General features: G+C 46.4%; 1 protein-coding gene and 1 long non-coding RNA gene across 8 annotated transcripts in view; one reads left to right on the top strand and one right to left on the bottom strand.

Moving 5' to 3' along the window:
- The window catches only part of LOC119392754 (uncharacterized), a 49,179-nt gene extending 36,642 nt beyond the window's left edge, over positions 1-12,537 (top strand). Inside the window, exons 4-6 of the mRNA XM_037659714.2 lie at positions 7,445-7,537; positions 9,474-9,563; positions 12,468-12,537. Of these exons, the coding sequence (XP_037515642.1) occupies positions 7,445-7,537; positions 9,474-9,563; positions 12,468-12,524 (240 nt within the window). The 3' untranslated portion in view covers positions 12,525-12,537. The remainder of the gene's footprint in view (positions 1-7,444; positions 7,538-9,473; positions 9,564-12,467) is intronic.
- A 12,867-nt stretch (positions 12,538-25,404) lies between these two features.
- Positions 25,405-90,691, bottom strand: LOC119392715 (uncharacterized). 7 transcript variants are annotated; one of them, XR_005183687.1, is made up of 7 exons: positions 90,583-90,597; positions 83,465-83,554; positions 82,896-83,002; positions 80,400-80,530; positions 55,154-55,293; positions 41,235-41,339; positions 25,405-25,544 (listed from the first exon to the last, which is right to left on the bottom strand). It is a non-coding gene; the product is annotated as an uncharacterized LOC119392715 (long non-coding RNA). The 7 variants fall into 7 exon arrangements; XR_005183680.1 differs by lacking the exon at positions 80,400-80,530; XR_005183678.1 differs by lacking the exons at positions 80,400-80,530; positions 82,896-83,002 and having other exon boundaries at positions 83,408-83,554.
- Between the last annotated feature and the right edge of the window lie 53,488 nt (positions 90,692-144,179).

The raw sequence follows: 144,179 nt of genomic DNA, 5'->3' as shown, positions 1-144,179 counted from the left end.
AGAGACACGCCAGCGGGAAGTGGAACACCTTGGCGCGTTCACGGCTCAGGCTACGAACTCTGCCTCTCGCGTTGCTGAAGTGCTGTGTGGTAGTGTATGCATGAGCAGAGGCATAGGTTACCCTATTACTGGGGAGCGTACACCTTGCCTTTTCTCTCCTCAAACGATGACACTTTGAATGAACTCGTACCGAGCACCAGTGTTTATTATGTGCTTGTTGATGCCATCTCTGCGCGAAATTCAGCATATGCTGTGCTAACTACTTCAAATGCCACAAAACTTTAATCATGATCACGGACGTTAGACGTCGGGATGGAAATGCACCACCAGGAGTCCACGTAGGTGCATCCACGTTAAACGGTACTATAGCTGCGAAACGCTAGTCCTCAGTGTGCGTGCACTCACATATCAATGTAAGATAAACAATCAGCCACTTCTGTGAAGACACGTTTCGCATTCGTGTTGTACCAAGTGCTATGACGGAAGGATCAGCCAGCCTTTTTTGATGTCCTACCTTTCGCGTCGAGTGTTCGCTACTGGTCGCATGTGAACAGCTCCTAAGTGAGTCAAGTTCCGGACATTGCGAAAACAGTTGCTCCACGCGATGACATAAAGCGGCAGTACATCAACGCACGCACTCTGTGAGCCATCACCTCAGTATTTAGAACTAGTGGAAGCTATAACTGTGGCAGTTTTTCTGCTCAACGCATAACGAGTTTAAAGAAAATGACGCGATTTTATTTCAATTACAGTCAAACTTGACTATATCGAAGCCGGATAAATCGAATTACCCTTTATATTAAACTAACTTCGAACACAACAATTCTCTAACGTCAGTGCATAGGAAAATGTACGGCTACACCGAACAAAAATAGCCAGAACCCTTCATGCATCGGACATCCGGTAGCGCGAAACGCCCCAAATTGGCTTTTCCTCACGGAAGTGAACTTTCCCGTACGAATTAGGGAAAGCGAACGGTGTGACTTCGGTGTCACTTTTCGCGAAGAAGCGCGAAAAGCGTCACTCGCTTTTCGCGCTTCTTCGGCGAAACAGAAGAATAAACCTACTGTTCTCCGCAAAGCTGGCGATAATCAACACAGTCGAACGTGGGAAAAAAATTGGACACTTTGTAAATGCCAAAGTGCGTTAGGCGAAAGCCTGTGGCCATTGGACTGACTATGCCATGGTATCGGGGGAATCCACATTCTTGGGGCGCTTCTCCGAACCGCTTGCCGTGGAATCATCACCGGGCCGCTTGGGAGCCATCCGACTAACTCGATTGCTGCAACGAGACGTCTGACGACGGAGCTTTGCCGCGCGCGCCGCTGTGCCATCACGTGATTGCTGAGAGAGTGTGAGGGAAAAAGGCCACAGCTGGCACCATTCCAGGGCACGGACGGACGGACGCGAGTATGAGACATCAAAGGCTTTAGCCTTAAAGGAAGTCTGACGTCGCCTCTGCGTGGAGCATCCCAAAAGGACGCTTAGTACGATTGAAGAGCAAGGCCGACATTAGGGCCAAGGCGGGCTAGAATCCGCCCGACGAGTAGACACAGCTGCGTATGAAGACGTTGAGGCGCTACGTCGGCACGCTATTTTATCAAGTATCACCTGCCCCGTCAATAATCCGCACTTTCAACTACAAACCGCGCAGACATAAAATTAAAATAAAAAAAAACGTATTCTCGTGAAGCCGCCTTCCTTGAAATATCGTGAAGGAAACTTCCGCACCAAAATTAGCATCGAAAATACGGTAAATTCTTTATGGAGTTTACATGAGAAACATATAATATATATGGATGTAATTCCTGTATTTTTGCGAGATCGATATTTGCGGGTACTTGCATGTCGGGTACTTGCAAGTACTTGTACCTGCAGGACTACGTGCGTGACCTTGAAACCTCATGGCGTTCAGATCAGATCAATTAACTTTATTGATTGCCCTGCGAATTGGTGGGATGGGCCTGGATCCCGCCTAGGCTTCGGCCAAGGGTTGCTGGCCCTTGGCGGCTTCCTCGGCTCGCTGGACGGTCCAGAGTTGTTGCTCCAGGTCCGAGCTGAGCAACGCAGACTCCCAGCGCGCGCGGAGGCTGTCGCTGTTTAGGGCTGCATCACAGCTATTGTTTATTATATCTGGACATCCCCATAGTATGTGCTCTAAGGTGGCTCTAGAGTCACAATGTCTACACTTGTCTGTCGTGATCAAAATAATTAGAGATTTCAGCATTAGATACGTGTAACGGGAAACCTTCGAAAGGTTTTCTTGATATTGAAGTAGGTGTTTCTTGCTGAGAGAAGCACTCTCGCCGAACCATCAGGCTTTAATGTCAAAATAGAATTTTTTCCCCGCAGGTAGTATTAATGGATGACGCAAGGGACAACAATCACTGGTATAGACTTAAATATTGCTCAATGGCCGATAGTTGCCTGTAGCGAGGAACTTGCCGGCAGGCAGCCTACGTGGCCATGCCGTGGTCGCACTTTATTGAGACTAGAGCAAGACGAAATGCTGAAGTTGAGTGGCTGCGGCGTCCAGCTCGGCCCAAACTGCAGTGCGTTCAGTCTGTCTCGTGCCACAAGCTGCGTGGCACTCGTCTTCTTTTGCCGAGGCCGGCTGAAAGCAATTGTCGCGCCGCTACAGGTGCCCCCCCCTCCCTCCAGCCCGTAGCGCGCTTGAAAAAAAGAAGGAAAAGGTGTGAAACGCGAATACATATGCTATAGTCATAGGCGTATCGACCGGGGGGGGTGCAAGGGGGGCGCTATCCCCCCCCCCCCCACTGAGAAATGTTAGGGGGGCGGAGCCCCCCACTTTCGACAGTGGTTATTGTCGGCTGCAGACCGGGAAACAAGTCAGGCAAACTTTACTTGAACGCAGCAGTAACGTAATTATGTAACAAAATTTGTCCTACGATCCTGCCGTGACGACTGTCCTCCATGTGTCATGACCACGCACTGCAGGCTACCTCTGGTGCAGGCTGCCTATTCCATGCTTGCACGCCTTGCGCTCGAGCATTCCAGAGGAGGCTGTCGCTCAGCAGGGGCTCTATAACATTACAGCAATCTGTCATGATATTATTTTGCCCTGCCTGGCCTGAAATATATGTAATCAGTGACCAAAATATGGGCGGGAACCAGTAAACGTTTTATAGCCCGATAAAAATCTCCTTTTTCAGGAAATTTAGTTTCTTCCTTTGAAAACAATAGCATTGCCACTGCTCCATATCCAAGCTGCTGTGAGTTGATGAGTGTGCGAAAGTGTCCAGTATTTTAGTTGTGCCTAGCCAGGACAGCTAAAATAGATTCCCGCTTTAGTCTCCGATTAGCCTGCTTCACTTGGCTTATCATATGGTAGCCTGCAGCGATCGCGGTGGCTTGTAACAAGGCAGTGGACTCGAGCACATTCAGAAGCCCAGCTTTCAAGTTTGCCCCGTTACTTGATCTACCTCACCAGGGAGATGATCAGCGTCCACGGTTTTATGGACTAAGAAGGCTGCCCGCCTGCAAAGGATTCTGTCTGCTCCTAACGATGTTTATTTCTCTCTCTACCTCTCTGTTGGCAACGATTAGTTGAGAGACGTGTACAGGCGCAAAAAGAGCTCAACATGGTTATACTACAACTAAAAGTATCTATTATACACACATGAATCCATCTCACCCGCTGCTATAAGCAGCCGGTGACAGTGGGATTGGCGGTCAGCCTTCTTAAAGAGGTCATGACACGGTCTCGCAAAGATTTGTGGTTTACAGCAAAAACTAGAAGCAGAGGGTCTATTATGCGTATACAGGTTTCAAAAGTGGGCCGTAAAATCATCATCATCATCATCATCAGCCTGTCTACGCCCACTGCAGGACAAAGGCCTCTCCCATATTCCGCCAATCAACCCGGTCCTGTGCTTTCTGCTGCCACGTTATACCCACAAACTTCTTAATCTCATCTACCCACCTAATTTTCTGTCTCCCCCTCACGCGTTTGCCATCTCCTGGAATCCAGTCAGTTACCCTTAACGACCACCGGTTATCCTGCCGACGTGCTACGTGCTTGGCCCATATCCATTTCTTCTTCTTGATTTCAACTATGATATCCTTAACCCCGTTTGTTCCCTGACCCACTCTGCTCCCTTCCTGTCTCTTAAGGTTACACCTATCATTTTCCTTTCCATCGCTCGCTGCCTTCCGTAAAAGAATATTTCATTGCAAAACAAGCCCTAGAGGTCACCGGCTGTAAACCCCGCCCACCGCCGGGGACCGCCATTTTGCCATGGCGCGTGTGAGGTCATGTCCAGCCGGGAACGGAGCCGTCGTCTTTTACCAAAGTTTCAGCCGCTGCAAATCGTTCAATTTCAGTGCCAAGCTGAAGAAAGCTAAAATATCTCGATATCACGTGCTGCTGACCAGGGAACAATATCGTTCGCCGCAATGCAGACGCTTGCACAGCTAGGTGCTTGTTATACGCCACGGCTCGCGAGTGCACCAGTGTTGCCTGACCATCGGGCCACTCGCGTGTTTATAAAAATATTCGATAATAACTTAAGTGCTCGACGAAATGTGCTAAAATTTCACCAGCTTATTTGGAATGCACAAGCATTAATCCATATAACGCAGATTATGATCGAAAATTGGGTGTCATGGCCCCTTTAAATTAAGTTCAGGAAGCCACACTGTCAGGCTATTCCGAAAAAAAAAACGAGTTATTGTTCAACACAGCAATGTGCAGCTTATTGTGTATACTTCATTTTAACGCCACGAGTTTTCGCAGGCTTCTGACATCGCGTAAGAAGGAGGCGATTTTATGGCACATTGAAAATTTGTGACGAATAGCGAAGAAGCATTCATAAAAAATACGCCATATTGAAAATAGTTCATTATTACTATTTTTTACGCAGTCATGCGTAAGTGGTAATTGTACGGTGGATCACTTACGCATCATTTGTTGCGTCGTTTTACGAGCAGGTGCTGTGAGCATGAGCCAGAAAATTTTGACCAATCATTAACAGCTAACGATCTATACGGAAGGAAACAATGCGGGGTAGTTTAACGTTATAGTCACCCACATTTTTTCAAAGAAAGTTTGAGCTTACACAATTTGCGCAGGCTATTTACTTGGAGGAACCGGAGGGGAGGAGTAAAGGGCCACTTCACCGCTTTTCCGTCCATCCCCCACCCAAGCTGGGAAAAGTAGGAGGACAAGGAACGACACCTAGTATATAAATTCGTAATCATTTAAAATCTTACAACAATACACAACCAGCTCAATGTGGCTTCCTTAAGTATAATTAGACTGAACTTGGTCTTCTACATAAGAAAGACTTTATATTAGAGGGCTCTAACAGTAAAGAAATCGGCACTCGGCTCATCCTGAAGACTTCTGCGAAGTACCTTGCTCTGTCAGCCACATGTTTTGTTTAATAAGTGAGAATTTAAGGTACTAGAGTCATATCATGTTCCTCATACTCATCGTATCTACAACACCAAACTAAGACTGGGAAGTTTGCTGATGCAATGCTCAGATGATCAGGTTAAATTTGAGTGTATTTTTTAAACTTCACGGTAATATTCCAAAATGGTATTAAACACTGCTGTGTTGTCGCGGTATAGGGCGGCCCAGCCTGCACAATCTGTTTGTGCAGATTCTTCCTTGATTTAAAACAAACAGTGTTGAAAAGCAAGTCCGCTAATCAGCTATATTAATAAAAAAAATCACTCAAATCATATATATATATATATATATATATATATATAATATATATATATATAATATATATATAATATATATATATATATATATATATATATTAGATATATATATATATTATAAGACCGCGCGGCGGACAGAGTGAGCGACGCCAGCCCCCCACCCCCCCCCCCACTCGCGAACGAGTTGGTACACCACTGGCTATAGTATACATAACCGGCAGTTCGTGTAATCTCCGCTGGACGGTCTGGAAAGAGTCCGTGTTCAGGCGAACAGGCAATGAGTGTACTCTAACAAAACTTAAAATTCGGTCATGTGGTAAATAGCTTTCGGCAACATTAGAGCGCAAAACCAGACATTCACATGAACTAGAGACACAGAATGAGCGCTAACTTTCATCTTACTTTATTTGAGGCCTCGCCAGCAAATATATACAGAGAAAACAAACAAGCGCCGTAAGTCCAACGCATGGTCGCCCAACAGGAAATCACTACGGAAAAAAAAAACGTTGAAGATACTATCTCTGCCCTCCAAAGGCTCACAGACGGATCAATATCACTCATATCTCCGGTATTCCTGATATGATATGCTCCTAACAGTTCTCGCGCCATCCTATCCCTACCCCTGCCAAAATGTTTATCTCGTTCAGTTTCGACTCACAGGCCCTGAAACTTGAGCAATGCTTAGCCCAATTTGTAACGCACTCTTAACACCCCGTGAATGCTCGCCAGCTCGGTCATTAATACAATGACCTGTCTGGCCTATATATGCCTTGCCGCAGGTCAGCGGGATCTCATAGATAACCCCAGTAGACCAGTTGACTAACTGTCTACCGTGTTTTTTCTGGCAACCAGTTTTATTCCCATCACGCGAAACATGTGAGCACAATTGGGCTGGCCTCTTCAGAGCGGAGAACACTACTGGCACTCCGTGACTGTTCACCATCTTCACATGGCACGTCACCTTGTGTACGTACATACGGTACCACAACAGGCTTGGCAGTGTTCTTTTCTGAGATGCTCACATTTCCAAACATAGCTGATTTGGTTTTTTGAAAAAGGTCCTGAGTAACTCGACAAAATCCATGCACAGGGGTAGCCAGCCGACAACAACCTGCGCACCTGCTCATTAATGCTAGACTGCATTGAGTGTGGACAGGAGTTCGCTAGCGCGGACCCCAAGCATGGGGCGTGTGTTGGTTAGCGAAAAAAAATGGTTGACAATTGAATTGTGTTGCTTTGTTACACAAACGACAACGAGTCCGTGAAATGTCTGTACGGATTCGCATCCTTGTTACATTAAAACTCTACCTCCCTCGAATACCAAGCGTCCTAGAAACAAATACTGCACGTAAGGAGCATCTCTGTCTCCAGTTCTCCTAAAGTAACTTGATCATATATGAAAGCTCAATGTTACTTTCACATTAGGAAGGCGCTAACGGAATTGATTAGCGCCTTAGAGAAGATATACATGTCATTTTGGACGCGCCTCTGGCTACAACAGCTGTACATGTAATGGAGACAATGTTGTCTGCTCTACTATTAGCCTACATCAGAGTTATCGCACATGTGCACGGTTTGTATTTACTTGTATTTACTTGAATACCTTTAGCTCTTTGAGTTTCTTGTCTGTCCCTATCTATCAAGTTTTTTCCTTTCCTTTCCGGTGAATTAGCAAGTAAGAAGCGAGTTGTTCAGGTTGACCTTACTTCTTTTCTAAAATTAAGACACTATTGACTATATTTCCTCGCAGGTTTGCATTCGCAGTGAATGCCGCCGGCAGCCTTCAGTGACGGAGTCTGACCTCTGCAAAAGCGTGCACCCGAATCAGGCATCGCAGGCTTCAGTAAGTTAGTGAAATAGCGCACCTTAACAAAACCGGGTTCAGGAACTGTTCTCCAGGTTTTCTACAGCATGCATAAAAATCCCGATATATATATATATATATATATATATATATATATATGGTGATAGATCAAATATTAACGAACACGCGACCACTTCTCAATCTGGTTGGTATAACAATGTCCGCTGAATTCTGTCGATCTGTTTTAAGGCAAGAAAAAAACAGAAATGGCTTCAATTCCGTACGTATAAGATGATATAAAATCTGAGAAAGCGATTCATGATTGTTGACCTTGCGCTGTCTTTCTAAGAGCTTCTTACACTGTAATTTTGCGCCGTCATGTAAAACTGTGAGCGGCGAGTAATAGAGAAAATGGGATTAATGTGGAACTGGTAGCGTCAATAAAACAAATCCCAAGGAAATTGCTAACTGAGAAACCGCTGTTTTTAAACGCAGACCACGTATATATAAGGTACATTCAAAATTTTTCGCTTCAGCTGTCATGGCATACATTGCGATATATGAAGTTAAACTCTTTCTTTATATATTGTCACGTGGTCTTGAGGGTGGGGTGAAGAAGACTCCAGCGGAGCTCGGAAATACGTAACTCTTTATTTGGCTGAACTTGTGGCCGGAAAACGGAAAGTCGAACTGCAAGAAAGGCCAGCTGTACACTGATAGCGGCAAACAGAGCGTCGGCCGTCGATAATCTGCGGTGCGATCTTGTACGCGTTACAAAATAACCACGGAGGCGTGGCATTACATCCAGCCGCACGTGACCGCACATGCCGCACGCGAATGGCCCATTTGAACCGCGACAGACGTCACGGCTCTGCATTGACCAATCGCGTGCGGTCACGTGCGGCTGGTTGTCATGCCACGCCTCCGTGTTTATTTTGGAACGCGTACAAGATCGCACCACAGATCTGCAGCAAGACGCGTCGGCATTTATACATGCGGCATCGAACATTCGAGCCTTATCGCTGGTGACCGAGTTAGTTACGGAGTAATCTCAACTGTTCATGTTTTCGCGCTCAAGCCTATAAGGAAATTCTAAAATAATCTGGCAGGTTCCCAGACATTAGGGCGCGGCTTGCGCAATGCAGCGGCTACGTGTGCAACGGACTGGTTACATAAAAATAACAAAAAGAAGCGCGCGTGGCAGTATACTTAAATGGATGTAAAGAAACAATCGACCAGAAAGGTGCGAAGCAACAATTTGGTAATTTTTATTTAGTTTTCATAAAGGAGGAACTTCAAAGAAAGCAAAGCTTCTAGATCACTAAGCACGCGGACAACATTCCTGTTTGACTTCCCATTACATATTACAGATTATCAGGGCGGGAAACATTTGACCATTATTTCGTGTTTTGCTGAACATGACCGGCCAGCTCCACCTGGGGAATAAGCTTACCTATAGAGAAAGATGAGCAGCACCTCTGGTACTAGCGCTTTCAAATTTTGTGTCCAGCATGTACAATAAAGTACGAGACCTTCTGCACAGGTTATGCGTTGAAGTACGATTGAAATGAATTTCTCGAGCGCGCTGCGCTCGACTGGTTGATTTCGGACTTTACTTACGGGTTGTAAAGTATGAAAGCGTTTGGCATGCCGTTGTAGATAGTGTAAAGCCGGCACCGCATGTCGCGTTTTTCGCTCGCGAAAAACGCGATGCGCGGAGAACGTCCGCGTTGCCGTAAACGCAACTGCGCACGAAAAAAAAAAATAATAAAGCAGTGGAGTTTCCTCGCCGCTGTTTGCCGGGTTGCTAGGTTTTGGTCAGAAGCGCGAGCCGTGTTCAAAATGTTTCGTAGAGATCATGCGTGGAGGACAGCGCCATTTGGTAGCATTGAAAGAAACCAAACCAACATGCTAGACGGCGCAGCATGTGAATGGGACACATGGATGCCCTGATATATCTTTTTTTTTTTTGCAGGGTTACGACGAGTGCCAGTTCCTGTGCTATGTGAAGAACCGTCAGACACCGTATCGGTACTGCCGACCACCAGGAACCGCCTGCACGAAGGTAATACGTAGCTCGCGATTGTGTGTGAGTGAGCTTTCTTCTTTGCTCTTAATTTTTCCTTATAAAGTAATGGGGCACTCAGAGACTAAGCAGGCAGAAAAAAATAGCACTTGTAATTGATCACATATAAAGTACAAATGAGCAGATTTTTTTCCAAATGAGCGAAATTCATAAGCAAAAACTTGGCTAAAATTGAGGAGGCGTGAAGAACATCTACGTGTCTTTCATATTAAAAAAAATTATTTCTAATAATATTGGTCAATCCTTGACTAAAACGTTTACTAAAGTAATAAACCTGTAATAAAAATCAGCCATTTGCTAGATCTATTTGAATCAAAATTAGGGGTGTGCGAATATCAATTTTTTAAATTGGAAGCGAATAGGAATAATGAAAATGAAGTGCGAATGGAATAGAATATTTTTCGACTATATGTGAATACAAGTAGCGCAACTTCTGACTTTAGCACAAAATTTGTTTTCATCAACCAGACATGGAAAGTAACTGTGTTGTACAGCAAATAATATATAGGCAATTTATGCATTGTACACAATTACTGCTTGATAAAACCACATATACAGTTATTTAATGTTGTCATGAAGGATGGGTAGCTGCTTGGTATGCCCTGGAACTAGCGACACCGTTGTGCATGTCACCATGCCTCCATACAGCAAAAAGAGCCGTTCACTAGACACACTGGTGCTGATGCGTTAATCTTTTCATCATAGTTTAATCGTCTAAGCTTGCATTCTAAATTTGGAGAAGCAGTGACAGCTGATCGGCACGATGTTCATTGCGGGTGCTTCATCTTAGGGTGACCACAAATAATGCTGCATTTCCTTACTTTTAAGCATTTCTTCTTAAAGGGGTCATGAACCACTTTTCCAAGTAATGATCTAATGACCTTTTGTATCGGAGTTTACTGCCTCCCGAATCGATTGCCGCAAAAATTTCTCGAATCCGTCAAGAATCAGCGGAGTTACGGGGGTTTGGCGCACGCTCTCAGCGCTTTCTCTCTTTTCTCGTGCCGACGAGCGCACTGGAAGCTAGACAGGGAGGGATGGCACGGAATAAGAAGTTACGTCAGCGCGCGTCATGAAACGCGATCGCCCTCCCGCTGTGATTCGCATGCGCGAGTGCGGCTACCGTGTAAAGTTAGCAGACTGAGGAGTGCGGCGCGGGCAAGTGGCGGCACCCCGTGGAAAGAAGCGCATCTGATCCGGCTATCGGCCAATAAGCATGCTATGTCTCCGCGACGTCAACGTGCAGACGCCCCGCCCACCGACGAGAGTGAGAACTAGCCTCTGTTTGATAAGAGGGCGCCTGAGGAAACGGCAACTTCGCGCTCCGCTTGTGGCCTTTACGCGGCGCGCACGACTGTAATATTTTGCAGAGCACTTCATAGCCGTGTCAGCTTTCCGCAGGTTCTGTTTTTTCAACAAGCCCAAGGGGTGCTTCATGACCCTTTTAATTTTGCAATGGTGCTCCACTTATCTGGGCGGTTATCTTCAGTGTAATTTCAGCACTCTAATGCAACAGCGGGCTCGGCCTAATACACAATGCCATGGTCGGGCCACTGAACTTGAATACTGGCCGAACATTTTCAATACCGCTTTGGGGGGAGAGGAGCGAGGAGGATTACGGCAATTCAAACTAATTTTTCTGTTTGTGCATCAAATTTTGCGAAATTTAGCGGAGGTATACAACTCTTTGTGCTGATTTGAATACTTGTTATTAAATTTTGGGATGTTCGAATATTTCGAATAGTAAAAGTGCCCTGCGAATCGAATAGGATAGCGAAGTATTTCGATCGAATATTGGAAGTTTCAAATATACGCACAGCCCTAATCAAAATGAGTCATGTCAACTTAACCTATGAGCGTGCTTCGCGTACACCTAGTGAGAGAAACAACCAATTTGGCTGCCTCTATTCCGTTTACATTTTGACGCAGCCCCATTGCTATGGCACTTTTGCTGTAAGCCGCTACACAGAAAACGTGTGACAATTGAAATGAGCTTGGGGACATTTAGGATAACTGAATGTCTGAGCATAAATAATAGAACCGTCCTAAAAATGGATTATTTATTTGAACAGATATGTCTTTCAGGCCGACGCGTGGTGGGCGTCTAGGGAAGGAGGAGGCAATGCATGGTCTTTCTGCGCAGGTTATTGTGCTCGAAATGTGAGGGTAATGTTCCTGTGGGCAGCAATAACACAGGTCACCGACCACAAAAGACTAAGAAAAAGACGTTTCAGCTCTTGTTATTCACGATCTCAGCTGTTCGAATATACGGTGTTTAGTGCCCAAGGAAGAAGGAAACCACAGGTTGGGGAAAGAAAACGAGGTTGCATGTTGATCAAGCCCGTCCAGCCACCTTTCCAATGCGCGGTGAACGTCTCTACAACACCATACCGAAGGAGTAAACGGCTTAGAACCGCGGCTGCCCGCTCAGCCTTAAAAGGGTGGGCAGAAGCTCCGCGATGTCAGACCATGACCTTCTTTATACTGCATCTCTAAGTCTCCCGTAAGGTGCACCCCTAGAAAAACCAGGAATGTCACTTGCGGAGGGTAGTCGAGGTAACGGGAAATATTGTGCGTGCAGGCAGTGAAGTTTCGCATCCTTGTAGAACGATAACGTGACATAGTAATGTCGTCTATCTCCTTTATTAAGTAAGCGATGATTAACTAACTTGTAAAAATGGTGTTATGGTAGAATGCACTCATGAGTGCGCTTTATGAGTTCTTGTGTAGAATAATATCATTATGATGGGTCTTATGAGGAGCCTTTTGTGGTGTAAATGATGTGTACAATTTTGTCGCAACTTTGTCCAGCGATCCTAACTATGCCTTGGTCGAAACCGTACAAATACGCACGTAACGCTGATGTGTTTCGTTCCTCCGCAGAACAGTGGGAGACCGGGAACATGCAACGTCCTGGGATACTGCATGAGCAACGTGTGATGACCCGTCGTGATGGCCCTGAAAGGAAAAAATAAACGGCGGTTTGGCCTTTCAGCTTTCCGGTCCTTCTTCAAAAGCCTTTGTCAGTAACTTGGACGGAGGTGACGAAGTGTGGCACAAAGTGTACAAGGTGCACGTGCCGCTGATTCCGGGTGCTTGTTAAACGCAAAATGGTGGTAATACGAAAGTGCAACGCACTAGGATATTAAAGACGATAGTCTTTCTTGGGGAACTTAAACGCAGAAATTTTGGTGTGTCTTTCTGTCTGTCTGTCTTTCTGTTTGTCGGCACGTCCCTCGATTCAGCCACTCGGCCAAAGTTGAACCACTTGCCCAAGGGCCAGCCGTCTTGAACTGGTACGGCTGTTCATACTTGTGAACGTTGTCGATCAAAAAGTAAATATCATGCATATCTGAGGTGCAACATCACTAAGTAAGTATTAGGTGGCATGTTCCTTTAATAGAAAATGCATACATACGTAATTTTAAGGACCCTAGTTTCTTAAGCTGCGCTGAAAATGCATAAGAATGGAAGCTTGAGCGAGTTGGTATGCGTTCATCTTTGTTGAAACAGCGCTCACTAGACGACGACGAAGTAAAAGAAGGCACAGGACAGGCGCTGCCTGTCCTGTGCCTTCTTTTACTTCGTCGTCGTCTAGTGAGCGCTGTTTCAACAAAGCTGAAAATGCGACTGCGCTGAAATTTGCCTTCCTCCGTGCCCTTCGCACGAGCTCATGGTTGTGTTTCGGTTTCGGTTCTGTATTGCACTGTACGAATGCCATGGGTTGGTGTTGAAAAACTTTAGTTTTGAGAAGGCCAAGAAGGTGAAAAAAAATATTTAAAAAATGAAAAAGCAGCGTTGTGGGCGGCCTTCAGGCTGCCGGTTGTGGGCGCCGCTCTGGCGTTCCTGTTTTACCCAGGCGACGTGTAAATAAAAGAGTGTGTGGAGAGTACTCGTTGAGTGCGGACGTTTCTCTGCTTCAGCGCTTCGCGCCAAACCGCGTTTTCGGGCTGGCTGGCGTGCCCGCCGGTCGCGTTGGTCACCGCCGGTCTTCGCCTGCTGCTGCGCCGGGACTACCAGCACGCAACACAGCACTCATGTTTCCCGACGTATTGCCAGATGGCGTCCATATCTCACACAGCGCCTCTTCTATCGTCTTTACACGACATTTGCAGCGAAGCACGCAGATACGCGGCCAATTTTTTCTAGCAACGTTGTATATGAATAGAAAAAAAAATCCTTCAACAGGGGGCGTTGCCCGAGCCAACGTTTCAACAAGTGGTCTTGTCTTCAGACAGTAACTGCCTGCCTGGAAGCGTCCATCTTCATAGGCGTGCGCACAGGGGGGGGGGGGGGGGGGGGCGGAGGGGGCGGGCGCCCCCCCTAGTAACCTAAGAGGGGGGGCGCAAAATCTGCCCCATACATTGACCCCCCTAGACATCTAAGAGGGGGGGGGCGCAAAATCTGCCTCGTACATTGACTTACAAGGGGGGGGGCGCTGCGATGAACCTTCGCCCCCCCCCCCCCCCCCGATGGGCACCCTGCCCACGCGTATGTCCATCTTCTGAACTTCTGAGTTTGTTGTATATGAACTTCATTACGTGAATATCTGGTATGCGTATTCTGTTTATCTGGTAACAACGAATATAAATACGTAATAAGAACACAGAATTGTGTTCCTTACTGTTCAGACGCCTCATGCGCCAAAAGGAGTTGCTGCACCAAAAGGAGCGCTTGTTGTGTGTGTCGTTTCCTCCCCCTTTAGTGTGCTCGTTTTGTTGGTGCGCTGTTAATTTGAGTCGCTGATTTTACAACTTTTTAAATGCTTTGCGGCTTATGTCATCACACTGGGCTATGGTAAGGATTTTAGTATCAAAATAAAAATGAATTATTAATATCTTGAAAGTGCCGAAGTAGGCGTGCTACTTCCCAGAAATTCTGCATGTACAGGATCGTCCACATCGAAGGTGAACACCTTATTAGTATTCAAGGCCTCATAGAACCTGATGCTTAATAAATAATTCGTAAATTTATAATTAGTTTAGATAATTGATAACAATTAGACATCAGATACCGCGCATTTGCCTCGTGAAGTAGACTAAATGTCCTAGTTTTACCGGCTTCAATGCTAAGGACGTGTTCACCTTAGATGTGCTCGAGCCTGTACATCTGTTAACATTGACATTACGCGTTTGCATTGATTAATAGCGTTTTGCGTCCATAATCACAACATGATCACACAAGCGCATGCACACAAATTGTACAAGCACAGCAAAACACGTATGTGTACATTTCTAAGCTCAGCATTCTCAGTTTTGGCTACACATTTTGGCTACATACTTGCCGACAGTGTTTGGACAGTACCACATGAGTTCATGCCGAGCGAATACAGCCCAGAAACTGTGTATTTCGCGATTTTGCAAGACAAGGTGCAAAGCGCAGCCACGAACGTTGTTCGGTTTTCTTGTACACAAGCGAATAATCATTTTCGACAAAGGAGCCCATCGCAAAAAGGTTGGCATTTGCCTTCTCTTATCGCAACAGCCGCCTTATTTGAAGTACCACGTCATGGCAACAGAATGGTGGCCTTGCATGCTGTTTGTTTTTGCGTCAGAAAACGCATTCCAAGAAAACACCACTGATGGGAAACAATTTCGCACGTCCCAAGTCTCTACTAACATGCTGTGTCAACAAGTCATGTAGTGAACGTTAGTGCCGGAGAATGTTATGACAGCTACAGTAACTGTTGGAACAAAAGCGGCAGAGTTTACGCCTGCGCACATTGCATGATATAGTGGTGCTCTGTGCGCCCAACAACAGCCAACCACTTGTGCTACGCCTGCATTCGCATGGCGGCGAGTGCAGGGGAAGCATTAAATACAGTTTTCAACCTGCCTTGCATGAAGTCACGTCGATGCGCGTGCTACAGGCAGTGCGTTCAAACCGAGGACAAAAACGCGGCTTTCGTGAACTAGTGCCGACAGTTCAGCCAAATCTGAGGTACCTTTAGATTTTAACTCTTTGTTGATTATCGTTGTTCTTTTAGTTTGTGGGGAGTTTACTGACGCAACAGAAGTGCTAACAGCCTAACAGTCGCGTGAATTGGTGATGTCAATTACGGATGTGCAATGGGAAGAAACTGTGAAAAGTTTGTTGCCATGTGAACCTACCTGCCATTATTGCGAAAACGCGCTGCAGTAAAGATATGTAGGCATTGTTATTGATTGGTATACGTATTTTATATGAACAGTGTAGTCTCGCGTCAGCAGTTGCTTAAAGTGTGCAGGCATTAAGGACGAATTGACGACACCTTTGGTTGAAAAATCTGATAGCATTCCCAGGATTTGGGGATATTTATACGTGGCGCCATCTCTCGGCGGCGGCAACGGCGCTGCCGTAACTCAGTCAGAAATAGGCGAAAAAAATTATATATGACAAATGAAATTAATTATCAAAATGAACTCCCGTTTCTGTACAGCAGGGACTCACTGGAACATCATGGTAAAATTGCAATATCGTACTGCGAAGCGCGTGGCTTCCCAATGCATTTCAACGCCGCCTATTAGAAACACGTGGGGTGACATTGCGAAATTTTAAATATGCTAGGAAGCTAGCCGCTTTGTAGTGCGATACTGCAATTTTACCCCAATGTTCCAATGGGTTCCTGCTGTACAGTATCGGGAGTCCTTTTTGCCTGAGTCGTAAAATCCGTCAGAGCATACTTAACTGATCTTCAGGAATTCTTGAATGTCACTCAGGAATCCGTAATTGCGGCCTTCCGTCACAGTTAGGATCAATTAGGATCGCTGATCGCGGTCCGGCAGAGCGGTAAGACTAATAATAATATCTGGGGTTTACGTCCCAAAACCACGATATGATTATGAGAGACGCCGTAGTGGAGGGCTACGGAAATTTCGACCATCTGGTGTTCTTTAACGTGTACCTAAATATAAGTACACGGGCAGAGCGGTAAGACTGGCTGACGGTAGCCGTTCGTCACGGTCAGGATCGCTGGCCGTGGTCATGCAGAACGGTCAGGATGACTGACGGTAGCCGTTCGTGACGGTCAGGATCGCTGGCCGTGGTCATGCAGAACGGTCAGATGACTGACGGTAGCCGTTCGTCACCGTCAGGATCGCTGGCCGTGGTCATGCAGAACGGTCAGGATGGCTGACGGTAGCCGTTCGTCACGGTCAGGATCGCTGGCCCAGGTCATGCAGAACGGTCAGGATGGCTGACGGTAGCCGTTCGTCACGGTCAGGATCGCTGGCCGTGGTCATGCAGAACGGTCAGGATGGCTGACGGTAGCCTTCCGTAACGGTCAGGATCGCTGACTGTGGTCATGCAGAACGGTCAGGATGGCTGACGGTAGCCTTACATCACGGCCAGGATCGCTGACCGCGGTCATTTAGCACGGTCAAGGATGGGTGACTGTGGCTTATACCCCTGTCACACGGGCACCCGTGAACTCCGTTTTACTCCCTCGTCTTTTCCTCGAAGGAGATGGGGTTCATGTCCCACGGTCACCATTTCGCTGAGGAAGTTAAATATAGCTTTTGGTGGAGGGAGTTCGGTAATGACAATTTCGGCTCGATGGAGTACTCTCGTTCCCAGCCAGCTACCGCTACGCTGAAAACCGCACTAGCATAATCGTCCTAATGAGCTCAATTATAATTTTGCTCTGTTTTTGCGTAGCATTTCACGCCCCGTAGTGTAAGTTTTAGTTGTAATTTTTCGGACATCAGCGCCTGTACTCTCCACACCAACGGCTCGCCAAGCCGCCGCTGTGAACCGTCGCGCCATATTTGTTTCTGCACGTGTGAGGCGCACGCACAAGCACTGTGACAGCAATGGTGATTCCGAGCGCTTCATCAACACACAAAAACACGTTTTTGTTGCTTTAAAGGCGACTACACAGGGAAAAAATTTGACGTTTCGACGAGCGCAGCAGCGCTGTTTCTGCCCCATGCGGCAACCGTCGAAAGCTTGCACCAAACCGTGTAGGACGGCCACAACTCCATTCTGGTTAAGCTCCATTAAGGAGTTCAATGCGGAACGGAGATAAACGGAGTTCGCTAGTGGCCGTGTGACAGGGGTATTAGGCTGGCTTAAGGTGCGGTGGGACTGTGAAAGTGCGTTTCAAAATTTGGCTCCACAGCAGTGGTAATAAAAGATATGGCTATAAAAATCGAAATATATTGGAAAGGTAGAATCAGGTTTCACTTGAGCTCAAAATTAGTTTCAAATTGTGTTTAGCGTTTTTTAGTTATGTATTTTTAATTCCTCTACAAATGCACTTTTTCAAGATCTGCCACTTGCAAAGCATTGCAATTTTTTTCTAGAGGTAGCTACTAATGCTTTACAGAAGTGGAATTAAAATTGGGAGCATTTAACAAAAACTAGGTTTTTTGTGTTTTTTTTACGTTTGTCAAAGTATGACAAAATTGCCCCTTATCGGTTTCTGTAACACCTAAAGAACACAAATAGACTTAGGCTACTGCTTCTAGTTCCAGTAATGTAAACGCCATCGATTAACACAGGTGAGAAATTTTGTGTGCTTATACCTAATAGTTCCCGGGAAAAAGTATACAAACATCAAAAATGTTGTTTTGAGAAAAACGCAGAAGTTACGTACTGGTATCCTCGCATTTCCTGTCAACGTGTAAAAAAAAGGAATAAAGTTATTTCTGAAACCGCTAGTGCAGAAGTGTGATATATTTTCTGAAAGAAAGAAATTCTCCATCACTTGATTGCAAAATTTCAAAAATGAATTTTTTGATGCAAGGAAGTCTCACCCCACCTTAAGTGTCTGCGCGTATGGCAGTTAGGATTGCCCAGGCGCTTATTCAGGAGGTGCAGCTGTCGACTGATCCCTGTCACGCAATAAGCTCCTGCACCGCGATGCGACGCCAAAAGTATCGAACGTGTTTAAAAAACCAACTGTTGTGTCAATAACATTCATTTTGTGATACGTTGGCAGTGGCGCGACGGACGATATGCGATCGATAAACTGCGATCGTGTGTTTATACAGCTAAAACTGGCTCAACCGCATCCGCCGCAGAGCCATGGATACAATATAAAGGATCTCAGGCGCAAATTGCGCCACGCGCCCGCATTTCTCGCGTTAAGAACCAATATATTTGCAGCGCGCTAGTAGGTGTCGCAAGAATCCGAACAGGAGAAGACGACGACACGCCGATCACGAAATCGCTGCGCCATTTCCTGTTTGCGTCTAAAGCGGTGGATCTAGAAATATAATTTATGGACTCCCAGCGTCGACGTGTGTCTGCCTGTTTCCACAAAAATGTGACCTCGACTTCGCCTGATCGCTCTCGCTTCCTGAATTACGCTTGCCTCAGCTGCTTCGCTTGGCCTACAGCTGCCAGAAACTCGAGCACAGCAGTTTTAGCAGTCCTTCCCGAAGCCAGAAAGTCATGACCTCTCATCAAGTACCGCCATCATCGGCACAACCACGCAAGCTCGAGCTTTCCGCTATCAAGCTTCCTGAGTTCTGGTCGTCGGAGTCGGAACTTTGGTTCATCACCGTAGAGTTATTGTTCTGTCGTCATCGGCTCACTTCCCAGTGGACCATGTATGACCATGTCGTTGGAGCGCTTCCGCCTCATATGTTCTACGCTGCCCTCCAGCCGACCACTCCCTAATGTCATCTTAAGGAGACGCTCGTCAAGCGCACGACCGCCACAGAACAACATCGACTGCAGCAATTCCTTACATTAGAGGAGCTCGGCGATCGCAAACCTACTGACTTTTGCGTTGCATGCAAACCTTGGCACCCGATCTCGCTATGTCACCGAACAACGCACTTCGAGAAATTTTTCTACAGCTCGCCTTCCAACACAAAGCGCATGATTCTGACCGCGTCTTCGTCATCCACACTGGAATCTCTGGCTCAGTTGGCCGACAAAATTATGGATGTCGGTTTTCCCGCCGTGGCCACACTTCGTCACCTTACATATCCTTCGCGCAACAACGCAGCTAGTGGCGACATTGATGCGCGTCTCCTCGCTGCTAAAGAGGAGCTCGCCCGAAAAGTAGAACTATATATATATATATAAATATATATATATATATATATATATATATATATATATATATATATATATATATATATATATATATATATATATATATATATATATATATATATATTCGGGGGTTCAGCCCCTCCCCCCCGCCCCACCCGAAAAAAGATGTCAGGCTGGACGCCACTGACATATACGTGCCATGCTGAATCTGTGTGTACGAAGTATAACGTGCGCTACATCCAAACGTACGTTACGATGACGACAGTTCAATGTTACGTACATAGTGCGAAGAAATAAAATAAGCAATATAGGTATTAATTAGTAAGTGATACGAGCAAAACAGTGAGGGGGCCTGTTGAAGCATTCTCTAATTAGCTTTCGAGATGTTGGAATGTGCCAATATGCCAAACATGCAGCATTCGTTGCAACATTGCAACACGCAAGCAGCATTGCAACATGATACATTGCAACATGCAAGCAGCGCAATCACAAATATCTGCCTTGCCCTAACGTGTCTGTCCGTCAGCAATTATCGTTGTTATTGCGCGAAAGCTGCGCCGTGCTGTCCAAATGAGCATTTAATTGTGTGTACAGTGTGTGGACACGATGAGCAGTATTGTACCTGACGAAAAAAACTACTAATTATGATAGCTAGTTTTTTCGTTTGAGAATTCTTTTCGCTTATTTCCCATTCACTTACGGCAGCGAGCCGCTGCCACCGGCGAGAGATGGCGCTATGTGTACATGTCTTCAAATTCTGGTCATGCCGAATGTCTGACTGTACTTCGCTAATCGTATTTCTTCTTGCTGTGGGCAATCAGTCTATAGCCAGGCGAACGCCTGTCTTGGGTTAATTATCCCTTCTCTCTTCACTCCATGTGACGACTGAAAGGCCCCTTCTTTGAGAGGAGTTCACACTGACTTCTAAGAGTAATCTTCAGCTACAACGAGCACGGCGTACACGAGCGCAGGGAAGTGCTAGTATTCTATGACAAGAACGAAATTCACATTATCACTGCTCTCAATCGAAACGCCGACACGGGGATCGAATTCACGATTCACGAAGCTTTTCATTCGTCAGAGTTGTTTGTCTTTAGCCGATCGCCTTCGCTAACTCGCCCATTATGAGACTGGTTGCCGCCTATTTGTACAAGTATTTGTATCGATAAGCAGTAATTTGTGAAAACTGCTCGTGATATGCGCGCAGTTTTGAAGTTTTCTCGCACAATACCAAAATGCTAAAATGACGTACCAACAGAAGCCACTGCTGCTATGTGAGAAGCCGTGAGGTGATTATGATATTGCAGTTCTGTGTGTGCACTCAAACCTTCCAGTGTTTAGGGTATCGACCACCTGACCTCAGAATTATAAGGCGACTCGAAGCTCTGAACCCTACAAACATGTCTGTGTATTGAACAGTCGACCGTCTCAGCGTGTAGGCAATCTTACCCTTGACTTTTAAAGTACGCAGGCACTCTAACACCGAACTTTCCAGAACGCATAGTACCGAACGCTCGACCTTTCAAGCATGGAGGTCAAGGGTATCAAACTCTTGACCTCTGAAGTAAAATCTATCACTTATTATACCAAGTGTGTTAGAACTCGAACTGTCTACCTTCTGGGTATGTAGTCTATCGAAGCCTTGACAGCTGCTTATACAGGCACTGTAACACTGAATATTTATGTGTGTAGTGTAGAGTATAAAAATGTCGACCTGAAGTACAAAGAACCTTTATGAACCCCAAAACTTCCAAATGCAGAGGCTACAAAACCCTATAGCTGACATGTGCTTCATACATTGAAAATTTTATGACAATAAGCAGCATTTTCGTACAGATCGGGCACGGGACAAGATGAATCACATTATATGCTATCATACTATGCATCACAGTTGCAACGAAACTATTTTAGGGGCGAAGCTCCTTAAGGCGGCACCCGTTCGTCCCTCGTAGTCGTAGTCGTAGTGCGTAACTAGTCTTACGCTTTGACCTCCAAGGTGGTGCCGGTGGGAGATTTTTCCTGTGCGTTGTTGAACAATAAAAAATTCGCAGCGTGCGCGTTAACTAAAAGCCGAATTCTTCTGTCTCTCATTCCCCATTAGCAGCCATTGGCATGTTCCAGTAGGAAACGTTAGTAGAAGTAGAAGTGTAAGTGTTAGCTAAAAGCCGACTTCTTCTGTCTCTCATTCCCATTAGCAGCCATTGTTTACCTCCAAGGTAGTGCCTGGTGAGATTTCTCCTGTGCGTGATTAAACAATAAAAATTTTGTTCAAAACGCCGTTGATTGATGAAATAAACCAACGAAAGACGCCAGATGTTTTGTAAAAGCAAAACGAAAGAACGCCAGATGTTTCTAAAGCCAAACGAAAAGACGCCAGCTGCTTAACGAAAGACGCTAGATGTTTTCTAAAGCAATGGCTTTCTAAACAATGAAAATTCACAGCGTACATGTAAAATTAAAGTGAGCTGCAAGTCGTCATAACTCTCATCGAACCTTTAGTATAAACGCGCCCGATCTCACGTCGGTGATGATGTACTGGGCAGAATTCACGGAAGATTCACGGTTTACCGATGAACCTCCGCAGCTTCGCCCACTCATCATCATTCACTCCGTGGATATGCTGTGATTTTTTCTGTGAACTAACCATTACAGAGCTCTAACTAAGGGTTTGTAATGTAAGCAGTGTCTTGGCTTTGCACTGTCCTTGCCACGAATTAACTGCTATTTCACTAGAGGTATTAATTTTATTACTGGTGTTGAGCCCGTATTACATTCATTGTACTTCACCTGACATACTCTGAAGTACGTATACTGAGCCACACTAGCGTAGCGAGAAAACTTTTTCGGGGACGGGAGTGTTCAAATACCCTTTATGTACGTTCGTGCGGGCATTTGTACGTGTGCGTTCAAGTACACACATGTAAAAGTGAAAAATATGGGGGAGCGGGGGGGTGATACCATCTATCCCCCATCCCGGGCTACGCCAGCGCTGAGCCATATTCTTGCACTTTGTCGTTCTATTTGGCGACAACTAGGAGGTGCAAAAATAACAGCTGGTTGCATGCAGTTCATATAATATCTAGCCTGCGTACGCTTGACATAGCGACTGAGGGACCCCTGAATGTAGGTCAGTTTGTAAATAAATAATTCCAAAAACAACGCTACACGCACGCTGTATGCTATGCAATGCATGATACGTCAGTACTGTGCAAACTGAAAGCCGCATTACTGCGGCGCTGCTTTTCCGGTAAAAACAAACAAAAAAAAATAATTCCAGGGCTGCAGTTCTTAACCTAGAACGCTTGCAGAGCATTCAATCTATAAATTGAACGCGATAATCAACGCAATAAAAGTTGCTCGTAGCATGACAGCGCGTAGCTATCACAAGCTGCGGCCACTCGGTGATACCGTAGAAACACCGATAAAGTATATCACGAAGTAGCATATTGTATGCTGCTGAATGCGCACAGTTAAACCATTTAGATAAGAGCGTGTGCGCTTGCAACACAGTAGCTTAATTTTACTCTACAGTTCTATCCCGGCCGCGGCGGTCGCATTTCGATGCAGGCAAAATGTCAGAGGCCCATGTACTGTGCGATGTCAGTGCAAGTTAGAGAACACCAGATGGTCGAAATTTCCGGAGCCCTCTATTACGGCGTCTCTCATAATCATATCGTGGTTTTGCGACGTAAAACCTTAGATATTCTTATTATTTTACTCGACAGAAATTTAACGATACACGAGTACGCTACTTCCCTCGTCGAGAGCCGCGTTCATGCGATCTCTCCAGTCACCGTTTCCGCAATGTAATCATTTACACGCTGAGTCAATTGTTAGAGGACAGCCTTTCATGTGCTCCACTGTTTGGTATTTAAAGTATAGCTTAAATGCGTTGTTCTGGTTACAATCAGCGGTTTCCCTGCAGCGGCTGCCTCATATCGATGTGGCTGAGTAACGCCTCGCTGTGCTGAGCCGCTGAGCCATGCCAAATTGCTGTACGCATGGCTAACCTCTCTTGGTCAAAGTTAGTGAGTGCTCCTCTTCGGCGTGCTTCATAATCGTATCATTGTTGTAGCCCGTAAATGCTCACAATATTTAGCGCCGCCGATTGTCGCGGCACGCTCGGTCGGAACGCAAAGTCACCATGCAGAGTGGTGCGAAGTCGTTTGCACGACAGGCTTTTGCTCTGGAGTGACGTTGTAGAAGCGCCCCGGGCTTCGTGAACTTGAATTAACTGGGATATATATATATATATATATATATATATATATATATATATATATATATATATATATATATATATATATATATATATATATGTGAAGGAAAGAAATGTTAATTTCTAAGGGCTCGTTTTCTTTGTTATACACAATATTAATGAGCACTAACAGACAATAATGCCAAGGAAAGTATAGGGGATGTTTTTAGTAGTAAATGTAAGGTAAATGTGAAGAAAGAAAAGTGGACGAAAAGATAGCTTGCCGCGGGCAGGGACCGAACCTGCGACCTTCGAATAACGCGTCCGATGCTCTACCAACTGAGCTCTTTCATCATATTTACCTTACATTTACTACTAAAAACATCCCATATACTTTCCTTGGCATTACTGTCTGTTAGTGCTCATTAATATATATATATATATATATATATATATATATATATATATATATATATATATATATATATATATATATATATATATATATATATATATATATATATATATATGGCGGTGTATGACGCCAAAGAATTAAGAGCGCATAGTCGTTGACATGCGGAGTTTTCTTTATCACGGTGACTGACTAAATCATTTCAGTCACACATATCTCTGCGCGAGATCACAGTGGTGGCAGAACAATACCAAACACGGAAGTGTGAGACATAGATAAATCAACTAGCGCTGTTAAATGTATGCTCCAACAGGCGCGCAATCCACACGTCCGCAGGGGTCAACTTTGTGGCTGCCGGTAGACCGGGCTGTCTCGGAGTGTCACAAGACACTGAATTGCGTTCAAACGCCGGATATTTATTGGAAGGTTCCCACTAGTTTTTTTCCCCTCCATTTGGCGTGTAAGAGGTTGCAATTGATTGCTTTGAAACGCACCACTACTTCATAGGTGGCGCTTGGGTTTTTGGTCTACGCACACAGAGATCTCATAGAAACCTAGCGCATAACAGCTCCGCTGTAAAAATATCAAAGTAGGCCGCCAAAACCGCAGCAAAGAACAGCTGATTGCAAGTCGTGGTAGGGCCACCGAAGAAAAGCGGTGTCACATGACCCAGCTTTCTACTTCACATCTACAGCAGCACTAACACTTGTAGTGGTAGCCCTCGTGCTCAATAGCCTTAGTTTTAATTTCAACAAATTGTTTTATTTGAAAACGTACAGTTAAGGACAATTAAAGCGCAAACAACTTGTGCAAGATATAACTGGAAAGTCCGATGTCGCGCAGATCTTAAGCCCTCTACGAGGCGTGCAAGCCGAAATCATGCGGGCATTACGAGTGCAGGCGAAAAAAAAAACGCGTTTTACTTTGCTTTGCTCTAACTTTTCGTATTTCAAATTTCCATGACTTTACATTCCTGCTGCGATGAGTACTTTGCGAGTGAAAGTATTAAAGGTGAGTGCTCCTTCCAGTAGAATTTCGCTGTGAATTATAGCAGTATTGGCCACATTTAGACACTAATAAGCTTCCGCTTTAGAAAAGTATGCATCTGTCTCAGTAATTGCGCGAAAGTTTTGTAGCAAGTTTTCGAACCCTCACGCTAATTCACATGTTGAGTTATACCATACTTTAGTGTAATGTATTCACTGTGAAATATTCAGAAGAGCTTCTAGCGCGAACTTCTTATGTTGCATATTTATTTAAAGAATTTCTTCTTCATGCAATGATCGTTCGCAGCGATCTTGAATTGAAGCGGACATTACTTCTTTGTCTTTTTTCTCTGGCGACTCTTGGTCGATGGTTTTTTCTGGAAGTGGAAGACAAAATTATATGAATACACCAGACACAAATATATTATGTCGATTAGTTACAATGAACGCTGCAACGGGGCGAATCCTGCAGACTTACTCTACATGTGTGCTCCTGATTCAGCGTGTAATTCTTGCGGAACGCCACCTCGCAACGCCTAACTGCGTGCATTATTCGACGCAGCTCAAAAAAGATACTCCGGAAGACCACGCGCAACTACGTGACTGATTTCATCGCTCAAGTACCAATCCCGAGACTTGCAAGGCGACGGCCGCAGGCCAAGTAACCCTACTATCCATTGTCGCGTCCCGCTCCACGAGGCCGCGCACCTCGTGCCTCGTGGCTCAAGCACCATGCTGAAGCTCGGAAGCATTTCAGTGTTTTTTTTTTCTCATATTCTTAATGAATGCGCATCCCAGCGTCATGAATGTTCAGGGAACAACATCTACAGCAGGAACAACCAATTCAGAGGAGAGATGAACGACGTGGAACCGACGTTCGATAGCAACAGCGGAAAAACACTTTCCAAGAGTAGACCGTGGGTGATGCTTATAGAACGACACCAGAAGAAGAAAGAATCCGTCGCAGCACACAACACACAGGAGTCTTCGTATGACCACAGCAACACGCAGAACACGACTGATGAAAAATCGCAAGCATCACCTGAAGAGCTGTGGGGCCACTAAAACGTACCAAAGCTACGCCTTTGCCAGCCAACGGCTCCACCACTACCAGAGGAGCACTACAAGATTGTCTACACACACCTAAAGCAGGAATTAAAGTTTCCCGTTGGAAGGACGGAGCGATAGCGAAAGCATTAGCCCAAGCATGTGGGTTCACGCCCCAGGAACCCCATGCCAATGGGCGCGTTAAGTTAGCGCGCTCCGAACTCCAGAGGAACACGCTCGAATGCGCTCGAGTGCAACGCCTTCGGAGCTTAGCTTAACAGTAATTTCCGCCTACTGCTTTCGGGGGCACGAAAGCGTCACATGGCGAATGTTATGTTGCTTCCGCGGTAGGAACGAGTGGAGAAGGAGAACGCATTTCGCTGGAGGAGAGAGTCGGAAACACGTCATTTCATCGGAAGCCGTAACAGGCGCGAGCTCTCGCGCACGCCCTCGTGTACCGTCTCAGGGTTGGAGTGCGTAGAGCGCGCTCCGTAATCACGCACCGGAAGTCGCTTTTCAACCGTTAAGTTTACAAGAGCGCACTCCGCCGGCTAGAGCGCGCTCGAGCTCCTTAACTTAACGCGCCCAATGTGTTCATACAGACTAGAGCCCTGCACGGGCTCCGGCCTACCCGAAAACCCGGGCTCGACCCGGCTAGCGAGCCGGGCCGGGTAGAGTAGTTTTTACGTAGGGCCCGGCCGGGCCGGGTAAAGTAGTTTTTACGTCGGGCCCGGGTTCGAGGTGGCGGGTCTGGTCGGGCCAGGCTCAGTTCCCAAGATTTTTCCACATACGTTGCGCATACATATATGTCCCACATATTTTATCTAAAAAAAAACGTTGCTTTTATGTGGGGCAAGCTATTTGGAGAAGTTCAGTGACAGACAAATACTGAACTTCTTTGGCTTCTTGCATATAGGGCTACTGGTTTTATGTGAAACGGACAGGCTAAAAGTAAATAGACCAGGCGCTTATACAGTTCTGTGTTTTTTTACAATATTCTGCGTTTTATTCAATTTGTGATCATTTAAATCCATAATGTATTTTTATGGCAGTAATAAATGTAACATAATAAATTTATACCTATAACTCATTGTCACAAGAGCGATCCCAGCGCTCCAAAACGGGGAAACGTTCTTCAAAGTTCCAGCCGTCCACTAAAACAAAACGTGTGCACGGAGTCACGTTGCACAGAACCACTGAAGAGAAACATTCTTTTTCCGAGGCTCCATCACGGCTCCAGTCGTTATGCGACGCAATATGGACGTGTACAGCCTGCTTTGAGTGCCCACAATTTTAACGTATGAGCTTTCGTGTTATCCCACTATATGGTGCAAGAGCTACATGATACGGCTGCAACATCTTTACAATGTGCAGGAATAGTATAAGTCCGTTAAACAACGGCATGGGGCAAGGTACATTCGATTGACCAAATATCTGGCTTGGAAAAAAGACAAAAATACAATTGCCAATTCTGTGCGGGAAGGTGTCCCCTTACCCCTAAGCATATGCACTCACTCAGTAAGCGTCGGGAAGCTTATAGGCGACTTTATCCCCAAATTTGAACGAATGCCGAAAATAATTCGAAATCGCTTCGTTCGTCACCTGGCATTCCTACCCGCGTAGTCCAATAGCCAGCTTCTATTGGTGCAACATAGAAGGCACACACGATTTTAATAGGGGAAAGAAAAGCACGGCACAAAACGTGCATAAAAACTGCTGAAACCTTCATCGAGAAGCCCATAAAAAGGAGTCTTATAGTTGATAATGAAGAGTGGCACAACGTTCGAAAACGAGAGAAACGAAGGGATGAGCTGGACAGCTATATTCAGTCTGTAGAGATCCGCAAAGACATCCGAAATTTTCTCCTGTGGTAGAAGTCTAAGAACAACGAGTGTCGACTCCTTCACAACTCGCAAGACGGACTTTGTGCGCCCCTACCGATAGCGCAAGCAGCGAAAGAAATTTTGGCGCGGCAGAATATGAGACGCACCAGCGAAGGGCATGCCTAAAGCCGGAATCTCTTGATAACTTGATTTTTCGCACAAATAACACGTGAGAAAATAACGTATCGTAAGGGAGCCGCGCGATAGACAGGGACAGAAAAGACACACATACAACCACATGTAGTGCGAGCCACACACGTAGCGTGTGTCTTTTCTGTTCCCGTTTTTGGCGCTGCTTTCTTACGATATGTTCAACAAGTTCACTTTTCAAGTGAAAAAATAAACCGTAAGCTATGCCACATAACTTTATAGACCGTAAATACTAGCTTTGGTGTGGTCTATGAAGAGAATGGCATCACAAAAAAATCGTTTTTCCTTTCGGCCGGCGACACGTCTTTCGAAAGGTGCACTCGGTTTCTTATCATTTTTGTCTAGATTAGTGTACGTACAACACATACAACACAGGTAATAAGTATCGCTCTTTCCCTGTATTTCTCTTGCTGTGGCAAGGTACTACTAAGCTGAAGACAGGTGCTAGAAATTCGGAAGGGTGTACCATTGAGTGTGTTGGTAAAGCATTCTTTAGTTCGATACGGAGTGCAGTAAAAAAAGAGAAGGGGAACAAAGCGTTCTGTTATCTCTTCCCTCTGTTTTTATTGTGCTCCTTATCAAAACTGAAGTCATGCTGCAAATCACTTTCCTTGCTACAAATCTGCTACGAAACGGTCTTGGCGATTCCCACCTGTGTTTGCAAAAAAAAAAAATAGGTACGGTATGCCACTTCTGAACAAACGTTCATCCTACCCAGTATGACCGGTTAACTATCTACACCGGGAGGCCCTTTTGTATAAGGAATTATCATAGGTTAAAGTAAACTTGTTATCGAAGCATGCACCAACAAAACGTAGATATTTACTGCTTAAAACGCCCTTCTGTCGATTCGATGTTCGAGAAACAACACCTAGATTACTGGCTCGGGCCCCAGTCGGGCCTGACCTGCGGCCGGGCCGGGCCGGCCCGGGTAGGTAAATATGTTTGTCGGCTTCGGGCCTGGCCATGGTCTTGCTTTGAGTCACCGGGCCGGGTTCGGGTGGGTAAACTTCAACGAGTGCCGGGCCCGGGCACGGCCCATGCAATGCTCTAATACAGACACAATTGCGCCAGAACCTAATTTTGGCGAGTACCAAAGAAGACTGTGCACTTAAACTTACAGAAGTAACATGCATTCAAATATGACAAGCAACCTATGAAGTCACACCGCACCTAAAGCCGATTCTGAGCACCATACGCGGTGTTGGTCATAGAATAGAGGAAGGTACCAGTGACCAGCAGCTAGTAGATCTACTTGCCATGAACAACTAGAAAATCCTGTGCGCAAGAATGCTTGGAAGATTGACGTCAGCAGTGATTACCTTTTGGGGCCCACACGTGCCGTTCTATGTTAAAGTGGAATGCACGCTCAGCCGCTGTAGAGTCTATAGAAGGTCAGTCGAGTACTGCCGATCCTGTTGGGAGTTCGGACACAGAAAAGACATCGGCCCTCGCCCCAACCACCACCTACGTGATAAATGTGGAGAACAAAACTCTGACCAAAAGAGCCACCAATACGAACCAAAATATAAGCTTTGTAGAATGCCGCATGGGACGCCGTGTAGAGAATGCCCGAGGAGGCTGAAATCATCCTAGACTCCATTGACAGTCAAGGAGCGATCAATATTGAGACAGAGAAGCTTCTGGTACAAGCCTCACGTAGAAAATATCATTGACGACGAGCACGCCATGATGTTGTCGCCACCTTCACCGTCATGAACTGAGGCCAAAAAGGCAAGCAGGTCCAGACTCGCATCGACCCCGACGGGAAGGCAACAGAGCGTCTACAGGATAACGACAACAGCCGTCGCACACAACAACGTCCAGCGCAAGCTAAGCTGGGCCAATGTCATTACAGGGCACAGTCAGCCAGCGACAGTCAACCATCGACAGGAACAACAAGACCCTTGAAGTGCGATGCCACGATAGCGATTCTCCGAAGAGAAAACAAATAATTTCGCAGAGAACTAGTATAGCGAAAGAAGACACAAGAGAAGGAAGCCGGCGCAGAAAAGCATCTTGAATACCTAATACGAGAAATACAACTACTACGAAGAGAACAAACCCAACAACCCCTACCAACAGAACCACGCCCGTTATCACAGGTACCACAATCATCACCTACAGAACCGACATCAGCAGCACTAGCGAAGCAAGGGACAATAACCCAGAACGACATCAAAGCACTTGAAGACCACATGAACGCTAATGTGACCATCATGATGGACATGATAATGGCGAAGATATCACAAGCTGCATGCAGGCCACGGTGACACACATGGTACATTGGTGGATTCTAATCTCTTAGAAGCGAAATGAAGCGCTAGATCAAGGCACTAGAGACCAAAATGACGCAATCTGGTGAAAGCTTCTGCCAACGCTTTCACATGCTTGAATAAAGAGCCAACGCACGGAAAAAAGCCCAAGTGCCCCGTGAGAGAAGCAGAGATCTTACAGACCCTGAATGATAATATGACGTGGCCAATTAAAGCTAACGAAGACTGCGGACAACACGCGAGGCTCATAATTTTGCGATGGAACTGCCATTCTATCCGAAGTAAGAGATGCAACCTTGCACAACTATGCACGCTATTTGAGCCAGATATCATAGCACTCCAAGAAACAGAAGCAGAAGAGTTCAAGGTCAGTGCTTACCTAACTCCTGTCACTGATGGTAAGACAAGGGCAGTGATATTCACCAGAAGAACACTGACATTCAGCGACACAATGCCCAACATCACATCGACCAAACCATCGTGAAAAATTGTAACGAAAAAACAGCAGCTGAGCCTGTTTTTGCTCAATGTGACCAAGAATAATTAATGCGACAAAAGCAGGTATGTTCAAGGACCATCTAAAGGATCTAGACAAGCTACTGCGACAAGTGAAGAAGCTGAGGAAGCACAGCGGGCTGATAGTGGTTGGATATTTTAATGCTCCCCATGTGTCCTGAATTACACGGCTTCAAATAAAGACAGGAGAAAGTGTACGCAGCGTAGCGCGGCAACGCCGCCTCATTCTCCTCAACGATCCACAGACGCCCACGTGCATCGGCAACAGTGTGCCTAAAAACGCGATCTCAAGCTCCAAGCTCAAAAGGACAGCCCCAAGCACAAAATTCGAATTTCCAAGCTCTTAATGGACACGGAAGGATACTCGGAACAACTCGAGAGAAAAAAAACTGTCACGACAAGTGTAACAGAATAAACAACGAAACAATCCGGAACCAAGACGGACCTTCTACAATGCACTCTTGAAAGGATAATGGCACAAAAATTTTCCCGTGAGGTTTTCTTGCTGTAATATGTTGCTGGCGGCCTATTAGTCAACACGGCACATCGCTGGCTGCAACATGCGACATATAATTATTTGCAGACTGTTCATTACCGACCACTCTTCAGCTTCGGTTTCGGAAAGCTTCAAGAATGACAATCCGCCGGGTGCAACTAGCGCCATCTAGCGCGTGATGGCGCTAGTACACATAACTGTGACACACTTCCACGCTGCCTGCATCGTATGCTTGCGTTCTTTCGTTGCCGCATGTGCTGCACCATGTCGTTGCTGTCACCGTCGTCTCTATCATTGTAGTAAGGTTTCAACGACTTTCTTGAGGGTTCCACAAGTTCGCCGGGGGCATAGACTCGCGAGCAGCCGCCAAATAGTACCCTGCTGGCAAAAGCGCGGCCAAAGGGCAATGGTGACTATAACGTTATTAGTGTAGCATTTCCAGCTGAGAACATGGCCGCAGTGGTGACGTCTCGGAAGTTGGGAGTGACCTTCAGGTCACCTTAGACGATTTCAATGTCGCGAGGTGCGGCGTATAGAGCTGGAGCGCGCACGCCAACTTCAAAATTCATATGATTACCTTCCAAGCTGTATTCGCTGTTGAGATTTCGTAGATGATATACGCATTATCACGGGAATCGATCCTGTAGGCTATTATAGCCGCGAAATTTCGTGTTAATACCCCTTCAAAATACACTAACGAGTGCTAGGAAAATGATGCAGTACCACTGTTCGTGGTGGGCTGACCGGTAAACAGCAAGAGGCTTTGCATGAAGCGGTTGACGGAACGAAAGGGTACCTCGCAGCGTGTGGACTGAAGTGCGACCAGCAAAGCCGGAGCTTTTAGTAATACGAAAGCGCACAAGAGGCCGGTAACCACTGCAGATGCTACATCCGGAAGTCAAGGTAGGCGCATTACGATTCGACGTTGCCAACCTTCGTACTTTCGGAGTCCTGATGCAAAAAGTCTAGGCCAGTGGTGCAGAGCAAGAAAAAACGCAAAAAATAGTGCAACGACTCGAGTCACCCACCTCATAAAAAGGGTGACGACCAAAAGACAGTTACTCACGAAATAAGGTTGCTCCATAATAATACAAGCATTGATCGAGAGTGTTATCATATATATGATCCCGTGCGCATACATAAGAACAGTCAACGTGGTAAAATCAACACCCTCATCAGCAAAGCCTAGAACATTGCCATCGGACTGTCACGTACCACGCCCACAGCGAAACTACTTCAAATGGGAGTGTATAACACATGAGAAGAACTTGTAGAACCGCAGAACGTCCACCAGCTGGAGAGACTGAAGCAGACAAATGCAGTAAGGGCCTTCCTCCAAGAACTGGGCTACCAAATCGACGATGATAGGCACCGGCCTGAACGTATCCCGCACGAGATTAGAAAGAAGACTCAACTTCACGATGCACCGACGGCGCGACACCTCGTTGCGCATATGTGACCTTGTGCGACGTCGGTTCTTCAGTTCTTCAACATGTAATGTTGCGACTGATGATCTTCACCCATTTAACATTTCTCTCACTTCTTGTATGGCGTCAGTCTTAACCTGCTTGGGCCTTTTCCGGCGTCAACTATGGGAAACAAGAGGATCTCCGTCGCTACAGATTATGCGACACATTATGCGATAACAAAGGCCATTTCAACGATTTGCGCCACTGAAGTCGCACATTTTCCTCTTCACGACGTCATCCTCCACCATGGTGCACCTCGACAGCTACTTACGGACCGCAGCCACTTTTTGTGCCCAGAGTTGTCGATGACCTCCTACGATGTTGTGCCACAGAGCACAAGCTGTACACCACCTACCAAGTAGAAACGAATGGCCTTACTTAAAGCTGAAACTTGGGCTAGTTGGTCTTGACTTAAATACAAATATAGCGGAACAAAACAAGGACAGACAAAGATACACAGGACGTCCTGTGTGTATCTTTCTATGTTCTTGTTTTGTTCCGATATATTACGTATTTAAGACCTCACTTAATGTCTTAAGCGCACACTCGTCGAGATATTCTCGATGTACGTCTCTAACGATCGCCGTGACTGGGATGTCATATTGGCCTGTGTGACTTTCACATATAATTCCTCTCGAAATGACACCGCAGGACGTTCACATTTTTAACCTTTTTTTGCGGTCGCGACCACACATTACCCTTTGAAACAATCTTGCCTTCATTACCATGTGGTGCTAACCAATACGCTCGCGACGCCATCGCCCGGGCTCACATGGCTCGTCAAGTCCCCCGACCTCGTGTCTCCACCTCGCGGGATATCCAAAAAGCAGGCGTCCAGGCGCTGTTTCGGTCACCGTGTCACGTTCTTCGGGTTGTGGCAGCAGCAATATGGGGCCCGTCGGAGGCAGCTCTCCTACAACTGTTGTGTGACCTAGTTGTGTGAGCACGCTAGAAAGCATACAAGGTCAAGGGTTCCGCACATGCTTAGGACTACCACGCTGCACATCGCCCAATGAAACTATCGCCGAAGATCGAGCTTGTCCCGTCAATGTATACACATGCTCGGCGAGCGTCTTGGAGTCCATCTTCGCCTTTTGACCCGACACAGGCAACATCCCCTATCAGCACTCCATGCCACTCACCCAGACTGCAGTTATTCAAGAGGAATATTGTGGTACGAGAACATCATACTATAAAGATTCTCTCCCCCTTGTGTTCCTGGGACACCTCAGTGGGTCCTGCCTAGACTGCTTGTTTAAGCTTCAGATAACTTGGATTACGAAGAAGTCCCTTGTACTATATATCGGCCTAAAGCAACTTACCCTCCTTCACATTTATAAAATGCACGGCGGTGCGGGACACGTATACACTGATGGATCTACCACGTCATATATTTCCGCCGCAGCCTTTGTCATCCCACAGATAACCATCGCGCGATGTTTCAAGTTAGATCACAAAACCTCATCAACTACCGCGGAACTTGTTGCTATTTTGTCCCCATGGGATACAGAGCACAAAATGACACTCGACCACACTCAAATGCTCAGACTCCTTGTCGGATCAAGGACGACATGGCAGACCCTGCTCTCCTGAATGACAAACTCATCGTTGATGCCGACGCAACCCCGAAAACTTCGGTAGTCGTTTGCTTAACGTGTGCTGCCGTACGTGACTGATGTCGCTGTATGCTTTACGCCGTCTGACGTGTTTGCCCAGCGCAAGGCTATTGTTCTCCCATTTTCCATCCTCACTGTCACCACTGCATCAACTATGCTACTGGTTACTTATTACCGGCATCCGGTCGCTTTCTGGAAAGACTTTAAAGGTGGTGTTGAAGCTGCCAACTACGGTAATGACCGTGACATTCTTGATGGCTCTTCCTGGTAAGTTGACGCCATCATTTCAGCTTCTCAACTATTAGAGAGCTTTAGTTTATCGTTACCGTGATAGCGGTAGATCAAGGAATAGCGTTACGGTTGCGCAAGGGTTCGTTGCGGAAAGCGAGTTTGAATAGACAGTTTCACGTACGTGGATGATTTGCGTAAGTTGAGCTCCTCTGTGTTTACACTGCGCATGCGCAGTACGTGGAGGCCCCCCCACGCGTTTTGCGGACGTGCGTGAGATCTTCGCGCTTGCGTTGCATGCTCTACGTACGTGAAACTCCTACGGAGCGCTCTCGTGAGATCACGGAGTTATCGAGAGAGGGTAGGTCGGCAGGTTTCAAGATGGTGGCGCACCGAAAGAACGCTGCGAGCGGTGCTCCGCGCCTAACGTTTTCTAAAAGTGACGACCTTGATGTACTTTGTGACGTTCGAGAGTGTAACGCAATCGAAGACAGGACGCAGTATTCAATGAGATGGACTGAAATCATCGTGCGCTTGTCGGCGGCTAGGAAATGTTTTCAGTGCCCGCAGCCGCCTGCACATGTACTGCGTGATCGCGTAGACAGCAGCAGCTCCGATACTCAGTTGCGTCTGATCACATCCTCCTCGTCGTTCGGTGAGCCCCTAAAAACTGTTGCTCTGTCTCCGTTATGAGGACGTCGTCAAAACCAGCCCAAGAGGACGCTCAAAACAAATGCGCGGCACAGTGTACGCTGTGATGTGTTTTCCTGTTTGAATATACCCGGCGACTGTTATGTCTGCCGTCCGTCTTTACGTGCGTTTCTGCGTATGTGTCTTCCGCGCACGGAGCGTCTCCCGCTCGGCGATGGTCTCTCTGCTTCTTCCTGGGCGTGATTGGCTAGTAAAAGCGCAAAAAGCGCGTTTCACATGAATAAACAAAACTCGTGTTACGGCCTGCGCGTTGGTTGTGCGTTCCTCTACTACCCGCGGTCGTTCTGCCGCCAGTACGCAGCACCATGCGACAGTATGCGCCGCTCATTCACGCTTCTTCGGCTTCAATTTAGCTTCAGGAGTATCTTCGCCTGCCACCGAGGAGCACGGAAAGGCATGTGAAAGCAATTATCGGATCTATGCGAAAGTTCCGTGTATGCGGAATCTCCGTGGCGCTGGCGCTGCATCTGCGTACGTGAAACTATAAACGTATACCGGCCGCGGGCAGCGTACCGCACGCAGAGTTCTCACGTTGGCGTACGCAAAGCATCCACGTACGTGAAACTAAACCTGTCTAATATAGCCGGACAGCGTTTACGCGATCAAGTTGTGACTGCGGCGTCCCCTAGCGGAGGATGCATGCGTTGAAACGAAGTGAGAAGAAACTGAAAATACTTGCCGGCCTCCGCAAATGCAATAATGATATTCCAACTTTTTGGAAGTAATTAAGATTAAACAACTAGAATCCGCGCACCGGAAGCGAAAATGTATCTATTTTAGAATTGTTTACAGCGATTATCTTGCTAGGCCTAGAAGCGCTCTACATAAAAAGCTATGTCGAAAACTCAGCTAAGTTATCTATGATGCTCTGTCATCAAAGTTTCCTGAAGGTAAGCGACGCTAAATCTTTGTAATAGTGTGCGTACGGTAAACGCTATGGGCAGTCTAGCATTCTGCGCATGCGCAGTTCAATCCCACTATTTGGAAAAGTCCGCTGTTCCGCTAATCCCGCTCAACTAAAATTTTTTATTGTCTCGAGCAGTTTTCACTCTACCATCTATAAAAAATTTTGCTCATCTCATCGCCTCCAATTTCATGCTTTCATTCACAAGTTCCTCTCGTCTTGCCACTGTCATCAAACGTAATTTGGTCATACCACAAGTAACTCTCACACCATCGACACCAGAGCGTCGCGTTTCTACCGAAGAGCGCCGAATCATTATTGAGCAAATGGACGAGATTCTACAGCGTCAATACTCCAAGTCCTTGGTCATCACCTGTAATATTGGTGAGTAAAAAAACTGCAAGGACGCTTGAGCTTCGCCTCTAAGAGTAGAACGCGATGGCATAATCGGGCCCCGTGCGCATCGCCTCCTCAATTGCTAGCTTTGCTTCAGTTCTCGGTGGATGCCTCAACTATGCCGCAAGGAAACGAACGTCTGTGCGAGTAACATAGGCCGTTTCAAGCTATCCTAGAATTCATATTTCAAGTTCAGTTGTGAAGTGCCCACTACGCTATTATTCTTCCTTTTGCAAATCAACGAAGGACCCACTACGCGTCCGTAAGGCAACTCGCGAATCTACGCATCTGCTCACTTTGATGCATTTGCTGCTGCTGCTGCTGCTGATTAAATATGTCGGAGCATTTTGCAATTGGTGGGACTTTAAGACACCCACTCGTCGCGCAATTGACATGTTTTGACGTCTGGCGTGTTTCTACGCTACTGCCACACAATATTACATACATTAAGCCCACTCCTCCCACTACATGACATTCATATAGTGTTTGTTTCCGAAGCAGTTTCAAGCAATGGTATGGTTCTGTGGTAGAACGCCTGCTTGCTACGCAGAAGGCCTTGGTTCAATGCTCACTCGAGCCGAATATTTTTGTTATTTACTTTGTTTGCATCTGTCACGATTTCTTACGGACAACGCTGATTTTTCGCTCAGTACCAACGACGCAGACAACGACGCCGACACCGGAATTTCTGCGAAATGAGCTTTTTAACGCTATTGCTTTAAAAGCGACTCCATTCAATGTTGTGCTTCTTATCGCCGTCTAAAGAAGACTACGAAGAAAGACGTTTACCCGTTACTTCGAATAGATGACGCCCTTGACATCATTGTAAGGTGCAGAGTACCTCACTTCCTTGAATTTACGTTTTTGATGCTCCGAAATTCCCGTGGCTGAGTGTGATCACGCGAAAAAAGCTTTCGTAACTCTGGATGGTCTAAGCGAGTTTAACGTCATGCCACTTGAACTCTGCAATGCGGCTACTACTTTCAGTGTGATCGCTACCATCCTTCGGTGCTACAAGTGGAAGAGATGTTTATGTTACTTCAGAATAATAATAATAATAATAATAATAATAATAATAATAATAATAATAATAATAATAATAATAATAATAATAATAATAATAATAATAATAATAATAATAATAATACTCTTTATTCTGGTATGTTTACATGAGCAATGTTACATGCCACCGAGAAGAGACCAAAGGAAACTTGGACCGGTGTTCTGTAGCGATGCGTTATACTTTATTTTATGTTAGTCAGGGGCGTAGCCAGAAATTGTTTTCGGGTTGGGGGTGTTCAACCATACTTTATGTATGTTCGTAAGTGCGTTTGTGTGTGTGCGTGTATATGTACGCAAGCAAAATTGAAAATTTTCGGGGGGCGGGATTTGAACCCCCCCCCCCCCCAATCTTGTCTACGCCCCTGATGCCAGTCTCATTATCCACCGCTTACGGCTCGTTAATCTCTTTGATAACCTGGGCGGACCGTCGCTCTGACCATTGGCCAAGTCCAAAAAGCACGAAGCGGCATTAGCTCAGGTAAAGGCATTGCTACAATATAGCGGCCATGTATGAATTGAGTTCTCGACAAATTTTCCTACACGCATTACTCGTGTGCATCAATTCGGACCTGTCTTGCTCCTGCGGGCCTACAGCGCAACGAAAAGTAGCGTTTTGATTTTGGGCAGTCGCACTACTCGTTGGCCTCACTACGATTTTTTACACACTAGGATCCAACTGCGATAACGGAACTGCACACCGACGCGAGTGGTGTTAGCCTTGGTGCGGCATTAGCACAACGGAAAGCCGCCTATGGCGATTAATTCATCGGCTGTGCCAGCGGTACCACAGAGAAGGAAAAATTAAATTACTCAGTCTCAGAGGAGTGGATAGCGACCATATGGGCGCTGAGAAATCGTCACCATTACCTCTACGGCCGTCCTTTTGACATTACCGACCACCATGCTTTTGCTGGTTGTCTTCGTTGAAAAACCCATCTAGACGCTTGGGCCACTGAGTGCTTCGCTTGCGAGAATACATGACAGGCGTGTCGTATATCGCTCTTGTTGCGAGCACTCTTACGCTGACACCACTGATATACTTTAAGAGCAGCGCAAGGACTCATCGCTTGCCTTTTTGCTTGACTACCTTGTCATTTCATTTTTTTTCCGCGACACTACCGCTACATCGTCAAACAGCTCAGTTTTCCGTGCGAGACAACATCTGGTACCGCCGCAACTGCCCGACAGTTGAAAATGGCTCCTTGCTGTTCATCGGCACATGCGCTCAGGCATTTGTGCGTAGGTCTATGCCGAAGCCCAAACCGCTCACGCCGACGTCACAAGGCAGCGTCAGCGGTATTATTGGAATGAGATATACTGATTTGTTCAGAAGAATAGCAAGCCTTGCACTACATGCCAAGAAAGCAAGACATCTCCATAGTGCATCACTGGAGCATTGCAGACGTTTCATTGTCCGGCTCGACCTCTACGGCCCGCTTCCATGCAGAAGGTCTAAAAGCCGCTGCATAATTATTGGTGTCGACGGTCAGACCAGCTACGCCGAGACTGGATCTTCCGGCAGCGACTACCCGAGAAGGTGCTCCTTTATGCTTCGCAATTTTCTTCGAAATGGTGCTACCCGACGTATGTCTATTGAGCGATAGGGTTCTTGTATTTATGTCAAACGTTATCCAACATCTCGCTGAACGCGACATCCCTCACCACAAATATACCGCGTCCCATCCACCAGCAATTGGTCTGACCTATGCCATATTCGGCGGTGCCGCACTGCCACCGTGGCGGTGGAAGAGAAGTTACGTGAAACACCACCCGAGTTGCACGCTTCTATACCAGCCAGATTAACGCGTGAACCATCAAACGTGAATCTGTGACAGCAGCACCGTGTGCGAGAGACAGTCGAAAGTCAGCAGACGACAATTTGCACCGGCCAATTTGTACTGGGTATGAATTGCAAACGACGGAAAAACAGACAATTAGAGACGCTTGCGAGGCGCTGTGTGTCCAATGTGTGCTCATATGTTCTTCAGGCGCTTGTGCTGCATCCGCTTGTGCTGCTTCAGGTGCGTGAGCTGCATCAGTGCTGCGCCTACTCGACAAAGTTTACGGCAATTTTTGCATTGCCTTCGCTGTCCGGTAAAATCCCGTCAGCAAAAGTCGCCTTGTGCGGGCACACCCACGCACGTTTTCCTTCCAGTCCAGCCATGTTCTGCGGCAGCGTCAATTGTAAATTACGCCTGCACTAATGGGACGTCGCCGCGTCGTCTGCCAGCGTGCGCTGAACTACGGCATTGCACAATTCTCGACCGTCAATCTCCAAGATGGCTCTGGTGTCGTGGCCGCCTCAGCCGAACGTGCGGCACCGCACGCGTGGTGCCCAGCCGAACTTTCAGCTCCGCCCTCGTCGGCCCGGGCGAACCTACGGCCACCACACAAGTGCACCGAAAACGCCACCAGCGCGGTCAGCCGAAGATGCCAATAGGTGTTTAATCACACACTGAGCGAAAACTTGGGAATGTATATTTCGTTCGACCACACCATCATTAAACACCGCACTTCTCCTTGTTGCGTTCGCGTATCGTATGCCACGACGCATGTGACTAGCGTCTTTTCTAATTTTTTTTCCTCTTGTATGACGCAAGCCTTCATGTCTATAGTGTACCCTGCTGCCGTACCGATCTGATGCTTCCGAATGAACTACGATTTCAGAAATAGCTTGATACGCTCGAGATTTCCGTCATCTCGCTTGTTCCCAAACCAGTAAGGATGAAGGGCAGCAAAAAAAGAAAAGCATGGTGACAGTTACCAACCCACACCCAGGTTTACTGCTGGTTTCCTTGTTTGGCGCCGCGTGGTCGTACACTGTTCTAAACTTCTTGCCTAATATCACGGTCCCTACCGTATCACCAACACCACCTTCCCTGTAAATTACATCGCTGAGGCGCTTAAAACATAGCAAGACCGGAACGTGTACTGCCTCACCTCGTGTCTGTGAGGCACTCCACCTGAGCCACCTCAAGCTATATTACGACTCCGTCATTCTCCGTCATACTCCGCGTTGCCCACAGTCATTGCACTGCCTTGCCAGACGTTCAACCTTAACAGCAACATAGCTCGTCACAAAGGGTAGTAATTATGAAATAAAGACAAATGAATTAAAGTGGAACAAGAACAGCTTGCCGCTGGTGGGGACCGACCCCGTAAGTGCCACAACCAAACGAAAATAAGAGCACCTTTTTTTACTGCCAATGTCTTCAGTAATACATCGTGACTGAAGAGCTCTAAATAATCAACAGATTCGCAAGAATTTTTGAGCAATATACTATGATTTTATCTGAGAATATATAGCACTTACCAGCTTCGTACATAAAGAATTCGGCAATGATGATATATTGTAGTGTATATCCCCAGAATGGTTTTTCCCAGCGCAGCATAATGTGCAGTTCCGCCTATTCAAATTCTGTGAAGTTTAAATAAACAAAGGCAGGGGTAAAAAAAGTATTCATGCATATTACATTAAAAGAAAATGAAGTATTGAGAGTGCTGGGTTTGATTAGGTGAAATGAATCAACTATGCATCCGCATAAATCATGCGGCTGCAATCAAGTTGCAAGCCGCATGAATCATGCGGCTTGCAATTGTTGTGACGATACAAAGCGACAGCTTGTGTGCCACTGCACGTCTTTAGAAACTCACGGATGTGTTCTGGTAGGTACACTCTGAAGTTCAAAGAAAAGACCTCTCTCGGAGTGAAGCTGCCGCTGCCGTGGCCCACACTTTCTTACAAGCACTAGGCTACAAAATCCCGCTTTATTGTGCTACACACAGCCAACTGAACTTTATGAACGATTGTGCACTGTCAGTATCTCTCCAAGTGTTCGTCCTTTCCCCGTCCCAAATTGCACTAAGCCAGCTGGACACGTCCTCGGTTAAACTCCTGGTCTTACCTTTTGATGGTCTCTCGGTTCTCAAGGAACTGTCGACAGGGCCGATGTAGTTCTGAAGAGAATGCGGAACTATTCAGGTCGCATAAACTTCTCAGTGGCGGGCCTGCTGCCAGATCTGCATTGCCCCGTGTTCTCGATGGAGAAGCTGGGGAGAAGGTTAGGAAAATCCTACTGAAATTATATTCATATTTGCTTCAAGGGACGAAAGAACACAATCACGAGAGAGGACACGGGACAGAGCGCCTCTGTGACGTATCCGCTCTCGTGAGTGTGTTTTTTCGCGCCTTAAAGCAAATACGTACGCACACCAACTCGCCCAACAAAAAGTTCTCTTAAGTCTGGTGAAATTATATTTTTCGCATTTCGGAATCAGTGGCGCAACCACGTAATTAACTGTGCCTACATTCCCTTGTATCGTCATTTCCTCTGCAGCAGACAGCGACAAGTATGTATAATACAGGTTCGTAGCCAGGAATTTTTTTCGGGTGAGGGGGGGGGGCGCATTTGCTGAAGGTCGACTATTTGGAAAAACGCCTATTTTCCTTATTTATATTCGATAAAACACCATGTGTCATCAAAAATTCCGGGGGGGGGAGGGGCAGCCCCACCCCCCCTGGCTACGGGCCTGGTATAATAGCATAATTTCTGTGTAAAGATTTCTAGTGGTTCGCTCGCTCTCGCAGTGCCAAAAGAACGAAAAATATGTTTGCATTTTCAAATACTTCTGGTTTTCTGGGATCTGACTTCTCTAAATTAGGAAAAGTCTGTTTTCTCCAGAACGCATGGATCTTCGGGGACAAGAACGCAGTCCATGCGCACAAGTGCACAAATTTGACGTCGCAATGTCACTATATGCATTGTTTCGCAGATTACCCCACACTTCTCTAATAGACATAATGGCGTCTTTGGAACATTGTCATATCACTGCCTTACAACACTCATAAGGAACACTTGATTATTCACAGCCAGACACGCTTTTACGACGCACGTTTCGCCTATTTGTTCTTCGTGTGCTGATGAAGAAATATTGTGCATGTGCGTTATATGAAAGGAGTGGGAGGTGGTGGAAGATCGCTACGATTGATTGTAATATAGCATATTACGCCCACTTCTCTTTGTTCCTTTCTTTCTACAATACAAGCTACATGTCCATACCCACCGTTACTTCTAACGCGATAGTGTTAAAGAGCTCGTTTCGCAGAAATTCCGGTGTCAGCGTCGTTGTCGACCTTGTTGGTTGTCAGCAAAAAATCATCTTAACCTTGACCAAAAAAATTAAGGAAGATGCATTTAGAACAAATGACGAAAGTCTCTGGGTTCGAGTGAGAATCGACCCCAGGCTGTCAGCATGGCAAGCAGGTATTCTACGACATAGGCACGCTATTGCTTGAAACTGTTTCGGAAAAAAATCCGGCAGATCCCACGCACCGTGGGAATCGATGTAATGCGAAGCAGCCAGCAATGAGCTGCATACATCGCCTTGTTTGTTTTGAGGCAAATGAAGTCATTCATGTCATGACATCTAGTCCACTAGATATCGCATGTTTGTCATCCACGCATGCGTGCATGTGCCAATAACCACTGCGCAGGTCCATGGATGAAAAGTATCTGGCGTTTCGAAGGCGGTCGAGCGAGGCGTCGATGCGAGGAAGCGGATAGGCATCTTTCTTTGTGACGTTCTTCAATTTGCGGTAATCTACGCAGAAACGCAGTGTGCCGTCTTTCTTTTTAACTAGCACAACTGGTGACGCCCGTGGGCTTGTAGACGGCTGGATGGTGTCGTCTGCAAGCATTTGTTGAACTTGTTCGCGAATGGCGTCCTGTTCTCGTCGGGAGACACGGTACGCGTACTGTCGGATGGGTCTTTCGGTGGGTTCGGTTAAGATTCTGTGCTTGGTAACGGATGTCTGCTTGATTTTCGACGTAGTGGCGAAGCAGTCGCTGAATGAAAGCAAAAGAGAGCGAAGACTATCTTGCTGCGGAGCCGACAGCTTGGAGCTCACATCCAACTGGACTGTATACTGCTTGTAAATAATGCAAATAATGGGCTGGTTCTGACGTCGCTGATTTCCTCAAAGTAGGCCACAACGCTCTGCTTTATGAAGTGCTGGTATTCCTGACTGAAATTCGTCAGTAGAACCATAGCGGGCTCTTTCGTCAGTGCCATGAGGCCGCGGGCGACGCATACTTGACGAGACAGGAGGACAGATACACCGCCTTCTACAATTCCGAGGGCCATTCGGTCGCTGTCGCTCACCAGAGTAACCAGCACACTGGAACGGGGCGGCACCATCACGGAATCGTCGTATACACGCAGCGCGACAGTGCAGGACTCGTTTTCGTGTGAGTTCGTGTCGCGTGAGAGTGTCACCAGCAGCTCTCGAAGGTTTATGACAGCCCCATATTCTCTCAGAAAGTCCATTCCTAATATGACCTGCCTCGAGCATTCCTGTAGCACGACAAAAGTGCCGATGAAGGTAGAGTCACCAATATGCACTCTGGCAGTGCATCTACCAACCGGTGTCACCAGATGACTACCCGCCGTACGCAGCTGGGGACCATTCCATGGTGTCGTCACCTTTCGGAGAGCAGCCACGAGTTCACCACTCATAACCGAGTAGTCGGCGCCGGTATCCACGAGAGCGGTTACTTGGCGATTGTCGATAATTACAGCAATATCAGCGGAAAGCCTTGCGTCGTTGTCAGAAAATGGCGTAGCGGATAAATCGTCGTCGTCGTCGTTACCGGGTCGCGTCGGAGGATGTTTGTCAGGTCGGTGAACAGCGGCCCTACCCCCAGAGGTCGCTGTCCTCAGTTTTCCTGACGTGGGCGAGGACTTGGGGACCTTTGGCGAACATCGGAGAACGTGGAGTAGCGAATGAGTGAGGTGAAGCGCCGAGGAGACGGTGAACGTGACTGGTGCCTTGGTGCAGGAGGGTATGACTGCTGAGCTGCCAGGTACTGCTCAATCTCGCATGGGCGCTCACCATTGCTTGGTCGACGTGCGTTGGGGTGGAATCCCTGAAGGCCCATTCTGCGATAATGGCACTGGCGGTAGAGGTGGTCCGCTTCACCGCAGTGGTAACAAAGCGGCCTATTATCGGAGGTGCGCCACACGTTTGACTTCCGGGTGACTTCTCGCGGGACTTCGAAGTCATAGGCATTTGCAATCGCAGCAGGGAATTGTCGTGGCAGTACAGGAAGAGCGGAGGGTGAACGACGTTCCATAGATGGTTGAGGAGTCCGTAGCGCTTCGGCATAAGTCAGAGCTGGGGCTCCCGCGCGCATTGTCACTAATGGCTGGTCACGTTCCTGATCTCGTCCCGAATCGTGTCCCAAAGAACATTCGCGGTCGGCTGAGGAGTAGGGTGGCGAACTTTCTCAAACTCCTCGCGGACAATGCTCCGCACAAGCTGCCGGAGTGCTGCTACGTCGTGTCCACCCGTGAACGATGACACGGCGGTGACAGTACTTTGGCGCTCGTACTGAAGAAAGCGTTGCTGAAGCTCCCGTTCCATTGTCATCGCTTCGGTGATGAACTCAGCGACGGTAGATGGGGGCTTGCGCATGAGTCCAGCAAAAAGTTACTCCTTCACCCCGCGCATTAGAAAACGGACTTTCTTTGCCTCAGCCATTTCTGGGTCAGCACATTTGAACAAGCGCGACATGTCCTCAACAAACATAGCTACGCTTTCGTTAGGCTTCTGAATTCGGCTCTCCAGGGCCTGCTCGGCTTTCGCTTTTCTTTCGGGATTCCTGAATGGCTCACGCAGCTGTCATTCGAATTCTTGCCAGGTGTTCAGAGAACACTCATGATTCTCATACGACGTACGAGCGTAGTCTTCGAGGGCGAAGTAGACATAGCGCAGTTTCCTTCTTTCGGCCCACTCGTTGGCTGCTGCGACTCGGTCGAAGTGGTCTAGCCAATCGTCCACGTCCTCGAACACATCGCCATGAAATGACTTTGGGATACGTGCTGGATAGACCACACTTGGGATGGCAGTCAGGCGGCCTACGTCACTCTCTTGCGTCTGACTTGCCGTTGTAGTGCACATTCTTCTATCAGGTTCACTTGCGCATTTCATTTTTTTATATTCTTTCTTTTTATTATTATTTCCTTCCCTCTCTTCTTTAGTCTGTCAATCCCCTTCCCCATCCCTACACAGAGTAGCATGCCAGCGGTTATATACTGACGCCGGCAAAAATCTCTGTTTTTCTAATAAAGAGTCTCTCTCTTCTGCTGAGCTCAATGGGCCGAACTCGGGAGGTAGTCCTTGCAAGCGACGGCTGTGCCGAAGTGGCTGGTTTTCCCCGGGATCGTGGAAATGGTGGTAGGAACTCGTCTTGAGGTTGAAATAGCGCAAAAGGGTCGTACCCAGCATCTCCACCAGTTTATCACGGTAATAAAATGAAAGTCAATAATTGCCCGGCTATCAGCACGTCAGTTCCAATCGAGCTGAACGTCTTTGTCCTCTTCTACTAGCCGCCAAAAACTCCGCCACGCACAAAATAGCAAAACTGCCTCGCACAACAGACAAAGACCCACTGTATGCACGTGTCAATATGGTACATACCGCGCTAATGAAACGTATATTTTCGTACATACAATGCATCACCTGTCATTTATGTTCGTGACGCACTCATGTCATGCCATGCAAATTTTGGTATATACTCAGATAACAAAACAGCCGGATGCGCACCAAGACAGTTTCATGTAAATCATGCCGTATATGACATGCGTGTCATGATTTTCATGTTACCACCTGCCGTTTGTGTTCGTCATACAGTCACATCGCGCAGTACCAATTATGGTGTGTATCAAGCTAGCGAACCGGTCGTGACCGCACCATGAGCATGGCATGTGAATCATTCCCTACATGACATGCATGTCATGATTGTCATGTTACCACCTGTCATTAATGTTCGTTGTACAAACACGTCCCGTCATACACATCTTGCGAACCGCCGCGAGCGCATGATGAGCGTGGCATGTAAACCATGCCCTACATGGCATGCATGTCATGATTGTCATGTTACCACCTGCCATTTATGTTCGTCTTACAGTCACGCGACGCACTACCAGTTTGGTGTTCAAGCTAGCGAATTATTTGTTCAAGTTAGCGAACCGACCCCGACCGCACCATGAGCGTGGCATGTGAATAATTCTCTACATGATATGGATGTCATGACTGTCATGTTACCATCAGTCACTTACGTTCGCCGTACAGGCACGTCCCATCATACCAATTTTGTGAACCGGCCGCGAGCGCACGATGAGCGTGGCATGTAAACCATGCCCTACGTGACATACATGTCATGATTATCATGTTACTACCTGCCATTTATGTTCATCTTACAGTCACACCACGCAATACCAATTTTCGTGTATAAAAAGCCACCGAACCGGCCGCGACGGCACCACGAGCGTGGCATGTAAATCATACCCTGCATGACCTGCAGGTACATTACTACCTGTTATGTTCGTCATACAGTCACGTCACGCAGCAACCGATATGGTACATGCCAAGCTTGGGAAACGGCCGTGAACGTACTGTAAAGCAGGGAGACGCGACGGCAGCTTCGAGGCCGTTGTTTTATTGGGACGCGGGCGTCTGCTAGAGACAGAAGCGATTGCAGCTGACGCGTCCAGGCTTGTCTAGAGCCACAATGTTCTACCAGCTCGCGCTACCACGAGCCACGCGGCGCTCTTCTTTTTCCCTGGTCGACTGGACGCGAGTGACTAGCTGCCACTTGCGACAGAGAAGGGGTCGTGATCGAGTTGGCGATCAACTAGCGTGTGAGCAGCAGGCGCGAGTGTGTCGACAGATCCGATGGCGTGCGGCGCGAGGTTAGACTCTGGGCTCGTGACAGCGGTGTCGAAGGCTTCCACAGTTAATGGTAAAGGCGCGGACACTGCAGGCGGATGAGCCGGCTTGACTGCGGTCGCCGAATGGCCCAGGGCAGCAAGTGCAGTGGAACAGGATTCGGAAGTCAGGCAGAGGTCTTGCATTGCCGTAGTCGGTGTTGAATCTGCGGTGTCATCACAGCCACTGACCGCAGATGCTGCGAAGAAAGACGTGGGACTGGCAGGTATTAGTGACGGATCAGTGCCCGTGACGGATAGAGGTGGCACTGGCTCTGGTGGCAGGACCGGCACATCGGAGGCAGGAGCCGTGGTCTCTGGAGTTGCGGGCCTCGATTTGTCGATTGACGCGGGAGCCCGGGCTCGATCGCCTGGGTACCGGTTCTCGGCAGCAGGGTGTTGGAACGAAAATTTTAAACACGATAGTCTTTTTTGGGATATTTGAACGCAGAAATTTTGGTCTTTCTGTCTGTCTGTCTGTCTGTCTGTCACACAATTCAGACACCTGGCCAAAGTTTAAGCACTTGCCGAACGCCCAGCCATCTTGAACTGGTAGCTGCGTTCACATTTGTGAACATTGTCTATCAAAAAACAAATATTACGCATATCTGAGGCGCAACACCAATACGTAAGTATTAGGTAGCGTGTTCATTTACTAGAAAGTACATAGATACGTAATTCTAAAGACATTAGTGTTTCTTAGGCTGCGCTGAAAATGCGACGCTATGCACGAAAAAACCCTCTGCGGACGATATGGTGCTGCCACCTGACAGTGGCCCTGAGTTCTGCACAAGCTCATGCTTCTCGAGGCCACTGCCAGATGGCGTTCATATCTGACGCAGCGCCTCCTCTATTTTATCAATGCCAGCCAGATGCGGCCAATTCAACATAGAGGAGGCGCTGTCTGAGGCAAGGCAAAACATAAATGGCAGAAGACTATCGTCTTTCGACGACATTTGCAGCGAAGCACGCAGATACGCGGCCAAGTTTTTTGCTATGGTTTTAGTTCCGTTCCACCGCAAAAAGTTCGTTCTGTTTCTGTTCCGGAACAAAAAAAATGTCCTGTAACGGTTCGTAACCGTTGCTATTTGTATGCAAAAATTTGAATTTAGTGTAATCATAAAAAAATATTGAATTTGTGGTATACTTACTTGCGCTCTTAAGAACGTCGGACAGGGGTAAGACACGTTGAGTTGAATAAACTTTTTTTTTTGCCCAACGTTTGTTATTGTTCTTCCTACGTTCTTCAGAGGAGCGGTAGTAACTGTACTATGAATTCCTACCAATTAGCACAAACCAGTGCCCTTCAAAACCATAGCATGTATTTTCTCAAAATCACTTACGAATTTTTTAGCGGGTTCAATGCTTTGAGTCAAGATAGTGAGCACAATCTCAGAAGCAGCACGTCATTGAGTGTACGCTCTGATGTGCGAGACCGCTGTTCTGATAAAAAATTTCCAGGCCTGTGCGGAACACGTAGCACAGTCACGGCGAAAGCTGGAAGAGCGGCCTTTCTAGAACCCGTTGTATATTCTCTTGGGGCACCTAATACAAGTACACATGTAACGTACGCACTACGCCATAAATCATCGTAATTTTTCTGAGGTGGGGAAGCACCCGATATGCCACTTTTCGTCATTCTTCGGAAAATCGTGGTACCCGCTACACATCTGCAAGGAATTATGGGCACTTTTTGCTGTGGCTGATGGCGATGAAGAATTATGGCTGAGCCCATTTTGGTGTGTTGGAAGCATTCAACGACCGACTTGTTGCGCAATTCGCATTGTGCGACGCCAGGTTGTTCTTTTACTCTCATACGTCCTTGCCCGGCATGACGCCTGTATAGAGTATTTTTGCGAAGGCGTTACAAGCACCAGCGTGGCTCTGTGGTAGAATACTCGACTGCCACGCAGAGGGCGCGGGTTGAAATCGCGTCCTATCCTAGAAATTTGTTTCTCATTTCATTTTTTTCTTAATTCACGTGGTAGCGGTTACGGACACCGGCGGCGGTGGACAACTATGGCGCCAAAGTCGGCTGTTGTGATCTCATAACTGCTTTCGCTATAACAAACTTCAGCTCCGAGAATGCCCTCCTCACGCTGGCTTGCGTGACAGGCACGCAGAAGTCTACATGCGTTAATAATCTCTCGTTGCCACTGCTTTCGTTTTCCGCAGAATTTGAACATTGCTTTGGAATTCCTGCCTGAGGTGCACGCTAATACTGTACCCTGAGATATGCATAATTGCTCATGTTGCATGAACTCCTCTATACTATTGATAATAACATTGTTTCAGCCACACTATCGTACAAATATCTCGGCGTTCACCTTTCATCAGACTTACCTTGGTCTACGCACATAGCAGCTGTTTCTTCAAAAGCCTCTCAGTCTCTCGGCTATCTGCGCAGAAATTTGCGCAACGCTCCTTCTCACGTACGCGCATTATCATATCTAACTTATGTTCGCCCACAATTAGAGTATGCTTCATCCACATGGTCACCACATCATGATTACCTTATCCGTACGTTGGAAGCCGTCCAGAATAGGCCCGCGAGATTTATCGCCGGTAACTACAACTATCATTCAAGCATCACCCTAATAAAACAAGACCTTGCATTCATGTCACTGGATCTACGACGCGTTATTGCCCTTTTATGTTTATTTCATAGGTACATCTACAGTAACAAATTCCACTGTTTGCCGCTTCATCTTCCTCTGCGCACATCTCGACGCATTCACAACGCACGTAGTTTCATGCGCATTCATGGTCACACACAGGCATTTAACTCATCACCATTACCTCGAGCCATAGCACATTGGAACGGCCTTCCAGATCACATTGTATCAATCTCTAATCGTGAAACTTTTCGTGATAACCTGATTTCGTTGCGTTTTTCTATTGTAAACCTTTGTTGCACCTTGCTGTTTATCATTTGTATTTTTTTCTTTCTTTTTTGTTCTTTGTTTTTTACTTTTTCTCTGTATTTTTTTTGCAATGTATATACTGATGCCCCCCTTACTCAATGCCCTTTAAAGGGCCTGTCAGGCATTTTGAATAAATAAATAAACTGAGTTGTTCCGGATTTCCAAGTATTCTTGTGAACCGATAAATGATTTAAAAAATTTCGGTTTCACTCCGGAACCAAATAATAGACAAAGTTTCGGTTACGTTCTCGTTCCGGTCAAAAATATGGTTTTGTTCGTTTTCCGCTTTTGGTTGCTGTTCCTTTCCCACACACTGCTCGTCAGAGAAACGGTCTGTACTGGCCGTGGTGCGGAAGACGTTAAGGTAGATGAACACCAGCCAGGTGCAGCAGGGTCGGTTTTGGGAAAGGACGATGTTTGATGCCGTAAAACTGGAGCACGGCGTCTCGCAGATCATCGTAAGGACGACGGCTCCACGAGAAGTACGTGAGGTGGTGTTTGAGGTCAGGTGGAATATGGTATCCCAGTACTTAGAAAACGAATTCTTGGAGCCAGATATTGTTGAGCTCCAAGGCCGCCTCGAAGTCATCGAATCATGATCCCATGCAAGAGGTCCAGAATGGTGGCAGGGGTGGGTCGAAGTGTGGCTGCCAGGCTTGAGCTGGCTGGACAATAGCTTGTGGCAGCGGTGCTGTGCCGGTCACTTGCCCGTGTGTCCGTGTTCACCAAACGTAGAGCAGGGAGACGCGATGGCGGCTGACGACGCCTTGCCGTCGTCGTTGTTTTATTGGGACGCGGGCGTAGGCTAGTGACAGAAGCGATGGCAGCTGACGCGTGCAGGCCAGCCTAGAGTCAGAACATTTTACCAGCTCGGGCTACCAGGAGCCACGCGGCGCTCTTTTAAAGACGATATTACTCCGTAGGATACTTGAACGCAGAAATTTTGGTCTGTCTGTCTGTCACACGATTCAGTCACCCGGCCTAAGTTTAAGCACTTGCTGAACGCCCAGCCATCTTGAACTGGTAGCTGCGTTCATACTTGAGAACATTGTCGATCAAAAACCAAATATTATACATATCTGACGCGCAACATCAATACGTAAGTATTAGGTGGTGTGTTTCTTCACTAGAAAATACATAGATACGTAATTTTAAAGACCCTAGTGTTTCTTAGGCTGCGCTGAAAATGCAACGCTATGCACGAAAAAGCCCTCTGCCGACGATATGGTGCTGCAAACTGGCAGTGGCTCTGGGTACTGCGCAAGCTGATGTTTGCCGACGCCACTACCAGATGGCGTCCATATCTCGCGCAGCGCCTCCTCCATTTTATCGATGCCAGCAAGATGTGGCTGATTCAACATAGAGGAGACGCTGTCTGAGGCAAGGCAAAACATAAATGGCAGAAGCCTATCGTCTTTCGACGACATTTGCAGCGAAGCACGCAGATACGCGGCCAATTTTCTTATTTGGCTGAAGTTGCGAGCAACCGTATCTTTATCGCAGTTGCCCAGAAAAATCTGTTTACTGGAGTGCTTTCCGCCGCCCACCTCTGCTTTGGAAAATGGAATGTGCTTGGCGCTCTCGATATCGGCGCGCTCGGGAAAATCGCAGCGCCGCGTGTCGCAATGTTGCCGCTCCGGCAACCAGTGCCAATCTTTTTCCGTTGACACTGTACGTACAACCTTCGCATGGACCTTGCAGCGCACCCTGTTACTCTAGCCGTGGAGCCCCATAGCTTTGTTCCCACTCTTCGACATCTGAGTCGCGGTACGGGGGTCGTCCGAGTCCTGGTGCTTTGACCTGTATTAAAATTTCTCGTTATTCAGGCGCGCCTAAATAGGTGTTTAAAAGGCACACTTTATTTCGCTGGTCGACTGGTCGCGAGTGGCGCGGCGCTACAGTACCATGAGCGTGGCGTGTAAATCATATCGTACATAACATGCATGTGATGATATTCATGTTAACGCTTGTCATTTATGTTCGCATAAAGCCATGTCGCGTTACAGCAGTTTTGGTGTTTATCAAGCTAGCGAACCGACCGCGAGCGCATCATGAGCGTGGCATGTGAGTCATACCATACCCTAGCTGCATGACATGCATGTCATGATTTGGATGTTACCACCTGCCAGTTATGCCCGCCATGCAGTCATGTCAACAATACCAAATTTGGTACACATCAAGCCTGCGAAACGGCCGCGAGCGTACCATGAGCGTGGCACGTATGTCATGATTTTCAAGGTATCACCTGTCATTTGTGTTCGTCATAACTTTTGTCATATCAATTTTGGTATATATCGATTAAATTAAATAACCGCGAGCGCCCCAAGACCATGTCATGTTAATCATGCTCTGCATGACATGCGTGTCATGGTTTGCACATTAGGACGGGTCACTTATGTTCGTCGTACACTATTGTCACACCATACCAATTTTGGCATATATTACGTTAACAAAACGGCCGCAAGAGCACCAAGGTCGTGACATGTAAATCATGGTGTTCATGGCATACATATCGTGATTTTCATGTTATGACCTGTTATTTATGTTCGTCATACCGTCATGTTATGCCATGTCAATTTTGGTATACATCCGATTAGCGAAATGACCAGAAAAGCACAAAGCCGTAGGCGGATAGATAGATAGATAGATAGATAGATAGATAGATAGATAGATAGATAGATAGATAGATAGATAGATAGATAGATAGATAGATAGATAGATAGATACGCTCAAAGTCGCAGAAGTTTGTTAAGAAATGCTCCGCATTTAGAAACATTAATGAAATTCATGTAGTGGAAGAAGTCCACTTAACGTATGTAATATTTTGTTGTAGACGCGTACAATCGCGCGAGGAGTCAAAACATCTTAATTGCACAATGAGTGGGTGTTTTAAAGGTCCACCTATTGCTTAGACATATTTAATCATCGTCAGCTCCAAAAGCATGAACAAAGTGAGCAGCTGCGTAGATTCGCGTGTTGCCTTAGGGACGCGTAGTGGGCCCTTCGCGTATTCGCAAAAGCAAGAATTATGGCGTAGTGGGCACTTAACAACTGCACTTGCAGTAGGCATTCTAGGATAGTTTGAAACGGCGAGTGCCACGCGCACAGTCGTTCGTTTCCTCAGGGCACGGTTGAGGCATACACCGACAACACAAGCGAGGCTACCAATTGAGAAGACTAGGCGCAAGGGCCCCGATTAGGCTATCGCGTTCTACTCTTGAAGGGGAATCTCAAGCTTCCTCAAAGTTTTTAAATGCGAAGCAATTCTTAGCGAACTTCTGCGACTTTGAGCGTATCTATCTATCTATCTATCTATCTATCTATCTATCTATCTATCTATCTATCTATCTATCTATCTATCTATCTATCTATCTATCTATCTATCTATCTATCTATCTATCTAGTCGCCTACGGCTTTGTGCTCTCCTGGCCGTTTCGTTAATAGGAAGTATACCAAAATTGCTATGGCGTAACATGACTTTATGACGAACACAAATGACAGGTCATAACATGAAAATCATGATATCCATGTCATGAATGACATGATTTAGTACATGCCACTGTTTTGGTGCGCTTGCGGCCGTTTCGTTAGTTTGATATATACCAAAATTGATATGGCGTGACAAGAGTGCAGCGAACATAAGTGACAGGCCCTAACGTACAAATCATGACACGCATGTCATGTACAGCATGATTTACGTGCCACGCTCATGGTGCGCTCGCGGCTGTTTCGCTAGCTTGATATACATCAAAATTGGTATCTCGCGACGTGACTGCGTGACGAACATAAATAACAGGAGTTAACATGAAAATCATGACACGCATGTCATGTACAGCATGACTTACGTGCCACGCTCATGGTGCGCTGGCGGCCGTTTTGCTAGCTTAATATAACCAAAACTTGTATCTCGCGACGTGACTGTGTGACGAAGATAAATGACAGGAGTTAATATGAAAATCATGACAGGCATGTTATATAAAGCATGACTTACGTGCCAGGCTCATGGTGCGCTCGCGGCCGTTTCGCTAGCTTGATATACACCAAAATGGGTATCTCGCGCCGTGACTGTGTGAGGAACACAAATAACAGGACTTAATATGACAATCATGACACGCATGTCATGTAGAGCATGAGTTACGTGTCACGCTCATGGTGCGCTGGCGGCCGTTTCGCTAGCTTGATATACACCAAAATTGGCATTGCGCGACGTGACTGTCTGACGAACACAAATAACAGGAGTTAACATGAAAATCATGACACGTATTACAGCATGACTTACGTGTCCGGCTCATGGTGCACTGACGGCCCTTTTATTAACTGGATATATACCTAAATTGGTATGGCATGACAGGAGTGCGTGACGAACATAAATAGCAGGTCACGTATCGTATATATGTAGCAGAATATATGTTTCATTAGCATGGTAAAAAACGTCAGCATGAAGCTTTCGTAAAATATTTCTCCATATGCTCTGAAATATATGCTTTTAAAAGAAAACATAAAACTACATTAAATGAATAGATGGCAATGGACACTTACCAAACCGATCCATGTACGATTCGGATAAGAGCTGTTATTAACTGCTTCGCAATAAGGGCCTAAGGGAGGTCGAGATTCCGTTCCAAAACTACTGCTGGTTACGCGGTTACAACCAGGAGGCCAATTGTTTCCGCTGACATCTGCAAATAAATAGAGCATTGGTAAAAACAAAGGCCCCATGATACTGTTTTTTGATATATAACTACTATTAGTGCCATCGCCATAAATATGGGAGTTCATATTGCATAATTAATGATACAAGTTATGTTTCGCGTTATCTTCTTGCAAAAATTAATATCCGAAAATTCTTCCCACCAAATAACGTCTATCTTGAACTGTTACTATGTAGTATACTGAAGGAAAGAAGTGGAAAGGGCTCGTTTTTCTTTGTTATACACAATATTAATGCGAACTAACAGACAATAATGCCAAGGAAAGTATAGGGGACGTTATTAGTAGTAAATGTAATATAAATGTGAAGAAAGAAAGGTGGACGAAAAGATAGCTTGCCGCGTGCAGCGACCGAACCTGCGACCTTCGAATAACGCGTCCGATGCTCTACCAACTGAGCTACCGCGGCGGCCATCTCACCGTCCACTTTATGGGGTATATATGTGTATTTAAACGTGGGAGCGTCAGTCAGCGCCGCCAGTAGCCTTGACGGCGAGTGTGGAACATTCTTTTTCTGCCTGTTGACGCCAACATATATATATATATATATATATATATATATATATATATATATATATATATATATATATATATTGTAGAGAAGAATTCACCGAAAAGGAATGCCTAGCGATCATCTGGGCCCTTACGAAGCTCCGACCTTATTTTTATGGTCGCCCATTCGATGTCATCACCGACCACCATGCCCTCTGCTGGTTGTCATCATTGAAGGATCCATCAGGCCGCCTCGCCCGCTGGGCACTTCACCTACAGGACTACGATATCCGCGTGCTGTACCGCAACGGACGCCAGCATGCTGACGCCGACGCACTCTCGCGCTCCCCCTTGCCTGACGACAACACCCACAGCTCAATGTCTCACAATGCCGTTTCTTCCACCGACGTTCACACTATCGCTACCGAACAGCGCAAGGATCAATGGATCGCTTCACTGCTAGATTTGCTCACTGATCCTTCGGCAACACCATCCACTCGCGCGTTGCGTCGACAAGCCCACCATTTCGCCATTCGCGACGACCTCCTGCACCGACGCAATTACAACGCCGACGGCCGCCAGTGGCTACTAGTAATACCCCGCAGTCTGCGTTCTGAAATATGCGAATCGTTCCACGCTGATCCGCAGTGTGCGCACTCTGGGGTATCGAAAACATACCACCGAATTCGCCAACGGTACTTTTGGCGAGGCATGTACCGCTACGTGCAGAAGTTCGTTCGCTCCTGCATCGATTGTCAGCGCCGCAAAACTTCAACGCACCAGTCACCAACAGGTCTGCAACCTTTACCTTGCCCTGATCGGCCGTTTGGGCGCGTTGGCATCGATTTGTATGGGCCACTCCCTCTGACTTCGGCTGGTAACCGCTGGGCCATCGTCGCTGTAGACCACCTTACGCGATACGCCGAAACTGCCGCCCTCCCAGCGGCTACAGCGCGCGATGTAGCCTCCTTTCTGCTCCGCCGGCTCATGCTGCGCCACGGTCCACCCCAGGAGCTGCTCAGCGATCGAGGCCGTGTCTTCCTGTCGGAAGTCGTCGAAGCCATCCTCAAAGAGTGCAACGTTGTTCACCGCAAAACTACTGCTTACCACCCGCAGACGGATGGGCTCACGGAACGCTTTAACCGCACGCTCGGCGACATGCTCTCGATGTATGTCGCCGCCGATCACACAAATTGGGATTCCATTCTACCTTTCGTCACCTACGCCTACAATACCGCCCCTCAAAGCACCACTGGTTTCTCACCATTTTTCCTATTGTACGGCAGGCACCCGTCGCACACAATCGACACAATCCTTCCATACAAGCCGGATCGATCTGAGTGTGCGCCTATTTCTGCCACAGCCAGACTTGCTGAGGAGTGTCGCGAGCTTGCGAAGACCTTTACTACGCAGGACCAAGAGCGGCAGAAAAGCATCCGCGGTGAGACCAACACTTCTGCACCCACGTTCCTACCCGGAGCACTCGTATGGCTCTCGATCCCTACCACTGCAATTGGCCTCTCTTCCAAACTGCTGCCCAAATACGAAGGCCCCTACCGTGTCGTCGAACGCACATCCCCGGTCAACTACCTGATTGAACCCATCGACCCATCTTCCGACATGCGCCGTCGAGGGCGCGACATTGTCAACGTGGAGCGCCTCAAGCCCTACCATGACCCGCTCGTAGTGACCAGCTGCTAGGTCGCCAGACGGCTCCCTTTTCGTACCCGGGGTAATTGTAGAGAAGAACTGGAACGTTGTAATGGGCCGTCCTCTCCAGCGCCTTCTAGTGGGTCGCCCTCTTCGCCTCTTCTCGGAGAGCACGCCTCTCGTGCTCGTGCTCGTGAGAGTCTGCGAGTCTGCGCTCTGTCGTTGTGCATCGTCGCCGTCAATCCCGCCGTCAATAAACGCCTTAACAATATATATATACACACACACACACACACACACACACACACACACACACACACACACTGGGCGTCCCAGCTATCTTTAGCCAAGGGTTAAAAACTGCATTAGAGGCAGGCGAGTAAAGTCAGTTACACATTTCTGATAGTCACCTTGCGCACTAGAGAAAATTTTTTGTTTTGTAATAATAAATTCCTAATTAGGATTATTTCGCTTAATTACTAAATATTGACTGTAGGCAAGAGATGCGACTTGCAATGTTCGAGAGCGCCTTGAGAAATCCCCCATTGCATTATTTGCGATAAAGAAAGTCTCACGTATACCATTTTTTTCCAAGCTACAAAGAAAGCCCGCGAAATACAAAAAGAACCACGTGACTAGCGCATTCGCGTGCAGCGAACGTGCTGCTCTCAGCCGTGGTTTAGGCGAACGAAATCAGCTGCGGCCGCGACTCTTCGGCGCCGTCGCAGCGGTGGTCCGAAAGGTTATTGCTGGTTTCTTGGCCCGCGCTCGCTACAACTTGCAACGTCACGCGCGCCAACTGGCTGACGCGGGGCAAGAAACCACAGCCAACTTATCGGCCTACGCGGGAACGGAGCCGGCGAGTCGCGGCCGGAGCTAATTTAGTTCGCTCGAACCACGGCTGAGAGCAGCACCTTCGCTGCTCGCGAATGCGCTGGTCACGTGTTTTTCTTGTATTTCGCGGGTTTTCATTCAATCATCGCAACAATCAATACACTCATACAATCGCTGGTTTTCATACAATCATCGCAACAACAACGACATCATCGACAAAGAACGTCGGCAGGTGAAGAATGAGGACTTGGGAAAACGGAAACTTGCGCAGTTGCTGCCTCCGGAACTGCGTCGTCTAGGTTCCTTCTTCGTTATGTGTGGGCCGTCGACGCATAGGGTAAACAGAGCGGCGACGTGGGGAGAGAGAGAGGAGATGTTCGAATCGAGGGCAGCGATCAGCTTGTTAGCGAACTTGTGGTGCGGCGGAGCGAGCGTAATGAGCGTTAAAGTGAAGCCGGAAGCAAGGCGCTCGCGGGCTGTCATCGAGGGCTTGCACACGGCGGCGGCAATGCCTTGCAACGTGTCCCGGGTACCTACATGAGAAGTATTTAGAACAATTGTCGAGACTACGCCACGCGTTGGCGGTAGGAGTGCTGGACCTGGAGACAGGAAGAGGAGTATGGTTCACAAGATGCTGGAAGTGGTACTGACACTTTGCGGGCGTACATGGCAGCTACCACAGCCTATATAAGTGGATCAGCCACAAGATTTTGCTCGCGGGTAGCTGGCAGCATCTCAACGCTTGTTCGGGGCCGAGAGTGACGCTAGAGAGTGACGCCACATTGAGTGATGAAGCTCGCCTCGTCAGAGCTCGCTCCTTGCGTAATTCATCATAGCTCTGGCACAAGATAACGTCGGCAGTTGTGGTCGGGTTCCTCGCCAGAAGCATTTGAAAAGTATCATCGTCAATCCCTTATATGATGTGCTTGATTTTTTCTGTTTCCTTCATGACAGCGTTCACGCGTCTGGATAGATCGACAACGTCTTTATTATACCTGGTAAACGTTTCAACCCTGGCCTGTGCGCGCCTGCCCAAACACTGCTGGGCTCGGAGCTTTCTGACGGCGGGTCGACCAAATACTGCAGTGATTGACGTCTTGAAGAGCGACCACCTCATTGTTCCTGAACCAAGGACTGGTGACGCCAGTGAGATAGAACGATACGCCTGTTCACTTGTCCGCCTCAGTCCACTTGTTTAGATCGCTGACCGCTTCATAATTCGAAAGCCAATCTTCAACGGCGTTGTCGTCAGTTCTGCTGAAGATGCGAGGCTCCCGACGGGGAACAATGCCAGCGCAGGTGACGTGTGGCGAAGGGAACGTCTGCTGGTCAGCGTCCGGCACGGTAGTAGGTAGCGTCCGGGAACGCAGTTCCAGGGTGGTAGTGGAAAGTTACCCAGCATGGCTCCACCAAATATAAAGGTGATTTATTGAACGTAGAGCTGGTACCTGGTCATGCAATGCACCGAGCACAGTTCCCTAGCTCGAGCTTCTGGTGCACGCATGATACCATATACATATATATATATATATATATGGATGCAAGACAGACACCATCGTTAAACTACGCGCGCAGGTTAGTGCGCCCTGCGGGAGAACAACAGCGCGCTAATGAAACAAGAAAAGGTCGTACGGCACACGCCATCGTCGCAGGCGGTTCTGAAAAGGGAAGCAGAAGGGAAACACTACTCGAGGAAGTATCAGAACCAGTTATTCTTTCTTTTGGGACCACCATTTGCGATACAGCCAGAAGGACGTTTTCTTCGCCATTGAGGAATTCATCAGACAGTCTAAAAGAATATCTGGCTAAATTCTGCCTGCTTTAAATATTTCCTTACCAATAATTGGTACATCAGTTCAATATATTAGTTAATTATAGCTTCTACAATGCAGACTAAATAAAATATCGGAAAAATTCACCCCCTACTCGGCCAATCCCCTGCATTGGGTATGCGCCATGCTCGGAGGAAAACAACAACAACGACGACATTCTGGTATTCTTGATCTCTTACGAGGAACGCTGCGAGTATCTTTCGCTTGATTTTAGGGCACAAGTTAGCCCATAATAAATAATTATTCCAAAACTACCTGAATTGTGCGTTACAACTCAGGTGCGGATAGACGTCCCGCTTTATGACGCCGTTCAACTTTAGGCAGTCCACGCAAAAGGGTGAAGTGTGGCCCCTTTTCTTTACTAGCACCACAGGCGAAGTCCACGGGCTGGCCGACGGTTTAATTACGTCGTCTATAAGCATTCCTTCAACCTGGTTTCTGATTACTTCCCTCTCTCTTGGTGATACTCAGTAGGGATGCTAGCAAACAGGCCTGACAGATTCCTCGACTATGATGCGGCGTTTGGCGATAGATGTTCTCTGGACTTTCAACGTCGAGAGACACGAGGCAAATTCTCGTACAAGGCTCTCGATTTGTTGCTTCTGGTTCGATGATAGTGCTGCTTCGATGTGGATGGATGCGAGTTTGGAGTCTATGCTCGCAGAGTTGAATGGTGTAGCCTCGGAAGAACTCAAATCCGTAATCTGAACGTAATAGTTCAGGCAGCCAATGATAGTTCCCTTCGCATGATGTTGCACTTCATTTCCGAAATTAGTCACAAAGATATTTGCGCACCGATCAAGCAGCCGAACAAAAACTTGGAGGACGCTTGAGCTTCGCCTTCAAGAGTAGAACGCGATAGCTTAATCGGGCCCCGTGCGCATCGGCTTCTGAATTGCTAGCATACTTCGGTTCTCGGTGCATGCCTCAACCGTGCCGTAAGAAAACGAACAACTGTATACGTAACATTGGCCGTTTCAAACTATCCTAGAATGCCTACTGCAAGCACAGTTGTTAAGTGCCCGCTACACCACAATTCTTCATTTTGCGAATCAGCAAAGGGCCCACTACGCGTCCGTAAGGCAACACGTGAACCTGCGCAGCTGCTCACTTTGTTGATGCTTTTGCAGCTGATGGTGATTAAACATGTCTGAGCGCCTAACACCCACTCGTAGCCCAATTCACATGTTTTCACGCCTGGCGCAATTCTACGCTTCTACCACGCAATATTACATGCGTTAAGGAGACTCATTCCAATACATGACATTCATATAGCGCTTTACAGCGATAGCTGTCATCAGAACACAACGGCGGTGTGGCAGTTGTCGGCCGTCGCCGCTGGTGTCCGTAACCACTATCGCGCGGAATAAGAAAAAACATGGGTGATCGCTCTGTCATAGGAATCGGAATAACACGAAAGTAAAACGTGCCCTTATAGAAGTAACTGAATGTTTACTGTGCATTGATATAAGAGAGTTCGCACAATGTATATTGATGTCTGGCAGCTATAGCGCCGTTTAACGTGGATGCACCCACTTAGATGCTTGGTGGTATATCTCCATGCCGACGACTAACGTCCATGTTCAATGATTAAACAAACCCTTGTGGTAGCTGTAGTAGTTAACGGTGAAAGCGCAATCAGAGAACGAGTTGTGATAGCCAGGATAGCCAGAAGAGCGTCGCATATTCGACGCAGAACTTGGTCGCCATTCTGCGGCATGTTAAAATGTGAATGAACACGACGGACGCACTAGAGGGAAACGCAAAGCGCATCGTGCCGCCCCGGTAGCTCGGCCGCAATTTTTTTCGGGGCGAGCTCGTAGCCGGGGAACGTGGTGTTACAGCCAGGTGAGGCAGGCGCACGTCGCAGAGCTATTTTTAGTTTGATTAGCGCAATGCGATGAGCGAGGCCGACGCTTTTACGATGCTTGGGTTAAGGTCGCCACCTCGTCGTGTGTTAAGGCATTGACAAAATTGCACTTTTGTTGAAAACGCGCCGAATGGGACGAACGTGTAACGCGTTGCAGGTACTAATCGCGGAGGTTACAGTAATGATGAATTACTTTATTTTGCCGCTCCTAGAGGGCAACACCATCCCACCAACCGGGAGAGTGGTAGATATAAAAGGCGCGTTTGTAAAGCGTCTGGAGTCTGTGACCGTGTCGTAGTGCATAGCGAGCTCGGTATCTGTTGTTGCGGACCAAGCGGTCGTGGGTTCGATGCCCGTTGACGGAATTTCTTTTCTTTGCCGTCTGATCATGTACATTTTTTCGACTTCATTTCCGTGACGGAAATACGTCACTGAAGTCTTGGTGGACCCCGGCATAAAACACTTTCGTGGTAAAAAATATCCAGGATCGGATGGGATTCGAACCCGAGCCCTTTGCGTAGCAGCCGAGTATTCTACCACAGAGCCACGGTGGTGGTTGAAACTCCTTTGCAAAAAGACCTTTTATATACGTCATGTCAGGCAGGGAATCGCGTTAACATATGTAATATAGCGTGGCAGAAGAGTAGAATAACAACCAGGCGTCACATAATGTTAATTGCCCAACGAGTGTTTGGTTTAAAGCTTCCCACCCACTACAAAGTGCTCAACCATAATTCTTCATCGTTGTCAGTCACATGCAGCATCATAAGTGCACATAATCCCTTACAGTTGTGTAGCGGGTATCTCGCTTATCTGCAGAAAGACGAATAATGGCTTAGTTGGTGCTTCTCTACTTCACAAAAATTACGATTTGTGCCGTAGTAGATACCTTGCACGTTAACTTGTAGTGGTTGCATGGCTTCAGAACGGCGCAACAAGGAAGACGAAAATACGAAGGATCACACGAACACATTTTCGTATTTTCGTATTTTCGTCTTCCTTGTTGCGCCGTTCTGAAGCCATGCATCTGTACCAACTCGCCCAATTGTCAGTGCTACTCAACGTGATTTGTAGTGGTTGCCCTGTTGCGTTTGCGCACCGCGCATCGCTTATCAGCCAGCGCCTAAGTCAAGTCTGGCTCAACTGTTCAGTGCGATAATCTGTTGTCGGGCGTGTGCGTTGTTGTGTTTTCCCGCCCCCTGTGATCACAGCGTTCCTTTATAAAGGACTGCAGAACACTCCGTGGGGCCATTCTTTTGTACACCTTCTTTCGGCAAGCATGCTGCATTAAAACGTTCGTTCTTCGTTCTCTCGACGTCTTCCTCTCCCGGCTTGGAACGCGTCTCGGCCAAACGTAACAGCTTGCGGCAGCGGTGGGGGTCTGCCCAAAGGACCGGGGAGCAGCCAGGCCACAAGGAGAAGTAGAGCTCACGAGCCGGAGCTGATCATAAGAACGTTTATTTACATGACGATTTGGTAGCGTGCTTTTTGGAGCGTCTCGACGCTCGCGTTATAAAGCCTGGGTCTTCCCCAGAGTCCCTGTTGGAGAAAACCATTGAGTCCAGGATAGTCCAATCAACAAGTTATCTTCATCTCCGACCCCAAAGGGGAAAGGTCAAGCACCGCTTCCTTCCCACCCCAGGAAAGAGAGAAGCGGCGCGCCCGGCTCGACGGAGGGTGCCCGGGAGGTGGACAGAAGACACAAAAGGGCACCATACACACAGTGAAAGGATCGCGGCGGCGCCCATTCCTGAAAACTGGCCATGTTGTCAGGTGCAGTCTTTCCTTGCCTCGATAACGTCGCCGGCACAGCTGACGACCAGCTCCCAAACGGGTCAGAAAAGCCACAAAGACACCGCGTAGTGTGAGAAAAGTCCCCGATGAGGAATCTCAGGCGCTCGGCTAGTTGTCCGGTGCATCTCGCAGAGGGCTGAACAAAGCAGTGCACAAGTGACTGCCTCTTCCGAGCAACCTCGACTGCAAATAGTTAATCTCCAGGCCATAAAACCACCAAACTCAGCCGAGTGTGTCCAAAGCGCTTGACGAGGTGCACTGACAGCCTTGAAGGGTTTACGTGTGCTTAAGAGGGGATTACGGGCTTGTTACGTGTGCTTAAGACAAGCCTTGGAAGAAGCCACTCATAGCTTGCCAGTAGCGAAAGTAACATTAAAATGGTCATTCGGTGATATTAAGACCGAAGCAGCAGTCTCGGATAGCGTATTGCCATGATGCCCATACTTGCTATCGAACAGAACGGCAAAAGAACTGCTGAAGTCTGGCGTCACACTTATATAAACCCCGTAATGTTTGTCACGCGGTCAATGGCGAAAGCAGCTGAGCTCACCAAAAGCCCTCTTCACGTGTTCTCAGTACCCAGGATCAAAAACGCAGTTCATCAGATAATAGCGGTGACCCAAGCTCAGACACGCATGAATCCGCCCACGACGACAGCGAACAGGAAACCAGATTCATTCCACCCGCAAGCCGCGATTTTCGGGCGCTATTCTCTGTCGATAAAGCCACGTTGATCGAGGAACGGAAAACATGTAACCTTGACAAAATTCCACCAAAGTGTTGCAATCTCCGGCACAGGCAGTGGTTCGTTCTTTGAAAGAAGCGGCATTTTGTACCGCGAGTTTCATGGCAAGAAAGACGCAAGCGCTGACGAAATCATGGTCCCTCTAAAGTACCGCGAGAACATTCTAGAACTTTCCCATCAGGCAGGCTAGTCCGGTCACCTCGGAATTAACAAGACAAAAGGGAAGCTGGTAAGCGAGTATTACTGGCCGGGCTGTTTTAAAGATGTGGAGGAGTTCGTTCGTAGTTGTGACGTTTGCCAGCGAACTGGGAGGCCAAACGAGAAACGCAAGGCAGCTATGACTGCAGTTCCAATTATCACTGAGCCGCTTCGTCCAGTTGTAATTGACATTGTGGGACCCTTGCCACTGACGAAGTCGGGATATAAATATCTTTTGACAGTGGTGTGCCCTGCAACCAAATTCCCCGAGGCAGTGCCGCTGCGTTGTCTTACATCGGCAGAAGCAGTAGATGCCCTCCTTTTGATCTTTTCCCGCGTGAGTTTTCCGAGTAAAGTACAGTAGGATCTCGGAAGTGTCTTCACAAGCGAATTAATAACCACTTTTCTTAACAGGTGCGGTTTCAAGATACACCACAGCTCTGTTCAACATCCGCAAGGCAGCAGTGTAGAGAGGGTTCATTCTGTAATGAAGCGGGTATTGCGGGCTTTGTGTTATGAGCAGAAAAACGGATGGGACACCGCGTTACCAGCTATGCTTTTTGCTTTACGTTCAGTGGCGCATGAATCAACAGGTTTTAGTCCAGCAGAGCTTGTGTGCGGAAGGGCGTGGGCTCCATCCGACCGTGGTCGAGTACGTTTGCGACCTACTGCAGCGCTTGTGCGACACGAAGGCTCTGGTGGAAGGTGAAGGTAATATGCGTGAAGCTCAGGCAAAAGCAAAAGGGCGCTAGGACAAAAGCAGCTGTGTGCGCCAGATTCACGAAGGGCAAAAGGTGCCTGTGTTGCGAACCTGAAAAGCTAACAAGTTGGAGGTACACTGGAAAGGCCCCGGGCCGATACAGCACGAGCTTTCAGACACAGCCTACGTTGTTAGACTGCCAAGTCGTAGGAAGCAAGTACGTATCTATCACCGTAACCTCATGAAGCCCTGCGTAGAGCGCGTGCCGACTGTGAACTTGTTGTTAAATCAATCCGAAATAGTACCAGCCGAACTTCTAGACATTTCCCGTGACATGACTTGATTTTCTGTTGATGAAATCCTTAATTTGACAGTGCTGCCCTATGTGAAAGCCAGCTTGAAAATTTGGCAGATTTGATTGCCGAGCACTAACAAGTGTTCTGAAAGCTACCCGGTCGGATCACTTTGATGACTCATGATATTGAGTTAACAGCTGAAGCTGACAACCCAGACAACTCGAAACCCTTTCTTGTGCAGTGTGACGCAAGCGACAAAGGGGTAGGTGTCGTTTTAAGTCGGGAAGATAAGCACGGGCATGAGCATCCCATTTTGTACCTGAGCCGAAAGCTCTCTGCTCGAGAACAAGCTTGCAGTACCATAGAAAAGGAAGGTGCGTGCCTCCTATGGGCTGTGGAAAAGCTTTCCTGTTATTTGGCTGGTTCAGAATTCGTTTTCATTACATATCATCGTCCTCTGACGTGGCTTCAACAGATATCCAACAAAAATGACAGGTTGTTGCGTCAGAGCTTCAGTTTGCAACCGTACGCGTTTAACGTTAAAGAGAAGAAAGGATTACTACACGCAAATGCAGATGGTTTGAACAGGGCTTTCTCTCCCTCGGCGCCTTTCGGTATAGTGGCACCGAAGCCTTGATTCCGTATTCACTTGCAACCGTAACTGTCGCAAGTACTCGACAGCCAGTTTTGTTTCCAATTGGAAAGTTCACAAAACCCTCTGCGTGTAAGGGTCTGGCCTGGCTGCACTCGGAGGTTGGTTGTGGTGTTTGCGAGGATGCTTACTGTTTCGCCTATGCTCAGGACCCTGACCCGAGATTGGTGGACTCCAGGGGCGTAGCCAGAAATCTTTTCGGGGTGGGGGGGGGGGGGGGGGTTCACCCATAATTTATGTGTGCTCGTCTGCATGGCAAGCAGAATACCTGCTTGCCACGCAGACGGCCTGAGTTCGATTCTCACTCGAATCGAAGTTTTTTATTGATTTTATTTTGGAGTATGTAACGCAAAAAATACGCCGACACAAGAAAGCATCATAAACACCAGACGAGCGCGCGTCTGGTATTTATGTCGCTTTCTTGTGTCCCCGTATTTCTTGGGCTACCTGCTCCATGATGAATTCTTACAAACTGGCCCAGATTTCCGTTATTTTATTTGCATCGTTCTCGATTTTCGGGTTCTTGCATGCGCGCGCGAGAGAGAGCAGTTTGAGCATCTGCATTGAGAATCGAGTGCGGATAGCCCGCTGGCCGAAAGCATGGCATGCTCACGTGACGCATATGTGTAGCGCATGAAGAGAAATTAGGGCAAGCAAAATGGAAGGGAACGGAACCTTTCTTGCGACTGCGTAGAGTTTAGTGATTTGAAAGAGTCAACGTCATCCGAAGGAGTGATTGTTCGCAAGTTTTGTCATGCGAAAGTCAGCATTGCCAGCAGCAAGGGCACCTTGATACTTGCGGAGCATCTACAATCACAACGACTCATCCAGAATGACTGCTCAACGACTGTCGCAGACTTTCATGGATACGACGCTGATGTCGCTGAAAAGTGGAGAAAGACAGCTGAGAGGAGCCTTTGCGATGTACTCTAGTACATCTGTAAATCGTTTTGGTACAGTGTTCAAATTGTGAATCCAAATAAGAAGCATGAGCTACCCCACGCGTTCGAAACCAATGGGCCGATTTTTTATTTAGTGTTTCTAAATAAAACTGACGGCGTGAGCCAGCTCATGAGTGTATTTTGCGAACTTTCAAACCTGTGAAATCAGTAACATTGTTGAACCTCTGTTGTTTTGGAGACTTCACACTGTGCAGTGGCCAGTGCTTTCTCGCTGCGCGCGGCGTCTTCTGGCTCTCCCTGTTTCTAGTCCAAACGTTGAAAGGGCATTTTCAAACCTGAGAATCATCACTCGAAAGGACCACGCTTCCATCAGTGACAACAGCCTCGTAAAGCATGCTTGCGTCTATTACAACAAGCTTTAAGGTTGTAGTATGCAGAATCGTAGGTGTTTTGTATTCAAGAACTTGCGTTCGTGTGTATATGTATTTGTGCCTTCAGACCTTTCAGACAATTCAAATACGCTTCGTGTGCCCTGATGTTTTCGTGTTCAGCTATCATTTCATGTATGATGTTGGAGTATGGAGATTAATGTTAACTTACTCTGAATTTAGGGGAATTGGGGGTTTACGAGAAATAAACTCCGATAAGCGCTGCATTTCCGCCAAAAAATGAACTGTGCAAAACACCCTCCGAATTTCCAGACAAATAAACTCCCAAAATACGGAGCCCTAGATATAAAGCATGAACTTGACGAAATGCCGTTATCACTCAAATTAGTCCTTCGCCTCAGCAGCGCAATGTTGCACCATACAGGTCTATTTCTTTCGCAAATTTTTCTGCCTTTCACCTACAATACCTACCGCGATTTGAAAGAAACAAAACGATGTCAAGGTTTGTAGGTACCCTGCTGTCCTGCCTATGTGAGTTAGGAATGACATGGAGGATGACACTGATTGTGAGGCAGAGAAATCTCAGAGGGTGTACAGTGATGACAGAAGACGCCGCTGCCTAAACCAAGGTTGGAAGCATAGCTAAGGTCTTTAGTTCATAGGGTGTGGCTTTTGCAGTAAATGTTTTAAGGTCTTGTATCTCATGTGAAGGTGCAAAGCACCACATGTTGATCAGGAGCAATGGAACGGGGGGACTCAATTTTTGTAAGTTGTGCAAGCCTAAAGCAAGCAGAATAGATTGTGGTTTTATCTGAAACGCAAGAATGATAACAAATTGCAAAAAGAACTGTCTACGAAAACGTACTTTGCGACAGATACGGGCCGATACAATAACCGCTATTCGCCATAGACACCCCTACAAATTGAGCTACGCCAGCGGCTGTCCTCTTCTCCGCTTCCTTCTAATTTGTGAGCGTGTTCCTAAATTTCCCCTGGAACTAAATTTCCCCTGGAAGGGTTGTAGGGGACTCTTAAGGGCTCGTTTTTCTTTGCTAGACACAATATCAATGAGAACTAACAGACAATAATGCCAAGGAATGTATAGGGGGTGTTATCTATAGTATTTAGAATATAAATGTGAAGAAAGTAAAGTGGACGAAAAGATAACTTGCCGCCGGCAGGGACCGACCCTGGAACCCTTATAACCCTGGAAGGCTTGTAAGAGCTAAATAGGGCCATGTAGAAGGAAAACTGTGGGATGCTCACTTTTTCTGCACTGTATGACTCTCCCAGTAATACAGCCTGCATGTTCTCTAGCATAGCTTACTTGAGATATCTTTGGCACTTTTTTCTTTGTCATCATCATCATCATTCGCAGCCTGTTTTAGTCCACTGCAGGACGAAGGCCTCTCCCAATGATCTCCAGTTTATTCTATCCTGTGTGAGCTGATTCCATTTTATTCCTGCAAACTTCCCAAATTTGGTAACTCCATCTAACTTTCAGCCTTCCCCTACTGCGTTTCTCATCCCTTGGCAACAATTTTGTTGCTCTTACTGTGTTTTCGCTTGGCGCCAACTAGGATATCTGCGACTCCTGTCTGTTTGCTTACCCATTTTGCCGTCCTCCGATCTCTTAATATTATTCCTATCATTTCACGCTCCATTGCACGCTGCGTGGTCCTCAGCTTTTCCTACAGCTGTATTGTTATTCTTCATGTTTCAACCCCTTATATTAGAACTGCAGTATTCACTGTTTGTGTAATTTTCGCTTTAATGACAGCGGCAGATCTCCTGACCACATTTCGGAGCGCCTGCCGAATGCGCTCCAGCCCATTCGTATTCTTCGGTGGATTTCTTTTTTGTGATAAGGCTCTCCTGTGAGTAGCTGCCCTAGGTATACATTATCTTGTATACACTCCAATGTATTGTTTTCGAGCTGAAACTCTTTCTATTTCGCCAGGCTATGTCACGTTATCTTTGTCGTTGCCATATTCATTTTGAGGCCTACTTTAACACTTTCTCGGTTTAATTCCTCAATCAGTTTTTGCAATGAGTTGCTATCGTTACTGAAGAGCACTATGTCATCTGCAAATCGTAGGTTGTTGAGCCATTCTCCACTGACCTTGATTCCTGTTTCTTCCCAGTCTAGCTGTTTAAACACTTGCTCCAAGCGCGCGGTTAATAACATTGGGGATATCGTATCTCCTTGTCTGACTCCTTTGTTGATTGCAATTTTATCGCTTTTCTTGTGGAGAACTAAGGTAGCTGTGGAGTCTTTGTAGATGTCGGCTAAAGTATTGACATAAGATTGAGGTACTCCTCATCGACATTGTGCTTTTAGAACTACCAGTATCTCTACTCAGTCGAATGCCTTTTCGTAGTTTATGACGGCTATATAAATGTGTTTGTTGTATTCAGCAGCTTTCTCTATTACATGATTTATCACATGAATGTGATCCATCGTAGAGTAGCCTTTCCTGAATCCGGCTTGTTCTTTCGGTTAGTTGAAGTCAAGTGTTCCCCTTATCCTGTTTGAGATTACTTATGTAAATATTTTGCATATTACCAAAAGTAAGCTGATGGGCGTATAGTTCTTTATGTCCTTTATGCCTAGTCTCTTCCGCATCAATATAACGTTGGCATTTTCCCAGCTCACTAGAACCGTTGCCGTTTTGACGCACTGAGTATAAAGTGTAGCAAGTTTCTTCCAGATAAATTCTCCTCCGTCTAATTAGATCGGTTGTTATTCCGTCATCGCCAGCTGCTTTTCCGCGTGGCATATCGCGTATGGCCTTTCTAACTTCGCCGGTAGTCACATATGGGACTTCCGTATCTTGCTCATCGCTACTTCCACTCGAGGTTGGATGACTTATTTTCGAACCAAATAGGTCAGCGTAGAATTCCTCTGCCACCCGAACTATGTCATTAATGTTGTTGACAACATTGCCCAGCTTGTCTTTTAGAGCGTGCATTTTATTCCTTCCTATACAGAGTCTGTTTTTTACTGTTTTGGTGCTGGTGCCTTTTTTCACTGCTTCTTCTGTCGCTTTGACGTTGTAGTTCCTTATGTCATTGACTTTCTTTTTGTTGATTAGCTTTGTCAGCTCAGCGATCTCTATTTTAGATCTTGAGTTACCTTCCTTCATGTGTTGCCGTTTCTTTATTAAGTCTTTTGTGGATTCGGAAAACTTGCCTAGTTTTTGTCTTGGTGCTTTACCTCCAACTTCGATAGCTGCTTCGGAGGTCACTCTAGTTACTGTTTCGTTCATTTCTGCTATGCCAATATTACCCTGTTCTCCTAGAGCTGCGTATTTGTTTTCGATCATAGCGTTAAAATCTTCTGATTTTATTCTTAATACGTCGAGGTTGGATTGTCTTTTGATAGTTAGTCTTGCTCGAGATCCCTTCAGGTTAAGCGCTATCCTCGCACTCACTAACCTAGCGTCGCTGCACATCACATGATTTATGAAATTAACGTCTTGAATTATGCCTAGGTTGCCACAAAGAATAAAATCGTTTTCATTCTCTTTTCGTCCGTTAGGGCTTCTACATGTCCACTTCTTATTTTTACACTTACGGATAAAGCTGTTTATTATGTGGAGCCTATTCCGCTCTGCAAATTCTACTGAGATTTCTCCTCTGGGGTTTCTAGAGTAAATACCATAGTTACCAACTGCCTCTTCACCATTTTGTTTTCTTCCTACTTTTGCGCTGAAGTCGCCCATGATTATGGTGTATTGGTTGCGTCGTTTTCTTATTACTATCTCGATATCCTCGTATAGCTGTTCTACTTCTCTGTCGTCATGACTCGATGTTGGGGCGTATACCTGCACTAATTTGAGTTTGTATCGCCTGTTTAGTTTGATTACGAGGCTCGCTACCCTTTCGTTCATACTAGAGAACTCTTCAATGTTACCGGCGAGGTCTTTGTGAATTAGAAATGTGATGCCACGTTCTTTCTTGTCAGGAAGCTCTATATAGCAAATCACGTGTCCGTTAGTTAGTACGGCATATGCTTCCCTGGTTCTTCTAACTTCGTCATGGCCAATAATATCCCAGTTTACCTTTTCTAACTCATGAAGTAGCCTAGCTTCGCTTGATAATGTCATTGCCTTAAACGTTCCAAGGTTCAGTTTCCAGTAGCGGCCTGTTCGAGTTAAGGAATTTTTAGTACCTTCTGCTGCTTTACATGTACGGCCGCCGCCATGATCGGATGTTCGGCAGCTGCTGGGGTGTGAGAGCCAGGGAGTAGTTGAGAGGCTCATTTGGGAGGCGTTGGCCAGTTACAGCACCAGGGAGGCCAATTCCTGCTCTCTGGTGAGGGAGTGAGCATATTAAGGTGGCACAGAGAGTCTATTTCAGTCAGGTGCCCTTCCAGCGACTAATTGTCATTCACAAGGGAGGCGCTAACAATCCCTTCTACTTCTACCCCTAAAATAAATAAAAATAAATAAAAAGAGGCGCGACAGGGGGCTCGAACTCGTGACCCTGTTAACTTCGGGCTGAAGAAGGCATGCTGAGTGCTTTGGATGACCATTCCCCTCACGTGTTTGTTCTCCCCCCACTTCTCCCTGTCTTTCCAATTCCGATAGTATTGAGTTCAAAATGTCTGCAATGTCAAGGTTTTTCTGATTTAGAATTGTAGGACTGTTATATATATATATATATATATATATATATATAGCGAGGGTCTTGTTCTGGCAGACTTGATGCCTTCAGGTAGTATGCCAGGGATTATTGGTCAGCTACCAGCTCCTAAAAGGATCATGTGCTACGTAACGCCAACAGGCAGAAAAAGAGTGTCCCACATTCGCCACCATGGCTGCGATCGGCGCTGACTAAAACTCCTAGGTTTAAATGCACATATATACGCCATAGCTGACAGAAGAGAACTAGGAGTGGGGTTATGAATAAGGGTTCCTTATTCATAAAGATATAGCTGGCAATATAGAGGAATACTATAGCATTAATGAGAGGGTGATATGTATCGTAATTAGGTTTAATAAGAGGTACAAGATGAAGGTGGTACAGGCCTACGCGCCTACATCCAGCCATGATGATCAAATGGTTGAACGCTTCTACGAAGACGTAGAATCAGCAATGAGTAAGGTAAAGACACAGTATACTGTACTGATGGGCGACTTTAATGCAAAGGTAGGCAAGAAGCAGGCTGGAGATCATGCAGTTGGGGAATATGGCATCGGCTCTAGAAACGCCAGAGGGGAGTTACTAGTAGAGTTTGCAGAACGCAATAATTTACGCATCTTGAATACCTTCTACAGAAAACGGGCTACTCGTAAGTGGACGTGGAGGAGTCCTAATGGCGAAACTAAAAATGAAATAGACTTCATAATGTGCGGCCACCCAGGCATTGTACAGGATGTGGAAGTAGTTAACAAGATCCGATGCAGTGACCATAGAATGGTAAGATCTAGAATTCAACTTGACGTGAGGAAGGAACGGCAGAAACTGATACGCAAGAAGCCAATTAATGAACTAGCTCTGAGAGGGAAAGTTCAGGAATTCAGAATTTCACTTCAGAATAAATACGCGACTTTAACCGAGGAAACCGACCTTAGCGTTGACGCAATAAATGATAATCTGACTAGTATCATCAAGGAGTGTGCAGTGGAAGTCGGGGGTACAGTCGTTAGACAGGACACTGGTAAGCTATCCCAAGAGACGAAAAACCTCATTAAGAAACGTCAAGCTATGAAAGCCTCAAATGCAACAGACAAAATAGAGCTGGCGGAGCTTTCGAAGTTAATCAATAGGCGTAAAGTAGCCGACATAAGAAAGTATAATATGGAGAGAATTGAGCATGCTCTAAAGAACGGAAGAAGCCTCAAAGCTATGAAGACAAAACTGTGCATAGGCAAAAATCAGATGTATGCATTAAGGGACAAGGAAGGCAAGGTCACAAACAATATGGATAGAATAGTTGAGGTAGCGGAAGAGTTCTACAGAGATCTGTACAGCAGCCGAGGCATTCAGGATGATACCGTAAAAAGGAGTAATAGCGCAGAGGAATATGACATCCCATCAGTATTGACAGGAGAAGTAAAGAAAGCCCTAAAGGGAATGCAAAGAGGCAAAGCAGCTGGTGAGGATCAGGTAACATCAGACCTGTTGAAAGACGGTGGAGAGATTATGTTAGAGAAACTGGCCACCCTGTATACGAAGTGCCTCTCGACGGGGAGGATACCAGAATCTTGGAAGAATGCCAACATCATCTTAATCCATAAGAAAGGGGACGTCAAGGACCTGAAAAATTACAGGCCCATAAGCTTACTGTCCGTTGTCTACAAGCTATTTACAAAAGTAATTGCTAACAGAATTAATACGATATTAGAGTTCAATCAACCAAGGGAACAGGCAGGATTTCGTACAGGATTCTCAACAATAGACCATGTTCATACTATCAATCAGGTGATAGAGAAATGCGCGGAATACAACCAACCCCTATACATAGCCTTCATAGATTACGAGAAGGCATTTGATTCGGTGGAGACATCAGCAGTCATGCAGGCACTGCGAAATCAGGGCATCGACGAAGCCTATATAAACATAATGGAAGAAATCTACAGCGGATCCACAGCCACTATAGTCCTCCATAAAGAAAGCCACAGAATCCCAATAAAGAAGGGCGTACGGCAGGGAGACACGATATCTCCAATGTTATTCACCGCGTGTTTACAGGAGGTTTTCAGGGCCCTAGATTGGGAAGAGTTAGGGATAAGAGTTAATGGAGAGTATCTCAGTAACCTACGATTCGCTGATGACATTGCATTGATGAGTAACGAGGGAGACGAATTGCAGCTCATGATTACTGAACTGGATATGGAAAGTAGAAGAGTAGGTCTGAAAATTAATATGCATAAAACTAAAGTAATGTGGAACAATCTTGGCAGAGAACAGCGCTTTGCGATATGTGGCGAGACACTGGAAGTTGAAAAAGGAGTACGTCTACTTAGGACAGGTAGTAACCGCGGAGCCGAACCATGAGAGTGAAATAACTAGAAGAATAAGGATGGGTTGGGGCTCATTTGGCAAGTATTATCAAATCATGAATGGTAATCTACCACTATCCCTCAAGAGGAAGGTATATAACAGCTGCATCTTACCGGTACTTACCTACGGAGCAGAAACCTGGAGACTTACAAAGAGAGTTCAACTTAAATTGAGGACGACGCAGCGAGCGATGGAAAGGAAAATGATAGGTGTAACCTTAAGAGACAGGAAGAGAGCAGAGTGGGTCAGGGAACAAACGGGGGTTAAGGACATCATAGTTGAAATCAAGAAGAAGAAATGGATATGGGCCGGGCACGTAGCACGTCGGCAGGATAACCGGTGGTCATTAAGGGTAACTGACTGGATTCCAAGAGATGGCAAACGCGTGAGGGGGAGACAGAAAATTAGGTGGGTAGATGAGATTAAGAAGTTTGCAGGTATTACGTGGCAGCAGAAAGCACAGGACCGGGTTGATTGGCGGAACATGGGAGAGGCCTTTGCCCTGCAGTGGGCATAGACAGGCTGATGATGATATACGCCATAAAGTGGACGGGAGGATGACCGCCGCCGTAGCTCAGTGGTAGAGCATCGGACGCGTTATTCTGAGGTCGCAGGTTCGGTCCCTGCCGGCGGCAAGTTATCTTTTCGTCCACTTTACTTTCTTCATATTGTGACGTTGCAGTTGACACGCCTTTATTAAGCCTTCGAGACTTAGCGAACCGAACACATCTGAGGCACAGAACAATGTCAAGATATGTTCCCACAAGCGAAGAAGATGAAGAACACCATGTGATGATGATAATGTACAGATGATGAAGAAGGGCCTGATAAATGCCCACACTAATTTCCCCCGCGTGCAAGCGGCCATCCTGGCCGCAACTTAAAGGTACGGAGAACGCCTGTTAAAAGGCTGCATACGAGATACATGCACAATCTCGGTCACGGTGTTAGAAGTACAGGTGGGACGACGCAGCACCGGCGCCATGCGCTCGCTGCGTCGAACTTCGGTTCCTCCGCGACGTCACGCCGCGAGATGGCAGGAGCAGTCAAGAGGCTCACAGCGGCGCGCGCCGGCCTCTCTTCCGACAACACCACGGTGACGAAGCAGTTGTCGCCACATTGCTTCCTCGTTTAATTCTTTTTGTGCGATGGCAGGTCATGCTATTCGAGTGAGAAAGCCGTGAAATGGGCCGAAAGTGTTTTGTGCCGCGGTGCAGCTCTGTGTATAAGACCTGCACTGAAAAGTCGATTTTTCTGCACCCCGAGATGCGGAACGCCTGAATGTTTGGCGCCCTGCGATTCCGCGCAAGGACCGCGTGCTGCAGTCGACTGATTACGTGTGCGAGAAGCACTTCGAGCCGAGGTACATAACGAAGACGTGGGAAGCAGTGTACAAAAGGTGAGCACATTACGAAAGGCGGCTCTGGCTAATGACGCCGTGCCGACGAAGTATTGAGTTCGTTTTGAGTTCATCGTCTTGAGTTCATCCACGCCGTGAGTTGGCCCGTTTTTTTTAACACCTACGTGCGTGTGCAGTATTTCTCTCTCCGTGCGAAAGCTACGCTTGTTAACAATGAGAATATCTGGGGTTTTACGTGCTGAAACCACGTTATGATTATGAGGCACGCTGTAGCAGAGCTCCACAAATTTCGGCGATGTGGTGTTATTTAACATGCTCTGACATCGTAGAGTACACGGGTCTCTAGCATGCCGCCTCCATCAAAATGCGACCGCCGTGGCTGCGATCGAAACAGGGAACTTCGGTCAGCAGCCGAGTACCGTAACCGGTGTACCATCGCCGTTGACTGGCTACGCTCGTAAAGACTCCGCACACCGCGATCGACGTGTTCCTTGAAAGACGAAGTAGTAACGCTGTCTTCGGGTGACTATGCGAGGCATAAACAGTGAAATATATTCCTCAGTTCGCAACAGAGAAGAATCGGAAACATATATCCACCATTCATAATGTCTCGCCCTTCTCGCAGTGCCAAACCAGGATGCTTTTTCATATCCTTCGTCGGTGCCTCAAACTTAGCTGCTGGCATTCGCTAAAATTCAGTATTTTATGCACGACCAGCTAAAAAGTCGTATTCGTGACACATTTTTTTATCCGCGATCAACGACCGCAAATTACTTCGAATGTTCGCGACAGCAAAGACAGTATTTTCTGTTGTAATACTACGGCTAATGCGGTACTATCTAAACTATACTTCTACAAATAGAACTAATTTTTGTCATATTTCAGCGTGACGTCACTGTCATATCTTTAATTGTCCGAATGAGGAAAGCATATGCTGAATTTGCCACCGCCAACCTTCGCGGTGGCAAATTCAATATATTCAACAGGTAGCGGCTGTATCGTCCAAATTTCGATTTATTCGAAGCTATCATTTATTTATTTATTTTTGCCCTCGTTATAGCGCGAACGCACAGTTTTTTATTCATTTCGAGGGGCGGTCGCGGCTCCGAAGCGACCACGCCTGATACCGCTCTTGAGCCACCAGTAGTGTAGCGCCATCTAGGGCCCTGTGAACCAGACGCCACAAACCGCGGACAGAAGTTCGCCGCTTCCGGAGGCGCCGTCGGTCCACCTATAATACTTCTAACACCGTGATCTCGGTACCGCGACGGCGCCGGTCAGTTGGGGCAATAACAGGTTCGACGCGATAATTAACGGGAGAGGTCTGCTCCAAGACAGTGTATGGGCCAAGAAACCGAAACTGAAATTTGTCGCACAAGCCAGTAGTGCGAACTGGTGTCCGGAGTAGCACCTCGTCGCCGGGGTGGAAGAACACAGCACTGTGAGATGCGTCATGGAGACTCTTGCGGTGCTGTTGTCTTGCCTCAGTGTTCACCCGGGCGAGCTGGCGACAGTGAAGGATTCGGGACACATATTGTTCACAGGTAGATGCAGATGGAGTGACAGGGGCGGACAAGAAAGAGACGTCAAGAAGGGAAGTTGGTGGTCGGCCATAGACAAGGTAGAATGGCGAGTAGCCAGTTGTGCGTTGCACTGCGGTATTATATGCAAAAGGTACAAATGGCAAATTTGCTTAGAATAACAGACAGCTGAGCTAGTTGGTACGTATTCATTCTAAAAAGAGACAGGGCGTGCAAACACGGACACAAGAAAGAGTGGTGTCCTGTTCTCTTTCTTGTGTCCGTGTTTGCACGCCCTGTCTCTTAGAATGAAGGCAAATTTGCGTCCCAGTTTGTGTGGTATGGCTCAATGTACATGGCTATCATGTCGGAGAGTGTGCGATGAAATCGCTCAGTTAGCCCGTTGGTTTGGGGGTGATAACTGGAGGTTGTCTTGTGCGTGGTACCGGAGGCTTGGAGCAATTCCTCAACAATTTGTGAAAGGAAAGCTTTTCCACGGTCGCTCAGTATGACACGAGGAGCACCGTGACGCAAGATTAGGGCTTTAAGCATAAATGCAGCCACTTCAGAAGCCGACGCCGAAGTCACGCAGGTTGTTTCGGCGTAACGTGTCAAGTGGTCGACAGCTGTCACTATCCAGCGATGACCAGTGGGAGTCGTGGGAAGAGGATACAGATCAATGCCTGGAATACAGATCAATGCCAACGACTTCGAAGGGTGCCGACGGACACGGAAGGGGTTGCAGCTCGCCGCTTTGAGGTGATGTCGGGAGCTTTCGGCGCTGACAGAGGTTGCAGGAATTGACGTACTTCGCTACACTGGTGGATAGGCCAGGCCAATAGAAGCGACCTTTAATGCGGTCGTACGTTTTCTGGAAACCAAGGTGACCAGCAATCATGTCGTCGTGACAGGCCTTAAGAATATCAGCGCTAAGAGAGCGAGGCAGAACGGGCACCCAGCGGTGACCGTCTGGGTGATAGATGTGACGGTAAAGGATGTGGTTATCAAGCTTGAACTGCGTGAGCTGTCGACGAAGGCGGGCATTAGGGGGCCGCGAATTTCCCTGAAGGAGGTCTATGATGCGTCGACAGTAAGAGTCAGAGAGTTGCAGAGACATCATCGAGCCGTGGTCGTCAGGAAAGATCTGGTCAAGAGCGGCTAAGGAAGAGACATGCGTGGAAGGACCGTCCGAGCATTCATCGCTGAAGTTAGTAGCAGAACCAGTGCACGGTGCCGTAGGAAGTGGGCAGCGAGAAAGCGCATCTGCGTCCTGGTGCTTTTTACCACACTTGTAGATAATAGTGAAATGGTATTCTTGCAGACGTATAATCCAGCGACCAAGGCGACCTCATAAGTTCTTGAGTGTTGAAAGCCAACATAGAGCAAGGTGGTCTGTAACGATGGTAAAATGACGGCCATGTAGATAAGGTCGAAACTTCTGCACCGACCAAACGACAGCTAGGCACTCCTGCTCAGTGATGGTGTAATTCTTCTCAGCGTTGGTCAGTACGCGGCTTGCATACGCGACGACCCTCTAACGTGATGACTGATCTCGCTGCAGGAGAATACCACCGATACCGTGACCACTAGCAGGAGTATGCAGGAGTGTAGGTGCTGTTTCATCAAAATGGCGAAGTACAGGTTCGGACGTGAGGGCGTTTTTCAGATGGCTGAACGCCGATTCACATTCGGGAGACCAGTCAAAGGGAACACGAGAACCGAGTACTTTGTGCAAAGGTGCCGCTATTGAAGCAAATTCTCGTATGAATCGTCGGAAGTAGGAAGCCAGGCCATGGAAACTGCGCAAATCTTTGCTCCTTTCGGGACGAGGGAAGTGAAGAACCGCCGAAACCTTATCGGGATCAGGACGAATGCCGTCCTTACTCACAATGTGGCCTAAGACCTTAATTGTCTTGCTGGCAAAATGACACTTTTTCGTGTTCAGCTGAAGGCCAGCGTTAGCAAGGCACGTCAGCACTTCCTCCAAACGTTGTAGGTGTTGAGAGAATGTTGACGAGAAAACAACAATATCGTCCAAATCGCACAGGCAAGTCTTCCACTTGAGGCCACGCAGAACGGTGTAGATCATGCGCTCGAATTTTGCGGGAGCATTGCAGAGGCCGAAGGGCATTACATTGAACTCGTAAAGCGCATCTGGGGTCGAAAACGCCGTTTTTTCTTTATCGTCCTGATGCATCGGTATCTGCCAGTATACCGAACGTAGATCGAGACTCGAGAAGTGCTCGGCCCCTGTAGCGAATCCAATACGTCGTCTATACGTGGCATAGGGTATACGTCCTTGCGCGTGATCTTATTAAGCGACCGGTAATCCACGCAGAATCGTAAAGAACCATCTTTTTTTTCGAACTAGTACGACGGGAGATGACCAAGGACTAGCCGAGGGGCGTATTATCTTCCGTCGCAACATGTCGTCAACGTTTTCTTCGATGACCTTCCGCTTGGCGAGAGATACGCGGTATGGTCGGCGACGAACGATGGACCTACCATCAGTCTCGATCCGATGCGTGGTGACGCATGTTTGTCCTAATACAGGGGAATGCGCGTCGAACGAAGCTTGATGCTTGGTTAGCAAGGCGATCAACTGTTGTGACTGCGAAGGGGTCAGGTCGGAGCTGATGGTAGCTTCAAGGGTGGAGATGGATATGGATCGTCCAACAGAGTGATCTTCAGGGGAAGCCGCTTGAAGAGGAACAACAGAAAAAGGCTCTGATATAGCGACGCAAGCCAACGTTGTACCCTTAGGAATCAGAATTTTTTCGGATGTCGGGTTCGTTGCAGAAACGAATGCGGAGCCATCGTCGAAACGCACCAGCCCTGATGGAAAGGCTATCCCTCTGGTGAGACAGAGTGCAGATGGTTGTACGAGCAGGTCACCATGGTCAATGGCATCAGACGTGATGGCCACAATTCGCTGACTGCGGGGAGGTAGCTCGGTGTCTTCTGCAGCAAGAAAGCAAAACGGTGTGTCATCTGCGTGAAGCGAATAGGCGTGAAGCGAATGCCCGCAATATTTATATCCTAATCACTACAAATAACATCCCCTATACTTTTCTTCGCATTATTATCTGCTAGTTCTCATTAATACTGTGTCTAACAAGGAAAGCGAGCCCTTAAATCTCATTCTCTTTGCTTTATATATATACCGCATTCTTTGAGCGTCATTCACACTGAACCCGATGTATTATATGCAAGCAAGGGATGACGAAACTTTCTTGAAAGCAGATTTACTTAAACTTTTCAGCTGGTGGACCAGCCTTCTTCAGACGACGACTGGTCCACCAGCTGAAAACGTTAAGTAAATCTGCTTTCAAGAAGCTTTCGTCGTCCTTTCCTTGCATATATATATATATATATATATATATATATATATCTATATATATATATATATATATATATATATATATATATATATATATATATATATATATATATATGAACTTGATGATCTGTTGCGGACATCTCGCAGTATTCTTTCTAATCTGTCAGCATGGTCTCGTAATAATGCTTTGACAATTAACAGCTCAAAATCGAAGGCCATATTATTCAAGGCGAGAAGCAGGCAGTCTTGTTTCAATCAAGAATTATTCTTGGATGGTGCTTCCATTTAAATTTTGAGGAAGTACAAAGTATTAGGCGTTACGTTTTTAGAACACATGAATTGGACCCATCACGTTGAACTAATCTCAAAATCGTCATCTGCCGCTGGTGTACTGCCTCTCTGTCGGCATTTTTTTCCTGAGAAGATAAAATTGCAAATATATTACGCCTTGTTTGAATCGCATCTTCGCTATTGTGAGCTTGTATGGGCCACCACCACAAAAGCTAACTTTTCGTGCAGTTCTTCAACTTCAAAAACGCGCACTTTGACAAATAGCCAATGTACCTTATTTTCATCCCAGCGCGCAACTTTTTCAAAAACATAATATAATACGTGCGACAAATCTTTACGAATGCCGACTTTTATATTCATTTTGTTTCGGCTCCCACAATATCAAATCCTTCTTAAAGCATACGTCACGACTCGAATAAAAAAAAGTGACTCGCGCACTCGTAGTCAAGACAGGTGGTCGGTACCATACAGACGCACAAATTATCTTATGTAGTCACTACGACATAGCCTACCTTCGTTGTTAAATAAATTAGTAGAGGAAAGATTTATTCCAAATACTTTGACTCGCAAACAAATTAGAGAGTACTTTTGTAAGTCGGAATGAACATATAAACGAAATCGTTATTACTTTTTCGAATTTTCTGCTGTAATATCTAGTTCGCGCTCAGTGTTTCAATATACAAAGTATCATCATATTGTACATCATAGTTATGTCTAGATCAGTGCTTTTCTTAGTGTTGTAAATACCACTGTTCCTGATGTATGACAACATATTTTCACATTTCTTCTCACTAAATATATTACACTTCTACGTTATTTTTAAATACCACGTGTTCTAGGAAAACACAAGTGTTATTCAATATGTTGCACTTTTTTAGTTGGTTTCAAATGGCGTATTTGGATATACGCTAAGCATGTGTATATATGCTGATTTTAGTGTTACTGCTGCCATGTGAGGGCCTTCAGCCGCATTCAAACTGTATTGTGCAGCTTTTCGCCTGAAGGACCCCAAACAATTTCGTAGGAAAATAAAAGCATTTCTGATTCTGATATAAAGTCTCGCGTTTCAAGTTTACTTGCGAGGATCGCGCTCCTGTTTCACGCACTTATCGGCTGCTTCCGCGTGGCTGTCGTGTCGAGCGTCCGACACGAGCGAGTTGAAACTGAGTACAAAAACTGAGCACGGAAAAATTTATACCTGCTGAAGAACAAACAGGCGTAGCCCTAATACAACGGTATCGTATTTCGAGAGGTTTTCGAGTACATATTACAACTCTGGTAGATGGAATAGAATAATACAAAAGAGGCCCTCTGTCGAGCGCCAAAAATGCGTGTTAATAGTTATAGTTATGGGTAGCCCAATGAGATATTCTAGAAATTGAAATGGAAGTAACATATCTCTTTCTAGTTTTGAATAACAGCGAAAGACAGAATACTTGAAACATAGTTCGAAAGAGTGGGTAACGTAATGCAGCCCTCAGAGCATGGCGGCAATTTGGACACGGCTGGGGCACGGGGATTACATATGGGACATTCTCATGTCGTCTCGTAGGTCACTATGAGTGTTTTTCCTCAACACAACGGTTTAAATGTCGGATTGCATGTCAGCCGCGTGCGCTAATTTTTTTAACTTCTGAAGCTGCTACGTGGAATGAATGCCCGTTTCCAAAAAAAGAGAAAAAAAAGATGTAATACCTTGTTTTTCGATCGATAAAGTTGACTCAGCGCTTTGAACAACGAATCGCAACACTCGTCAGGCAGCATAACGATACGGTATGTTCCGAGAGCGCATCGTGCACGACCTGCAATTGATCGGGCATCGACAACATGCAAAATCGAGTAGGAGTAGCTACCACACACGGCAGCACATGCTCGTTAGCAGACTTTTATGAATTTCCAGGGATATTTTTGCACAACGCTTTAAACTTTGATTATTTTTGGCGCTTATTCCTTGGCTTGCAACAAGTGGTGTTATTAGACCTCTTGACGAAACAAAAGCTATGAAATGAATAGTGCCGGAAGAAAAACATTCGTTCTTGGAATATATAGAGCGAGAGATGAGTCCGGCGAATCACGGAGATGCTCATGCATCCCCTAACGCTTTTACTGCACTGACTTCCTACATTTCAATATATCGCTTTTGGGTCGATATGGGGGCAAATTTTTCAGATTCGTTAAAATACGTTCAAATTATATAAAATACGTACATGCAACGGCAGCCAGGAGTGCAGGGCAAAACCAACCAGACATCAGTTTATGCATACCTTGCAACTGGTAACGATGATTTTAAGCCCACATATGTTGACTAATTTAGGTACCGAACAAGTGATATCCAGTCGTCTTAATATACAGCCCTGAAAGTGTTCCCCCACACAGAAAAGAAGAAAATTGAATAGCTGAAACACGGAGGTTCAATCACCTGGCCTTACTCACTATCCTGATAAAGGGCGTCAAACCAAGCTAAGCGAGAAATGACAGTTCAGTTGGGCTTCTTGAATGCCCCTCCCATCCCCCTCCCCCTCATTAGCGCTTGCACTTTAAATGCTCTGATTGTGGTTATCTTTTTTTTTACCACGATCACTTCGAAAGAACGCCGAAATGCCAGTATGAACTTTTTTGCAGGCAACACATGTCGTAGGCAGCGCCGATGAACAGCGGTTCTTGCTGACGCTATGGTACGCCCTCACTGTAAAGTATGCAGTATTTGTAAACAAACTTCTGTGTGAAATAAATTTTAAAAGGGAGTGAGCCTGCTGATATGGCTTCATGACTGCAAAAGAGCGCGAAAAATGAAGACACAGGAAGAACAGACAAGACAAAGCGCATCACTTTGTGCGAACACGAATATATAGGAAGCTTGCACGAACGGCGGCGACGCTATGCACTCTGGGTAGGTAGCCATTTTTTTGTCAGAGCCGACCGCGGAGTGCAGTGGCGCAGTCGTGTTTGCGAACGTTGGCGTAGCTTGCAGGTGTGATCAAGAGCGAGCGCGACGCTGATTCAACTCCAAGGAGCGTCGTGCACGATGCCAGCTACACTGGAAGACTACACCGCAACGTTGTGCCAAAAAGACCGCGAGCGGTAGGAAGAAAAGACGAGACTCTGCGGGCTGCACTCATACACGCTCCGTCGGACGACTGTGTAAGCGATGTGAACTTGTGGCCGCGCGTCGACATCTCCGATGTTCACGAATTTCTCGTTTTGAGGACGAGATTTATTACCGGGGAACAGCTGAAGACGAGAAAGGCCCTCGAGGGCCACAGTTACGAGTGGCTGGGAGCCGTGGGCGAAGAAAGTCGCCGCCGACACCGTGATCGTCGTCACTCAAGTAAGACGTGTTAATTATTTGACTTTTTCGTAGGTGCTAATGCTGTGATTCGACCAGTTCAATAAGCGTACCATTTTACACACATGTTTCGCTTCCTTGTTCTTGCCTCGATGCTCCTCTGAGCTTTCTCATTTACGCCAAGTGTAGCGTAAATCTTACGGCACCTTCCCGTAAGCTCTTGGTGAGTAGGGGTTAATGCGGATCTGTCGTAAAGCCGACGCAAGTCAGCGCAGAGAAATAAACATCAGCACCTACGAAAAAGTCAAATAATTAACACGTCTTACTTGAGTGACGACGATCACGGTGTCGGCGGCGACTTTCTTCGCCCACGGCTCCCAGCCACTCGTAACTGTGGCCCTCGAGGGCCTATCTCGACTTCAGCTGTTCCCCGGTAATAAAACTCGTCCTCAAAACGAGAAATTCGTGAATATCGGCGATGTCGACGCGCGGCCACAAGTCCACATCGCTTACACAGTCGTCCGACGGAGCGTGAATGGGTGCAGCCCGTAGAGTCTCGTCTTTTCTTCGTACCGCTCGCGGTCTTTTCGGCACAGCGTTGGGGTGTAGTCTTCCAGTGTAGCTGACATCGTGCACGACGCTTCTTGGAGTTGAACTGGCGTCGCGCTCGCTCTTGATCACACCTGCTAGCTACGCCAACGCTCGCAAACACGACTGCGCCACTGCACTCCGTGGTCCGCTCTGACAAAAAAATGGCTGCCTACCCAGAGTGCATAGCGTCGCCGCCGTTCGTGCAAGCTCCCTATAGACGGTTTCGCCAGCGCTTGCCGTTCTCTGGCAACATTTTGTGTTCACCAGAAGCACGCCCTACGAAACTGCCTGTTTACCTTGTTTTTAGCGTGCTTTTAGCCTGCGTTGCTGGCCGCGGCTGCTTGTGTTTCGATGTTTTCTGCAGATAGAATTATTCCGATGAAGCGCTCGCGACTCTAGCACTGCTATGTAGTGCCAGGATGCACTCTGCGATCCGGACCTAATTTGCTATCACAAGTCAAAACGTTCTGTTTACCGAGAGATGAAAGCAGAAAGAGCGCCTAGACTGCAGCGATCAGGCGAAAAACTGGATTCCCACAAAAAGCGCGTAGATTCGTTCTGTCCACTTCATCAAAGGCAAATAAAGCTCAAGGCGTACTCTAATGGCACAGAGACGATGCTCAGACGTTAGTCGAAGGTCCCCAATTACGAGGAACACGTCGGACACCGTCGTCTTCCACCCGTGGCAGATAAGTGCACTGACGCCTGAAGTGGATCGCAAGATGTGAAAGCTGGCTAACGCTGAAAATCCACCGTAAAGGTGTTTCCTCTAGTTGGAGCCTCATCAGTGATGCGTACCGTTCGAAGCAACACGCGGGACACCAAAGCCGCCGCGCGCAACCTGAATCGCTGCACAGTGTACGTCGCGGTGCCCATGTTTTGTTGCCGTTGCATTTGCTTTTTATAAGAGCGACGCTTGCAAATGGGTTCGCATCGGTGCGAGCAAATAACTCATCGCCTGTCTTCTTGCCGCCAATGGACATCGCCCCACCCTATCTGAAGTATCTTTCGGTGTGAATGTGGACAGTAGATGTAGGCGGGTTAACTTGAAAGCTTGATTCGTGAATACTGTACTCGTGAGTAAACCATAGTAGTTCGCGTGACTCAGCCGCACCTGACGTTATCACATGAGTACAGGTGCTCCAAAAGTAATACGGAGCGCGCGAGCTGTGGCCAAACTGTTCAAAACTGCATGCCAGCGCGCTCTATCAGAAGATGAGCTGCAGATAGCAAGAGTGCGTCGGCATATCCGGCTCAGCCATCCCGATACTCTGATGCTCGCCTTATCGCCGGTTCGAGCGAAGCCGTGCTACTACCATCACTGCTCGTCAGGGGCGACAGTGTTGACATTCTTCGCGATGCAGAAAGCGCATGCCTCTGAATATTTCTTCACGACGCGGGCAAAGAAATGCATAAAGCGTTTAATGTGTCCCCTGACGAGCAGTGATGGTAGCAGTAGTGATGCAGAACTATCGATGGTACTATCGATACTATCGATAGCTGAGTCACTATCAAACTATCGATGGTGAAAAATACTATCGATAGTGCTATCGATAGTAAAAATTTTGATGGTACTATCGATAGTACAAAAGCAACAGCGTGGACTCACTGGAGAGTAAACTTAGAGTAAACTAGGCTGAAGGGCAAGAAAGTTGACATGATATAGTTCTTCAGCAGAGTGCTTTGCTGACACATGATTATAAAGTCAAACTGTTCAGCTGTATATAGCGGAAAGGAAGCCTTTACATGTGGTGGGACTGCGCGGCTTCAAATTGATATTGCATTTTATGATTTCAAAATAAATATCAAGAAGGTAATTGTAAGGTGTAACTGGTTGCTTTTGGATACGAATTTATTGATGGATATATTCCGCCATTTTCACTACAGAAATAATTTCTCTGCCAAAAATTGCTCATAAATTAAGCGAAGCTGGTGGTATAGGCTATTGCAAATATCTTCGCAATATGGCCGGCCAACAACCGCATCATTATTTACACCGCAATCGATAGTATCGTCACGAGGTTGTGACGGTGAAGAATGCTCTTTCCTCTCCATCTTTAAATCTCCCCCACCCTGTCCCCATGTGTAGGGTAGCCAATCGGTTGTCCTATACTGGTTAACCTCCCTGCCTTTCCTTCTCTATTATTTCTCTCTCTCTGCAGCAAGATTGGGAAATACGGAGCTCTTTATTTGGGCGAACTTGTGCCCAGAAAACCAAAGCTCAAGATACAAGCGATACCTGCTGCGCACTGATAGCGGCGGCAGCGGTCGTCAGCCGTTGAGTAATCTGATCATCGGTGGAACTCGTCGTCCTTTACAAATCAGTCATCAAACCTTCCAGCGTTATCGCTGGCGCTCGCGTAAGCTCTCGAATAAACTTGACTTTTCGCGTCCGGCGCGTAATCTTAACAGAATGATCTCAAACAATTGTGAAGCTTCTCAAACATTACGGCGCTGTCTGCGTCAGACGTTGCTTTGTGGGTGAAACCCGAATAACTCAAAACAAAGCAATAAACACGCGTGGCAGTAATATCGCTAGTAATATTACGATGGTACTACCGATTCCACTATCGATAGTTTGTCGATAGTTGCACTATCGATAGTTTGTTTACACTATCGATAGTTTCAAAAAGACTATCGATACTATCGATAGTCAATTTACCGATAGTTCTGCATCACTAGGTAGCAGCGCGACTTCGCTAGAGCCGGTGATGTGGCGAGCATCAGAATATCGCGATGGGTCAGCCAAACGTGCCGACGCACTCTCGCTATCTCCTTATAGAGCGCGCTGGCATGCAATGTTTTGCCTAGAGTTACTGTATATGCTGCCTTTAGGTAGCATATACAGTAATTCTAATTTTGCCTAGTTTGCCCACAGCTCGCGCGCTCCGTTTTACTTTTGGGGCGCCTGTACATTTATCTATATTCCTTCAGACACACCGAAATCTCTATCAAAATGCTCGGTGTGACACAGCCGCAGCAATAAGCGTTTATCGTGACGTTGTGCCTAGACAAATACACCCAAATGTGTCCGCGGCTGTGACAGGAGGCAGGTTTTGAGCTCCTGTCGAAAAGCTGAATTGCACAACTTCTCTATCCAGCGGATCAGGCAACTCGCTACTGCAGTTTCCGCTTGTACCTCTCGCGTACGACGTCGTCGAGCCCCGTCATGTAGTCGCTAGACATCGCTCTAAACACGTCAGAAGGAATGCGCCAGAAATATTAGAGCAACAAACTCAAACACACCAGGCAAACACCGCCGGGACCATTGAAAAAGTACTACCGGAAGTGCCGCGCCGGAAGTCTTCTTGGGCAAGCCGTTCGGCTCACGCCAGTTTGTTTACAAACAGCGAAACCGTCTGTACATTTTTCACAGGAGAGAAAGAGAGGGCGGTTTTTGAAAACACGCATGTGTCTTACCCTAGGTAGAACATGAGGAGCTTAATAGCACATATAGTTAATCTACTTGTCTGTTAACGCTATTGTTCGCAGTTAATTAATCTCTTTGGCAGTTAACGCTACGCGCATCCCTTGTAGCTACCGCGATTCCCGAACTCGAGAGGATTCTGAAGCCGTCGTCATGCATAGCGTTGGGTCAGCATGTGTCAGTTCACCGTCGATAGCGTTAACTGACAAAGAGATTATCTATTTGCGCTGTTAAGCTTGTCATGTTATAGATAGGGTATACGCACGGCATTCCCATGTCATTCACTGCGCCTAACAAACTAATTTCACTTTGTCACCAAGTCAACGGCTACCATAAAAGAGAAAATCATTCATGCTCTGTGAAACATGTAAACAAGTTTGTACCGTGTGAAAAAGATGTATATAGTGTTCCTTCATCATGCGGAAGACGGTACATCGGACAAAGCGGTAGGTGCCTTAACTCGCGTTTACGCCAGCATCATTACAACAATAAGCACATTTGTCACCCTGGTAACATAGCTACCCATTGCAACAGGTGCCAATGTCAGCCAGATCTCGAGGGCACCACAGTGGTATCGCGATCTAAAGACACGAGGGAACGAGAGATTATCCAAGCCTTCACGATGCGCAACCTTGGCGAAGACATGTGCGTTAGTGCGCCATCGATACATCTGACCGATGATGAAGTGTCGTTTTTACAAGGAATTTAGATATTAGACATGCACAGATTTGATGTGTGGCGCAGATGGTTGTTCTCCTGTTGTGTGCTTTGCGCAGGCTACCAGTCCTTCTCTCTTTCTTTCACCCAGTATATATGTGTGATGTTTCCATCAAATAAACAGTTGTTAGTTCGCGCTCGTGTGTATACCATCTGTTGTTTTTCGTGTGTCTTCGTGTTAAAACAGCGCGTCGCAAGTGTCAAAATCGCTATATTGTCACGTGCACGCGACGGTGAAGAAAGTAATCGCAGCTGATAAAGATCAAACTCTTTGTAGCGTGAACTAGTGCCCAGAAAAACAATGTCATTCAAGCTGCAACAATTTCGACGCATACAGTTGTCGGTCGGCGAATGATTTGATCAGCGGTAAGGTGGGTCGGCATTTATACATGTGGCATCGAAGATTCCAGTGTTATCGTTGGTGGCCGCGTTAGTTTCACAATAAACTATATTGCTCGCGTTGTGCGCGAAATCTTATCGGAAGACTCTAAAATAATCGGGAACGTTCTGAGACCATTCCAGCGCAACCTGCGAAAGGCAGTGGTTACTCGCGTAGCGGGCCGGTTACAAAAAAGTAGAAAAAGAAGCGAGTGTAGCATTACAGTGCCCCTTAGGGAAATATCAGCTGTGTCTGTAGATGCTTACCTTAGGCTACCCCGTAGAGCCGTTGGCTAAGTCATCATGACTAAAATAACACATCAAAGAATCCGCTCATTGAATATCAATTCTGTGCCGGTGCTACGGCGTCGGCATTTAATAAATGTTTTCGAAGTGAAATAAGCAGCACTTGTCGTACGTGTGGAGTCGCGGAAGCTTCAGGACATGTTAAAGAGCACCTGTTGTGGGGTCGCGTGTTTAAATACCAGCGTATCGCTGGCAAACAGTGCTACTGAATCCCCGCTCGACTCCAGGAACGGAACGGCATGGCGACGGTAGTGGGTTCATGCAATACTATATTGAATACTTCCAGTGTGGAACAAAGTCACGGCTGCTTCAGCATTATATATATATATATATATATTGTGATGAGCAAGAAGAGAAAGAAGGAGCAAAATACAGAACAGCTAACAAATTCCCTTTCTGCATGCACAGCTCTCACAGCTTCACATAACTCACGAGCCCTAGTCACGTTACGCTCTTTTGTTTCGCCTCAGATTAGTTACCTATAACTATTGTGGGTTCCTGGTCACTGTGGGTTAAAATTAAAGGAAATGGCCGATTCCTTAGCGCGAGCATCGCTGGATGACCCAATAATTAACGTATTTTCAGTAGTAGAATATATAGCAGCAAGCAGATATAAAAAAATATCAATTCGCACAGATAGGATGGAATCAGTAACAACGTAGACAGAATATCAGCACCTAAAATTCCATGGAAGTCTCAATGGAGTCAATTTCGACAATCAGAAATTACGATCACCAGATTTCGATGTCGTGTCCACCCATTAAACCTATACTGACACAGGGCTGGTCTGACGATATCGCCCCTCTGTGAATTCTATATATAAAATATTGAACATTATTTTTTGTCATGTCGCAAATGTTCAATTGTTAGAAAAAGAATTCTCATTAATCCGCTTTCAAAGATAGCCTTAAACTTAAATGCAGAAATTGTAGTAAGCTTCGGTGCCTCTGGTTTGGGATATTGCCACAGGGATGCTTTTTATGCGGAGGGTAATTTCATTCAAGCTGCTAAACGTACAACGTTTTAATCATGACTTGAACTTTTCAAAAAGCTCCCAGCCCTCCTGCAGCATAGACGTGGCGCTTCTATTGTACTTCCCTTTCCTGGTGCAACCTCTCTGAATAACTCGGAACCCGATACTGAGACGGTCATTGCGCCGTTGTACCTGTGTGAATAGCGTACAAGGACCTATCTCCATACTTCCTATTTGGGCAATCGGTAACACGATTCAGAAAAGATCGACGCAGCCTTTGACCTGCTTGGATGAGAAGGGACATCCCTTACTCGTTCAACCCTTTAATTATACATGCTGGATAAGGAAAATAGTGGCTATGCTTTCGAAGGCGGAGCCCACGACCACAGATTGACGACTGGATAATCTTGCCGCATGATGGTCAGCGTCATTTTTTTTCTATAATCGCCGATCAGCAATGATCGCAGAGAGCAGAGAAATTATGGCCAGGTGGGCCATAAATCCGAAAAGGATGCCTGAAAAGCTTCTTCACAGTACTTGATTTGCGTTCTTTCATGTATATAATTGAATGCAATGTTACGTGTTCGTAAAGAGTCGTGAAAATCAGAACTCAAGGCCTTTGCTCTCTAATCCTTCATTGCGGCATCAAATTACGTCCTCGAAGCCCCGGTCGCAGCGCTCTCCAAGGGTCTACGTTAGATTTGTTACACCAACACTTATTTGTTAGGCTTGAGATGTTTCGGGTATGAATGGTTCAGAACGATCTGTTGGAAAGATTACGACATAGCTTTCGATTGAAGAGATACGGGGAGACTTGGTGCTAAACAAGAACTGCAGAACAGCTATTACGAAATATCAATTATATAGCATTCAGTCATAAATTTGAAAGACATTTCGAAACATCTAAGACTGAAGGTTGAGCAAGAAAAAGTATGACCTCACTTTATGCTGGTGGCTTCCTACTGCACTTTGCAAAGACTACTTCGCCATTTACGAAAACGACGGGACTTATCACATCTAAATATCACAGCCGGTTGTGACCACTGTGGTTTTTTTCTGAAGGAAGTCAGGCGACTATCTTTAATGTTTGACGTCGCAAAGAAATACGTACGCTGTGCGAGACACCGTATATAGTAAAGATCTGGGAAATAAATTTGATTCTAATTACAGCTCATTCATTGGCCTCTGCACCAGGTTTTTGATATTCACTCTCACCAGCATATGACAGCCATGACAAGCTAATGACCTCCCCACTACGTGCTCAATAAGCTAATTTCACTGATATTAATGAGAACCAACAGACAATAATACCAAAGAAAGTATAGGGCATGTTGTTCCTTGTAATTAGGATAAAGTGTGAAGAAAGTAAAGTGGACGAAAAGATAACTTGCCGCCGGGGACGGTCCCTGCTGGCGGCAAGTTATCTTTTTGTCCACTTTACTTTCTTCACACTTTATCCTAATTACAAGGAATAACATGCCCTATACTTTCTTTGGTATTATCGTCTATTAGTTCTCATTAATATTGTGTCTAACTAAGAAACGAGCCCATAAAAGTAATCGTCTTTCATTCATAGCGAGGGTCTCGTTCTAGCACACTTGATGCCTTCAGGTAGTATGCGAGGGATTATTGGTGAGCTGCCAGCTCGTAAAAATATCACGTGCTACCTGACGCCAACAGGTAGAAAAAGACTGTTCCACACTCACCACGATGGTTTCGACTGGCGCTGACTAACACTTTTAGTTTTAAATGAACATATATACCCCGTAAAGGGGACGGGAGGATGACCACTACCGTAGCTCAGTGGTAGAGCATCGGACGCGTTATTCGAAGGCCGCAGGTTCGGTCCCTGCTGGCGGCAAGTTATCTTTTCGTCCGCTTTACTTTCTTCACACTTTATATAAATTACAACGAATAACGTCCCCTATACTTTCTTTGGCATTATTGTCTGTTAGTTCTCATTAATATTGTGTCTAACTAAGAAACGAGCCCTTAAAAGTAATCGTCTTTCTTACTTTCACTGATCTAGGACAGCGGAAACAGGGTTCAGATCAACCGATCCTTTTATAGCACTAGTTCTAAAAAACTGATTTTTGTTACTGGTGAAGATTCAAAAGGTGCATTGATAGAAGACGCATTGCCTAGCTTGCTGAACAGTTTTCGTGGCACATATATACATACTTTTCCTTTCCCTTTCAGTGCCCTGGTCGTATGCGTGCGCTGTTTGATTCATAATGCTTCCCAAACAAGCCCAGGTTCGCACTATTGTAAACTTTATTCCTAGTATATCGGGTCTTTCTAAATCTCAGTGCTGCTGTGTGTTCCCTTGTCCGGGTCGTATACGTGCGCCGTTTCATTAGTAATATGGCCGGATCGTTTCCTCTCGGCTTGAGCTGAGATCGTCGGCTGCCCTCACACGCTTTCACGCGCACACAGAGCATACAACGCGTGAAGAGATGTGGCCCAGTTGAACTATACACGGAACCTCACGGCGACGGCAAAAATGCGCCTGGAATGTCCTTATAATTTCTATAGCAATAAATTGTCTAATGGGGTATGATTGGACGTGTATCCTCAATGCGTAGTGCCAAAACATGCTTCACACTGTATGACAATTGCCAATGCGACGTCTTGTCACCAACGTAATTATCGTGCATCTGCGGTATCATAATTTATTTCGCCTATATTAGAGATTACGTCGTCTTGTTAAGGTTACGCCATGCACTTGGTGAATTTCTAAGCAAAACAAATGATTTGAGCAGGGCGACTGAAAAACCTGAAAAATGCGAAAGACCGTGCGAGACTTCGAGTGACATTAAGTAGAGGTTCTAGTACAATAGTTCCCATTAAAATATATGTATAATAACCACTATTCTTTGCTTACAATTCACATTTACGTGGTGAGTGTTCTGCTTTTTTTATTCTGTGACATCGCCGGAGACACACACGAAATGGTAGTGACCTGAAACAGGAAATGAAAGAGGCAGGTAGGAACGTCTTTACGTTATAGCTCGAATATTTTATTTGCTTAGAATTTCGGTTATTGGTGTACTGAAAAGAAGTCTGTTCGGGATCAACAGACATTTTCATATCCTAAATCTCGGACTGACATTTACTTGTTTGTGACATCGGGTACTGATGGGTTGTCGTACTTTCCACATTTGAGTCGACGGTCAATACGCAGAAAAACACTGAAGGGGTACAACGGACGTATATGCCCTTTCGAGCTGTGCGGCAAACTTCTTGTGGCTACTACTTGGACTTCTGATCTCCTTTTACGCTGTTCATGTTTTATTACTGTTCTTACTGCGGTTCCTCCATTCCCTCTTAAAGGGCCCCTCACCAGGTGACATGACGAATTTTAGTTAGACATTGGACGTTGTTGCGAGCCCAATAAAGATCATTATGCCACAAGAATTTTTCTAATCGGTCTGTTAGAAGCTGAGAAAAACAATAATTTGTAGCGGCGCGAAACCATAATGCGAGGAGGCGAGCTGCAAACCCTTGCCGCTCGCCCCATGTAGCCTTCGCAAGCCAAATCCCTTCTCTGCCCTCTTCGGCACGCTAGCAGGAGGATCACATAACACATACGCATGAATACGTGATGCGCACACAATATCACGAGCGCATGACGTGCCCGAACCAGCCCGTGCCCCCGAGACGCGAGCGGTGTTGCCGCAACGTTATTTGCACTTCATCTCTGCAAGTCACCCCGAATGCGTCCTCGCCGATCACTTGGCTTTCAACCTATTACTGAGCACGAAATCTGCGACATTTGTACGGATCAACCATCGATCGACTTTGTTTCGTGGGTGTCTGGGCTTCGCTTGCGATTATGGGATGCGTGGCGCACGTACGTCAACGAATGCAGAAAAACTAACACCACTGAATTCGTTGTCGCAAACAGTGACGTCACTGTGGTCGTCGGCTAGTTGCGCTCATCGGCGCTTAGGTTTCGGTTATGAATTTGGCCGAATTTGATGACTCAGCAATAATTACGAGAAGTCGCTTTTTCGAAATTTGAAAGCGGCAATTGGATCTTCGTAGGAAGGACTTGAACTCGCTCGTTAGAGCCGACCACCCATCTCTATTAATTAAAAAGTTAATTGACTTAAGCGATTTAATTGCTGTCGTAATTTATGTCTCTAGTCATCTTATTGTGTCGGCCTCTACAGAAAAAGTAATTATGAAGGCAGTGATCAAGTATTCTATTTCCCTTTTCAGGATTTCGGGACACATTTTCTGAAACAGTAATAAGATCAGTGAGTGCAGTTGTCGAGAGTGCTGTGCGTGGTCGTGGTACCCTCCGTTCGACACAATCATTTCAGTGCGGGTGCTGCTTTGTGGTTCAAGCACACCGCAAAATGCACGTGACGTCGTCGTAAACATGAGTAGTAATAAATATCGTGTGATTGCAGCGTTTTAGTGGCTCAGTGGTCAACGAAATAGAGGGGCTAAGCAATGCACTTGCGCGTTGTTGTTAGGTGCATAACTGCGGACTGTTGTTCATTGGTTATTAGTTGTGCTTAAGATGTCATTTTATTGCACGGTCCGGGTGCAACTACGGAGACATATTTCTCTGTAGTAGCACCAGGACACTCGACACTTCAGTACTTAAATTGTCCCCTAAAAAGAAAAGAGATATGGAATGACATGGAAGTGATAAAACTAACTTGCCGGGCGCTATTTTAACTTGGGGCGAAATTTTTGGAAAAATATCCTTGTAATTTGATTTAGGTTCGCGGTAAAGCTCCCAGATAGCCAATACTAATCGGGATTGCGTACCTTGCATTCATATTGTTTTTATTTTACGCAAAACCTCTTTTTTACGTTATCATGATCTTTTTTCTGGCGTTGTTAGTGACTGATAGAAGGCAGCGGACATTATTCGATTCAAAAAGAAATAAGAGAAATAAGAAACGTACCTTTGTTCCATAAAATACCCGCACCTTTGTTGCATCACTGCCACGTAGGTTATGGATCGAAGAAATCTTCGCCCTTAACTGTTGTCTTTTTATACTGTTTCTGCAATAAAAACAAGCACGTACGTGTGAAACATCTTCATAGTGCTACAGCGCTGTCAGCGACATAGCTTTTCTGACTAAATTTCTTAACAACTGTTTTACATTTTATGGCGAATTGAATAATACAAAAAAGTGTATCCTTGCACAGAGTGCACAAAGTGCTATTCGATAGCCAGGTGAGCAAGTTACTACTTCATTAGTTCGTTCACGCAACAGCAGTGCGTAGTAGGCGGTACGCAAGGTTAACTCGCACAAATAAAACAAGAAAAAAAAACCGTCATATTGTGCGAAAACGCAGACTGTCGCCCAGCGCGAGCATCCCCTTCATTGGCAAGTTGCGATTCTCTCACAAGTACTAATAACGTTCGGCGGGCCACGTGCAATAATTCCGCAATGGAGAATCTACATATTACAAATAGGCTGCAGTAAGCGCGTTTTATTTGCCGACAATCGTCTCGAACCGCTCTCACCGAAGCACCGCTTTGAACATTTCCATACGCGCCACCGACCGCCTATCTACACTAAATGGGCGACGGTGTTACCACCTGTAGCCCGAACTCGGGGCGAATGGTCGCCACTATGGCCATGGCGCCGCTCCTGCTTGGCTCTAGTACAGCAAGAGCGGTGCGCTCGTGTGCGCCTGCGCCGCTTCGATTCGAAATCGCTGTCGCGCCAGATGCATAGCGTTCCACAGAGCGCGGCCACGCTGAGCCGTGTTCACCATAAGGTTGGACGCCACGGTATATTTTATTTTTCTATGCACTTTTACTGGTCACTCTATTCGTGAATTTTACAGCGAAAGCTGTTATGAGATCATTTCACCGGCCGTTTTTGGCGCCGTAGTTGTCCGCCGCCGCCGCCGCCGCCGCCGCCACCGGTGTCCGTAGCCAGTACTGCTCGAAATAAGAAAAAAAAACGAAATAAGAAAAAAATTCCAGGGTGGAACGAGGTTCGAACCTGGGCCCTCTGCGTGGGAGCCCAGTATTCAACCTCTGAGCCATGCCGGTGCTTGAAACTGGTTTGCAAAAAGGTCCTGTACAGGCTTCATGTCGGGAAGGAATCTCATTAGCATATGCAGTATAGCGTGGTAGAAGAGTAAAATAAGCACCAAGCGTCGCACAACACGAATTCTGTAACCAGGCGTCGCGCAATGCGAATTGCGCAACGAGTAGGTTGTTGATTGCTTCCAACCCATTACGAAGGGCTCTGCCATAATTCTTCGTCGTCATCAGGCACAGCATCAACAAAGTGCGCATAATGCCTTACATGCGTTTAGCAAGTACCACGGCTCTCCGTAGAATGACGAAAAATGGCACAGTGCCTGCTGCCCTACTTCTAAAAAATTACAATGATTTATAGCGTAGTGGGTTCCTCGCAAGTGCACTTGTATTCGTTGCCAAGGAAGCCCATAAGCGCATGATCTATTTGCTCGGGGTCTCAGTAAAATTACAATGATTTAGAGCATAGTGGGTTCCTCGCAAGTGCACTTGCATTCGTTGCCAAGGAAGCCCATAAGCGCATGATCCATTTCCTCGGGGTCTCAGTAAAGTTCTTCGCCCCCACCCCCCGCCTCTCTCCCACGTCAACGTATGTTATACAGTATGACGGGAGAGAAAAATAGCGACCGGGCGTCACCCAATGCAAATTACATAACTGTTGGGCCGTTTAAAGCTTCCAACCCATTACAAAGGGCTGAGCCATATTTCTTCATCGTCATCAGTCGTCGCGTCAACAAAGTGCACATAATGCCTTACAGACGTGTAGCTGGTGCCTCGCTTCTCCGCAGAATGACGAATAATGGCTTAGTAGGTGCTTCCCAACTTCACAAAAATTGTGATTTATGGCGTAGTGGGTACCTTTATAGTGTACTTGTATTGTAGCCCCAAGAGAACTTACAACGGGCTCTAGAAACGCCGCTGTTCCAGCTTTCGCTGTGACTGTGCTGCGGTTTCAGGGCAGGCCTGGCGTTTTTTTTTATTATCGTGCACATGCACTCTTAAGCTAGCCTGGGTGTATATATCTAGGTGTGTGTACTTCTATGTGTGTTGTGAGTAGTGAGTTAGCGCATGTTTGTCTGTCATCCGCACGTCTTTATCGTGTGCGCGCTGAAAAACTTTCCGTAAGCACTTCCTACTAATGCGCCCAGTTTTCCGTACTTTTACGGTTATATATATATATATATATATATATATATATATATATATATATATATATATATATATATATATATATATATATATATATATATATATATATATATATATAGTTAAAAAAATCAAGCACGTAGGAAAAATTGTTCAGTAAAGGACTGACGTTTCGGCCGCGGGACCGACCTTCGTCGGAGGGAACGTCAGCCCTTTACTGAACAATTTTTCCTACGTGCTTGATTTTTTTGCACTTTTACTTCCGGGTCCTTTGTTAGCACTTCATTGTTTTCATTATATATATATATATATATATATATATATATATATATATAATATATATATATATATATATATATAAAGCGAAATTCAAATAGCCATAATAACCATCATTCTGCGCGTACACTTTTCCCTTTAACGCGGTGAGTTTTCTATATATACTCGCCAGAAGGCAGAACATGTGTTCCACATTTGCCATCGTGGCTGCGAGCGGCGCCTGTTAACACTCGTAGGTTTAAATGCATGGATATGCCCCATAAGTTGGACGGGAGGATGACCACCACCGTCAATTGGTAGAGCATCGGACTCGTTATTCAAAGGTTGCAGGTTGGGTCCCTGCCCGCAGGAGGTTATCTTTTCGTCCATTTTAATTTCTTCTCATTTCTATCGCGATTACTTCAAATAACATCCCCTATACGTTCATTGGATTGTTTGTTTGTTAGTTCTCATTAATATTGTGTCTGAGAAAATACTAACATTATGTGCTACGTAATGCTAGAGCACAATTTAATTCAAGCGGTCGTTGAACCTACCCGTGTACAACACTTTTCGTGTAATATACTTGACGGGCTGTTTGTGAATTGCGGCTTTTCTGAATACGTCGTTACAGTTGAGAAAGGTCTGTCCTATCACGAGCTTGGAACTGTCTCCTTGCCTGTATTTAAATCTGTCATCACTAAACGCACTAAGACACATTGCTTTAAAAACTATTGTAGTGCTGATGACGCAAGCATAATGGCATGTATGGAAGCGTGCCTTGGCCACTGCACTGAATCTGAGAACGACGTATTCACGATCTGGCCAATGTTCCCTGAAGTGTGTCGTCACTGTATATATTTGTGCCCAATAAAACAAAGGAGGTCAGCAAACAAGCGCCAGGGATGACGCGAAATATCTTGCAACTAAAGTGCTAACTAAAAAGGAACAAGAAGAAGCCCACCCCCCTCCCATCTATTAGTGCAACAAAAACCAAATAGGAATTAGGGGTCCACAGTTCAAAAGATTACTACTTTAAGACGGCACTACCTGGCTTCATGAACAACGCACCGGAAAAAATTGGCCGATATTTAAGTATAATAAGGGACCTTTTAATGGAATATTAGCCGACGGAACCAATATAAAGACCTGCTGTGCTTGTTCGGCTTTCAATTGTGAATTACGTAGAGACTTCAAGTTTGTCTGAGTGAGCTTTGAATTGAAAAAAAAGATAGAAGCTATGAAAACAGGAAGGAAGAGGGGGAGAGGAATAGCCGGCTACACAAAATAAATATGCCATTGCGGTGATCAACATTTGGATGCTTGTTTACGCAAAACAAATCCATTCTCTAATAATTGGACTGCATGAAGAGACAAACGGCTTCGGTGATTAACTTGAAGGCTTTAATGCGGTAGAAAACTCATGTTTGACCTGCTGGTCAAAAGGGCAAAGCAGAATGTGTCTCGAGGCATTGAGCCGCGCATGAATGTGGCAACGTCTTCGCAAGTTGCAACAACCTGCCCCGCGCGAAGCGAAGTTCATGTAATTTGATGAATTTCCAAAGGGTATAGAGCAATTTGGTAGGTCGTTGCAGATGCGTTCCGTCTGCAAGTCTGATAGCACAGGACCTTATTTTTTCATCGCGACCAGCGTGGACTTCGGTCACTCTGGCTAGCTTCCAGAGTTGGCAAGGTTGTAGGCTGTCTTCAAGAAGTACGACGTCTCCAATGTTTACTTCCGCAGTTGGCTTGTGCTGACGGGACGATCGTAATTTTTGAAGGTATTCTTTTGCCCATCGTTGCCAAAAATCTTCTAGATTGCTCTGCCTGTGCTTCCATAATTGGTTCAGTTGGTTTGTTGACTCTGGGGGCAGCTCGGCCGACGTCGGGCTTGGAATCGAGACCAGTCGTTTTCCTGTGATGAAGTGCGCCGGTGTGATGGGTTCCGGATCTCGGACGTCACTGTAAACGTACGTGATTGGTCTGGAGTTTATCACGGCCTCAATTTCCGTTAGAGTCGTGACAAGTTCTTCTTTCGTGAGGCTATGCTGTTCCGAAGGGTTTCTTCAAGGCTAGCTTGACGGATATGACTAGACGTCACCACGGTGCTCACTCGACGATAAACTTCCATTCAATATTGCTGTTTGCAAAGGTATTCGCGACTTCTTCCGACCGTATGCTTTTCCAGAGGTTGAGCAGTTCTTTCTTGCTTCGTTTGAACGTGAGAGCGTCGTCGGAGTATACGGTCGCAGGAAATCCACTTCGGAACACGAAGTGGCGAAAGGCGTGCAGAAAGCTGGAAGCAGACATGTAGACATGCCTTCAACCAGTTCGACATGAATAGCTCTGACGACCGCGCAGGCGAATAGTGCTATGTACACTTTCTTGAACGATCGTGTGACCTTGACTAATAACGGTCCTGCGAAGTCAATCCCCACAACTTGAAAATGGTTCGGCTGCATTTACTCTGTCGGGAGGTAAAGGAGGGATTTGTTCCTGAAATGGTTTTGCCTGTTGACGACGACACTCTACGCATTCCTTGATTACATTCTTGACAAGCTGTCATGCTTGCAGAATCCAAAACTGTTCCCGTAAGTCGACGAGCGTGTCTCGTACACCAGCGTGCAGGAGTTGGCGATGGCGCTGAGAAACTATGAGTTTCGAGTAACGATGTTTTTTCGGAAGAATGACCGGGTGTCGCTTGGAATAATGTTTTTGACTGTAGTGAAGACGTCCTGTCACGTGTAAAATTCCGGTTGTCGTCTACGAAAGTCCCGGAATAGCGCAGAGGTTACGTCAGGGAGGGCTGCTCGCCTCTTCGAATTGCTCTTATCTCTTCCGAAAACGGCTTCTGCTTGGACTTGGCGCATTCAGTACATCTCAGGGTTGGTTTGCTATTTCGTGGGATGTGAGAAATCCTGTTGCACTGCTGTCATGCTTTAGTTTGCTGACGAATCGCAAGACCCAGGCAGTTGTCCGGTGTAAACGATTGATGGAACTGTAATTAGCGACAGGAATAATCGGTTGCGCTAACTGGGATGTCGTAGTCAGTGTAGTCAGTGCTTCGTGCACTTCCGTGTGGCGTGGTTGTCTGTCCTCTTTAGTCGATAGGATCTGAAATTATTCCAACTTGCTGTGGCCACTATTCGGTGCCTTTAAGTAACCACGAAGGTCCATGCCACCACAATTCTGACGATGCGAACTGCTCAGCATTTGATCCTCTGGTGATAATATCTGCAGGGTTTTCGTTCCCTGAACAATGGTTTCACCACTTTATGTTTGTACAAGCTTGAATCTCATCCACTCGATATCGTACGAATTGTTTCGAACGATGGCTGTCGCCTCTTATCTAGTGAAGCGCTATCATAGAGTCTGTCCACAGGTACACGCTGTTGAAGGAGTTAGGGATGGACCGATTGGCGTGCTCGTACAGTCTTGATGCGATTAAACAAGCAAGAAGCTCTAATCTGGCCAGGGTTAATTCTTTGATTGGGGCTATGTGAGCCTTGCAAAACATGATTGTTGAATAAGATCCTCCTTGATAATCGAAGGTGCACTGGTAGGCGACTGCGCCGTAAGCGGATGGGCTTGCAACAGCAAACACGTGAAGTGTGCTGTTCTTAACCTGTGCTGCCAAATCATGCAAGTAGAAGCGAGGTAGCTCGATTCCGTAGAGAATAGGGAGCTCATCACACCACCTCTTCCATTCATTCATGAGTGAAGGCGGAAGAACTGCGTCCCACTCGACGTTGAGCTTCGAGAGGCGCTGAAAGCAAATCTTAGATCTAATGGTGAACGGGGTTAGATATCCCAGTGGGTCGTACAGCCTTGCGGTTGCTTGCAATATAAAGCGCTTGGTGTCAATTCCGGATTTCACGAAGTCGAGGACAGGTCCAGGGGAAAATGATAGATTGTCGTTATCGGGATGCCACACCAACCCAAGAACCTTGAAAACACCTTGTGGTTCGCTGACGGGAAGGTCTTCACAACCTTGCTTCAACTGCACGTGCTTGAGAACAGCTAGTTCATTTGATGCCCATTTATGAAGTTTCATGGCAGCGGCAGCAAATATTTTCGCTGTTTCTGCGCAGAGCTTGATAGCTTCATCGACGTTGTCGGCTCCAGTGATTATATCGTCAACATAGATGCAATCTTCCAGCTTTGCGACAGGTAGCAGGGTACTCAGTGGACATCTTGTATAAATGATGCCGAATAGTTGCCGCAAGAAGAAACGGGCTTGAAGTCGTACCGAAGGGTACCCGTCTCACCCGGAAAGTGATCACCCTTGGGAGCGACTCGTTAGGTACAAGTTTCTCATACCACAGGTATCGCAAGGCATCTCTATCGTCTTGTTTTATCAAAAATTGCAGAAATACCTTTTCACTGTCGGCCACGAGAGTGATGCGGTGACGACGAAAGCTTAACAGTAGGCTAACTAGATCGGCGTTCAGGTTGGGCCCACTGTAGAGACTGTCGTTGAGCGAAATGTGCTATTTTGCATGTGAAGAAGCATCGAAGACGACACGTGTCTTCATTGACAGGTCTTCTTTGATCACGGCGTGGTGAGACATATGATATACTGGGCCTTTTGCGATTGCCGTGTGGTCGACCACTTCGGCCATATCATCGTTGGCGTACTTGGAGATGGCCGCGTGGTACATTGTCAATAACTCAGAGTTTCGAAGAAGCCTCCTTGTCATCTGACTTAGCCGCCTTTGTGCTGCGGCCCGGTTGCCATCGCGTAGAATATCCGTCTTTCACGGAAGTCTTACTTCATAGCGACCATTCACTTGGTAGACGGTTTCCTTAAAATATGTCAGAACATGATCGTCCTCGTTCTGTGATGATTCCATTCCCACGGAGTGAACATTCCAAATTCTTTTGATTGCGCCGTGTATAGGGCCAGCTTGTACGTTCAGAACTATAGCTTCCGTGCACAGCTCTGCCAATTGGGTGGTCGCTGGTCCGTGAACTGTCCAGCCAAAAACTGTTTCCACTGCCCTCAAACCTTGGTTTAAGGACTGTGTTTGGCCTGCCACAAGTTCGCAGTAGTCGTCGGCTCCGATTAGAAGCTCTATTGATGTCTCGTTAACGCGATTGGCTGGCAAGTCGAGACCAGCACTTATAAGGCCGTGGTTTGATATTTCTTTTAGTTCACTGCTTTGAAGTACTGGAACCGGTTGATTGCAAGTCTTCGCAATGACATGTGCATCTATGCTGTATCTTGAGACTTCATTTGTGCCCTGGAGGTGCAGCGTAACCTTTCGAAAGCTTCGCTTGTTGTTATTGCCGCCGAATGATCCCACTGACAAATTTTCGTGGCCTGTCGTTTTGCACTTGAGTCGTTTCGCAAGTCGGCTTGTCATGAACGTTCTCTGACTTCCACCGTCAAAAAGAATGCGCACGATAGCACTTGTCCGACCGGAAGACACATGTACGATCGCGGTTTGAAGGTAATTCAGTCGCTGTCCCCGTGACCGCTGGCATCTGAAGGGGTGTGGCCGCGCTCTCAGAATTGGGAACCCACGACGCTTGGCTCGCACATGGTTGTCGCGTGTCGTCGATGGCATTTAAGGCAGCTGACCTTTCTGTGGCAATCCTTCGCCAGATGACATTTCGTTGTACATCTGAAGCAGCACCCATTTTGCTAAAGCTTGGTCTTCTTGTCTGTCATGGTAAGCGCGGCCTTGCAATTTTCGGTAGCATGTTCGTCGCTGATACAGAGGAACGAGACAGTTCGTGCGTGGTACTCTGAAGTCTGTGCTATTTGTGTCGACGTAGTCGATTTGAATAGCTTCTGGTATGATCTGCTTGCTTCAGTTTGTTTAGCTCACTTGTTTCGGTCCCGTTTCAACGCTCCAGGACTCGCAGCGTTCTCGTGCTTTCACTTCTCTGTTGATGAAGTCAAGCAGAGGTCGTAGGCTGTTCTGCGATGCGGAAGACGTCTGCTCACCTACTGCGTCGTTTCCGCTAGAAGACGGGTGTTCGTTGATGTGTTCGCCACGCCGGTAGTACTCGAGTACCAGCTCTCGTGGTAGACTTCGGAGGATGACTGGTTGTAGAACGGTTGAGAACGACTCCTCTGTTATCTTCAATGCCCGGAGACCACGAATATTAGCCTCAATGTCGTCATAAAAGCGACGCAATCCGCGTACATCTGCTGCTGACCGAACGGGTTGTCAGTCGATGAGGTGCTTGACGTGGTCTTTGACAATAATGTCTTCCTTAGCGAATCGAGCAATGAGGATGCCCGTGTATCTTGATAACACCTCGAACTTGCAGGCAGTCCGGCGATAGCAGCAGCGGCGGGGCCTGTCAGCGCTGATCGCAAATAGGCAAACTTGTCTACATCCGTCGAAGTCGGGTTCTCGTGGACTACGGATTGAAACTGTTCCCAAATTGATGCCAGTTGCGAGGTGTTCCGTTAAACTTCAAAAGTTCCAGGCGAGGAAGCCTTATGCTGTGGCTAGAAGTCGGTGTATCCGCCGCGGTGTAGTTTAGGTTTGGCGGTGCAGGTTATGCCGACGGCTGCAATTGCAGAATCCGGTACTTCAGTTTGGACGAGTAAGTAACAGCTTTGTCTATGTACTCGGCAGCACGAAGGAATTCTTGCTGCCCACGTTATTAAGAACCAAATTAGATGCTTTTTGCCTGTCCGAGATGCAACACAGAGAACGCGAGCGGCTTCCTTACATATCGAGCCTTTCATGCTTGCGCTGGCGGCAACTAGCTAGTCTTCGAAGATAGCGAAACAGTTCGTAGTAGCCATGGTGATGGCTACGGCCACCTGTTCGGCTTTGTCAGAGTTTGTCTTTTTAAGCGTAAGCGATGCCAGTAGCTCCCCCCGCAGCGAGGTAGCCGCCGAAGCAAAGTGATTGGTAGCCTATATTGCGCAGCGTCAATGAAGGTGGCGTTCTCCTCAATCTTAGCCGCTAGCCTAAGAAGGGCCCTGGCCCTCGCTTTGCGTGTACTGTAAGTGTATTGCGGGTGCAGGTTTCTAGGCATCTGGGATACCGAATAGATTTCCCTAATTTTGACGAGGAGCGCGCACTCCCTCTGTCTTCTCATGCTAGAACCTGTACCAGCATGCGCTAGTAGCTGTCTGCCGTCTTCCGTGGAATCCAGTCTTGCAACTTGTGTCATTTGTTGCGCCTCTACTATCTCTCCAAAGGTGTTCTGGACGCCTAGCTCCAACAGCCTGACGGTATTGTTGCTCTGTAGGAGATGCAGTACTTTATCTATGCTCTTGCGAGTGATTGATTCTAGTCTTGTCTCGTCCTTTCTCCTACACTTTTGAGCCAGGGCTGCGTAATCAGTGTGGCTTATGAGGAAAGCGTGGAAGAGTCACCGAAGGTTCTCCTACGATAGCCCTCGTCATTTGTTGGCCACCCTCGCGATTAACTTTGTGATGGAATTGGCTTTGGTTGCGATGCGATCTAAGGTGTAAGTGTTACTGCCGTCTTCTTTCAAGAACATGCCGAGGGTTCTGACTCTGTGTACGACCGGGATAACCAGTCCGTTCGCTGTGGTGATAAAGATATCGGGAGATGTTCCTTTCTTTGCACCGATTGTGGGTCGGCATATTAGCAGTTCCGATTTCTTAGCCGACAGGCTCAGTCCTGCCTTGTTGAGAAAATCCAGATTGACTCTTATGGATGTTTGTAATTGTTCTTCGATCTGCCCGTCGCAACCTCCTTCGTACCAGACTGTGATGTCGTCGATGTAGAAGGCGTGTACGAGACCTTCAATCTCGGCCAGGGTGCGGGAGAGCGCTCTCATGGATGACTTGAATAAGAACGGGAAGGAGACTGCTCCTTGCGGGGTGCCTGTGGGTCCGAGGTCGAATGTTCTCGACCCCAGAGCTCCTAGGTGAATGGTGGCTTTATGTACTGAAGGAAGGAGCTGACGTACTTGTAGAAATGTTCTCTTAGACCCGCTTCTTTAATCCAATCGAGTGTGTGAGAATGTTTTACCATGTCGAAGGCCTTTTCCAGGTCCAATGCCGGATCGGCTCTGGTGTCTCTGGAGGGCTAGCCAATCATCTTGTGCTTTGGAAGCAGCATTACATCCTGTGTGGACATCGATGACCTGAATACAGTTCGATTAAACGGAAGGAGATTCCTTTCCTCTGCGAAGTTAGTGGCCCTATTGAGAATGACGTGCTCGGTGACCTTCCCTACACACGAAGTAATTGAAATCGGCCGAACCGAGCCAAGCTCCAAGGGTGTCCCCGGCTTCGGGATGAGAATTACGGTCGCAATGCGCCACTCCAGTGGTATCTCGCCTGTCTCCCACATCTCGTTGATTTTGTTCGTGAGAAGCTCGAAGGTCCCCTTCATCGAAATTCTTTAAGAGTTAGTTAATGCAAATCAACACATTACTCTAGGCCGTGGGGGAAGAAGCATAGGACAGACTCACCGCCTTGAAATTAACTGACGAACAGATGTCATCATACGCCACCCTGGTGAGTGGTTAAAGGCCTGGGTAAAAGTGCTGCAGAAACTCCAAGCAGGCCACTTGAGCACGGCAAGGTTTCGAGCAAGGGCAAGAGAAAGCGCATGGTGGCCAAGTGTAGGGAAGCACATTGAAGACTTTGTGGACAGATGTCCGACTTGCAGAGACCACAGAGTGCCAGGAACCGAGCCCCTGCTTCTAACCCTATTGCCAGCGCACCGTTGGGACACAGTCAGCATTGATCTCTTCATGCTGGCGGGGAAATGGCATGTCGTCATAGTGGACCACTACTCCCGCTTTTTCGAGCTGTAGCACCTGAAGAGAACTAAAAAAACATCGTCAAGTGCTGGAACCAATATTTCCATGGTTTGATGTTCCGATGAAGATACGCACAGACAATGGCCCGCAGTTCACCTTCACCAAATTCAAGGAACTAGTGCATCGCTGGGGAGCCTCACACACCACACGAAGCCCTTACTATGCGCAGAGCAATGATATGGCGTAGAGGGCCCTGCAGACGCCAAAGCAGCTTCTGAGGAAGTCCTCTAATGTAAACGAAGCCCTGCTTGCCTGCAGGGCCACACCCGCTGTGGAAGGCTTTCCACCATGATAACTCCTAAAGGCCGTCGCCTGAACACCATCATATTCAACCATCCCGAAAATATTGGCCACGAAGTGGAACGACAGTGAGTCCAGAAAAAAGGAGGAAGTCTATAGAGCGTGAGTAAAAGCGGTATATGGCACCCGGCACGAGGCACAGAGCCGAGGGCGCTTACCATCGGGCGCAGCTGCACAGATCTTCACTGGAGCTGCATAACATGGCGTGGGGATACATCCAGCACCGCAACGAAGAGCCTACATAGTAGGAACGGACAGAAGACATTCAAGAGGTACGGCAGGTCACTTGCAACCTCTGCAGGATGTGAGCGCCACAAGTGGACGCGTTTACAGGAAACCAGAGCGCCTGCTCGTGTAGGACCCAATCCTCTTGAGAAAGGGGGGTGTTGTGGGGGGCCAGCGATAACAGCACCCCAAACAACAAGAAACCGAAGTGCACGACAGGAAAGATCCCCGACAGGGTTATACGGGCGCTACAAGGCACTGGCGGACGCCTGTGAAAGTTTGCAACAATGGTGGGCGCAACTGTAGAGCAGCGCTGTGCCAGTTAAATGCATAAGTTTTTAAGGATAGGGCTAACAAAGGTATTTGAATAATTTGTTTCATCGACTTTTATTCTTCTTCCTATACAATGTTCCACCGAGCGGCCGATTCCAGCAAAGGGAGTTCAATTTGCTAGAGTAAAGATCTCAGTGAAAACAAAAAAAATCGAAAAATTGCGTGAAATAATTGCTTCCTAAATGCGTCGCGTTTCATTAGAAAATCGTCGTTTCGATAACAAATACCTTCTATTTCATTAGTTCCTAATTATTTTTATCCTCTCTGAGCCTCGCTGGTGCGTACCCATGATTACCTACTAATTCACAGTTATTCTGTAGCTGCCAAGATAAATAACATAGAACATCATGAAAGGTACTTGTTATAACAGCGGAGCTGTTCTAGGGCTGGGCCAGAGGACATGAGTGCTCGCGTCGCATGTCACGCTCCGGTTCCCAGACACACCCAAAGATGGGTGTCTGCCTCGGTCGCGGACAGAGCGGTATCCGATCAGTGAAACGGAGAAGGACGGCTCCATCGTGAACAGGGCCTAAAGTCATCCCGAAAAAATTCGGCAGATCTCGCGTACCGTGGGAGTCGATGTTATGCGAAGCATGCGGCGGGTAGGTGACTCTGGCGTAACTTTTTTTACTGAGCGACACGTTACAAAATGACGCTAAATATTTGTATATATTTTATACGCACACATATATACGTTGAAGAGCTGCATATGTGTTATATAAGCAGTTGTTTACGGTTGGGTAACGCTGCCAATGACAACGTGGGTATTACCAACCCCAGAAGCGGTAAGCTGATATGTAGTGCTTATACGTGTCCCGAGAACGCATGCGCGTTTCACGAACTCGTGTGAATGTGTGCAAGAAGTTCTTGACAGTTCTTGAACAAGGGCATCATCACCGTGATCAGTGAGCACCAGCAGCTGGTCATGACTTGTTATAGGATCCGGTCGTGATCGTGGTGAAGAGGGGTCCATGTGTATTGAAGTATGTGGTATAGTAGAGCTGTTGCAATTCGCGGATGCCTCGGTCATTTCGTCGACAAAATGTCTCTCGACAGAGCCGGCGACATATCGGAACCTGAAGCCACCTCTCGAGTTGGTGAGGCATAGGCCGTCGAGGCTGGTAGGCCTGGATAGTGCTACGTAGACCAACATCAGTGGATGGTGTTTGTCCTATTCGTAGGCTACCTGGGCGTATGTGGCCTACGTAGCCTAGTCTACAAATGGCTGTCAATCAACCTGACATCATCCTCGGTCAGCATGAGGCCATCGACCAGCCTCTTAAGAAATGAAGAGGACACTTCATCGTTCTGGTGGACGAAATGCACTTTACGATGCGGTGATGTGGATATCATATGTAACTTTCGTTAATGTATTCCTCCGGGGTCGTGCAATGCTTCAATATAGCTTGCTGAATCATAGGAATACAAACGTAAAGTTTATTAGACTGCTATAAAATCGCAGCAACACTGGAACTACAGACGTCAATCTGATATCACGCCCGTATCGTAAGAGTATCATGTGGTGTTTATTGCTTTCTTGTAAAATTAGATAGCCAGCACCACAACCACAATTGACGTTGCACCGATATTACGCCTGCGTAGGCTGGTTTTCCAAACCAATTTATAGACTTGGCGTGTCTCAGTGGTAGAATACCTGATTGCCACGCAGATTGCTTGGGTTCGATTCCTGCTGGGATCTTAATTTTCATTATTTCCATTCGTTGAGTCAACGCTGCCGATGTTGGTTTTACTTAACTCTCTAGCATTTAAGTTCCTGGGTAGACATAAACTGTCAGTCACCTGTGGCGCATACCCGTACACCGTGGCCCGTGGTAAACGGGTATGTGCCACACGTGTCTAGTGGAACGGGTTTGACGAGGTACGCGACAGGATTTTAACGTTATTTATGTCATGACCCGGCAGTCATATTCGTCAAATCCTCTTACCCTCCCATGCAAATTTTGGTCTACACCAAGCTAAGGAGGCGATCATGAGAGCACCCAGACGTAGGCGGCTAGATAGATAGATAGATAGATAGATACGTAGATAGAAACGCTCAAAGTGCCAGAGGTTCGCTAACAAATGTTTCGCATTTAAAACCGGTTGCCAGATACACCGATAGGTGGTGTAACTGCCTCGGTCGCGGATGAAGCGTAGCAGGACAGTGAAACGGGGAAGGGTGGTTCGAGCGTGAATAGGGCCTAAAGCCACTGTAGCAGAGCGGGTGTTGCCGGGGATGCCACACGTCTTACATATAACGTTATCAGAGACGCCAACAAAAAATCGCAAAACATCACCGGGAATCACAAAGGAAACACAGGAGAACCGAAGCTCCGCTGTTTCTGCAGATTTCACACTGGGTGGAACTGGGGCCAGTCTTTGTGTCACAAAAAGTTTCAATAAAATGCTTCCATATATCTGTGTAAATGCATAGTCTGATGGAGCGTTACACACTGAATAATATTTCCTGAGATTTCAAAGCAGGCCCTCGGTTCCAGCGTCTGCTACTAACTAAAGTCCATGTTCGTCATACGATGCTCAGTCGGCGCGCTCTAGTTGCTTCCTGGAATGTAGGCCCCACCGACATGATCCGCTGGTGGCCCTTCTTTGTGATTGGCGTTGAAGGCGTCAGCCATTGATAAAAGTGCTCGCTTAAGAAAGCTGAAACATTCCATTTGAACCTGGAAAAGCTTTTTTGAATTGAGTTGAATAAAAAAAGTTAGGATTGCATCTTGATATGACGGATAGCGTTCTCTGTTAATTATTGAACCGGTGGATTTTTGAAAATTTACACGGCGTAGTTGTTGGGAGTAAATTTGTTTGGCTTGCCGTGAGTCTTCAGAGATAACTTAATTGAAGACGACACAGTGCACTTTCTGTACAGCATTTCAGAGAAGCAGCCGGTCTGCAGACATACACGGTATATTATTAATTTTTAATGACTTTGTAATTACCGCCCTATATGCGGCTGTTGTTCCGCGCGTTAGTCTGTCGTAGCTTCTGGCGCCCCGCACGATGAAATTTTTCCGGTCTACCTGGTATTTGGAGAGATAAGAATTCTTAATTTCGAGCCATTGTGCATAGCTCCTGCATGAGAAGAGCACCATGGCGCAAGGCCCGCAGGGGTAACTTGGTGACCTCGAAGGCAGCACAGGAATAAGAGCTGCTGCCTGAGCGTTACGAGTTAGGTGGTACACTGTAGCACATCGGTAACCGGCGGATGCGAAAGGAAGTTGTCTCTGTCAGTTTATACTCACAAATTCTAACGTGTCTAATGCGCATGACCTAGGTTGTAAATGGAAAGCGATATGTCGGATGTTATCGGTGTTGGCATGAAGCGCCGGGCCAGTGTTCTCGTAAGCACTGGTGGAAAGTCCAGGCCAAAACGGCCAGTCTTGATACAGATTAGAAGATGTAGGTGAAGTAAAAGATGCACACAAGGTGCAATTATAAAATTGTGCCTCCATTAGTTGAGTGTATACATACGCATTCGTAAACAGCACGCTTTGGGTAACACGAGTACCGAAAAGCCGCAACTGTAGTAGGGGCAAGCACAACGAATATAACACAATTCATATCTTGAATATCTCCCTTTCAGCCGAGAGGCTTATCTATTTTTTACTCGGCCGCTTAAGAATCTCAGTGTCATATATGAGAGAGGTGTTTGATGATGCTATGTAGTGGCCGCCGCTAAAACGACTGCTGCCATGATTTAGGGTTGCTTTGTCACCACCTACGCGAAAACTGCTTGGCTCCCTGGAGCGGCCGTATTCCCTTACACCAGCCTTTTGTACAGTTACGCGAGGTCAGATCCGAAAGAGTTGGCTGTTAGCCTTGTTTCGTATAACATTCCAATTTGTTGCCATCGCATTCATTGCTTCGCCCTTGCGGCGAAACTGATTTTTTTAATCACTACACATCAGTTCTGGAGTGTAAATACGCTATTAAAAGGCCGGCCATCCGAACAGTAGTAGTAGTATGTGGGGTTTAACGTCCCAAAACCACCATATGATTATGAGAGACGCCGTAGTGGAGGGCTCCGGAAATTTCGACCAGCTGGGGTTCTTTAACGTGCACCTAAATCTAAGTACACGGGCCTCAAACATTTTCGCCTCCACCGAAAATGCAGCCGCCGCGGCCGGGATTCGATCCCGCGACCTTCGGGACAGCAGTCGAGTGCCATAACCACTAGACCACCGTGGCGGGGCGGCCATCCGAACAAATGGCATTTTTGTGCGCACAATCAACTACGCCTTCGATATGAATAAAGAAATAGAATATTTGCGTTATTAAGAAACAATATTTGCTGCTGATTCCACACTATGCTGTAACATGTTACCGATAAAATTATTATAACACGGTTATATTATTAATAGTTGTGCTGTCGAAGTGGCTGTTTATGCAAGTCAGTGTATGTGCCAGGTATCTTCGATACTATAAAGCATGTCACTCACTATCAATGCAACACAACGCATATTCGGTGTTAGGACGAGGAAAGGTACACAGAGTTGTTTTTTCTTCCTAGCAGAGAGCTTGCTACTCGTAAGAGTTAATAGCGGATTATAGGCCCTATTGTCGACAAATAATATAAGGCCACTATATTTCAAGCCAATCTCTATGTGCATCATCCGGAAATAAAAATGCACTGTACTATGTGATGCTAATCGCATCAATAATGGTTTGATGAAAAAGGTCGGGTCGCTAGAAATGTCTCGGTAATTTCAAAACGCGTTACTCTACAGAGTAAATCATGATGACTGCAGACTAATTGAATAAGGTCAGGTTAACCGACGCTTTCTCCGATATCAGATTCCTTTTACACACTTTACAGTGCGAGCTCTTTGCAGCGTGCAGCCGAAATCATCTTCAAACGACATATACAATGACCGTAGGTTTACGTCTAGGTTCACGCTGTTTTCTTCGCCAATTCATCAGAACAGTTCAGAAGAATGTTTTATCATGGAGAAATAAACAAACACTATGCCTTTATCGTCGTCACTGGCAGCATCAGCGGTGAGTCCGGGTACCGCAGTCTGTTTACAATACGCATTCAGTTTTTAAACGGCGGCGCGTACTGCCGTCTCAGGAGCACAAAACAGCAAAAGTAAATAAGCCGTCAAATTCGTGCGAACTGTAAAACTAGCACTGCGCTTTAGGCACTTGCTAGGACGAGTGGAAGGCGAAAGCCGTGTTCTTTCTCTTGTCAGTCGATTGCATTGATCCAGCCTGAAAGCTTTCCGCAACCAATGTGGTTTTGCGCGGCCTCCGGCATCTAATGAATTGGAAGCTTTTTGCAACTCACCCGGTTTCGCAGTGCCTCCGTAATCGACCCACCTTTGACCAAGCGACGATGCCATGTGAAGACGTCATGATGTCACGTCGAGTGGTGTACCGTCATAGTTACGTCGCGATGACGTCATGATGGCGTTACCAATTTTTGCGATTTGTGACGTCCTGATGCCCTCATATGATGACTACATGGCGTGATGATAAATTTTTGCATCACTCGTGTTGACGCCACCGATGCGGCCGACACAGACTGTAAATATTTGCATTTGATGAGGCAACTGAGGCTCTCGTTTTAATACGAGCGCGGACTTTCGCGTCTAATTTTTATTGCGATAGCAATTATATGGACAGTCTCTGCTGGATTTTGCCGTCGCCGTCGCCGTCGCCGCCATCATGCACCGTATATGTATAAGTATGTATATATATATATAAAAGCCCCAAAGAAACATAATTCAGAAAAATGCTTCCGAAGCGCGGAATCGAACCAGGGACCTCTTGTTCCGCAGCGAGCGGCGCTATCCACTACGCCACGAACGTAGATCCTCCACGTAGCTAACGGCAAGCGTTATATACACACCCTTTAGCACTGGACGGACTCGGAGACAGCAGGCGATAATAAGCGTTTCTTCATTACCAGCGAGGTGGCGCTAGGAGCCCGACGGGCGCATTTAAAAGTCGTCGGCGAGCTCGCTCGCTTCTTCTTATATTTGCGCAGGGGAGAAGCTTGCGTTTCCGCTGTCTGCTCGCGCGGTTTTCTCGTGGTGAGGGGAAGAGGAATGTTTCACGCTTTCACCGTGATGTCCGCGCTCATGTTACGGAGCTTACGAAAGTCACTCGATCTCAAGGGACGCCGCTAAACGAACAAACAGAAGATGAGCGCGAACTATCAAGTGTCACAGCTCGACACTTGAAGCACGCTAGTTTCCTTCGCTGCTTCGGCCGCCTTTGCAACAGAAGCGATGTTCAAACTGAGAGTATCCATTGGCGAGCCTCACTTCGTATAGCATTAGTTCCTTGCTATCGCATTCATTGCTTCGCCCTTGCGGCGAAACTGTGACTTTTTTATCTATGCGGAATCGCAGCGTTCCCATTGGACTGTGGGCCGTATTTCTTTTCGTTGGTTTTTCGTGACCTGGAAAATATAATGGCTTTATTTATAGCTTACTTTAATTACATGTAATTATGGGTGCGCACAGGGGCCGCAGGGTCCCACCCCCAATCATCTAAAGGGGGCGTCAAGTCTGCCCCGTACCTTTACACTGTCTGACTGTCCTGTCATTGTTTGAGGTTTAGGGTTATAGACATGCAGGTTTCGACGATAATGGCGGCCGAGAACCCCGTTGTACTCCCGACCGTTACACCCGGAAAGCCTGGGACCAAAGGTAGTTCGCTGTGCAAAGTACGTGATCCATCGTACGTGATCCATCGCGAATCTAGATTTCTTTATCACTCGACCGATTGTGCGGGGATGCGCTGCGGTTAAACGTCACTGCAGCTAATGGAGAACACTACGCACGCCTTTAGTACTGAAGATCAGAAAGGGAAAATTGACAACCACCCGTTTAAAGCACAAAGCCCCAAGGAAATCCTTACGGATTTCTCAGAAAAGAAGCTTCTAAGTTGCGGAAAAATTTGTCCTGATGTGGGGATCAAACCCTGGGCGAACGGATTTCCGAAGTGGTCGCTCTACAAATTGAGCTAACCAGCAAGCTAGCAATCGGCAGTGCGAGAGCGAATTCACGGACGCCTCGATGCACATGGACGCATAGCATTTCAAATCATTTCTGCGGAATCACGCAACGTGGCGGAAGGGTTAAGAAAGGAAAATTGACCACCACCCGTCTACAGCATGAAGCCCAAGGAAATCCATACGGATTTCTCACAAAAGGAGCTTCTTAGATTCGGAAAAATTCGTTCTAGTGTGGGGATCGAACCAGGGACCAACACCTTTCCGGGGCGGTCGCTCTACCAACTGAGCTAACCAGGAAGCTAGCAATCGGCAGCGCGAGAGCAAATTCATCGACACTTCGATGCACATGGACACGCTTGTGAACGCTGCGGGACGCTGGTCCGGGGGCATGTCCTACATCGTCATGGTACACTCCCTGTTCTCGAACCAGGTCCTGGTGCTGTCTTCCAGGACCTGGTCCGAGGCCCGTACTCCAGTGGTAGACCTTGTTGCCTACAGCTAGCTCGCTGGTCATGGTTGGCGTCGTCATCGACGGGGCCGTCAGGAACATGGACGAACAGCACCTCCACCAGATGTCCCGTTGTCGTGACGTCGACGGAGGGAGCAGTCGGCGTGTCCAAGATGATACTCTTTATTTGGCCTAACCTGTGGCTGCGAAACTGAAAGTCAAACTACAGCAATACACACTGTACACTGATAGCCGCGAAGAGAGCGTCGACCATCGAAAAAACAGATCGTGGCTGGGACGCGCCGTTTTTTATACATCACGCATGGAACATTCCAGCCTTGTCACTGGTGGTCGTGCAAGCTCTGGAATAATTTAGACCATTCGCGTCTTGTACGCAATCTTAACAAAGTGACCTACAATCACAAAGCTTCTCAAGCACTGCGGCGATGTCTGCGTTTAGCATTGCTAGCCGTCCTTACGGACCAAACCCGAATACATCATAATAAAACAAGCAAAGACGTGGCACTATATCTGGCTGGACTATGCAAGGACCAGTCTGCCAAGAGACGCTTTTGGACTGTGCCACTCATATGATAAGCGTCTTGCGAGTGAATACATTAAAAGAAGAATCTGTAGCGGAAATGTCACGGTCTATCCCGAAGATACAATCTATGAGCATCACTTACTCTAGAAAATGTCCTTCAGATAAACGTCTGTAGTTTCACCAGAAAATGGAGCGGTCTGGCGGCGGGTACTCGCTAACACTGCCGTGGAAAGAAGACCGCAAGCATTTCTTGGGCGACAACATCGTCGAATGGCGAGTGACAAGCGTGCCGTTTGCATCAATGAGAATCATTCTGCTTATGATGAGAGTACACCATGACTTGAACAACTTAAGCGCACAAGACAGATCGCTTGCCCGAACCTCGAAGCAGAGGTTCTCCGTCGACGACTTGCGGCTAGGAGCCGACAGTTTTGACCAAGGCTCAGGTGGGTATAACAAGGCAGGGTCAAATTTGGGCGGCGTCGGAATGAACCTTCGGAAATGTAAAACAAACAATGGTGAACACCCGGAAGTTTTTGAGGATAACGAAGCTTGTCTAGAAGAATGTGACAGCATTTCAGCTGCAGTTTTAGGTGTGTACGGGAACACCGACGAAGATTACTTGCAATGTTCTTCAAATGCAGTAACGAAGTTGCTAGTTTCAGCCAAGGTGGACACGAAGCGAACTGCATTACCAACGGCTTGCAGAATATTCAGTCCCTCTACAGTATGCCCTGCGCGCCAACTTATCGGGAATTCAATCTCTTCCCATCCGGATGCCAGCTCCCATGACACATCAAGTTCGCCTCAGGCTACCAGGAATGATTCTATCATGAAGCTATGCTGTCGGCAGATGCTACTGAATCGTCGTTGGGAAAGACAGAAAAGTGAGTATCTCTTGAAATTAAGAACTCCACGTCGGTACCGTCAAAGTTTCAACCAAAGTTTAACGGTAGATGATGGCGCACTACTGCAAGATGACAGAAAGAATCGTTTTTGCTACTAGCTTGAATACTGGATGTATACCTCGTCGTGATGGACTGGTGCGGGCTTACATCATCAAAACTGAAGACGGGAAAGTGTTAAAAAGCCCGTTCGAGCTCTGCATTACCTGGAAATGCCTACTGCGTCTGGGGCGGCGCAGAATGTAGAAAAGATGATAAATAAACACGGCCAGACAGTGAAGGCAGAGAAGAAGTATAGCGAACACATTCGATCATAGCGACACAATGGCTCCTGGCTCAGTTTTTGCGTACCTGATAATGTCTTAGCACCTTCAGTTGCTGTTGCATGTATTGCTTTGCCCTTGCGGCGAAACTGTGGTTCAACAAAGAGGGCACCGACTTCGGCCTGACGACAGCAAGAGAACATGTTTCTTTGTCGCATGCAAGTCCTTTATAAGTACATATGTGTATTAGATATTGTCAATAAAAGGAGTGGTTTAGTTGACAGCCAAGCAAGCACCATATTTCCAAACGCGGGCATGGAAAAAAAGGATTGGACAGGTGGCTCGGTTAAAAGGGCGCCTACTGAGGAGATGCGGCATAACCCAGCCGCTCGACCAGACGACTGGCCGCAGTGTTCCGCTGCGAGCACACGCGCGTGCGCCGCTCCTTCCTAGTCTTGGGCACGAACAGCCCTGGCAGCTATGGCGCCAATCGTGCTGCGCTACTTTTTTGGCAAATCACTTAGTGTCACAAAAGGACCCCGCACATAAAGTGCGCACCATGATAGTTATCACTAAGAGCCACCAACGACCGCCTCAGCGCGCCCCTCCCGCCGCCGCACCGAAGAAGATAACGGGGCTAAAACAGCAAGCATGCCTAAAACCAGGCGCGTGCGCCAAAGCTCGGCAGATGGAAAACCTGCGACATGACACAACATGTCTAAGGCGGTAGCCGCCTTAGACATGTTGCGAGGAGGTCCCACGTTTTACATGTATGTTGAATGGGTGAGTCACGTCGAACCCTGGAGAAAGCCAACATAAGAGATAAACCAATTATCGACTGAACGCGTGGCTGCAGAGTGCTTCGCGCATTCATTTATGCAGAGGGTTTTGGCAAGTTCCCGTTCTGAAAAATAACAGTAATAATCTGCCTTCACAACACCCTTTGAAATCTATGAATAAATCGAATCCAGTTTGGATGGCAAACCTGCTTGGTACCAGAAGATCATGAACGACGTCTTGCGACCGTTCCTCGGGAAGATTTATATCGTGTATATTCTCGATATAATTTGCTTTCGGAATGACGACGAGAACTCAGGATACCTTCCTAGTTTATTTAAAGCTCTGGGCGATGTGCAACCTGCGATTAATCACAAGTGAGTTTTTCCAAAAATGCATATGTTCCTAGGTAAAGTGTTTGATAGCCAAACCAAGACGGCGAGCAGAAATCAGTTGAACGAATCGCTAAATTGCAGAAGCCGTATGACCTACACTTTCTGCGGATATTGTTCGGCTTTGGGAAAATTTCCGGTCATTCTTTGGCGATTATACAACAAAGGCCAAGTGCCTCACAAAAATAACTAAGAACAATGTGCCATTTCGATAGACAACAGTGTGTGATGCCGCTTACCTTAGCCTTGTGAGCATCATATCACCTGATCCAATGCCGACGTTTCCAGACTGCAAGTGCGCCTTTAGGCTGAACACCGACACGTCTTAATACGAAACGCGTACAATACTTTAGCAGAGGGATGCAGCACCTCCATGAAACTGGTAACGAATAGTCGTCGGGTGTGTGCGCGCACATCTTCGAAAAAACAGCTGAATTACGAGGTTTAATATTCTTAATGGTCATACGCTATGTAAGAGCTTACATTGAAGGCAGCAGCTTCAAGCTCTCTACTCATCACCAAGCCTTAAGTTATGTCCTTATCTTCGCAGAGCCTACAGGAAAAAAATTGTGAGCCATTCCATTTCTTGAAGGCTGACAACACGCGAAGCTCCGCAGCACAAGACACAAAGGTGACACACTCTGCAACTAAATCCGAAATGTCCGTTCAGAAAGTCCCTTTTTAATATAGCGTATGCTCCTTTAGCGTCTCCTCTCTGAGCCGCACGCTACTTGCGTACGCGTTCTTATATCGTGGTTTGGGGACGTTAAACCATAGATATTGTTACTATTTTGACGCATTCTACACTTCGGGACATGTACCGTCTTGTCTGGCGTGCCGCTTGCGCGTGGCGTTTCTGCGCCATCTTCGTTGGTGTTTGCCGCCCGGCGGCGCCGTTCACACTCCGCTTGCTGTTCCCTTCATCTTTCATCATAGGCACGCTGCTCTTCGGCAATCGTAACTTTACGTGGCTTTATAATAGCAGCTGCAGAACACAAATGAAATGTGCTACCCGGGAACTGCTGGGTTCATTTTAGTGTCTTTCAGCGTGGACGACTACCGCCACATCGGGGAGCCGGGGGAAACTAGTCACGTGCTTGATCGGAGCGCGGACATTTTTTTATATGCACACAAAAAATACGTGGAACCCTTGCCATATACAGCTTCGCTGAAAAATCGCGAAGTGTGTGAGTAACTCCAGCAGTTTGTGTTCGCGGTCTATTACAGAACCGAAAACAACTTTAAGGACGCTGACGAATTTTGGAGGTTTGTGATAAGCTGAGGTTAGGAGAATGTCATCGCTGTTCTGCTGGGAGAGGGAACTGAAGAACTAGAGTTCCACGATAAAAAGTTTATAGTCTAGGAAGCAAAGGTGCCTAGAATCTGCGAGCTTCATCGTGAATCTTCGGATTCTGGCAGGTGGCACGGGTCCTGGCGAACATATTGCCAGGTTCGCATGCGGTAAGCGGGCATCGGATTTTTATATTGTTTGGAAGCTCGTCCTTCCTGCGCGGAGGGAGCCTAATCGTCTCTGCAGCCATTTTCATAAAGTTGTTCTCTCTCTCTCTCTCTGGAAGCAATGGTAACAAATTCATAGCAAGAAGGTTTCACAACAAAACGCTTCATCATCAACCGCGGCGCCTACATTAATAAGCGAAAACAAGGTAATAAATAGTAAAAAAACGTGATATTTTAAGTTGGACGCGTCGTAGAAAGTATGAAGTAAGAGCTTATTCGTATAAGGTACAGTTTAAGTTCGCGTCAAAGAATTTATGGGTAATATTCTACCATATTAAAGACCCCACCCTTCCACAAAACAAACAATCTTATAACTTGTGGATCGTTTTCCAGTTCTCCACAGCAAGTCAGCTCAAGGACTGAGAAGAAACATAGAAAAGAAAATAAAGCAAGGGTATTCACTACGAGGGCATGCTACTCCCGCTGTAAATTACTTCAAAGCCGAATAATTCGACTAAGTTCGCTGCCTTCTTTAATAAGTTAGCGTATGTCGAAACAGCGGCGCAACTCTTTACGGAGAACCTGTACCGAATGGCCTGCTCATGTTGGCGTCCTTACGAAAATAATCAAGGCATGGAGAAAAACATGGTATCCTCACAGTCGTCTCTGTAGGGTTCCCAATAATTTATTTGAAACAGAGAATGACACAAGCACGACTGTGACAGCTCAAGCAGAATGGGGAAGAAAAATCCGGGAGACACTCGGAAAACAGCTGACGATGACAGCACACAGCAAAAATTTCTGCGCAGATAGGAAGATGCAAATGCTGTACACAAGACAAAACGGGCTTTCAACGATTATGTTTCCTCAAAGGTAAAATAAGCGTTTTGGGTGAGGAATCTTAGGCGCCTCTATTATACCACAGGGAAATTGTGCAGGTTTGTGCTACATCATAAATCAAACAAGATCAGGCGGGATATAAAACCTAACCTTGAAAATCATTCAGTGCCCGTGGACTATATAATGAATCGGATCACGTGGTACGCCGTCCACGCAGTCATCGACCTTTTTCTGCTGTCTCTCAAGATTAATCTCCACTTTAGTGCCCCCACGGCTGTCCCACGGCAGGTCTTCCCCAACGGAAAGGCGGTCATTCAATATAGACACACTCATGCTGATGTACTGCACACAATCCATGGATTTCCTTTCACCATGATCTCGAGTGCTACACGCTCAAATTATACGCTCTTTAAACAGGAATGTCACCACATTTCGAGATGGATAAAACGCACCTACGAAGTTGTATGATGTGCGCGATTCTGTAAATTTCTATTCCGCACATCCGGCACACGAAATCGGCTACATAAACAGTCGATAGAACCAGATGTGGCGGGCAAGTGCGTACGTCATTCAGTTGAAGCCTCAGAGCAATAATGCAACCGCTGATATTTTTTAATGCTCGTTCCGGCATGATTTCACTCTTGTTCTTGCGGTGAGCGAGCAAGGCCACCCTCTAAGTGACGTCATTGTCCAATTGTGCGATGTATTTTTTGAGTATGTGCTTCAATGCACTTTGCGCATCTGTGCTTCCTGTGACCAAGTACGGACTCCATAAAACCTATGTAAAATGTGCAGGTGTACACATGTGCCTTATATGATGTCAATACTTTAACAAACATTACGGTCATATGTTTACGTGCAAGCGCCATTAATTGCCCATCTCAGTTCCACCTTTAAAAGCAAGATACATATAGTTACATCCAAACGCACTGTACGCGCTAATGGCATTGATGGATTAGTGACACTAACGGAATTTGCTCGTTTCATTACGCTCTGGGTATTGTTCTCTGAAGTTGCGTTCTGCTGGCAAAGAAAAACACCACCTGATATTCACTCTACGTCGCAACATACCGGTTGCTATGTACGCATGTCATTACAAAATTTTGTCAAACCTAGGTTTGATGAATAAAAAAGGAAAAACAAACAATAGAGAACACTGTTACACGACCTCCGATTCAGTCACAGAGCGGTACAAGATATGAATGTCCTACTGATCCACACAACACAGTCGCATAATAAAAATTTGATGTAGGATTCGGAATGTTCTAAGGATAAAAAATTAGAGAAAAGAAGGGAAGTTTGCTTAAATGAGCAAATGTCATAAATGGTGACCGAAAAACAGAAATATCAAAAGAGGTATAAAAACACATATACTAACACAATGCAGTTCGGCATAACATTAACGATAAAGCACCATCGCTTTCAGAGCCATTTGCACTAATTCCATTGTAGTTCAATGTCCACAAATTGTGTTGTTTGTAAGGGGGCGCTGGTCCGGTTTTCTACTGTGAATCAGAGCACTGCTCTTTGACGGCTCTGACGGGGTAACTTGCCTTACTGGTGCGCCTTCGTTACACATAGGAAATCCTGGAGATACACCACACCAGCGATTAGAAAATATGCATTTGCAGATATCACTCCAAGCCATATGAGGGCGTAGAATATCATGAGATGTCGGCGAGGAGGCTCGTCATGCAGGCGTGTGCTTTGGTGGGAGTGACGTGGGATTGCAAAAACAATGCGACCTGAAGATTCATGTGACCATTTTTTCTCGTTAGCATGCAAAATGGTCCGAAGGTAGATGTGTAACACACCAAATATGCGCCCTTAAAGCGTCGGTGATGTAGGTTGCCTTGGCAACGGTTTATCTGACGCAAAGACAATAGTTTTCGCTGCAAACGCAGACTTTTAAAGACCAAGGCACGTTCTTTTTGAGCGTGTATTCCCTGTAGTCCAAGGCTGTGTTATTTTAAAATTTTTCGTCCGAACAGGAATCTTCCATCCTGCAAAACGCAGGAAGAAAGCGCTATAAAGCTGCAGGACTTACCGTACCAAAATGCCCATGACTTACCGCCGAGAAACGTGTAATGTTTTGTACAGCTGACGTCCTTTTGTGTAGAAAACGCCTGGGAAACTCCATCGTAAGTACCAACCAATATTTTTTCCTAAGATGAAGTGTTTTTCTGCGTAGGCGATTGCTTACTTACTGTCTTTTACAGCATACGGTGTCATTGCCTTGCCGGCGAATGTAACAAAGCAGATTTGTTTTCCGAAGCTATACGTACCGTTTTCGAAAGATTGCAATGTTGCGGAGCGCGTTTTCTATCTTCTGCCGTATATAGTGTCACGGCACATGCCTAGCTAGCTCAGCACAAGAGTTTGTTCGGCAAACATAAAACAAGACCATAGTAAAGTTTTGATGGTCCTTCGTCGTCGATCACGGAGATCTTCGTTGATGATCGGCAGCGATGGTGCACTCACACGTAGGCAGCAGTGGTGGTTAGATGAATTTAGTAGTTTATGTGAACGTAAAATAATGGATACAACTGAGCCAGAAATATACAAAAGATTAAACAGGAATAACAAACAGTCTCACTCTTCTACTTATTGAAGAAGTTAGAGCCCAGACTGTCTTACGTTGCGCTCGCCGCTAGCCTCACTGACCTATCAACACATGACTTCAGCCCAGGCTAGCCTTACGTACATAGTACGGAGCCTCACCGATCTATCAGCAACGCTGATTATAGCCCACACTCCCGTGCCGCACTCGTGCAGCTCGATATCTCCTGCCAAGAACAAAGAAAATGGGTGGTGGCCGCTCTTTGTCCATCCCTTGACCACGGCGGCCAACCAGAGCGTAAGTTTAGAATAACAGAGAGCTGAGCTAGTTGGTACGTATTCATTCTAAAAAGAGACAGGGCGTTTGTGGTGTCCTGATCTCTTTCTTGTCCGTGTTTGCACGCCCTGTCTCTTTTTAGAATGAACAGAGCGTAAGTATTTCTTGGCCACCGCCCACCGGGCAGGGCGTAAACGGAAAGCCCAGATATTCCGAGAAACACTGCTTTCCTCCTTTCTCTTCCACGCGTGTTCACTCACGGTGTCAGGAGCCAATACCACGTGCGCGGAATTTATCGCTTACACATTCCACTCCTCGGCGACAAGGTCGGCCAGCAAGCAGGCCATCGCCCGTGACTCGGCGCGAACGCGACCACAGGGGGTGTTCTGCAGTGTGTCCCCGTCGCCGGCAGATGCCCTCAAACAGCGCGGCCAGCGCCTCAGACCCAGTCCGTGTTTCGACCGGAATTCCCGGAGCTCGAAAACCAGACCGCCGTGGCTCTGGACCAGATGTCACACCCAAACGGGAGGCAGCACGCACTTGCCTGCATGGTGCCACCACAGACAGCTCGACCGTCCTGAACGCTCCCGAACACAGCGGGAGACGGCGCCGACCCCTCTCGGCCTTCCGCGAACTCGCGGTTCGTTCCTTGGCGCGGAACCGAGGCCATCATCGGCGTGCTAAAAGGGCCCCTGCCCTCTCTCCTGAACGGCTCGCAGCCATAAGCGGCCTTACAACCATCATGCAGGAAACTGAATAGTGCGTAGCTCAAGAAACTGCGTTGCAGCTCTCCACGACATATTTGGCGATGAGTTACGCCGCTGTCCGAGATCATCACGAATAACTGTCGCTTACTCAAACAACTGCATAGCCATCGATGCCGACATCAATCAAAACGTAGATAATGACCTGCCATGCTGCATTGAAGAATACCTCTTTTATATGCAGAAACAATTCGATCCCGCGATCTTACGGACAGCATTCGAGCGCCATAACCACTAGACCAGCGTGCCGGGTATAAAGAAAGCTGTGGGAAATCAAACGCTCTGTAGATTATCCCAAATGTGTTTGAATAGAACGCAAAACCGCTCAAGACGTGACTAAACAGCAGTCACAGTGGAGTTTACAAACGAGCCCCTCTTATGTTAAAAGAAAGGGCATGCAGGCACGGACAAAAGAGAGAAGTCAAGACACCACAAATGCCGTGCCTGTCCGTGTCCGTCTCCGCACGCCCTGTCTATTAACATGAATACGTAACAACTAGCTCAGCTCTCTGTTATCCTAGGCATTAAAAAATTGAAGTAACAGTAATGACAACTCGTTTAATATTAAGATTCTTTTGGCTGGGATGTCTTGTTTTCTTTTTTGTGAGGTTTATTACCTAATGATGAAAGTAAACTATAACCTATTAATGAAACTAAATGCGGCTATGCTTGCTTAACCTTGTAGTTTGTGCTACAGCTTCGCCAGTCATGCACCTTCACAGAGCTGAAGTCCCTCTTTTAACATGAAAGTGTTTTATGCCGGGGTCCACCAAGTACATCCGTTACGGATATGACGTTGATAAAATGGACGCCAACGGGTGAGAAAGAAAAAAACCAAGAAAAAGATACCCAGCTGGGAATCGAACCCACGACGGTGCGGCCGCGACGGCAAGCGCCCGATGCCCTACCGACTAAGCCAACACGAAAGATGCTAGGTACGGCGCGAACGCGCCTTATATCTTTCACACATTCTCTTTCGCGGCGGGCGGAGCGGGGCGGTGCCGCCGTCTGTGAGAGGTGAAAAGAAGTAATGCTTCACGATCGACACTTACTAGCGCTTACTCCGAGATTGCACGTGATATCGGAGGTCATGGTTAAAGCGTCTCGATACCAGAGAGGTAGACTGGCCGCGCTGGCGTCGCCGAGGCACCGTTGACGCAGTTAGAGTGTACTAGAACTTTTGAGTGGCGCGACCGAAACGCTCTCCCCTTGCTTTCCCATCCCCAACTTGCGGCGAAAGTAGCGGCGGCGCTGCCATCGCCCAATCTTCCCACTTGGCTTGCTCGGCGGCATGGCCGGCATCTCTCTTTTGGTCGCGAAATGTAAAAAAACAGCGTTAAACATTGTTACGCGCCAGGTTGCACAAATGGACATCCGCGTGTGCAACAAAGTCTCAAGTTATCCCTTTTTAAGGCCCCGAATGACGAAGAACAACGACTCCTTTGGGAGCGGAACCTCCATCGGCTTGACAAACCGCTTGACGCCGATTGTGCTGTGTGCGAATTACATTTCGAACCGCATTTCATTGTGAGAGACTACGTGCATATTATCAATTTTGCTGAAGCTACTTACATGCAGAGATTGCCTATGCATACCTTATTACAAGCCGCTTAAGCGAAGGTAAAATTGAAAACCTCTTCGGTATTGTCAGGCTGTCATCTGAATGCAATGCTCATCCCACTCCGCAACAATTTCTCACGACCATTAATTGTCTAAGCTGTTATAATCTTGCCAAGAGTGTTGCTGGATCACACGTTTCAGAGGGGGTTGTAAGCTCGCTTTTCACTGTCGCAGACAAGCCTGCTAACTTGTATAAGCAGCAGCAACTGATTGACTTGTTGCTTGATGAAGGATACTTGGAAGGTGCTGAAAGTTCGCTTCATAGCAGCTCTTTGACTGCACCAGACCACCCATACGTCAATCAGCATGGCGACTCCAAGCTTACGTACTATGTGGCAGGCTATGTTGCTAGAACATGTGTGCTCCAAAGTGCAGTGCATGCATGAATGAGCTTCTGCTGCCTTCATGAGATGGCCAGTCCCTAAATGGTGCTGTTTTCACAAAATCTTGTGATTTCGGTGTTCTTCTGTACCCTTCACAGAAAGCTTTTGTTTTTATTAGTGAACTTGAAGAAATTTTCACTGGTTGTTTTAGTAAGAGTGACTTACACAAAGACAGCATCTTGGATGTCTTGGCAGTAATCAACAGGAGAAGCATTTTGGGGGTGTTGGCTGCAACGAACATTGCAAGCCATTGACTGCTCAGCTGATCCGTTTTTATGTGGTCACACGTATGCATGTTTATGTGAAGGGTTTAACACGTCGCGGGATGAGAAACAAAGCGCACAGCAGTACCTGAAATTGAGTAGGTTATAAATTGCTACAGTGGCGTAAAAAGGATGTCATTTTTCGTGCACATTTTATTGCACTCCTAATTTTTTTAAGGTACACCAAGAAGAAAAACAATTTTTCCGAGAAGAGGCTTGTAAGTGAGAGAACGTGCAAATTCTGACGCGATATCTGAAAATAAAACTTTGATTTTGAATCTTTTTGTATTAATAAGCCTGTGATGGTAAATTTAGCAGCATTATGGGTGTCGGAGCACAATTAATCGATCTAAGCCGATTCATGGTTCCACTTTAGTGTCCCTTCAAACGACTATGCAACCATAACATATTTTTTTTATTTAAATGTATTTTGGAAAAACAACCTAAACACTGTCTTTGTGTTTTCTTTGTTTTATGTTATTTTTGTATCCTGGCTCTATAATTTTGTTTTTTACAATTTGCTAATGCGCAAATGTATTGTTTCATAAATATGCAAACCTTGTATTTTTGTGTTATCAATGATTATTATCATTACAGTTACGACTCTGCTTTGCAGTGGTGCTGCGTTTTTTAAACTCTCAAAATCTTCCATGACTATGTTTCACTGAAAGCCTTCTTCTGCAGTATTACGTATTTGAATTTTTGTGGGTCCTACAACAATGAATCTAATCCCATATTTCAAAATCAAAGGGAGGTTTGGAAAAACTCTGCTGTTCTTCAAACAATGTCAATAAAGCCTGCTTTTTTGTCGTGTGTGCACGCAGCCACAAGCAACGCGCCCTTTGATTCCAGCTTTAGTGTTTTACATGGAACGGGCCAAGAGTTCTTCGTTTTGTGGGCAGCATACTCATTTTTTTTTCGGGGAGATGGGGGGGGGGGGGCTTCCGTTGTGTACCAGCCAGCTGGTTTCTCATTTAATTGTACACTGTAAAACATGGCAAAAAAAACGCGCTCCTTATACTGTATAATGTGCTATGCTGCTTCAGTGCGGTCAGCAGCAACTTCAATAACAATAATGTCAAATAATCTTTATTTGCATTAATATTTATGAAAGAGAGGAAGTATAAGAATAAGAAAAAAGCGGGAGATCAGGCACCAACACGTACGCGGAACGCCTGCCAGCCATCCGCCCGGGAAGATTGGTCGACGCCAGCGCCACCGCATCATTCCACGCTGAAACGCCCGCTCCCAAGCAGCCACTCGCGCCACTCAAAAGCTTCTAGTACACTCTAACGCAGTTACGTTCTTCGCCTTTGGCTTCGTGTTAGCTTGCGTCGGCTCATCGGAGTAGTGCAGATTTCACGTGCAGCAACGGGATTTCTCCGCCGCCGACTGCTTCAATTGCGAGAGCACCGACTAACAAAACTGCTGCAATATGCGTTGCAGAAAGGACGCGATTTCGACGGGCGAATGTCGTGCCTTGGTGGAGCGAGAGCAGCGCCTGCGAGACAAGAGGCCAGCGGGACGCACGCGTTTGCGGCTCAGGCTACAAACCTCTACCTCCCGTGTTGCTGAAGCGCAGTGTGTGTTATGTATGCATGAGCACAGGCGTCGGCTACCCATTACTAGAAAGCGCACACCGTGCCGTTTCTCTCCTTAATTGACGACGCTTTGAAGAAGTGCATACCGGGTGCCAGTGTTGATTATGAGCTTGTTGATATCATCCTTACGCGGGATTCACGATTCGCTGTGTCCAAATATATCTTCACACCGTCAGCTACCACAACGGTTTAATCATGATCATGGGCGTTAGTCGTCGCCATAGAGACATGCTGTCAACATGGGTGCATCCACGTCAAACGGTGCTATAGCTGCCATACACGAATAGACATTGTACAAGCTCTCATATACGTATCATTACACAATAAGCACTACTTCTGTGAAGACACGTTTCACTTTCGTGTTATACCGATTCCTATGACGGAGGGATCAGCCATGTTTTTTTTTTCTTCACACGTTTCATAGGGCGCAAATGGTACAGCTGCTCTATTGTTTTCAGTGCTTATGTTTCTAATACGTGTATGAAACAATAATCGTTATATTTTGGGAACACGAAGCAAATAACAATTTCATAATTAGATGTTCCGGAGTCATGCAACAAACAAGCTGGTCACGTTTCGGGAGCGCACGGCGATTATTGTAGGCTGGATAAATAAAACATATGATCAACTCTGTTTCCGATTTCTTGCTTTGATGAACATAATTTGATACACTGCTGCTTTTCAGGCGCTCTTTTTTTAGAAGCGCAGTATGCACTGTAAAGGTGAACTCATTTGGCTTTCCTGAGGGGATAAAAATAGAAAACCATATTACAAGCTTTTGATGATTATAAAAACTGCGCTACAGTTACTGCGAAATACGAAGTTAGAGGGGAGACACGAAACGAAGTGGACAGTACAAGCTTAGTCGCGATATTAAGCATACTTGAGTGGCTTCTGCACTAACGGTCCCCAGGCATGCGCAAGCGTACACATAAATGTTATTAACGGCCCTGACGAGTCCCTTTTGCCCCATCCGAAAAAAGGCATGAAATACACCCCTGCAGTGAAGCGGCTGAAACGGCTTTACTTTGAGCAAACCTCGTTAGAGCGACATCAAAAGTTCTTCAGCCTGCAGTGGATTATAACTATTAGGCTTCAGCGGAATGAAGGAAGCAAGCTGCAGTTGGTTTTATTGACACGCCGCACTTATAAATTTTTACCAAAACTCACCAGGTGACTTACTGGGCTTCGAAAAAGCAGTTGCAGTCACACATCGGTGATTAGGAATATTACTATTAGAAGTATACCTAGCAGCCAGTGCTGGTCGGTATTGAAGATACATGTATCTTAGATACTACCTTAGATACTCTTCGGGTATCTTGTATCTGTATCGCGATACAATTTCAAAGTATCTTTGCCCGGCCCTGCTCGCAGCATCCATTGCATTGCAACCAAACTTTCGCCGCACATGCTTGCCCCACATGCCGCACATTTCGCCGCACATGCTCAGAGAACCCGCTCGCAGCACTTTGTTATTCGTGTTTTTTTTTCTTCGCTGCAAGCAATCCTCACCGTAAATTCGAAATGTTCCATTCCCCACTCCACAGGCTCTTTTCAGACAGCTGGCCTGAAAGCCGAAGATTCTCATTGCGGTGCGACCGCGAAATAAGCGCTCGCAGATGCCATAAAGTTTCCCCGAGTGCTTCATTGCGCGGCTTTTGAGCCCGCTTTAAATTATCGCCAGCGGAATTTTCAGTAACCATCAAAATGTTGACGTAGTCGTGCGCTGGCGTGCTTCCGACGTGTGCGCACCCTTGAAGGATGGAAAGCTTTAGAAGTGTGAAACAACAAGCTCCACAAGCTTTTAAATCAAAATAGGCCCGTATTGTGCAGTCGCAAGAGCATAAAATCGGCAAAATAATGTGTTCTAGCCACCTGCAGCTGGCGAACCACACCCCCGTATATTCGTAGCCCGAGACGAACACCTGACAGCAAACTCTTCGCTACAGTTCTCAACTCACTGCTATGAGCGATATCTATCACGAAGCGCCGATGTTTGCTTCAGATCAAGATTATCGTTCCACGACTCCGAAGCAACCATGACGTTTTCTTTATTTTCAATTAGAGTCGTGGATATTGATGAAGAAATGATTAAACAAAAGCAAAAGAGAACACAAGGAAGAGCAGACGGAACTAGCTAAAAATGGGGAGAAATAGCTACAGCAAGGGACAGCAACGAATCAGTGTGTAAGAAAGAAATGTGGCAAGTGCACTTCGTGCCATAAAATCACGGTGATCCGAAGAAACAAAGGCGGGAGCGACGACGCGGAGTTCCCGATGTGTTACTCTATTACACTTTAAGGAAATAAGGGGCTAAAAGGGTGTGTAGTTCGTCCCTTATGGGACTAATGGGGCTGCCACAACCATAATTCCCTTTAAGGGCTAACGGCACCGGATCTAACCGTTAGTCCCCAAGCAGCTAACTGTTAGTCCCCACACGCCACCTCAATGGACTAACATTTAATCCTCACACATACACCTTACAGGGCAACTGTTAGTCTCCACAGTTGCACCTCGCCGGACGAACGGTCTGCCCACTCAAATGTTCCATTAGGATGAACTTTTTATTCCCATTTCAAATGATCCATTTTAATCCCCAGGGACGATTTTCTGCAGGTACTATCCGCAAGGTTTAATACTCCTTCGCGTGTTTTTTTTCGCGGTAAGCAACAAATGGCGTGGAAAAGAGCACGCGAAAAAATATTTAGTCATGCATGTATCACTGCTTTCGCAGTCAATGCGACAACGAAAAACGAAAGTGAGAGAATGGAACGTTATATTTTTCCCTATACATGTGAAGTTTCTGCTTTGTTTCATTCAATTCACTGTAAAATGTACAGTACAGGTCTGCTGTTCCTACGGAAGCAATAAATCAATGATACCGCACGCGCCAGCGCACACAGCATTCTGCACGTTGTGGACAACGGCTACATCCTGCGAAGCACAAGAAGATTACAAATAGTTATTGACACGTGACAGAGAGGATGAAGGCGCACGCATATGGTAAATACGTGCAAGATGACAGATGACATAAAACACGCGTCTAAATTATGGAATGCAAATAATTTCTCCGTGGTTTCATGCATCATCAAAGACGCATTTCGAGCCACATAGCGCAACAGCTCGAGTGCGGCAGCTGCAACCATCACGCCGAGTTGCCGCCAATCGCCGTGCCACCAACGAGTCGGCGAGTCTTCTGCGAGCGCGTCGTACCGATCGAGCAAGCCCGTCAGCCTCCGCCGCCGCAGCGAATTTCGAGAAGAAGAGCGAGCGAACGCGGTGCCGCCGCCACGAACTGCGCCGAGCTGCTTGCGAGTATGCCGCGAAAAAGCCCACGGTAATGTCGACCAGTTTTTACAGAGTTCAGAAGTGCAGCTAAAGTCGGCTAGCTAAAGTACCATCCCACACATGCCGGTGCATTTCAAGCCCGCGACATAGAGTCGAGCTCGTTGCCGGCAACGTATCTCTGCACACGGCCTGCATCTCCCGCGCGGTTGATCCCTTGCAGTGCTGGGCAGTATCGAAGATACATGTATCTTAGATACTATCTTAAATACTCTGTGGGTATCTTGTATCTTTATCGCGATACGTCTCGAAAGACGAGTATCTGTATCTGTATTTTCGATACATTCGAAAATGTATCGTGTATCTTAAGATACAAGATACTTCTATCGCAACACAACCGTGCGAAACAATAATCACTGGCCAAGCTCCGCTTCTCAAGCTGGTACTGGTGCCACTAAGCCATCTGAATAAGTCTAAGGGCAGTGATATTATTTTATATTTACGCCAGAGTTATCCAGTGAGGGTAGAAGGTCAGAAGACAAGCGCGCGGACGTCTACGCCCAGCCCACATACCTTTTCTTTTTTCGATTTCGTTTCTTTTTAGTTGCGCCAATGCCGCGACACTTGCTCTTAGCCACTGTCCTGCGCCGTGTACTCCACTGCGTGCGGCGTCTATCGCGCAAATTCTGATGTTGTTACATGTCGTTATTGAAGATTCTCTTGAGTCTTTCTACGTAACGAAATGTTATGCGTGCAAGAATGGGGTTGCTTTGCGTCGCGTGGATTTTACATATCAGCGATTAGAAGGATGTCGTGCGTGTAAGTTTGACTTGCATGCAATGAATTAACATATATGCACATAAGATTCCAACAACTTTAGCACCACTGGTACTGATGCTAGATCTAATAGAGCAAGCGTTTACCTAACAGAAAATAACTTGGCGTACCATATTTTTCACTTCCATCTACATTTATTCAAAGAATTTATGACATCATAATTTGATTATTAGCGCAAGTGCTTCCTTAGCTGTCATTTTGCATCACATACATTACCTACGAGGGGCGTTCAACAAAGATTTCCCCTGACCTACTTCCTGTGGACGGAGAGGAACGAAACTTTACAGATTTATTAGTCCTTCTCTACATAGGTGCCACTCAGCGACACACACTTCTCCCTTCTTTTTATGCAACTGTAAACACCTCGCTTGTAGAAGTCGACAGGTTGGTCCAAATGCCACGTTGTGACTTAAGAAATCAGAGTCTCATCACCTGGAAAATGCTTGCCCTTCAAATACGACTTCATTGTTGGAAAGAGGTGGAAGTTCGGTGGTGCGAGGTCGGGTGATCAATGGGGATGCGGTAAAATTTCAAAGCGGCAGGAGCGTGCTTCCATCTGGGCAACATGTGAGTTGTGAACTGGGCCATTGTCTTGCAGAAGGCGGACACCTTTGGTGAGCATGCGACGTCTCTTGCTTTTGATGGCCTCCCGCAATTTCCGCAGCAGTGAAGCATAGTATGCCCCAGTAATCGTGGCACCCTTTCCTAGGAAATCCATCAAGACTACTCCGTGATGGTCTTAAAGGACTGTGAGCATGACGTTGCCCGCTGAGGGCTGGGTGCATGTCTTCTTTGGAGGCGGTGACTCCAAGTGCTTCCATTGCATCGACTGGACTTTAGTCTCCGGATCACAGTGATGGATACAGCATTCATCCTGTGTAATCAGCCTGTTAAAAAAGTCCTGCTGGTTTCCATGGCACGCGGTCAAAAGTGCCTGGGGGCATTCGACTCATTCCTGCTTTTGGAAAGGTGTGAGCAGCCGGGGAACCCAGCGTGCGGATACCTTACGCATATGAAGATGGTCCTCAATGATTTTTTCCATGGACCCCACACTAATCTTTACATTTTGGGCTAGGTCTCGGACGGTAACGTGGCGATTTTCCAAAATGGCGGCCTCCACTTGCTGGATGGTGTGTTATTCGATAGCGGAGTGGGGTAGCCCTGCAATCGGAGCCGTTTCCACCGAAGTCCTACCGTATTTGAATTGACAATGCGAGTTCTTCACTACATCATATGATGGGGAATCCTCCCCATAAACCTCTTTTATATCATCGAACGTCTCCCTTGGAGTGCGACCATTCAAGTAGAGGAACATGACGGCTGCTCTGTGTTCCACTGCATCCATTATCACACCTCACACTACTTCAGCACCTTTAAATGATAGACCGTTATTAGTTCAGAGTTGCACATTGGCACGTGACCTGCAGTGACCTATGTCATTACACATGCGCAGTTTCAGCATCCTGCAATAAATAGAAGTGAGTCAGGGGAAATCTTTATTGAACGCCCTCGTAGGTCTACGCACTGTTTTTCCGGTCTGGTCCCTGCAGTATATGTCTTTTGTAACGCGCTCCCAAAATAAGATTTCTGCTTTATTCTTCTGTCTGCTTTATTTCTACTACTGTTTACACATTTCCACGTTGCCAAGGCGATCTTGAAAGCAATTATATAATTATGTAGGCGTGCCTTTAGTATAGAGTACAAAATATTCTGCTTACCGCTTAAGAAAATAGCGAAATTGAGTTTGCATTATAATAACGGAAATCATTAGGAACCATCTTAAAGATGTTAGGAAGGGCATTCGAGAAACGTTGTTTTACTGAATGCTCCGTTTTACTCATCAGCGTCCCAGCGAGCCGTTTCAGGCAATTTTCCATAGGGACTGAATTTTCTATTATCTGAAAAGGTAAGTTGATGACACTTCATGCTCATAGCTATTAAGGGCGCCGTCTGTACTGTGTTTTTGTACTCATTCAATGTGAATGTTTGATACACAACCACCTCTATATTTTACTTATATTTACTTTCCTGTTTTAGGCCTTAAATATTTTTCGTATTACTAATCGCCACGTAATGGGAGCTATAAGTGGCAATAGCGCGAAAAGCGGCGGTGTCCTGCGACGCTTTGTGCAACTGTACAATACGTCTGAGACACTTCTGTGTTGCACATGTTCTCTCGTTGAAGACAAATTGCTAAAAGATTGCACGTTAGTGAGTGTATCAACAAAGAATCCCTTACGCCAGCAGCTAACTAGAACATGGAAATTCACTGCTGTTTTACGTCATCTACGTGTATACCAGGGGTCTCAAACTCAGCTTATAGCCGGCGGGCCGCAGTCGCGAAATTTAGCTTCAAGGGCCGGGACAGTGAAGATGGTGGGATTGGAGAGAGTTTGAACAAAATGACGTTGCCATTTGAAAGGAAGCCTCTCCCATATCTCATATACAGGTCATTTTAGGAGCTAGCTCGCCAGGTTCTTAAGCTGGGGCAATGTCCCGCACCGTAAGCGTAACCTTAGTTCCATAGGCGACCGCTACAGGCGCAGCTCGCGCGAAAGAGAAGTCTTCTTCCTCTTCTTCTTCGAGCGCCTTGATGATGATATTAATGCAGGCAAAACCACAAATAGCACAGACAACTGTAGCATGCGCACGCTCGCGCGAAAGAGAAGTCTTCTTCCTCTTCTTCTTCGAGCGCCTTGATGATGATATTAATGCAGGCAAAACCACAAATAGCACAGCCAACTGTAGCATGCGCACGCTCGCGCGAAAGAGAAGTCTTCTTCCTCTTCTTCTTCGAGCGCCTTGATGATGATATTAACGCAGGCAAAACCACATTTCCTCGATTTCCTCGACCACACGTTCGGCCACAGCTGCAAGGTCTGCGACCGCTTGTGGTTCGACAACAACCTGACCACAATCGCTACTATAAAAACGTGTGACGTCTTTATATGACAGTAGAGGAATTGTATGGAGCATTCACGGTTTACCCGATTATCTCCGAGCCAACTCCTCAATCATCATTCACTTCGTGGATATGGCTTGATTTTTTTCTGAAGGGGATTTTGGAGTCAGGATTCGAGAAACATCGATGCCGATGTATACAACGAGTGAAATCTGGACGCGGATTGAAATACAGAGTTTTTTTCCATGGTTATGTTTCAGCACATGGTGACCACATATTCGTCACGAAAGAAATGCTTGAGACCAGTCATGTCTGTGTAGCTCACGAACATACTTATTTAGAAAATAAAAACAAATGGGATGTAGACGGTCATGTGTGCCGGCCGGGCCCCTAGCGAACGGTCTCAAACCCCGTATATGCCATGCGCCCCCCCCCCCCAAAAACAAAAAGTCTACCAGCGTTGTTGCTGCTGTACACCTGTCCGGATATACGGTATTGTGCAAACAAGGTAAAAGTCCACACCGGTTTTTTGCGCCGTCGTGCGAAGGCTTCTTATTGACGTTATTGTGATTGTATGGCAACCCGCTAGCTGGTCGGCAAGTTGAGCGGCGACTCCCATCAATTGCAAAAATGACAAGCAAGAAACGCTATCAGCGAAGTTTATAAAGAGTTGTCCTGTGAAGAAGCTAAAACAAGACCTAATAAGTTGTTTGAGAACGCAACTAATGTACTTCGAGCAAGAAGGACAAAAGTTTTGAGATACTAACAGACATTTCATTCACGTGAAACAAAATAGGTCACACTTAAGAAATTTTCAACAAGACATTTTCGTGTATACGCGTTTGCTGCTACATTATATGGATCTATAATAACAAATTTGAGAATATATCAAAGTATCTTAAGATACATTTGCCAAGTATCGTATCGGATACAATTATTGTGGCAGTATCTTGTATCTGTATCTCCAATACTTCTTGCCTGAGTATATTGTATCGTATCGCGATACAATTGCAAAGTATCTTTGCCCAGCCCTGATCCCTTGGCAGACTAACTGGTTTCCACACGGCACGCATCCTGCCTCTGCGGTTGCTCTTCAACCGTCTATCCGTTCATCGCGCGCACCTATTGGGCTCCGTTACTCCTCGTTCGGGTAATTTTGCCTGATAGTGTTCCTCCATACTCTTAAAATGGTGAAGAGAATATTCAGGCAGATCCCACGCATTGTGGGAGTCAATTTCACGTGAAGGATTGAGCGAGTCCGCCTTTGTTTTTTTTTTCTTTGAGCCAAGAGTTTTGGGGTGCGTCGACATATTTGTGTACTTTTAGTACTTGTGCGCATATCAAGGGCTTACGAACTACGTAGACTACACTGGCGCTTAACGGGCAGCTAATGGTCAGCTAATGGCCGTAACGTCGGTACTCACACTTGAGCACATATGTTAGTATACTCGAAACGATGTGCACACTAGAGGTGTGCACGGGCTCCGGGTAGCCCGAAAGCCCGAGCCCGACCCGGCCCGCGGGCCGGGCTCGGGCGGGCCGACGTATTTTCACTTCGGGCCCGGGCCCGGCGCAAAGCCCGACTCAAGCCCGAAATATAGAAAATGAGGGGGAATTGTTTTCCAGCACGCATATAGCGCCTTTTCCACGACCGCCCTTTACCGCTTTTCCTTTCCATTCGCTACTTTAAACAAAAGGGGAGCAGGTAAAGCACTGCCTCTGTTGCACTCCGACAAACAGAGAAGTAACACCACCTGAGCTAGTGACGGCGCCACGCGACTGTTCGCGTTAGATTTAAGGCCAAATCTCATATGAATGAATGAATGAATGAATGAGTCTTTATTTCCTTTGTCAAAAAAGGAGGGGACGGGACTAAAAGCCACACAGGTGGCTTGACAAGGGTCCCGACTTCCTATTACATGGCAGTGCAGTGGACATTCATAAAAATAAGTGCAATTGAACACCTAAAATACAATAGTTAATCAAAGTGAACATTTATACAATAGTTAAAAGAAGTAGTAGCTACACTTTAGCTAACAAAACAACGAATTATTACACACTCGACGCAAACATGAAACTGAATGGATACATATATCGGTACATTGCAAAAATAAGAAACACATCGTTTAACACATCACAAAAAAATGAAGATAGAGCGTAAGTTCATTCCTGCGTGCTATATAATTCTGTGGTGATCTTGCCCATACAGTAATGCTTGATATCTTTATTAGATACTACTGAAGGATCGAAGTCATCATTTAAAAGTAGATTGAATAGTTTAGGCACTGTGTAACTCAATGACTGCGTGCAACCGTATGCCCTAGGGGTGGATACAGCCCACCGTTCCTTGAATCTGGTATCCTTGGTAGACCTATTTTCTTTCAGCTTTGTTAAAGTGACAATGTAGTTTTCTTTATTTCGCAGGAAACACCGGTACATCAGGGTTAACCTGTAGTCAAATAAACTAAATACAGGCATAATATCATATTTAGAAAAAAGTTCAACCGTAGAATAAAGGTAAGGTACATTTGCTATATAACGGATAACTCTCTTTTGGAGCATATGCAACTTTTTTAGATTTGTGATACCAGTGGTACACCACACAACACTACAATACTCCAAATGAGAAGACACCAGAGAATTATACAGAAGAATTTTAACTTTAACAGGGAGCATGTGTCGCACTCTTGCTATGACACCAACAGCGCTAGACATTTTTGATCGTATGTATTCCGTATGTTCGTTCCAAGTCAAATGTTCCGAAAAAATAACACCAAGAGTTTTTACATTGGTTACAAACTCTATCAACTCATTATCAAGATGAACAAACAATGGTTTTGATATTTTTTTCCCTTTGGATCGATACAATATTGCTTTTGTTTTCCCTGAGTTTATTATCAAGCGATTCATGTCGGACCAAGTTTTTATCTCTTTTAAAACTTGATTGGTTGTTTCTTCTAACTCACTTTCAACTGTTCCTGGAATAAATACTGTTGTATCGTCAGCGTATGCGACAAACTGCGGCTTATCTGTTATATGTACGATGTTGTTAACGTATATAGAAAACAATAAGGGCCCTAGTACGCTTCCTTGGAGGACTCCTTTTTTAACAGGCCGCTCGGTAGATTTTGCAGTGCTGATATCTACATATTGTACCCTGTGTGTAAGGTATGAATGAATGAGGTCGTGAGCTGTTCCACGGACACCATATTTCTAGAGCTTTAGTAGAAGAATAGCATGATCAATGAGGTCAAATGCTTTCGAAAAGTCTATGTATACACCTATAATGAATTCCTTGTTATTTAATGATTCTATGATAATTTCTTTTTGGGTAGTTAGCGCCGTTTCTGTTGAGCGATGTTTCCTGAACCCATGTTGAAAGTCACAAAGAAGGTTGTGCTTACTGAAATACGACGTCAAACGAAAGTGCATTATTTTTTCTATACCTTTTGAGAATATCGGTAGGATAGATATAGGACGATAATTGCTTAAAATGTTCTTATCGCCTTTTTTGTATATTGGCACTACACGTGCAACTTGCATCAGTTTAGGGAAAACGCCACTGGACAAAATGATATTATAAATGTGAGTGACGACTGGAGTTATAATGTCAAGGACATATTTCACGGGAACAATTTGGATTCCATCAGCATCTTTAGTTTTGCTATTTTTCATTGAGTGGAGATCAGAAAAGACTTCTTGACAACTATTTGGAGAAAAGAAAAGCGAATCGGGGTTTTCGTTCCATGTTAATGTACCGCTAACATAAGAAGCTGTGGTGATGTTATCTACGCGATCTGTGGGTGCAAACACACAGTTAAAGGCATCTGCGAGTGCTTCCCCTGATAGCTGTTTCCCTTCGCTTAAGATGATATTTGAGATAGCTGGTGCACTGCTTGGGTGAAGAAGCGCGTTTAACTTGTGCCAAAGTGCTGCCGATGTCTGCGTCTTTTCGTCACAAAATAAATTGATATAGTAAGAATCTTTTGCATCCTTTAACATAGATGTAAGCTGGTTCCTATATGATTTGAATTCTGCTAGCAATAATGCATCTCTAGTTTTCACAAATTTTGCGTAGAGGGCATTTTTATGTTGTATCATTTTTAACAGCCTAGAAGTGATCCAAGGCTTACGTGCCTTTTTAGGCTTACTTATTTTCTTGATTGGGAAGTTCGCTCTGTAAAGGGAGGTAAATGTATTTATGAAGGTAGTATAGGCAATGTCATCTGATTCCTAGACAGGACTCCAGCTTTCATCACTGATAGCTCGTCGAAATGAATCGAGCTCACGTGACGTTATTATCTGAATACTGCGTGTTTGCAAAGGTTTGCTTTTAGAAAGTTCGTTTTTTTCTACTGACATGAATATACCATGATGATCACTAATGCATGTATGAATCACATCAGCCGTTATTAAAGTCGGATTAATATTTGTGATGAAAACATCCAACAATGAGTCACCATCCAGGGAAATACGCGTCGGACTAGTGATCATATTGCAGGCACCACTAGAAACCATAATCGAACAAAGTTCTTTTTGCTGACAAGTAGGCGAAAGCATGTTCACATTAAGATCACCACCGATAACGAATTCAAGGTTATACTCTGAAGCAAAAGCAAAGAAACGATCAAGAAAACTTATAAACTGCTTGAAATCACCTGAGGGTGGTCTATAACAAACACAGAACAAATTACCACGACTTCTCATAGTTAGCACTTCATAGTCAGGGTTCACATCTGTTAATTGCGGCACATGCTCAGCAAGTATGTCTTCCTTAATCAGAAGGGCAACGCCGCCACCGCGCTTAGTTTCACGATTTTTAAAGTAGCACTGATAACCAGGAGGGCGAAAGGTAGATGACGTTCTTTGATACCAAGTTTCTGTTAACATTATAGCTGTGAACTTCAATCCAAAATTTTCTAACATTGACGTCATTTCATCGCCCTTATTGACAAGTGATCGCACGTTTTGGTGAAAGAACGTCATGACTGACTTCTTTGCGTAACTAAGCTGTTTGATTTCGGATGGTTTGAAGACCATAATCTAGTCTAGTCTACAAGTGGGTATATTCAGTATCGCTACAGAATTTTGCCTAAGTCATCAGCATGAGTGATAGAAATGACGGGAGTTCCATCAGACTTGCGCACAAAAATTTTCCCGTTCTTAGTCCTAGCGTACTTCCAACCACATTGTTTGCGTTGTGCGTTCGCTGCACCGAAGAGACGCTTTGTGGCCGTGCACAGGTGCTCATTAATAAATATCGGAGCTTTTGGTTCTAAGCCAATGTCTTCCGAGGACAGTTTTTGTTTTCTTGCCTTTGCAAGAAAAGTGTGACGCGCTGCCCGCCGCGCAAACTGAGCAATTATCGGGGCCGGCGCGTTGCCCGTAGATTGTAAGCGGTGGCAAGCTTCTACATCACTGTCATTCAAAGGCATAGCTATTGCTGCTCCAACCTTCTTCAGTACATCCAAAGTATTTTCAGCGGGAATCAGTGGCACTCCCTTCAGTTCAATATTATAGCGTCGGCTGTATTGCTCAATTTGCACAAGTCTACTTTCCTGTGCTTTCAGCACTGAATTCAGAGAGTCACGTTCGTCTTGCAAGGCTTTTACAGACTCTTTTAATTCACAATTTTCCTGCTGCACCTGCATCACGGATTTTCGCATCTCTTCAAACATCTCATTAATATAGCCAAGGCTAGTTTTGATTTCCCTGATGCACGCGACAGCGACGTGCGACCCGACGTAGATAGCCTTCGTGCAAGCTGACGCTTGCATGGGCATACCCCATACACGTGATGGCTTTGGCGAGCGAACTTCATTGTTGCTGGCATGAGGCCGTCTACTTGTATAGCAAATTAAAGGGCAGCGCTGTCGCGGATATGCAATGCAAATAAAATATCTGTTGCATGTTGGTACGTAAAACGTTTACCGTTGTCTCGCAGTATTTTTTATATGCACGTGCATAATTATTACGTTATTTGTTGGTGTACAGCTGACGTGCTCATTACGTCGCTGATGGTTTTCGCAGCGAACCTTAAAAAAGCCGGGCCGGGCCGGGCCCGGGATTGTGTTTTCGTACGTCGGGCCGGGCCGGGCGGGCTCGCAGCCCTTTGCCGTTGGGCTCGGGCGGGCCTTCGACAAAGTCAGCGGGCCCGGGCCGGGCTCGGGCTCGGAAATACGGCCCGTGCACAGCTCTAGTGCACACTGCGGTGCGATGATGTTCATATCAGTAGCGGTCGTCGGTGTATTCTTTCGGGGTCTGGCAACGCTTTACTATAGCTTCCTGAGTTAAAGGAGTACATATAAATTGTTTATTAAATTATTATGAAAACAGATAGCGAACACTGCAACCGCAATTGACGTTGTCCTGGCATGACCTCTGTACAGGGACTTTTTCCAAAGTTTCAAGCCCATGGCGTGGTTTTGTGGTGGAGTACATAACGGCTTCGCACAACGCCTCCGTTCCATTCTGGCTACTTCATTCGTTGCGTCTATCGGAATTTATTCCTCACTGAAAACGCCGCCGACTCCTGCACCGGATATTCTGCGACACCGGCGCATTAACGCCACCGCGTTACCATTTTCAGCGTTTATTCTCGCCAATCCTGGGTTGCTATAGACTGTGAATCACGTGTGGATACTTGCATTCCGTAGACTGGGGAATGCAAGTGTGCACGATAGGCATTGCACGTTATTTATGTTATCGTGTTCTTTATAGACTCATGGCCTCCTGTGCCAATTTTGGTTCTGCCAACGTGACGAGCGCCCCCACCTATATATTTATATCTGGGGTTTAACGCCCCGAAGCCACGATATGATTATGAGAAACGCGGTAGTGGAGGGCTCCAGAAATTTCGACCACCTGGGGTTCCTTAACGTGCACCTAAATCTAAGTACACGGGCCGCAAACATTTTCGTCTCCATCGAAAATGGAGCCGGCGCGATCGGGATTTGATAGCGCGACTTCTGGGTCAGCTGTCGAGTGCCATAACCACAAGCCCACCGTGGCGGGGCGGCGCCCGCACCTAGGCGAGAAGATAGATAGATAGAGATAGATAGATAGATAGATAGATAGATAGATAGATAGATAGATAGATAGATAGATAGATAGATAGATAGATAGATAGATAGATAGATAGATAGATAAGAAGAAACGGTCAGAGTGTCTTTGGTTCGCTAAGAAATGCTTCGCATTTAGAATACAACTGGTACGAGCACCCCTAAAGAGCCATTTCCCAGCGCAGAAGAGAGGTATTGCTCAAGTAGCGTTTGAGAGACACAACTTTGCAATACAGGAAACTACACGCTGTCGCGAATATTGCACTGCAGTTATCGCGACCGGCATTTCAAATGCTCCGCCCGGCTCAGTCAGGTTTTCGAAAAGGCTTTCTTTTTTTCATATTAATTTCTTTATTTAATTTTTGCTTTCCGATTCCGTGCTAGGTCGAGCGTACGGCACGTTCACATGTTTCGCCAGCGTCAGCATTATTCGTCAGCGGAAGAAAACGACGATTTGGTATATTCGAAGCAGTGATCGATTTTTTTTTGCATACGCATCATGAAATGTTGGTGAAACTATAGGTACAGCAGGTGTACTCTGCAACATAGCCATCTTATGAGCACTGCATTGCATCGGCAAGCGTGTCTGGCTCTGTAGCACGTCCATCCCTAAGGTATCCATTTCCTGTTCTTTATTTCTATCGCTAGTGGCAATAAGACGGCATAAATATAGAATAATTTTTCATTAGTGACTGATATTTTTGCCGTGCCCGTGCTCCGTGCCTTTTATTATCTTCTTCTTTACCTTTTTAGCTTCCAAATTCCCCCTCTCCTGTTGGCGAGAAAACGCGATTAAACTAGACTTTTCTTAATTTACCCTCCTTTCTTTCACTTCTCTTTTGTTTGTAGTTTGTCTCTCCATAACTATGTTTGAAGAACAAATATTTTGCAGGTGGATCAAGTAGGAACGAAAAAAAAAGCACTTGTCTGCGATTGTTCAAAATGAAATAAAAGGAAAATTACACACAGTCTATTCGGCAACAGAATCCTTTGCATAATTTGGTATATATTTAAAACACATGTGACGTGACAGATTCGCATCGAATGCAACGTGACATTGAAATTAATGATAAAGATAAGAGCAGTACGTCATATACACATGTGTGGCTGCAGTGCTTGCTGAGTTAAACAGTACTGCATTGAGCATCAATTCGCAAAAAAAATGCAGACATGTTGATATGGCTAGAATAATAGATCGGTTTGTACAAATCGATACCGCGAATTCGTAGACTGCATAAAGGCGAGACATGCGTATTCAACCACGGGTACCTATTTTATTACATAAGCGACATCTTTCGTGTGCTGGTTGAGGAACACGGCCATATTCGCAAGAGCCATACACGAGATCATGAATCACTTTATTGTCAACCGATAACAATATCTCTTTTCGATTCTGGTTCGGTTTGGTTTGAGGCACGATCTGACAATATTCCTCCAGGTTCGGGTCTTTTCAAGCAAATTCTGTTTCGGTGCGGTGGATTTTGGTTCGGATTCGGTTCGGCTAGACACCCTGCTTCCAATCATGTCTCCTCAGCTAAAGCTAGAATGGAGTCTAATTCAGGTAATGTGCCACCACGTAAGACCTTTGAAGCCAGGCAGTTATGAACATTTAGAAATATTCTTAATGCTTATGCGACAACACATTTGTTGGCAAAATATACGAAACAGTGCTGTTCATTTGGCAGTCAATATATTTATCGAAAGCTCATAAATTTTTCTACTGTTGGTCATATTCGTTTGAAACTTTCGCTATTACTTGGTGTTTTGTTTTGGTGATTATAGCTGCGTGTGTTTCGTCTCTTGGCGCCGTATAACTACTAGTGGCCATAAAAGTGTTTTCCTTAATATTAATCGAGGACGGTGGGTGGGAATAGTTTAACAAATTACTTGCATGGTAGAAGCATTTTCAACGTAAAAGAGACTTCTCTCAAATGCATTACCATTACATCTATGTAGCGTTATCTACAGCTAAAAATATACTGTGACCTAGGATACTTATTTAACGCACGTTTCATTTCATTGACATGAGTGTCTCTATAGTTGTTATTAGTGAACAGGAAAGAGGAAACGTCAGAACATAGAAGTTCTTA

The sequence above is a fragment of the Rhipicephalus sanguineus genome, chromosome 1, assembly GCF_013339695.2.
Source record: "Rhipicephalus sanguineus isolate Rsan-2018 chromosome 1, BIME_Rsan_1.4, whole genome shotgun sequence".
NCBI lineage: Eukaryota > Metazoa > Arthropoda > Arachnida > Ixodida > Ixodidae > Rhipicephalus > Rhipicephalus sanguineus.
Note: the sequence above shows the minus strand (reverse complement) of the source record. Positions and strands in the feature narration are given on the sequence as shown.